The sequence below is a fragment of the Haliotis rubra genome, unplaced genomic scaffold, assembly GCF_003918875.1.
Source record: "Haliotis rubra isolate DU_JTF1 unplaced genomic scaffold, ASM391887v1 Scf12, whole genome shotgun sequence".
Lineage (NCBI taxonomy): Eukaryota > Metazoa > Mollusca > Gastropoda > Lepetellida > Haliotidae > Haliotis > Haliotis rubra.
Window position 1 is genome coordinate 3,503,029 of NW_025765114.1, and position 126,552 is coordinate 3,629,580.

At 42.0% G+C, this 126,552-nt stretch overlaps 4 protein-coding genes across 7 annotated transcripts; 3 read left to right on the forward strand and 1 right to left on the reverse strand.

The window, feature by feature from the left end:
- The first annotated feature begins 9,092 nt into the window (after positions 1-9,092).
- On the forward strand, positions 9,093-43,721 carry LOC124262685 (serine/threonine-protein kinase H1 homolog). Its single transcript, XM_046697204.1, has 2 exons — positions 9,093-10,327; positions 38,037-43,721. The coding sequence occupies exons 1-2, from the start codon at positions 9,440-9,442 to the stop codon at positions 38,415-38,417; spliced, it is 1,269 nt and encodes a 422-aa protein (XP_046553160.1). The 5' UTR covers positions 9,093-9,439; the 3' UTR covers positions 38,418-43,721.
- A 5,317-nt stretch (positions 43,722-49,038) lies between these two features.
- On the reverse strand, positions 49,039-79,993 carry LOC124262692 (probable ATP-dependent RNA helicase DDX27). The gene is given in 22 exon segments (XM_046697217.1): positions 49,039-49,107; positions 49,719-49,880; positions 55,880-55,920; positions 55,922-55,974; positions 56,157-56,274; positions 60,215-60,282; positions 62,970-63,176; positions 63,595-63,689; positions 63,966-64,048; positions 64,819-64,917; positions 65,405-65,541; positions 66,557-66,698; positions 68,574-68,673; positions 70,415-70,565; positions 74,017-74,190; positions 74,576-74,681; positions 75,389-75,481; positions 75,830-75,894; positions 77,291-77,393; positions 77,995-78,111; positions 78,926-79,006; positions 79,891-79,993. Coding segments are annotated over 22 exon segments (2,298 nt in total). The 5' UTR covers positions 79,984-79,993; the 3' UTR covers positions 49,039-49,097.
- A 192-nt stretch (positions 79,994-80,185) lies between these two features.
- Positions 80,186-96,916, forward strand: LOC124262701 (flap endonuclease 1-like). The gene is made up of 13 exons (XM_046697229.1): positions 80,186-80,367; positions 83,796-83,898; positions 84,674-84,776; positions 87,834-87,897; positions 89,379-89,488; positions 91,420-91,556; positions 91,905-91,971; positions 92,845-92,976; positions 93,391-93,423; positions 93,877-93,930; positions 94,417-94,481; positions 95,290-95,410; positions 96,256-96,916. The coding sequence occupies exons 1-13, from the start codon at positions 80,211-80,213 to the stop codon at positions 96,319-96,321; spliced, it is 1,212 nt and encodes a 403-aa protein (XP_046553185.1). The 5' UTR covers positions 80,186-80,210; the 3' UTR covers positions 96,322-96,916.
- A 3,402-nt stretch (positions 96,917-100,318) lies between these two features.
- LOC124262710 lies at positions 100,319-111,917 on the forward strand. 4 transcript variants are annotated; one of them, XM_046697248.1, is made up of 11 exons: positions 100,319-100,369; positions 101,761-102,271; positions 103,241-103,467; positions 104,542-104,704; positions 105,869-105,973; positions 106,282-106,534; positions 107,567-107,825; positions 108,544-108,679; positions 109,076-109,216; positions 110,450-110,613; positions 110,823-111,917. In XM_046697248.1, the coding sequence occupies exons 2-11, from the start codon at positions 101,831-101,833 to the stop codon at positions 110,962-110,964; spliced, it is 2,031 nt and encodes a 676-aa protein (XP_046553204.1). In that variant the 5' UTR covers positions 100,319-100,369; positions 101,761-101,830; the 3' UTR covers positions 110,965-111,917. The 4 variants fall into 4 exon arrangements, with proteins under 4 accessions (XP_046553204.1, XP_046553213.1, XP_046553221.1 ...); XM_046697257.1 differs by having other exon boundaries at positions 100,329-100,383; XM_046697265.1 differs by having other exon boundaries at positions 100,349-100,412; positions 104,542-104,677.
- The last annotated feature ends 14,635 nt before the right edge of the window (positions 111,918-126,552 follow it).

Genomic DNA, 126,552 nt, shown 5'->3' on the forward strand with positions numbered 1-126,552 from the left:
ATATCCCAGCTATGACGGCGGTCTGTAAATAATCGAGTCTGGACCAGACAAGCCAGTGATCAACAGCATGAGCATCGTTCCACGCAGCTGGGATACGATGACATTTGTCAGTCAAGTCAGCGAGCCTGACCACCCTAACCAGTTAGTCGCCTCTTACGACAAACATGGGTTACTGAAGATCAGTTCTAACCCGGATCTTCACGGGTCTTCAGTCTTGATATAACATCGTATTCTAACATGTGGTAGTAACAGATGAAACTGCATTCTAACAGATACTGTCAGCGAAAATACAATAAATTTAACTGTTTAACTTTATTTGATTTTTGATCTATCATACTATGAATATCTAAAGTAAATGTGGTGAGCTGCAGTACCTGTTAAAACGTTACATTCGGGTAAATGATGGTACACCTATACACCCACCTTGTCAGAACACTGGGATTGGGCATTAATTATGTATAAACCTGGCTGTAAGTAAGTAAACTCGATGGAGACCGCCTATACATGCGTAACAAAGCTGCGTAAATTGATGCTCGTGATGCTGATCTCTGGATTATCTGATCCAGACTCGAGTATTTACAGATTATCGTCATACAGAATTTTGCTGAGTGCAAGGTTTAACAACAAACAGCATATAGCATGGTTTATGATATATGCCGAAAAAGGTTGCCAAGGTTATTCGACACTGACCTTGTCTCGACCTGTTTCCAGATGGGCTGTTTATGGAATCAAAGGCAAAAGTGGTAAACAAGATTCTGTGCCCGCTCTATTAAGTTGTTAAACGAAATCAATATCAACAGGGGAAGAAAAACACAGAACCTTTTGATATATATAGATAAACATATACATGTACTTATGCATATTAATAACTACTGATAGGTTTCCAGGACATCAGTCCTGCCCCACGACGAAGCCTTGTCGTAAGAGGCGACTAACAGGATCGGGTGGTCAGGCTCGCTGACTTGGTTGACACATGTCATCGGTTCCCAATTGCGTAGATCGATGCTCATGCTGTTGATCACTGGATTGTCTGGTCCAGACTCAATTATTTACAGACCGCCGCCACATATAGTATGACCAGAAATTATTGAGAAGTTTAGGAATATGTTTAATTGGATTTCTAGTATAAACAACCTTGACCAGCTATCAAGTGCTTGGTTTCATTCAAGAGAGACAACTCCGTTAATCTTTTTTCAGTAGTTTGTGAAGAGTTATCCCCCACTGTTTACTTGCTAGCAGACGACATTTTCAGTGATCCTCAGTATGGATAATTAAGAGAAGAGGAAGTTGATTTGAGAGTATTATAACAAGGACATCAGATCAGCTAAAGTGATTTCAAGTAGAACAGGCATCCCTTTGTCCACTGTTTATCGTGTTTTGAAAAATATTGCAAATGGATATGGCAATGAGCACCAGGGACCAGGTAGGCCCAGAAAAGTGACTGTCGGTGACAGGAGGCGGCTTGGTATTCTTGTTTCTAAAAACAAACGTTGGAGTTTAGAAACCTTAAGGCTGGATATGATTGATAGAGGAACTGTGGCTGTCTGTAAGGAGACAATTAGAACTGAGCTGCATGCAATGGGTCGGCAGAAAAGTCGAAGCATTCCATCACCGATCATGAAACCTGAACAAAAGGAGCGAAGGTTGAACTGGTGCTTACAGCATAGAAGTTTTAACTGGGACAATGTGATTTTCTCAGATGAAGTTCTGTGTGGCTGTTTCCTAATACACTAAAATTCTGGACCAAACAAACTGAAAAAACCTTTGTATCAGCGCCCAAAGTACAGTCCGAAATTTAACGTGTGGGGTGGCATATCTGTGTTAGGGGCAACGCCCCTCTGTGTATTTGAAGGGAATATGAACAGTGAGCGGTACACAGATATTCTCGAGGGACATTTACTTCCATCTGCTCTCGTGTTCTGTGGAAATTTTGGGATTTTCCAGCAGGACAACGACCCAAAACATCGTTCAAAGCATTCACAGGCCTGGTTTCGGACCCAAAATATGACATTATTAGATTGGCCAAGCTATAGCCCTGACCTAAATCCAATAGAAAATGTTTGGGGACTTATGAAGGAAAGTGTCAATAAGAAAAATCTGACAAATATTGCTGAAATGAAAGAAGAGGTGGTCTGATATTGGGACAGCATGGACCACGATTTTCTAACTTCTTTGATCAGTAGCATGCCCCGCCGCATTGAAGCCTGCATTGCTGCCCATGGTGAATACTAACTGTTCACCTGTCTTTGAATCTGGAGTTATGTTCTGCTAATATTCACATTTAATACGTGAGTAATGAGGGGATTTGTTTTTTATAAATTACAATCTTAAAATCTCAATAATTTCTGGTTGTACTGTATTTGGAATATTGCTGAGTGCAGTGTAAAACTAAACTCACTCACTCACTTTTGGTTTTTCACGTACTGAAGCACACAATATTTCGATTTGATTTCCATTTTTAAGTTTCACTCATCATGGTAACCCACCCTCTCTCTTTTTCTTTGTTTAGTGAATTATAAGTTGTGAAGTTAGATTGCAAGATGCGGTGCCTAAATTGAAATCAAAATCATACGTCTCTCCTATACAATGTTGCTATTTTATAGCCATAATGTGAAGGTGCCGTGCATGTTAGTCAACACAGAGACAAAGGGTGAACAACGTCTGATTACGTACACACACGTGCAACACTGGGTCCGTGCGTTCGTTAGACAGCAAATTAAATTTATGACGTCAAAGGTCCGATATCTTGGCAGTCATGCATGTCAGACGCCATTGGAAGGCCACGGCAAGGACTGGGGGTTTATACCAGACATGTCCCACATAGATAACTATCACTGAAGTTCTGAACAGCGGAATGTTCCCTTTATAATTAGTGCAATTACGGGCCATTGACCAATTACGATAACAAGGTTTTGTACAGATTGTATCAGACGGTAATGATTTATTATTGAATGAAATTGGGACAGTAGGGCGTTATAGGGGTGTATCTCGTGTCAGGGAACGGTAGCCCATAGAGACGTTACAAGTGAACTGCACTACGTCAATACCTTGCCTATCTGGGATTGCTTTCTGTGTTCTGCCCCTCTTCGGATGGACTGTATGTGTGTGTGCGTGCGTGCGTGTGCGTGTGTGTGTGTGCGCGCGCGCGTGGGTGTTGGAGCGTGCGTGCGTGCGTGTGTGTGTACTATTATCAGCAGATAGCGATGAAAGAACGATACTGGGCAGTATATTCTTGAAATCAGCACTATCTGTTTGTGAATGCAAGCAGCATAAGAGAAGCTCTCAATAGGGGAGACCGGGGTCAATTGTAACACTTTTTACTTAACTTCTTGTAGTTGATCCCAGACGACCGCTCACAAAGTTAATCGGTACTAACTAGTACATTGGCTTATTGGCTTTAAACCTCAGCGTCGTTTCAAGTTCACTACCGTGTCTTTACAAAGTTATTACGTAGCAAATGCAATGACTACAAGTGTTACAATTGACCCCTAGCACGGGGCAATTGTAACAGGTGGATCGGGCAATTGTAACAAAGAAGGTTCAAATGTAACAATTTGTTTATTTTCCAAATAAAATCAAAATATAATGTGGAAAGATGTTATAGTGATCAGTTGGGGTGAAAATGGATTAACAATTAACCTTTATCACCACCGACATTTCAAATGTTTTTCGTTTAAAAGTCATGTATTGGTATGCCCAGAAAATAATACAAAGACTTACACCAAAAACTTTCACCCGAGGCTAAAACTGTCAACATAACACTGAAAATGTTCTACTATGATAAACCTAGTAAAAAAATTTCAAGTAGAACAGGCATCCCTTTGTCCACTGTTTATCGTGTTTTGAAAAATATTGCAAATGGATATGGCAATGAGCACCAGGGACCAGGTAGGCCCAGAAAAGTGACTGTCGGTGACAGGAGGCGGCTTGGTATTCTTGTTTCTAAAAACAAACGTTGGAGTTTAGAAACCTTAAGGCTGGATATGATTGATAGAGGAACTGTGGCTGTCTGTAAGGAGACAATTAGAACTGAGCTGCATGCAATGAGCGTGCGTGCGTGCGTGTGTGTGTACTATTATCAGCAGATAGCGATGAAAGAACGATACTGGGCAGTATATTCTTGAAATCAGCACTATCTGTTTGTGAATGCAAGCAGCATAAAAGAAGCTCTCAATAGGGGAGACCGGGGTCAATTGTAACACTTTTTACTTAACTTCTTGTAGTTGATCCCAGACGACCGCTCACAAAGTTAATCGGTACTAACTAGTACATTGGCTTATTGGCTTTAAACCTCAGCGTCGTTTCAAGTTCACTACCGTGTCTTTACAAAGTTATTACGTAGCAAATGCAATGACTACAAGTGTTACAATTGACCCCTAGCACGGGGCAATTGTAACAGGTGGATCGGGCAATTGTAACAAAGAAGGTTCAAATGTAACAATTTGTTTATTTTCCAAATAAAATCAAAATATAATGTGGAAAGATGTTATAGTGATCAGTTGGGGTGAAAATGGATTAACAATTAACCTTTATCACCACCGACATTTCAAATGTTTTTCGTTTAAAAGTCATGTATTGGTATGCCCAGAAAATAATACAAAGACTTACACCAAAAACTTTCACCCGAGGCTAAAACTGTCAACATAACACTGAAAATGTTCTACTATGATAAACCTAGTAAAAAACTAACCTAAAACCTTCATCATAATTTGCTTTATTATCATAACACAAGGGAAAATTACATGGGGGCAATTGTAACACAGTGTTACAATTGCCCCTGATGGCAGTAGCCATATTTCATGCCACGTCACACGTTAACAACCTTGAGCTTCTCAAATATTTCTACTTCCAAATGTGTCGTAATATCTAAATTTTACACTTGAAAAGTTAATTTCATGCCAAACACCATTTACTGCATTAAGAACGGTTTAATACGTTTTGTGAAAAATTTACTTACCTATGTAAAAAACGATTTTTCGTCAACTGTATAAGCGAGCAGAGGAAAAACGCCTGGATGAGTACCGCAGGAAAGTAAAGGGAAATAACTCTACTCACCTACACTATGCTTGAGTAATCGCCCTTGTTACAATTGACCCGTGTTACAATTGACCCCGGTGTCCCCTACTTTGTGCCATATAGCTGGAATATTGCTGAGTGCGGCGTAAAACTAAACTCACTCAATATTTTGTGACCCTGTCGATAGAAACACTGCCATTCGCTGCTCGTTGGGTCTCTTGGGTTCTCCCCAAACCTATGATTTGGGGTTTGAATCCCGGTTTGAATCCCAGTTTGCCTCGAATTTGTTTCTGGGTGTGTCAGCTCCATACCATCGTTTGACTAAAACTCCACTGCATCACTTCGGGCTTTCCTTTCCACATTGAGCTGACACATGTGAGCGGCGTTGAATCCAACACTCATTATAGTTTGATTTCCCATCATTCCCGACAAGAGTCACGACCTTATTATTTCGATACTTGCATTGCATCGAAGAGTATCGCTACAGGTTTTATGAAGGCAGCAGATCAAGTGTTTTTAGACTTGCCTCGTCACGCAGAGAGCCCCAGGGTCGAATCCCCTCATGGTTGTATTGTGAGGCCAATTTCTTCATATTCACGCTGTGCTTTTGCTAAAAACCGATTAGAGTGGTACTTACTTACTCCATACAGCTCTAGTGACATTACAAAACACATCACACTCATATGTTGCAAATAACATTCCACTGTTTGTCCTGCCTGTATTCAGACTCCGGCGAATGTTCTGTTATTGAAGAGCTGCACCTCCCCAATAGTTACACTATTCAATCCGTACATGGCACCTTTTACCCCGGCTGCTCTCACGGCGACTCTGGTACCTTTGAAATGGTAAACGGCAGTAGCATGCGTCCTATTCACGTTTGTGAGACATACATATATACACACTGGTGCCCCGTTCCAGTGACAAGAGCTTGGTATTAGCTACAATACGGTCGCGCTTTCTCTCTTGCTTAATATGTGTACCCATTTTAAGAGTTGATAAATCTGGTCTCGAGGGTTGTAAGGATCGAACTTCACCGGTTAACACGCGCGTATTTAGAAACAATGTTCCGACCACTGGATATATGTGGTGTGATGCTGGTCTTTCTATTAACAGGAATTATTTGTTCCCGACAGTTCTGAAAAGACGCAATATCTCCTGCATGGGGTTTCTCAAATATCGGCATAGGCGGATCCAGAGATGGGGGTGCACGCTCGTGAAAACGGTGGAAAATGAACTGTGCATCCCCCCCTTTCTCAAAAACCTGAATCCGCCCCTGATCGGCCTGTTGACATGATCTGTGAAGAGGGTGTGTTGTAGTGAAAAATACCGGCTCCTGTCCGCATTTCATGGAGACAAATTATCATATGTGGCAAACGAAAACCCCCTCTGCCACATCCTTCCATAGGCTGTAGGGTAGCCTTCAAAACGTCTGTAGTGATTAAAGCCTCCGTATATGTCTCCCTGATGGCGGAGGTCATTGCTCATCACTTCGTTCACAGGTCTGCTTGAACTGACTGACTGAGTTTAGTTTTACGCCGCTTTTAGCAATATTCCAGCAATATCACGGCGGGGGTCACCAGAAATGGGCTTAACACATTGTGCCCATGTGGGGAATCGAACCCGGATCCTCGGCGTGACGAGCCAACGCTTTAACCGCTAGGCTACCCCACCGCCCCTCTGCTTGAACTAGTGAATGAGTACAGTTTTACGTCACTTTATACCCGTGAAGATCCGGGTTACAGTTGACCTTCAGTAACCCATGCTTGTCGTAAGAGGTGACTTACGGGATCGGGTGGTCAGGCTCGTTGACCTGGTTGACACATTTCATCGTATCCTAATAGCGTAGATCGGTGCTCGTGTTGTTGATCACTGAATTGTCTGAATTGTCGATTATTTACTGACCGGCGTCATATACAAATGTATAGCTGGGCCTAGCTTTTCGAAGCTCTCTTAGCGCTAAGATAGTCGTTAGTGCCATACAATTATAGTAACTTACGACCATCAGGAATAATGCTGAGTGCGGCGTTAAACAACAAATCAGCCAACCAACGTCGCTTTATCATTATCACTGCAGGGAAAACGGGAATGGGCATCAAACATTGTAAATGTGTGGAGAATCAAACACGTACTGTTGGCCTGGCGAGCGAACACTTTAACCATTAGGCTAGCCCTACCGTCCCTTCTGCCTGGTCGGGGGCGGTGGGGTAGCCTAGTGGTTAAAGCGTTCGCGCGTCACGCCGAAAATCCGGGTTCGATTCCCCACGTGGGTACGATGTGCGAAGCCCATTTCTGGTGTCCCCCACCGTGATATCGCTGCAATATTGCTAAAAGCGGCGTAAGCTAAACACACTCACTCTGCCTGGTCGAGAAGACAATTTCAGGCCATCGTGATGAAGATGCATTATTGCGGCGGGAAACACCATTCACTCAGTCAGTCTGTAGATAATCTCGGCAGAGACATATACACAAGTGTTGTTGGGTCTTCTAGCAGTCGTTAGGTTTGGAATCAGATCGAGAGGGCTGCAACTCCTACTCTGATTCTATTATCCTTATTAACAGCTACAAGGCCACTGGGAATATATTTATAGCAGTTTGCAAGTTTGATTTACATTATCTCATAGCTACGTACACTGTTTGTGAGCCTGGCACACACATGTAAGATTCCCGATAACGATATCATCAAATTACATAGATATCGGCATTACGATTATAATCATATTTCAAAGACGCCGTCGACATCGTGGTCGCAGTGTAGTAGTAGTAGTAGTAGTAGTAGTAGTAGTAAACGCATGGGCACACTACTTATATCAAAATGACATGATTGTTCTCTTACTACCTGTTGCTATTGTGACTACCCGTGAAGAGTGAAGATCCGGGTTAGAATTGATCTTCAGTAACCCATGCTTGTCGTAAGAGGCGACTAACGGGATCGTATGGCCAGGCTCACTGACTTGGTTGACACTTATCATAAGTGCGTAGATCGATGTTCATGCTGTTGATCACTGGATTGTCTGGTCCAGACTCGATTATTTACAGATCGCCGTAAAACTTGACTCACTCCAGTGTGTTCATTACTTGCGAGCAATATTGACACCAAGTGAAGAGTAACACTGGCAACATGTCAGTACTATGTAATACAATGACGCACCATGTTCAGTGTGTTACAGCACGGTCCAGTAGTACTCAACAAGGATACGTCATTGCAACATATTGGAACATTTATAAACAAAACTGTTCTAGTGTGTGTTATACAGTTTATCCGACAGTTTGGTGTACATAATACACTTTATTAACAAATTGCATTTACATCAACAAACAACTTTATTAGTATGCAGTCATGAAATTCCATGTCTAGAAAGCTATTGAATATGCATGAAACCGTGCAGAATCCATCACATCTTCTCTGAAACATATTTAATTAAGTGCATTACAAGCTTAAGAATTCCATATCAGAAAGGACCCACGCAAACCAAAGTGTATTAATAATCTTCCCAACACACGTTAAAAACCAGTGTCAATATTTGTTGTACAATAAGATATACCTATAAATAGCACCAATGTTATACAGGTATATTAATGTTTACTGTTCAAACTGAATAACCACAGCACACACATTAGTATACGCTGCCTTTAGAAATGTCCATGGTCTCGCATATAAATACATCGGAATAACAACACGCTTTTTGAATAGATTTTCTTAAGGAAAACGCGTTTTTAATGAAATTACAATTAGTGGATTTAACAGGGAACAAAAGGCTTTTGAAACTTGTTTATATCCCGTTCCACTTGTTTTGTACTTGCACTGTCTGGGGTGAAGATTGACTCATGATTGGATTACATGTGCCTGCCTATCCCTTTCATAACGGAGAGGTTCTTTCCAAATCCCACGATCCTGGTTTTATTGATAAGCTGCTAATACAATTTAACGGTTATCTTATTTCATTTGTTATCACTTGACACTGAATTCTTTACGGTGCGTTGTAAATGATAGTAGATTTAGTTGTTATAACAACTTGTGACGTCATGTTGTCACGTGACTGCATTGACCGTGTCACAATGAAGTACTTGTTTATTCCAATTATTTCTCCGCTGTATTTGTGTTAAACACATATTACATAAAATCTGTATCTTGTATCATATTAAGCTTACACGGGCGTTTACAAGGTGTAAACGGGCTTGCAAGCAAATCCCAGGCACAGGAAGGAGGACGCCATTTATTTGCTTCCGCTGGACTATTTTCTTCATGCGTCGTAAACAGGCGCACAGCGGCGTATTCTTTAGAAGAGCGAACTATGGAAGATCCCATGTGGAGCCGAAATTAAGGATACATTCTTCCGTTATTTTCTCCTAAATGCGGGTGTCTGTTCTCCTCCGATGACACCGAGGGGATGAATTTGGACAAAGTCCTTTGTTTCGACACGCTATGGGGTGCGTGAGTACTAAATTAGCCCCGGAAACTCCACCGAATGCCCACCTAGTGGAAACGGTACAATATGGGCAGGAGAAAAACAGCCGTAGCGGACACCCACTCGTCAAAAACACCCTACAATTACAGCAGTCGCCTAACCCCCGGGCTAACCAAGACGGGGCCCCTCGGGCGAATAAAAAGGTGAAAAAATACAGAGACAAGTTTGACCCCAGGGTAACGGCAAAATACGACATTAAAGCCCTGATCGGTCGCGGAAGTTTCAGCCGTGTTGTTCGAGTCGAGCATAGGGTCACCAAACAACCATATGCCATCAAGATGATAGACCGAGTACAAGGAAAGGAAGTTTTCGAGTCTGAACTGAATGTTTTGAGGCGGGTGAGACACATGTACATAATACAATTAGTGGAGGTGTTTGAAACCCCAGAGAAAGTGTACATGGTGATGGAATTAGCCACTGGAGGCGAACTTTTCGATAGGATTATTGCCAAGGGAAGTTTTACAGAGAGAGACGCAACTCGCGTTTTGAACATGGTTCTCGATGGTGTGAAATATTTACACGGTTTGGGTATCTGCCACCGTGACTTAAAACCAGAAAATTTGCTCTACTATCATCCTGGTCATGACTCTAAAATAATGATCACAGATTTCGGACTGAGTGCGATGAGAAAAGGTCCAGAAAACTACATGAGGACTACTTGTGGAACTCCCGAGTATATTGCACCAGAAATTTTGGCCCGAAAGCCCTACACAACTCAGGTTGACATGTGGGCAATGGGCGTGATAACCTATATACTGCTTAGTGGAACCATGCCTTTTGATGATGAGAATCGAAGCAGGCTGTACAGACTCATCCTAAAAGCCAAGTTCACCTATGTTGGAGAGGTAAACATTACTGTGCCATAACATGTGGTGCACATGTCGAGGTGGTGGGGATTTATTTACATGTGGTTTTTACTGTAAAAACTTATTTTTTATGATTACATTTTGGTACTTTATCTGCCCCTGGTAACAGGTGCATTATATCAGATCAGTCAAAACATGTTATGGTGTTATATATTTGGATTGCATTATGCATGGGATGAATGGAATATATGTGCAGATACACCTTGTGCCATTACACTATGGGGTATATATGTGTAACTCATCAGTGAGACAGAACAGTGCATGTACATCAGGTAACAGACAGGCGTCTTGAGCCGACTGTCAAAACTGACAGGTGTTTGTCTTTCACAAACACTGCATGCAGACTCAGCAAACTAAGATGCTTCTTGAATACACTCCACAATCCATTCACACTGCAGTGAACATGTTGGTAATGACAGATTATGTAATTGTTTATACCTGTAAGATCGTTAACGAAGAACGATTGGTGTAAATGTTTTTAGTAGAAGTAGTAATATATGAGTATTGCAACGCTGTCAGTTGTCCAATGGGTATGATACAATTATCTGTCCCACTAAGGGTAGTTAAATTTCTTAAGATATTCTCTTACCTTTTGCAGATGAATTACAAGCTTTATTCATTTGCCGGATAAAAAGATAAAAGATAGGATATTATAGGGCAGAAATATATAGGCCATATAGGTATATGTTATGATATTAATTCCACCCAAGAAATACTAGAGAATCTGAATGTTTACATTTTCTGATATTGCTTGCATGATTTTACACCAGAATAACTTTCAATATACAGTATGTATTGGGATACAGGTGATGAACATTGATATCTTGTATCACAGGCCTTACCTCAGGATACCATACTATGTCACCATTTTGTTTCATCAGTGGTTTCCATGAACATGATGAAAAATGTGGAAATTATTAGTAATACAGAAGAGACCTCATGGTTTAGTGATGTCACCTGTTGTGAAGGATAGGGCTGATTTGGCATGGGAAAAACATGACCATCCCGTTCAACAATGTTTAAGCCACCTGTCTGTGGGCTTGGGGAGATGTCTAGTCAACAGGAACACCGGCTATCACCAGGAACACCTAGTAGGAGACAGTTATCAATGACAGGAAGTACTCAAATATTGATGTAAAACATTCATAATCTGTTTTGAAATGAAAGCAGTTGTTCCTTGTACATCAAACATTTACAAAGCCAGGTGTCAATAGCTGTATCCCTCTAGTACAATTTAATTTATTTCGCATTACTGTATGGGGGTGAAAATTAATTTTCTACGAAAGTGTTTGACCGCCAGTTAGAAGTGATACAGATAAAGGTGAAGATTTATTATGAAAAACATTTTGGAGTATATTCTTACTCCCCTTCAGGTGAATGAAAAACTAGAAAGCAGATAGCTATAATGGTACATGAGAAACAATAACAACGATAAGATGCTTATAAAGTTATCTAGTGTTTCATCCATAGATTTTCACCTTATAGTTCTCTACAACATTTTAGAATATGATGTTAGAAATGTGAACATAAGTATAATGTCTGTTGAAATAAGTAATGAGTGGCATGTTGATTGATCCTGTGTTCTGTATGGTCTGGTGAAGAAAATCTCATTGTTTGGAAAGACATTAAATTGTAATCAAGATACCTGTGGTTCCGATCAAGCCAGACCAGTCAGTTCCAGGTCATTAACTTCTGTTGTTAACACTGTGTCTGTTGAACCTCAAGTGGAATAATCCAATCTGCTTAACGGTGATTAACAATATGTTGGTACAGACCAGGTGATCTTTGTTGTGATTTGAGCTGGTTGTGCTAATCTCTTTAGCTAGTAATCATTAAATGAGATAATTACCAAAGGTAAAGTGTGGCCTTGATTGCAGTAGTGTCATAATGGATCATTTGGCATACAGAATTTGAAGCCACAAGATGTTTTTTGGTTAGGTGATTAGAATATCAAAGGCTGGTACAGAGGCCCAGATAAGCTGCGTATCCAGGTAAAATACGCACATAAAATTTCGAATTACGCATTGAAAAATAATTGTTGCGTACCAACTACGCATTTAAAATGTTAGATACGCAAAAAGTTTAAAACTAATGCGTACGGAATATATTTATAAAAATCGCTAGTGCGTAATGAAAAATACATCAATTGCTATCAAGTTGTACTGTTAGTATAGGACAAGTGTTGTACTGGCAGTATAGGATGAGTGATTTTTTATGAAATCATTTCCATTATATTTAAGTTGGTTTTGATTAGGTATGACATAAGGCAGAACATACCTGCTTAGTAAACTTACTCAGTCACATAATACTTAGGTGAGTAAAATCACTGAAATACGCACATATTTGAAAGCAGTGGGTAACGGAAAATGAAATACCCACTCAACATTCATAATACCTACTCCAGAAAAATACAGTCGGTACAGTACCCACATGAGCTAAATCTTATCTGGAGCTCTGCTGGTATTTTCAGACCATCAGGGCATGATTGGTCAACCTTGAATCTGACCAGTTAGTAGGAACTTATAGCATGTTGAATGAAATTCTTGAAAGACCATTAAGAAGTTGGATGAACATGAATACATTACACATTTTTATGGATAACAACTTCTTTTTATTCTTTATGTGACATTTTAGAGCTAATTCTTGGTGAAGGAGTAAGAATTAGCTCTAAAATGTCGTATAAAGAATGAAAAGAAGTGTATCCATAAAATGTGTCATGTATTTATAACATGTTGAGTTAATGGTAGGCTGAAGAGGGTCTGATTTACAATGCATATTGAGTAGAGCTGACATTCAGTAGTAAAGAACAAGTTGTGGAAAAGTTGTTCCTATGGAAATCAGTTATGGATCTTTTAGTTGAGACATGGAAATAGTAGAATCTGATTTTATTGATATGTGATCTAATAACAACGAGACTTAAAAGAACTACATGATATGTGAAGAATTTGTGAGTAATTATTGAAACAGTAATTCGTTGCCAAGTTCATTCTTTAGTCAATAGATGTTTAAGAAATACCATATCTGTGGTATTTAAATTCGTATAGAGAGGTTGTCCATCTATTCAACCAGTAACCCTGCTGTTCACCCCGTTCCAGTTAAGACACTAATTGGGGAAAATATAGTCCATATCCTTCCATGCCAAACTCTTCAGCAGTTAAAACCTGGAGGAAGTCATGGCTACCTGGGGTTATCTGCCATAGTATTTCAACCTAAGGAGCCCTTAAAAGTTGATCGTTTGACATTTGTGTTATGTATGATGAGGAACCTGAAAGTTTCATGCTTATTTTTTGAACTGGTTCAGTATGAACATCTATGTCGAAACCAGTTCACAACAAAAGATCTTTGTACTTCAAGTTCAAACAAAAAGTAAATCTAGAAAGAGATGATAATTTAAAAATGTCTTGAATGAATCATTGGTGGCAGGTGCTTGGTCCATAGCTACAGTTAGCTGGATACAATCTGTGGAATGGTTGTGCTAACAACTTGCTGATAAGCTGCAGAAACACATATATATTTATCACTTGTTCAGAATACTGGGGTTCAACAACCTCATAAGTTAGTGGCTGGAATTTAATTGCGTAATCTATGGAGTGAAAGTTCAATTTCAACAGCTTACTTCTTGGGACGTATGCACTCTGAAGTTTGGATGTGATGATTCCTGTACATCAACACAGCCAATGACTGACTTGTGGAGTATAATGCAGTGTCAGTGTGGCACCTAGAATTCCTTGTATGCCACTAGTTGGAAACTGATGACCCAGTATACAGATTCTCAGCATATTTTAACACCATATGTCGATGGAACCTGGTGCAATTAAAAACTGTGTTTTAAGGAGCTCAGTAACTGTTATGTGTTTAATATCAGTCCATAAATAAGTCCATAAATCCTGGAATACTCATTATTGCTACTTGATGTTTTCAAACTGTATGTGATCAGGTACTGAAGCATTAGGAGTGGAACACTGTGTCAGTCTGATGTAGTTCTTGTAGCATGTTCCACAGGTTTGTCAGTCATACTAATTCTGTCGTCCAGGTAGGGGAAATGGGCATGTGAGGAATCATATTTGTTCAGACCATCAGCTTGGGTTTGCCTGCACCAGAGTGAGTATGGTTTTACACTGCTGTTAGCAATATTCCAGCAATATCACAGTGAGGAACTCTAGAAATGGGCTTCACATTGTACCCATGTGGGGAATGGAACCCGGGTCTTCAGCATTATGAGCCGACACTTTAACCATTAGGCTACCCCACTGCCCTGCCTGTACCAGAACTCAATTGGCACAGGAAGCCTTTCTGGTTCATATCGCCTCTCCTCCTCATAGTATGGTGGGGTAGCCTAGTGTTCAAAATGTAACAATGGGTGGATCCAGATGGTGCTGGTGTAACTGTGGGTGGGTCCAGATGGTGCTGGTGTAACTGTGGGTGGGTCCAGGTAGGTGCTGGTGTAACTGTGGGTGGGTCTAGCTGGTGCTGGTGTAACTGATGGTGGGTCCAGATGGTGCTGGTGTAACTGTGGGTGGGTCCAGATGGTGCTGGTGTAACTGTGGGTGGATCCAGATGGTGCTGGTGTAACTGTGGGTGGATCCAGATGGTGCTGGTGTAACTGTGGGTGGGTCCAGATAGGTGCTGGTGTAACTGTAGGTGGATCCAGATGGTGCTGGTGTAAGTGTGGGTGGGTCCAAATAGGTGTTGGTGTAACTGTGGGTGGGTCCAGATTAATGTTGGTGTAACTGTGGGTGGGTCTAGATTGGTGCTGGTGTAACTATGGGTGGGTCTAGATAAGTGCTGGTTTAACTGTGGGTGGGTCTAGATAAGTGCTGGTGTAACTGTGGGTGGGTCTGGATTAGTGCTGGTGTAACTATGGGTGGGTCCAGATAGGTGCTGGTGTAAGTGTGGGTGGGTCCAACTAGGTACTGGTGTAACTGTGGGTGGGTCCAGGTAGGTGCTGGTGTAAATGTGGGTGGGTCTAGATTGGTGCTGGTGTAACTGTGGGTGGGTCCTGATAGGTGCTGGTATAACTATGGGTGGGTCCAGATTAATGTTGGTGTAACTGGGTGTGTGTCTAGATTGGTGCTGGTGTAACTGTGGGTGGGTCCAGATAGGTGCTGGTGTAACTGTGGGTGGGTCCAAATAGGTGCTGGTGTAACTGTGGGTGGGTCCAGGTAGGTGCTGGTGTAAGTGTGGGTGGGTCTAGATTGGTGCTGGTGTAACTGTGGGTGGGTCCTGATAGGTGCTGGTATAACTATGGGTGGGTCCAGATTAATGTTGGTGTAACTGGGTGTGTGTCTAGATTGGTGCTGGTGTAACTGTGGGTGGGTCTAGAAAAGTGCTGGTGTAACTGTGGGTGGGTCTAGATAAGTGCTGGTGTAACTGTGGGTGGGTCTGGATTAGTGCTGGTGTAACTGTGGGTGGGTCCAGATAGGTGCTGGTGTAAGTGTGGGTGGGTCCAAATAGGTGCTGGTGTAACTGTGGGTGGGTCTAGATAAGTGCTGGTGTAACTGTGGGTGGGTCTAGATTAGTGCTGGTGTAACTGTGGGTGGGTCCAAATAGGTGCTGGTGTAAGTGTGGGTGGGTCCAAATAGGTGCTGGTGTAACTGTGGGTGGGTCCAGGTAGGTGCTGGTGTAAGTGTGGGTGGGTCTAGATTGGTGCTGGTGTAACTGTGGGTGGGTCTAGATAAGTGCTGGTTTACCTGTGGGTGGGTCTAGATAAGTGCTGGTGTAACTGGGTGGGTCTAGATTAGTGCTGGTGTAACTGTGGGTGGGTCCAGATAGGTGCTGGTGTAAGTGTGGGTGGGTCCAAATAGGTGCTGGTGTAACTGTGGGTGGGTCCAGGTAGGTGCTGGTGTAACTGTGGGTGGGTCTAGATTGGTGCTGGTGTAACTGTGGGTGGGTCTAGATAAGTGCTGGTGTAACTGTGGGTAGGTCTAGATAAGTGCTGGTGTAACTGTGGGTGGGTCTAGATAAGTGCTGGTTTAACTGTGGGTGGGTCTAGATAAGTGCTGGTGTAACTGGGTGGGTCTGGATTAGTGCTGGTGTAACTGTGGGTGGGTCCAGATAGGTGCTGGTGTAAGTGTGGGTGGGTCCAAATAGGTGCTGGTGTAACTGTGGGTGGGTCCAGGTAGGTGCTGGTGTAACTGTGGGTGGGTCCAGATAGGTGCTGGTGTAAGTGTGGGTGGGTCCAAATAGGTGCTGGTGTAACTGTGGGTGGGTCCAGGTAGGTGCTGGTGTAAGTGTGGGTGGGTCTAGATTGGTGCTGGTGTAACTGTGGGTGGGTCCTGATAGGTGCTGGTATAACTATGGGTGGGTCCAGATTAATGTTGGTGTAACTGGGTGTGTGTCTAGATTGGTGCTGGTGTAACTGTGGGTGGTCTAGATAAGTGCTGGTTTAACTGTGGGTGGGTCTAGATAAGTGCTGGTGGGTCTAACTGGTTTAAACTGGGTGGGTCTAGATAAGTGCTGGTGTAACTGTGGGTGGGTCCAGATAGTGCTGGTGTAACTGTGGGTGGGTCCAGATAGGTGCTGGTGTAAGTGGGGTGGGTCCAAATAGGTGCTGGTGTAACTGTGGGTGGGTCCAGGTAGGTGCTGGTGTAACTGTTGGTGGGTCTAGATTGGTGCTGGTGTAACTGTGGGTGGGTCTAGATAAGTGCTGGTGTAACTGTGGGTGGGTCCAGATAAGTGCTGGTTTAACTGTGTGGGTCTAGATAAGTGCTGGTGTAACTGTGGGTGGGTCTGGATTAGTGCTGGTGTAACTGTGGGTGGGTCCAGATAGGTGCTGGTGTAACTGTGGGTGGATCTAGATAAGTGTTGGTAACTGTTGGTGGGTCCAGGTAGGTGCTGGTGTACTGTGGGTGGGTCTAGATTGGTGCTGGTGTAACTGTGGGTGGGTCTAGATAAGTGCTGGTGTAACTGTGGGTAGGTCTAGATAAGTGCTGGTGTAACTGTGGGTGGAGTCTAGATAAGTGCTGGTTTAACTGTGGGTGGGTCTAGTCTGGTTTAACTGTGGGTGGGTCTAGATGCTGGTGTAACTGGGTGGGTCTGGATTAGTGCTGGTGTAACTGTGGGTGGGTCCAGATAGGTGCTGGTGTAAGTGTGGGTGGGTCCAAATAGGTGCTGGTGTAACTGTGGGTGGGTCCAGGTAGGTGCTGGTGTAACTGTTGGTGGGTCTAGATTGGTGCTGGTGTAACTGTGGGTGGGTCTAGATAAGTGCTGGTGTAACTGTGGGTGGGTCTAGATAAGTGCTGGTTTAACTGTGGGTGGGTCTAGATAAGTGCTGGTGTAACTGTGGGTGGGTCTGGATTAGTGCTGGTGTAACTGTGGGTGGGTCCAGATAGGTGCTGGTGTAACTGTGGGTGGATCTAGATAAGTGTTGGCGTAACTGTTGGTGGGTCCAGGTAGGTGCTGGTGTAACTGTGGGTGGGTCTAGATTGGTGCTTGGTGTAACTGTGGGTAGGTCCAGATAGGTGCTGGTATAACTATGGGTGGGTCCAGATTAATGTTGGTGTAACTGGGTGTGTGTCTAGATTGGTGCTGGTGTAACTGTGGGTGGGTCCAGATAGGTGCTGGTGTAACTGTGGGTGGGTCCAGATAGGTGCTTGTGTAACTGTGGGTGGGTCCAGATAGGTGCTGGTGTAACTGTGGGTGGGTCCAGATAGGTGCTTGTGTAACTGTGGGTGGGTCCAGACAGGTGCTTGTGTAACTGTGGGTGGGTCCAGATAGGTGCTTGTTTAACTGTGGGTGGGTCCAGATAGGTACTAGTGGATGGGTCCAGGGAATTAATGGTAGATAGTTTACAATCTTTGTGGTTGAGGGTAACTGTGGTTTGGTCCAGACAGGTGCCTGTGTAACTGTGGGTGGGTCCAGATAGGGACTAGTGGATGAGTCCAGGGAATTAATGGTAGATAGTTTACAATATTTGTGGTTGAGGGTAACTGTGGGTGGGTCCAGACAAGTGCTTGTGTAACTGTGGGTGGGTCCAGATAGGTGCTTGTGTAACTGTGGGTGGGTCCAGATAGGTGCTTGTGTAACTGTGGATGGGTCCAGATAGGTGTTGGTGTAACTGTGGGTGGGTCCAGACAGGTGCTTGTGTAACTGTGGGTGGGTCTGGATTAGTGCTTGGTGTAACTGTGGGTAGGTCCAGATAGGTGCTTGTGTAACTGTGGGTGGGTCCAGATAGGTGCTTGTGTAACTGTGGATGGGTCCAGATAGGTACTAGTGGATGAGTCCAGGGAATTAATGGTAGATAGTTTACAATATTTGTGGTTGAGGGTAACTGTGGGTGGGTCCAAACAGGTGCCTGTGTAACTGTGGGTGGGTCCAGATAAGTACTAGTGGATGAGTCCAGGGAATTAACGGTAGATAGTTTACAATATTTGTGGTTGAGGGTAACTGTGAGTGGGTAAAGCGAGTAGGTTATTTGTCAGACCAACCCAGTCATCAATGTGACTCAAGACCATCACTGGTCAGACAGACTGACAGGAAAATGTCAGGCCAGAGGTAACCGTACTATGGTGAGTCATCAGGCCAGAGGTAACCATACTATGGTGAGTCGTCAGGCCAGAGGTAACCGTACTATGGTGAGTCGTCAGGCCAGAGGTAACCATACTATGGTGAGTCATCAGGCCAGAGGTAACCATACTATGGTGAGTCGTCAGGCCAGAGGTAACCATACTATGGTGAGTCATCAGGCCAGAGGTAACCATACTATGGTGAGTCATCAGGCCAGAGGTAACCATACTATGGTGAGTCATCAGGCCAGAGGTAACCATACTATGGTGAGTCATCAGGCCAGAGGTAACCATACTATGGTGAGTCGTCAGGCCAGAGGTAACCGTACTATGGTGAGTCCTCCTGACAATGAGTCCTGACAATGAAGAGTGGATAAGGCTGATCATTAATGTGTTTTCAATTGATAGCACCCAATCAAACAGTCTGTTTAATATGATTTTTACATTTAGAACTGTGATGTTGCACTTAACTTGAAACAATTCTGTGTTTTGTTTATTTCCACTGATGTTAGTTGATAATCACTGTGGTGATTCTGGATTAGAAATGTTCTGATGCAAGTTATGCTGGTCAAAGGACTTAATGGATTGAGTGGACAGGCTCGTTGACTTGGTTCATTGCATTCTCATCATACCCAGAGGAGTTAAACATTTTCCGGCATCCATCAGTGGATTGTTTGGCAAGATGATTGAACACAGGAAGTAGCTGTTCATAAGTTCTGTCTTTCAGCTTGTTCAGCAGAGATCACTGGCATACACTGAAATATACGTTTATTTAACTTTTGAAATGCTGGCAGAACTAGAAAATTACTTTACACATTCCTTTGTCATGCTGGTTCAATGTTTAAAGTCCAGTCTTTGGTCACACTGACAGAGTTGCCTCCCTTAGCTCCCCAGGTTTGTAGGTCATGGTTGAGATTCACAGATTTGGGAAATCAAGGTGGTAATGTTGGTTAACTGGCTAAAATGTGTGTCATGTTTGAGTGACACACCATGACATGTTGGAAGTACTGTTCAAAAAATGTTGTCTGAAATAATTCACTAAATTATTTTGAATTATGAAACCTCCACATGTACATTTCAAAAGTGGAAAATGCTGTTCCTTAGCCATGTTCCTATAGCATGTATGGCATCATGGAGTCCACTGTACTGCTGACTTTGGGTATTTACAAAGACGTGAAATTTTCATGAAGAATTTTAAGTGGTGTGCGTGTGTGTGTAAATCTTTCATTATTGGACATAGTTTGAAATGTTTTCAATTTTAGTGTGATTCTTGTATCCTTATACCACCACTCCTATATTCACTGATATGGATTGTTGGTAGGTTGGCTTGTTGTTTAACACAGCGCTCAGCAATAATCCAGCTATATGGTGATGGTCTGTAAAGACCAGACAATGTAGTGATCAACTGCATGGGCATCAATCCACACAATTTGGATACGATGACGTGTCAACAAAGTCAGCGATGCTGACCACCCGATCCCGTTAGTAGCCTCTTACGACAAGAATGGGTTACTGAAGACCAATTATGTGGATTGTTAATGCCCCATACAACTTTCATCAAGTCTTATCTTTCTTCTGATGTATTGGTATGATTCGTAGTTGTTGCTGTCAGATGTCAGATGGCTGTAATTAGCGGTTTTGATGTTGAAGATCAACCAACCAAATCTGCTTTTCTCCTGTTTTCAACAGAGAGCTAGAAGGCTCAGTAATTGGATCTAATTAAGTTGTTAGGCAGTTTAATTGTTGACAAGGCATTGGGAAGTTTACCCAGCTTTGATATATGTTGCCAGGTTTGATAATATCAGTCATTTGATATGCCTTGGTACAAAATATACATCAGTGACCTGGGGTTTTGATTCTTAAATTATCTCTCTGAAGGTTTAGCATGTCTACAGACTGGTCCTTTCTGTCTTTCAGGCAAACATACGTTTGTCAAGAAGTAATGTTAAATTGATTTCATATATTAGTTTTTCACCCAAATGACTTAACTGGTGTTTTCAAATTATGGTTGCCACCAACAAGAAAGTGATTCATAATTGATCAAATGTAGTTTTCATTGGTTGGCATTTGGAATCTACTGCCATCTTCTATGAAGTAATCGATTGAGCCCAGAATATGGAAGCATGGAGACTGGTATGATCAATATCTCTCTAGGTGATGATGTTTGCCTTCAGTGCAGTGCACAAGTAGGGCTCTGGAGCCTATTATGGTTCATTATTATCAGGTCAGCATAGTTAGGAAGCTTATAGACGTTATGCTTTCAGGAACCATCATGCATGGTAAACAAACAGTAGAGCATTGGGGTAGCTGGGTTGTGGAGTTGTGGTGAATGTGTTGCCTCCCTGAAGGCCACCGATTCCCCTCGTGGGTATAGTGTGTGAAGTCAATACATATGGTGGTAAAGAAGTGCTAAAAGCATTGTAATACTCAGTCTCTCTCTCAGTGTTACACTTGCCTCTGATGTACTACTCAAATTTTGATAAGGGTAATTGTGTGTATGTAGTGATTTGATTTAAATATACTATGATGAGAATCAGTTTTGAGTATCATTGAAAGATATAAATACCTCTATGAACACGATCTAAAGTGGAGTGGTATACTTATGTTGTTCGTAGGATGTTGAAGTCAATCAGTACACACTTAAATTAGCAACAGGCATCATGTACTATATGCTGTCTATACAATACAACCTCTCTCACCCAATAAGAATTGGTCTCCAGTCAGGCTGGCTGACTTGGTTAGGCATCATGTACTATATGCTGTCTATACAATACAACCTCTCTCACCCAATAAGAATTGGTCTCCAGTCAGGCTGGCTGACTTGGTTAGACATCATGTACTATATGCTGTCTATACAATACAACCTCTCTCACCCAATAAGAATTGGTCTCCAGTCAGGCTGGCTGGACTTGGTTCATGCATGTCATCATATCCCAGTTGTATAGAGCAATGCTCATGCTGTCGGGGGGGAAACGGTATGCCGCTGAATTTGTAGAACCGCGGTGTTTTGACTTGGTTCGGTATACCGTAATGCAATCCAAACCTTAGGTTTCGTGCCATCATTTTATCAGCCTATTTAAACCTTTTCTAAAATATCTATAAATCAAATCATTTTGTCAACGTCTTTGCTAGACAGACGCTATTTTCCCAGAAGTAAGGTCTCTTATTCCGAACCGAAAACGGACCAAACCGAAGGCCTTGTACGGCAATATGTACTGTACCTTAGTAAAAAGGGCCGTACCATTTTACTCCTAGTGTCATTCACTGGATTGTCTATCCAGACTCAGTCCTTTACGGCCGGCCATCATAGCTTGAATATTCTGACTGCAGCATTCAATAACAAACTAGCGAAGAAGTACAACATATCTGAGACATATCAATATTTAATGTGTGTTCATATTGATTTTGTAGGCTGTCGACTGATGAAATTGCCAATTGCTGGTCCCTTCAGTAATCTGTTTGACCAAGGCTGTATGGTATATCTGCTTGTTGTTAAACATACAGTGTATGTAAATACTGAAGGTGGTTTAATTACAGGAAAATGGACATGGAATTGTAACTCTATTTCTTGTTCCTCGTACTGGTTTCTTGTGGCCATGATATGGCTCGCTCACTCACTCACTCACTCACTCACTCACTCACTCACTCACTCACTCACTCACTCACTCACTCACTCTCTCTCTCTCTCTCTCTCTCTCTCTCTCTCTCTCTCTCTCTCTCTCTCTCTCTCTCTCTCTCTCTCTCTCTCTCGCATCTCTCCTATCTATGACATTTATCCTATCCATGACATTTAGGTTCATGCAATAGTTAAATCAGTTCTTTGCATCAGTATATCCTAGTATATTTTATTGTCAGTGAATGTTTACGACATACTTGTTACTGGGCAAAGATGTGTCAACAGACTGTTGGACTTAAGGCGACATGCTTACAATACCCAGATGTACCTTTTGTTATTCAAGTGTGGTGCTAAACAAAAAGGACATGATTTAAGGTTTTCGGTTGTGATCTCAAGATTTTGTATTTTATGGTTGGAGGAGTCCATTGCCCTGCTATGACCTATTCTTGTGGTAGACTACTGTTAAGTTACTCTCTGCCCCTGCAGGATAAGGACATCTGTAGTTGTTAGCATGGTTAGGTATTGAGGTACCAGGGTCTCCATCCACAAAACATTTGTCTTTACTCAGTACTACATCATTGGCTCACAAATAACGTAATGCTACAAACGCTTCGTGGATCGGGCCCCAGTACTTGTTTGTTAAGGAGCCATTAATGATATATTTGGAATATTGTCAACTGTACTCAACTCTGGTGCTCATCGTTTCTTGCTTGCCTTTTGATAATAGAGAGAGAGGTACACTGACACTTGATTCTCACACTCACTACCTGTGAAGATCCGAGTTAGAACTGATCTTCAGTAACCCATGCTTGTCGTAAGAGGCGACCTACGGGATCAGGTGGTCACAGGCTTGCTGACTTGGTTGACACATGTCATCGTATCCCATTTGCATAGATTGATGCCTATGCTGTTGATCATTGGATTGTCTGGTCCAGACTCAATTATTTACAGACCGTCAGCTTATAGCTGGAATATTGCTGAGTGCAGCATAAGACTAAACTCACTCACTGATTCTCACACTGATGCTGAAAGGAGTGGTTTAAGGTTAGTCCCTATACTTCAATACTGACACTGACAGTGATGGGGGGAGACATCCAAGTCTAGTATCGATACTTTGATACTGTGATACTGAAGGAAGAATGGTTTAAAACTATCCTCACTGTGTTGGAACTCCCACCAGTATTGGGAGAGAATAGCTTTAAACCTTTGTCAGTACTTTACAACTCACACAAGTGAGATTGAGAGGAGTAATACTGTGCAGCTGTAAACATTCATGGGTATTTCCTTTTGATTGGGTGTCACAGACCGTAAGGTTCTGAATTCTTTTACCTGAAATCTTTTCAGTATGATGATGTATCATATCCAGCTATGGAGTCTAACATTTGACGGAACAAAGTGCTCTTGTCCTTCATATTTGCTCGCAATCAATGGCTTCAGGATTTTCACATTTTGAATCTCTATTTCTCCCACCTGGGGTTTGGCTTAAGACTTATGGAAAAAACAGTGTGTACCTGATAGTTAATCATTCTACACTGTAAACAGAGACCTGTCTACATTCTTTGTTCTGATTTACTGCATTTACTGACGTAGTTAGGAAGACCCTAAGTTTGGTATAAAAAATATTGTATTATGTAAGCTCTTGTTCATTGAAGTGTCAAGGACATAATAGTTGAGACTTGATTGAGTTGGTTTAGTTTTCAGACAGTCTAGCACACTAAGGATACCTTTGTCTCTGTGGACAATCTTTTTGAAATATTCATGAGTAAGTAGTTTTTAGTATTGATGACTCAAGAAGACGACTTCGGCAATATTTCATCCTTGACAGTGTTATTGATCTCTGTAAACAGGAGCGACTGTGGATGTTGTTTGTGATTAAAGGTCTTGTTACAATACTTTTCTGGAAAACAGCAACGCATTTTCTGTTTGGAACATGCTTGAATGTTTTTCACTCCCTGAAATTTATTCAAAAGGATTTTTGTTGAAGAAGAAAATGGAACATATCTGCTTTTCTGAGGCATGTGAATGGTGTTACAAGGTGTCTTAATGTATCACTGTTATGAACCTCATAATTTTTTTCTGAGACATGATCATTCACAATCATGAACGAAAACCGAAACCGAAAGTTACCAAATGAAAGCTTTTCAGAAACACACGCTTTCATTCGCTGAACTTATTACAACAACCAATCAGGGATGTTATTGCATGTGGATTAAAACTGGTTCACTTAATAGTGAACAATAACTGCACTTGTATTTTTTGGATGCAGCGTTTTCAAATATTTTGTGTCCACAGGACGCAACTCAAATTTCTGTCAGCGGCAATTCATATTTTGATGCAGAAATCCCTCAGAAACTCATCCTTGGTTTATCCCTGAATGACTGAACTGTGAGTACATGGTATACCATGTAATCTAGGAGAATTCTCCAATAGTTTGTAGAATGGGCATCTGCTGTATAAGCAAGTGAACTGTTGAGTTATGCGTCTGATGGAATTACTGTTACCTTACACTATTATTACTTTCATTTGCTGTAATTTGACTGTTTTGGAAAAACAGTCATTGTTGATATTGTACACTGGTAGTTTCACTCACTATAATCTGACCTTGGCTTGAGGTGTCAAGCAGAGGCACACTTTTGAACAGGACTTTTTAAACTGGACAAGAGAACCCTGCATAACCACATGTACGTTCAACAATTGTAAAGCAAATTATTTCCCTGTCAGCGAAAATTGTAGTGCCATTTGCAGAGTTCTTATTAGAATAAAAAAAATGCAAAGCAACTCAAATAACCTGCTTGAGGTGTGGACCAGTAACCGATGCCTGCCATTGTGCATATCACGTTTGGTTGGAATCGTTGAACAATGCATTCTTTTTCTAATCATTCTCAAAAGAGCAGCACCACAGACAACCGATACTGAACTCAGGCCATATGTTCTTCAAACCTTTATGTTGATGTTTCCTTTGAAAGTAAGTCTATGGAAGGCCACCGATGACTGGCATGCAGCAAAGCTTGCAGAACAAAGATCAGTAATAGTATGGAAGCCTGTTAGGGACATGTTTCCTCACATCCTTTAACATGACCACATGGTTCTGATTTGGTATTCCAGGATGTGTTGAAATGCAGAGGAATGGGACATCTTTTGGCATGTTAAGCTGTTCTTGCCCAGATAATGTAGCATTATGGTTTGCTCATGGCTTTTATGTTTTATCTGCTCACAATTTAAACAAATGATTTATAGCTTTGGTTTACCTAAAAGAAAAGTTAAAATGAGCGGGCCATCTCTTTTATTTTGACTGAAAACATGGGATGGTGTGTTTGTGATCCTCTCAGCCTTGCTCAGAGAATTCTAAGATGGCTTCCACCTTCCACATATTGCAAGTCATCTTTACCCATTTTTAGCCATTTTTGTTTTCAACATGTAATGCTATTGAAACTGGTTGTGTACTGACATATTGTGTACCACTGTAGGTGCCACTTGCATCAAGTGCATATGTCCCTCAGGTCACTCTCGGGCATGCCAGAAACTTGGTGGTGGTGGTTGTGGTGCTAGGTTTGAGTCCCAAATTCTCCATTTTTCCAGGTTTGTTTGCACCATGCCCTTGTTGACAGGTGTCAGCAGTGGTAAATGGCAAAGAGAAGCATCACTTGGCTTTCATCTTGAATTAAACTGACACACCATGATCTAAATAACAGAATACATATCAGTGAAAAATACAGAAGTCATTCTTTCAACATGCTAAACTACTGCCACCCTTCCCACCTGTAATTATTTAACACTTATACTGCTGAAATGTTGTATTAGTGCCATTTGTTGCATAGAATTAGACATTTCTTCAGCTAACTCTCAGCATTGCAGTATGACATGCCAACCACGGAACATTCCAAATAGCTTCCAGTAACTTGTGAGAGTTATTGACCCAAAGTTAGAGTGGCCTTCTGGCATTTTGAAGTTCAATACGTGAGGACAAGCCGTCTTTTTTCTGTCAGAGCCGACTCCAAAAACTTTTTCAAATCTTTCCATGCTTACTTAATAAGGTATCATGATGCCCTTTGGTATTCATAATTTTGTACTTAGATATTTTGGGTGTTTCCAGGGAAACAAAAGCAGCTCTCATGTAATCATTTATCCAAATGCCAAGTATTATATTATTTTGCAAGAATTTCCTCAACAGCTTGGCTTATACAGAACTTTGTTGTCTTCATTGACAAGTGCTAAGTTGGATTATATTTTCTGGAGGTCAGATGAGTATATTTTTCCACTTCAGATGTCCTTCTAGCAGTACATTTAAGGATATTGTGCTCTTTATTAATTTCAAACAGAGGGAAAGCCAGGCAGCAATGGAAACCCAGTTTTAACACATGTTTACAAATTTCAAACCCCAACTTGAAGTATATTGTTGTCTGTATTTTTTGACAAGGAGCCTTCAACTACTTCAAGTAGATTTTGACAATTGCCTGAGGATCCTTGTTCGTAACATAAGCACCTGGCATTATATGTAGTGTTCTCCTGCTGGGCATGTGATATTTTTGCCCAAATGTTTTGATTGGTGCAAAAAATGACAAAATTGAACGTTTCTTCTTAAACTGTTGAAGGCTGAACTATTTCGAACATGTCAGAGATTCGATCAGGGATGAGATCCAGTTCAACTGTAATTTGCTTACCTTTGGTCACACATAACTTTTCTGTTCTGAGACCAGCATAAATGTTATTGAAATAGATCATTACAGCAGGTGAAGTATTAACATATGGTGACATAACCTTTGAAGATAGGTTTTATATAGAATAAATGTATGTCGTCTTTATCATAACTATTTTGTTGTGATCACATGGCTGTAATACTGCCAATGTGACTTAAAATCACAACTCACTCACTCACTCACTCACTCACTCACTCACTCACTGGTTCTAAAAGCATGAATGTCATAAGTGATAACGTGAGTGAAGCCTGGAGTTCCATATTTATTTTCTTCATTCAATAGTAAATGTTTTGGAGGTGTTGAAATTGTCAGAATAGTAATTGTTTTACTACTACAGATGGAAAATCACCAGAGACACAATGTTCATTTGGTATGATCACATTAGACAGATATCAGTTAACAATCACTGGCATTGGCTATCATAGCACTTCCTCCACCATTCTCATAGAGAGAAACTGTTTCAATTAAACGTATTGATTGTGTAAGTAACATTTCCATGGCAACAACTTTTTTTCCACTTACATGTTGAATAAATGAGGTGTAGCAGAGTTTTTTCTACCCAGAAATCCTTGTTCATATGAACCAATACATATGGGACAGATCCCTTACAATGGCAGTTATAACAAACAGCTAGAAGAAACTAAATTATTAAATGTGTCAATTCATAGCATAAGAAAAAATGTCCAGACTTAAACTGACATTGGTCAAGGGTGTAGCACTTATGCCAAATATATGAAGGCTGAAGGTCTGATTGTCATTATTCTTGCAGCCTGATTGAAACAGGTGAAGGGCTGAATATCATGATATACCATTTTGAAAATGGAATCATCAATTTTCTGGCTGTTTTGAGAAGTGCATTATTCTATAAATCATGGGGTCTTTTTTTGTTGACTGTCCTGCTCCTCAATGTTCCAGCTAAATGACAACTGCCTGTACATCATTAACAATTGATAACAAAATTTGAAAAATTATGTTGAGAGGCATACCATATCATGATCATATTTTAACGTCAGTTTGGATTCAGCCTAGCTGAACACATGTTGATGCTTTGCTACAGTGAGAGAAATTCTTATCAAAAGTCTTATCCAAACATGAGACTTTATGGATAACAACTGGTTTATTATTTGTTATCTTTATGAGGAAGTTGTCCTACATAAAGTTACGTCTCCCTGTTCTGGTGACTTTTGTGTATGTCAGTGAAGAAACTGTATCCAGATCATATTCCCTAAGACCTGACATTAAGTCAAAGAACAACAACTTAACTTTCACAAAAAAAACAAAAAAAAAACAGTGATGTAATCAGAATTCTTCCACATTGATATTCCACAAATTGTATTGCTCATTTATTTGTGCTGCCATTGTTAAAAAGTTGAAACATACAGCCAAGTTTTCATCCAAGTAGCTAGACAAGGAGATTGTCACTGATTAGACAAGTGGATAGAAATCCTCTGTTCATGTTTCGAAACAGGGAGATGTGAATCATCACGTAGACTAACTATAGACATTTCCATCTGATAGCAACAATATTCTTTACGGGAGGAATTAGTCAGTCCGGCTGTTCCATTCACTCCCCACCATCTTCAATGCCATGCTGTTCCATTCACCACCCTCCTGCTGGATGCTAGAGGAGATTCACACTGTAACAAAACACCACTTTGTGGCGCATTGTACTACAATGTAGACTTTGACCCCAATGGCAGCCATCTTGAAACACAACCTGCAGGTTGATCTGAGCTGGCTTCCGATGTTCTAGGCAATAGGCAAGCCGTGCCGCTAGATCTTGTGTGAGGGGGCTTCAACATTCCCATCATCCCTGCCCAAACAAGAAAAAGTTCACCCCTCCCTCATATTTTTCTGGTACCCCTCCCGTTGTATGAGGTGAGCGGAAATGGTTTAACATGATGATGAATCTGTAGGAGATTGGGGATTGTGTGATTAGGGCTAGTTGTCTGAGAATAAAGACAGTTCCCTCTGAGACTGGCATGCGCTGTAGGGGGATGGGTGATAAGAACAAGTGGCTAACAAGAGGCTGCTTATTGCGGCCTGCCTTCCTCACTCCCAGACTTACTGTACTGGGCTTTCTAGGTCACGGCTTGTATTATTTTGGAAGGAAAGCTGCTGACAGTTCCTGGCTTTTCATTGTAAATGTTTGGAGGATGGGTGAGGGCAGAACTTCCCTGTTGTGTAACAGAGGCATAAGAAATGTGCTGTTGCAGTCACGCATCTAGTTTCCTAACATATGGCAGTACGTAAAAAGTGAAACCTCTTGTCATATTTATTCAGGTGTCACAATTAAGGAAAGGAAAGCATGATTCTAATTTTGTAACTGTTCGAGATACCGGACGTTGACTGTTGAATAGTGACAGGAAGGAAGTGCTGGAGGGACTTAAACACTGTGGATCAGGCCTTTAACATGTTTAAGGATTTGGAGTATTGTTTGTAGTAAGAGTGTTTCCACCTTTATATTGATCACTTTTGCAATGAAATGGGACTCATGTGTTGGATGGTGAGTGTGAAGCAGGATATTGCAATACTATACAGAATATTCTGTTGGTTCTACATAAAACATGACACAGGATGGTGGGTTAGTAGTATACCATAACACAGGATGGTGGGTTGGTAGTATAGCAGTTTATTACCCACGAGGTCAACGTATGGGTAGTTGCATACCAATCTCGTACATCACACGAGTGTCATATCGCGTTGACCTGTGTCGTAAGGACTTGACCTGAGATTCTAATGATTTTATTGGATAACCGATGACAACTCAACACATTCTGACGTAACTATTTTTTCATTCATAACAAACACGTGAATTCATTCATTCTACAACTTAAATGCATTGTGGGAATGTAAACATTGCGAACGTTGCCGTGTCGCTGTTTAATTGAACTGAGACATTATATCCGTCAAAAGACATAAACGCAATGTTTCCACCAGTGATGTTAGCCAAATGAAGCAACTGGAAACCAAGAAACGAGGTGCTACGAGTAGTTAACTGTAGGAGGCTGTACGAGGCGATGACAACCGACATGCATCGTGACGTCGGTTACCAAGGCAGTGACGTCATAACAGTGTGACGTCATGCAAATATTGTACTACAGCACAAAACTCTTCCGCAACCTCTTTATGAAACCGGTTTCGGTTTGAAACCAAAAAACATAACAAAAATATGCTATTTTGTCAATTTAATGCACGTAAGACGTGGGTAATAAATAAAATGCCACACTCGGTCTCATTACATACGAATTATACGAAACTCGTGACCTTCCTATGTTATCTGACCTCGCTTTCGCTCGGTCAGATACCATAGGAAGGACACTCGTTTCATATGTAATGAGACCTCGTGTAGTATTCTCTATGTATGAAATAAGCCAAAAACCCAACCAGACATCTGGGCTGGTAACTTCAGAACTTACCAGCCCAGAAGAGATTTAACCAGTCAGTGCCAGTGGGCATGTTATCGGAATATTTTTTTTCACCTGTCCATCCTGCTGGCAAGCTGTAAAATGAGACGGTCCGGCAGAAATCTAGCCCGTCTCGGGCGGTCGGACAGGCCTTATTTAATACACTCAGTATACCTTAACACAGGATGGTGGGTTGGTAGTACAGTGACAAAGCATGGTGGGTTGGTAGCATGACTTAACACAACACAACACTGGCTGGTGGGTTGGTAGTATAATAACACAGCATGGTGGGTTGGTGGTATCACAACACAGGCTGGTGGGTTGGTAGTACAGTGACACAGCATGGTGGGTTGGTAGTACAGTGACACAGGATGGTGGGTGGTAGTACAGTGACGCAGGATGGTGGGTTGGTAGTACAGTGACACAGGATGGTGGGTTGGTAGTACAGTGACACAGCATGGTGGGTTGGTAGTACAGTGACACAGCATGGTGGGTTGGTAGTACAGTGACACAGGATGGTGGGTTGGTAGTACAGTGACACAGGATGGTGGGTTGGTAGTACAGTGACACAGCATGGTGGGTTGGTAGTACAGTGACACAGCATGGTGGGTTGGTAGCATGACTTAACACAACACAACACAACACTGGCTGGTGGGTTGGTAGTATAATAACACAGCATGGTGGGTTGGTGGTATCACAGCACAGGCTGGTGGGTTGGTAGTATAATAACACAGCATGGTGGGTTGGTAGTATAATAACACAGCATGGTGGGTTGGTGGTATCACAACACTGGCTGGTGGGTTGGGTAGTATAACAACACTGGCTGGTCGGTTGGTAGTATGATAACACAGGATGGTGGGTTGGTAGTATAATAACACAGATTGGTGGGTTGGTAGTATAATAACGCAGGATGGTGGGTTGGTAGTATAATAACGCAGGATGGTGGGTTGGTAGTATAATAACACAGGATGGTGGGCTGGTAGTATAATAACGCAGGATGGTGGGCTGGTGGTATCACAACACTGGCTAGTTGGTTGGTGGTATAATAACACAGGATGGTGGGTTGGTAGTATAATAACGCAGGATGGTGGGTTGGTAGTATAATAATGCAGGATGGTGGGTTGGTAGTATAATAACACAGGATGGTGGGCTGGTAGTATAATAACGCAGGATGGTGGGTTGGTAGTATAATAACGCAGGATGGTGGGCTGGTGGTATCACAACACTGGCTAGTTGGTTGGTGGTATAATAACACAGCATGGTGGGTTGGTAGTATCACAACACTGGCTGGTGGGTTGGTAGTATAATAACACAGGATGGTGGGTTGGTGGTATAATAACACAGGATGGTGGGTTGGTAGTATAATAACACAGGATGGTGGGTTGGTAATAACACAGGATGGTGGGTTGGTAGTATAATAACACAGGATGGTGGGTTGGTGGTATAATAACAGAGGATGGTGGGTTGGTAGTATAATAACACAGGATCGTGGGTTGGTAATAACACAGGATGGTGGGTTGGTGGTATAATAACACAGGATGGTGGGTTGGTGGTATAATAACACAGGATGGTGGGTTGGTAGTATCACAACACTGGCTGGTCTGTTGGTAGTATAATAACACAGGATGGTGGGTTGGTAATAACACAGGATGGTGGGTTCGTAGTATAATAACAGAGGATGGTGGGTTGGTAGTATAATAACACAGGATGGTGGGTTGGTGGTATAATAACACAGGATGGTGGGTTTGTAGTATCACAACACTGGCTGGTCTGTTGGTAGTATAATAACACAGGATGGTGGGTTGGTGGTATAATAACACAGGATGGTGGGTTGGTAGTATCACAACACTGGCTGGTCTGTTGGTAGTATAATAACACAGTATGGTGGGTTGGTGGTATAATAACACAGGATGGTGGGTTGGTAGTATAATAACACAGCATGGTGGGTTGGTAGTATCACAACACTGGCTGGTCTGTTGGTAGTATAACAACACTGGCTGGTGGGTTGGTGGTATAATAACACAGGATGGTCGGTTGGTAGTATCCGACACTGGCTGATTGGTTGGTAGTATAATAACACAGCATGGTCGGTTGGTAGTATCACAACACTGGCTGATGGGTTGGTAGTATAATAACACAGCATGGTCGGTTGGTAGTATCACAACACTGGCTGATGGGTTGGTAGTATAAATAACACAGCATGGTCAGTTGGTAGTATCACAACACAGGCTGGTGGGTTGGTAGTATAATAACACAGCATGGTCAGTTGGTAGTATCACAACACAGGCTGGTGGGTTGGTAGTATAATAACACAGCATGGTCAGTTGGTAGTATCACAACACTGGCCGATGGGTTGGTAGTATAATAACACAGCATGGTCGGTTGGTAGTATCACAACACAGGCTGGTGGATTGGTAGTATAATAACAGCATGGTCGGTTGTTGGTAGTATCACAACACTGGCTGGTTGGTTGGTAGTAAAATAACACACCATGGTCGGTTGGTAGTATCACAACACTGGCTGGTGGGTTGGTAGTATCACAACACAGGCTGGTTGGTTGGTAGTATGACTTAACAGAACACTGGCTGGTTGGTTGGTAGTATCACAACACAGGCTGGTTGGTTGGTAGCATTACTTAACACTGGATGGTTGGTTGGTAGCATGACTTAACACAACACAGGCTGGCTGGTTGGTAGCATGACTTAACACAACACACTTAACACAGGCTGGTGGGTAATCACACTGCTGGTTGGTTGGTAGTATCACAACACTGGCTGGTTGGTTGGTAGTATCACAACACTGGCTGGTGGGTTGGTAGTATCACAACACAGGCTGGTGGGTTGGTAGTATCACAACACAGGCTGGTGGGTTGGTAGTATCACAACACAGGCTGGTTGGTTGGTAGTATCACAACACAGGCTGGTTGGTTGGTAGTATGACTTAACAGAACACTGGCTGGCTGGTTGGTAGTATCACAACACAGTCTGGTTGGTTGGTAGCATTACTTAACACTGGATGGTTGGTTGGTAGCATGACTGAACACAACACAGGCTGGCTGGTTGGTAGCATGACTTAACACAACACGACTTAACACAGGCTGGTGGGTTGGTAGTATCACAACACAGGCTGGTTGGTTGGTAGTATCACAACACAGGCTGGTGGGTTGGTAGTATCACAACACAGGCTGGTTGATTGGTAGCATTACTTAACACAGGCTGGCTGGTTGGTAGCATGACTTAACGAAACTCGACTTAACACAGGCTGGTGGGTTGGTAGTATCACAACACAGGCTGGTTGGTTGGTAGTATCACAACACTGGCTAGTTTGTTGGTAGTATCACAACACAGGCTGGTGGGTTGGTAGTATCACAACACAGGCTGGTTGGTTGGTAGTATCACACCACAGGCTGGTTGGTTGGTAGTATGACTTAACAGAACACTGGCTGGTTGGTTGGTAGTATCACAACACAGGCTGGTTGGTTGGTAGCATTACTTAACACTGGATGGTTGGTTGGCAGCATGACTTAACACAACACAGGCTGGCTGGTTGGTAGTATCACAACACAGGCTGGTGGGTTGGTAGTATCACAGCACTGGCTGGTTGGTTGGTAGCATTACTTAACACAGGCTGGCTGGTTGGTAGCATAACTTAACACAACACGACTTAACACAGGCTGGTGGGTTGGTAGTATCACAACACAGGCTGGTTGGTTGGTAGTATCACAACACTGGCTTGTTTGTTGGTAGTATCACAACACAGGCTGGTGGGTTGGTAGTATCACAACACAGGCTGGTGGGTTGGTAGTATCACAACACAGGCTGGTTGGTTGGTAGTATGACTTAACAGAACACTGGCTGGTGGGTTGGTAGTATCACAACACAGGCTGGTTGGTTGGTAGCATTACTTAACACTGGCTGGTGGGTTGGCAGCATGACTTAGCACAACACGACTTAACACAGGCTGTTGGGTTGGTAGTATCACAACACTGGCTGGTTGGTTGGTAGTATCACAAAACAGGCTGAAGGATTGGTAGCATCACAACACTGGCTGGTGGGTTGGTAGTATCACAACACTGGCTGGTTGGTTGGTAGTATCACAACACTGGCTGGTGGGTTGGTAGTATCACAACACAGGCTGGTGGGTTGGTAGTATCACAACACTGGCTAGTTTGTTGGTAGTATCACAACACAGGCTGGTGAGTTGGTAATATCACAACACAGACTGGTGAGTTGGTAATATCACAACACTGGCTGGTGGGTTGGTGGTATCACGACACTGGCTGGTGTTGTGGTAGTATCACAACACAGGCTGGTGGGTTGGTAGTATCACAACACAGGCTGGTGGGTTGGTAGTATCACAACACAGACTGGTGGGTTGGTAGTATCACAACACTGGTTGGTTGGTAGTATCACAACACTGGTTGGTTGGTAGTATCACAACACAGGCTGGTTGGTAGCATGATTTAACACAACACAGACTGGTGGGTTGGTAGTATCACAACACAGACTGGTGGGTTGGTAGTATCACAACACTGGTGGGTTGGTAGTATCACAACACTGGTGGGTTGGTAGTATCACAACACTGGTGGGTTGGTAGTATCACAACACTGGTTGGTTGGTAGTATCACAACACTGGTGGGTTGGTAGTATCACAACACTGGTTGGTTGGTAGTATCACAACACTGGTTGGTTGGTAGCATGATTTAACACAACACAAGCTGGTGGGTTGGTAGTATCACAACACTGGTGGGTTGGTAGTATCACAACACTGGTTGGTTGGTAGTATCACAACACTGGTTGGTTGGTAGTATCACAACACTGGTTGGTTAGTAGCATTACTTAACACTGGATGGTGGGTTGGTAGTATCACAACACTGGCTGGTTGGTTGGACTTAACATAACACTTGCAGGTGTGTGAAACCCATTTCTGGTGTACCCCGCCATGCTGGAATATTCCTAAAAGCGGCGTAGCCTCACTCACTCACTCACTCTCTCACTCCATACACAAGGAGGTACCTCTGCTTTGGGAGAATGAGTACAGTAATGAACCAACGTTGATGAACCTTGATGTTTTTTATGGTGATTAAAAAATCAATTATATTTCCCTTCCGTGTATGATGTAGATTTTGAGCATATATTTATACAGCATGTGATACTGAAGACTTGGTTGTTGTTGGTTTTTGTTGCATGAGAATGTATTAAAAGTAGCATGTGTCTTTGATGTGTCCAATGAGGTACTAAAGTTCACAGCAGATGCAACAGTTGGATCATATTGTGATGCTTTAAGCCAGAGGTGCAAGCTATCATGAGGTTGTGTATCTTTTCTTCTGATTGTTATGTGTGGTCTCAGTTTGCTGCTGTGGTTATTTGATGCTCTACTTCTGTGTGCTAGCTGAATTGTATTTTATAACTTTGCATGGGCTGGAGACCTGAGAATTTCTTTTAGTTTGATACACTTTTGTATTGTGATACTGGTGAGCAATCCATTGAGGACCTTAACATCGGACCATATCCTATTCATGTCTTACTTTCTGTGAAATCCTTGTTCCAGTATTTGATATAATAGAAAGAAGTTTGGTTACATGTGTATGCTATGATTGATGTAAGATAAAGTAGTAACAATATGACTCTCACAGCCCTTGAATCAGGACATGCAGTTTAAAGTGTGTGAGACAGTGAGTCCAGTTGTACGCTTCTTTTAGCAATATTCCAGCAATATTCCAGCAATATCACAGATAGGGAAACTAGAAATGGGCTTCACATATTGTACCCATGTGGGTAAATCAAACCCGGGTCTTCTGCATGATGAGCAAACACTTTAACCACAAGGCTACCCCACCGCCCCATGCAGTTTACATGTAAGCTTTTGTAAAAACTATGCATTGGTCATTCAGGTCTGTCGCATAACTTAACCAGCAGCTGTTTGAAGTTATTTAATGCAGATGAGTTTAGTCACAAATGAACACACTAATTGCAAAGCTTCCATTTCTCACTGGGTACTGATTACATCCAAACCTGCACTCAATTTGGCACTAGCACATGTAACAAAATCACTCATCTGCACGGAGTATTTCAAGTGAGGTTTTACAAGAGATATGATAGGAAATATGTGATGAGCATTTTGTATAAAGTAAAACATATTCCTTTTCTTTTGTTCTTCAAAAACATGTGGGCATTGAATGAAATAGACTATAGAGTGGGTTTCCTTCCTACTGTTGTGAGCCAAGTCCCTGGTGCCAACTGTTTCCCCCCCTCCCGGCTTCCCCCCCTTCCCTGACTGCAGTAGGCAGCAGTGTCTGCAAATACAACACAAAGTGGAAGGAACTTGAGGCTCACTGCCACTGTCAGTTTGGGTCTGGTCCCGACTTAATGTTTGAGGTATTGCATGTTGTGGAGGAGCAGGCGCTGTGAAGCAGGGTCAGCCCAGCTACACCAACATATGATGGCATCTCGAGAGTGAATAATTACTCCTAACCCACACTGCTCTATTCCTGTGGAGAGTCAGAACTAAAATACTCTTGTTTTCTTTTCCCCATTCACAAGCCCAGGTATAGTCTGCTCCATACATCAGTGGGGAGGTGGGTCTCATCTCCCTTGTCTGCCTTGTTCATTGCGCCTCACCAGCTGAAAACAGGATTGTCCCTCACACTTCCTCAGCATTACTAGTGCATGTATTTTTATATGTTTATATATCAATTAGCAATGACTTGTAAACTTCCATTTAGAACATGCATTGTTGAGATTCAAACTTGAAAGGATTATTATTGGAAGGTGTTCATGGTGATTTGTATTATGTTTTTGAAAGGTAATATGAAAATGCTGCGAAGATATGACTATCTGCTATTGATCACAGTAGAGAGAGTAACCCTCGAGTAGGGTTTATATTGCTTCATTGTCCACTGGGGAAAATGCTTGCTAGGCTCATTGGCTGGGCTGGATCTGTTGGGTATTTCTAACTGAGGAGTGGGTGACATACATTTAATTCACTGCAACTTGGAGGCAAAGTGAGCTCATGTCTTTGTCTGTGTCTTTCCCAACTCCAGGACTGGACTTAATAGACATGGTAACAATACTTTCTGCACTAAGTGAAAGCATTTTTATGATAAATTTTGTTCAGAATATTAAAAAACATTGTTCCAACAGCAGATGGCTGGGAAAGCTGACAATTCTGTTCATGACTGTTGTAAGGGGTAATCTAAATGACTAAGAAACTAGGTTTCTTTAAATTTCAAGTCTCTTTAACAAATTTCATCCTGAGAGTGTCATGTTTTGAATATATTCTCTTGATCCGTAACTCTCTCACTGACCTAATATAGCACTTTTCCACTATAATGAATTTACTTGATTATTATGCGTAGACATTTTGTATAGATTTGTACTTTCCATGAAAGGTCTGATCTTGTAGTTGAGTGATAACAAGTCTTTCTGTATGCTGTATTTGTAAACGGTGTTTTGTGTGTTTCAGCATTGGAAGGATGTGTCTGCACTAGCCAAGGACTTCATCAGCAAGCTGTTGGTTCTGGATCCAGACACTCGGGGCACTTCGGCACAGTGCTTGAAACACCCATGGATCACAACAAACGCTGCCTCATCAAGTAACAAGAATCTCCATCGCACAATTAGCCAAAACCTGTTGCATCGTCAGTCCCTGCATGCCAATAGTACAAGTGCCAAATCGACAAAGTCCAACAAAAGTAATAAGTCCAACAAGTCGGCAAGGTCACTTCGGTCTGACCATCGCCGTGTGCAGCCAGAAGAGATTGATGAACTTCACAAAGATCCTGAAGTTCAGGCAGACATTGCGTCCATTGGCAGTCACCATAGCAACTACAGCCATCGAACGTAACTCCAAGAATTGTCAGTTTCTTGACACTAAAGCTGGGTAATCAGTTTCATTGCTACCTGGCTTAACTTTGAATTGCCATCTCAGGAGTTGTGTATTTATCATGAGAAATGTGTACAGAATATTGACTTTTCCCAAAACCATCATGCTACAAGTATGCCTCTCATGTGTGTGAGGACATCTGTCGGCAGCTTTCTAATGGCATGTTGTCAGGCAGGTAGCATGTGCCAGATGTGACTGGACAGTTGGCTGCAAGGGCAAGGATGTGATTGGTCAGTAGATGTGATATTGTACAGAAAACCTGTAAACTAAGGTTGTTGATCTACATATTTCCCAGCATGGCATCCCTGATGGACGTTGAACACACTAGGTATGTGGCTGGTAAAGGACTCGGGATGGAGTCAGTTGTGATGTTCCACTGTCGTCTGAGTTAGGTTGCGGGCCAGCCTCTTCTCCTCTGATTCCACTAATACAATGGTTTCCTTTGTCATAGGATGTCAGCATGACCAGATTTAACCGATTATCATTTTGAAACTTCTTTATGATTTATCTCTTGTCAAAGGAAGAGATCATATGGAATAATTCAATTATGGAAGAGGTTCTCTGTTGACAACAGTCTTGAATGGTATTAAAGATACATGAATTTTTAAGATTTAAAAAATGGGGGTTTATGATGGATGTTCAGTTTCGGTTGACTAAATATACAGTTTTGAAAGAAATTGTAGTCCAGAAGGACACAAGACACAAGACAAGTAAGCACCTTTCGAGAAAGATGGACATTATGATGATTCACATAGTTCGCAGTGTTGGCCGAAATCTCATCTTTCCTTGTGTCGTATTGATCCCACAATATTGACAGTTTTACTACCTGTGAAACTACATGTCAAAGACTCTTTCAAGGCCTTGTGATATGAAATTATCTCTGTACTTGAGATACACACCCAGGTGATACAAGACATCTTTGAATACTCACATTTTCCTGTAGATGATTGCTTTGAACATGCTCATGAGCCATAAGCTTTACAAAATATACTGCTTTCTTAAAACCATATTTACTTGTTGAGTGATGTTGTCTGAAAAGTAATGCTTCACTGAAAGAAAGGGTTTTTAATATTTTGGTTTTAGTCCAAAAGGTACATGATTTTTTTTGGCATGTTATTGCAAAGCTAAATCTTTTTCTTTTGAAATTTGAATACAAAGCTGAAATTGATATCCATCTACATTTATGTAAAATTATGTTAGGACTGTGTTATCTTGATCTGAAGTAATATAGCTAATATTTGAACAGTTATCTGCACGAAATCTGTTGGCTGATCTGATTGGTTATTGTGTACATTTTGCCCTGCTCATGTGACCTTTTCAAACATGCGTGCCACTACATCTGTGTAATATATTGTCTTATTCATCAGCACCAACTTTGTTTAATGTGATCCATTTCTACCTCTTGTATGGTATTAATGTATATATCATGTATGTCAGTTGAGCAAAATATCTCATATGAGCTCTGTAAAATCTATAATTGGTCCTCTAGTTCATCAATATGTGTTTGATGTCTTTACTCAAGAAGGAAATTGATGTATGTCTTCAACACTGGTTTGCTTCATTCTGTGACACAGGGCGGTGGGGTAGTCTAGTGGTTAAAGCTCGCCATGCTGAAGGCCCAGGATCCATTCCCCACATGGGTACATTGTGTGAAGCCCATTTCTGGTGTCTCCTGCAGTGATATTGCTGAAATATTGCTAAAAGCAGCGTAAAACCGTACTCGCTCACTCACTCATTCTCTGACACAGCAATGCATTAGAAGTGCCTTTTTAAAGGTATTAAAACTCTCTCTTACCGCCAAACAAGTTGCTAACTCACTGTCAATGTAATTACACTTCTGGCAAATATGATTGACATATTGAAATGGATTCTAACCGTCCAACTGGAAGTTGTGGAATTTGTTGTACATTAAGACATGCATTTCTATGAGTTAAAGTTGTTGTGAAATAATTAAGCTTTGTCTGGGTGGAGCCAAACTCAATGTATTGTTGCCATGATCTGGTCTGACTGGTTGCTGGTGAAACAGGCTGAATATCATGTGTTTGAACCATTGTAGATCTGAGTACATTCTTTAGGCATAGTGCTTGCTACACCTTGTATACTGATATTTTTGTTCAATCAAAACTTGTTGAAATTGTTCTTTTTGTTAATTCAAAGTGTTTTGGTGTAAAGCCGTTGTTATTTCAAGAACTTCTTTCTTCATAATAACATGAAGTGATATTTATATTTTTAGTACTTAGTGCTAAACTTTAATGGGTTATTTCTAGTGCCAATTCTCAATGTACCGTCCATTTTAATATGTAGTATTACATTTATTTAATATATTTTTTAATGAATGTGTAGCTGATGGTATAGTTACTTGTTATTCCAATGTGCCATACATCCTTATTTTTGTGGTTTTTATTTTCATGATCGAATCTAAACTTCGCTGATCATTTGATTATTTTCTCAAAATAATTTGAGTTTGATTTAAATTTTACAAAATTGTCCATTTTATCAGTTCTGTTGCTAGAACATGTTCACTATGTCATACATATTTTCTGAAGAAGGAATTTACTTCTGAATAATTTCAACTTTGGAGTAATATTTTTTTCACATGGCTGTTTTGCATATCTCTGTTGATGATTCTATTGCAAAGATTTTGCTAATGTACATTTGCATCAAGAACCATATTTGTCATGCATTTTTGTTCTCTAGTCACGGATCTGTGATGTCTCACATTTGCAACTCTTGAGCATGTTGATCACAACAAAGAAAACTCATCAACGAATTTGTGTCCATGTCTTTCACTACAAAAGTTGGAAATATCTGACTACTTAATAGCTAACATGAGCAAACACCCTGGTTTTTAGGGTTGTATTGAAACACTTAGTAGGATATGATACATGGTTATCAGGCCACGATACAATACATGATATGATGTCAAGTCAACACTTGCCTTCATTGGAAGCCATATTTCAACACCTGTGGTGCCCAGCTATGATATTGCTCTAGCATATATCCGGTGTATGAAATAAGCAAGACATCCAGCCAGACATCAGGATTTAACCAGACCAAATATGGTGAATTTACACAGATGCATGGAACATCTAAAAAAAATTACCAGACCATCAAGCTGGCTGGTTGTAAATTTAGACCGTCCGTCAGAGATCTAGACTGTCTCGGGCGGGCGGTCGGACGGGCCTTATTTCATACACTGGCATATCAGTAGCCTGAGAACTTGTGGACATGTTGGAAAGATTTAGAGGCCATATTCCATCTTCACTGGGACGAGCATAAGCAAGCCACAATAAGAAAGTTTGGATTCCATCAAATGCAAATGAGCAGTGGTTTGAGAACTTACTTATTTCTGTTGGAATACATTACTAGAAATTCTATTGTGGCACAAATTATGGTGATGCACTGAAGCATAGGTGAATCCTGGTACCTGTAGTATCCTCTCTCCCTAACAATGGGAACTGTTGGGAGCACAGCGCTTATACATTATAGGAAATCAAAAACTACAGATTTCTGAAATCTCAATTGATATATATGCTCTCCATCAACAGATGAGGTAATATTGTTGCTTAAATGTTTGCTCTTAGCTCACAATGTTAATATTGTTTGACCATGTTTTGTACATATATGTGTCTGTATATAGGACATGTTGATTGTCTGTCGTCACCTGTGCCTTCTGTGTCAATCAGGCTAACATTATTCATGAAGCAACATACATCTCTCCCCAGTCCATATGGCCTCCTGCTTGTTCAAGAGTAACCATGGTAACATGCTTTGACATTGTCAGTGGTGTATGCCTCAATGCAAGGTGATGTTGATGGCCTAGATTTTGTCATTATTGATTTCAATTTCTAATTTATATTTCAACTTTGATGGAGTTTTACATGTTCAGAGTATGGATGATATTATTTACTTTTGGTGAAGTTGTAAATATGAGAACTCCATGTTTAATTTTTAATATCACTGGCATTTTGTTTGAAGCAGTGCATATGGTGGCCATATTGCTGTGGGTAGGCGTATAAGGGTAAAACAGGTCTGTGTTGTGCGAGGACAATTCATTGTTTCTATATGAAGAAGTGCTCTCCCTTTCATGTATTGTGAGAAAAAAAAATTGTAATGAAAAGCTGCATGTTTCAAATTTTAAGAATATCCTGAACTAGACATTTCTTTTGAAAAAACTGGACTTTGAAATTGTGGAATTACTATTTATGTGGGAAGGGACTTTAGTTCTCTGTTTGGGTATGTTTACAGCAAGGAGGAGCACTTCTTTGTAAAAGTTGCATGTGCATTGTTAACATCAATTGTCAATCAGATAAAGTCTTTGAAATTATTTTCAAGAGGTCATGTTTTGACCATTCTGCACTAGTTATCAATTACACACTTAAACAGATTTTTGTAGAACAAGCTGTTTTGTCAATGTCTTGCACATAATTGAAACAAGAAAATATATAGCAAGCAATTTTGTTGCAGAGAATTGTATGTAAGGGTACTTTGAATCAGGAACATTTAAAGAGCAGTGTTTGTGGCATGTTGATAAAAACATTTTGAATAGTGCTAAGAAACAAAACGAACTCAATGGATTGTATTATTCAGTGGAAAGATGTTGTGTCCTTGACAAATAAGCTTATTTTACAAGTGTAGTGATTTAAAAATATTTTGATAATGCCTTGCCGTCCATCCATCAATTGCTGTAGTTATTTTGTGTATGAAAACTCGTAGATATTTATAAAGCCATGTGTCTCAGGAGCAATGCACAGAATGCAGAATAACATAAGGCTCAAAGATTCTAGATTTTCCTCCATGTAATATTTGTTACGTTTTGCTCTGTAAAATTTTCCCAATTATCTAATTGTTGGCATAATCTGGTTAAAGAGAAAGTGTTCTATCATGTTAAGCCCCTAGATTTGATCCTATATATTTTTGCATGTTTTGTTTAAACGCGTGAAAACGAAAATGCACAGAACATGCATAAGGGTTGCATATCAAGGGTATAGATTGTCTCCCCTTAATTTTAAAACATTTACCGGTAAGTGGTTTCATGGGAAAATAGTCACAAATTGCTACTTGACGGGAGAATTTAAAGGATGACTACTTGGGAACACTGTGTTTGTATCTTTACGCATATTTATCAATGGTTTGATACTTACAGACAATAGGCCCTTCCTGTACTGTGAGGTTAGTCTATGTAGTAGTGCAATGTAGATCCAAATTTTGCTACGTTCAATTTTGTAAAATGTGTTAAGTTTAATAAAATCTGTATATCCTCTATATGTGTGTTATGTGTTGACCTGGGGGAGTGGGGTAGCCTAATGGTTAAAGCATCAGCTTGTCACGGCGAAGATCCGGGTTTGATTCCCCATGCGACTACAATATGTGAAGCCCATTTCTGGTGTCGCCCGCTGTGATATAACTGGAATATTGCTAATAGCAGTGTAAAAACATACTCACTCACTGATGTATTTACCTCCACGTAGTGATGCCAGGGCAGTTGTCCCTTCACCCAGCTCATTTTGGGGAACTGACGAGTAACAGCGATCTTTTGACTGGGTTGGTTTCCTTTAATCATTCCCCATTGGAATACATAGAATTATCATAGAATTAACAAGTAGCCTGGCAAGGTGTGTTGCCACTGTGAAGGTATCATTTTGCCAAACAATCTTCACGTTGACATATAACATTAACACTTATCACAGCCAATCTGTATAAACATAGCATCTGACCATGAAACAAGTACTCTCTGTTTATCTTCATTTACATAAAACAAACAATAAAAATAAATGCAACTTCAAGATTTTGGTTGAAAATGTGCCCCAGCAATCTATGATGGTTATATTAGACCAAAGAAATGGTTTGTTGTTTAATGCCACGCTCAGCAATATTCCAGCTATATGGCAGCAGTGTGTAAATAATCGGGTCTGACAATCCAGTGATCAACGGCATGAGCATCAATCTCCGCATCGATCTACGATGACGTGTGTCAACCAAGTCAGAGAATCTGACCACCCAATCCTGTTAGTTGCCTCTTACAACAAGCAATGATTACTGAAGATCAATTCTAACCCAGATCTTCACAGGTCGACCAAAGAGGTATTGTCAGCTGAGAACCCTGATGGGCATTGTTCAAAACATCAATAACTGGATTGTCTGGGCAGACCTGATCATTCACAAGCGGTCACCACCATATACCTGGGGTATGGCCAAGTGAAGCACTGCACAACATCAATGACTGGATTGTGTGGGCAGACCTGATCATTCACAAGCGGTCACCACCATATACCTGGGGTATGGCCAAGTGAAGCACTGCACAACATCAATGACTGGATTGTGTGGGCAGACCTGATCATTCACAAGCGGTCACCACCATATACCTGGGGTATGGCCAAGTGAAGCACTGCACAAAACCAATGACTGGATTGTGTGGGCAGACCTGATCATTCACAAGCGGTCACCACCATATACCTGGGGTATGGCCAAGTGAAGCACTGCACAACACCAATGACTGGATTGTGTGGGCAGACCTGATCATTCACAAGCGGTCACCACCATATACCTGGGGTATGGCCAAGTGAAGCACTGCACAACACCAATGACTGGATTGTGTGGGCAGACCTGATCATTCACAAGCGGTCACCACCATATACCTGGGGTATGGCCAAGTGGAGCATCACACAACATCAATGACTGGATTGTGTGGGCAGACCTGATCATTCACAAGCGGTCACCACCATATACCTGGGGTATGGCCAAGTGAAGCACTGCACAACATCAATGACTGGATTGTGTGGGCAGACCTGATCATTCACAAGCGGTCACCACCATATTCCTGGGGTATGGCCAAGTGAAGCACTGCACAACACCAATGACTGGATTGTGTGGGCAGACCTGATCATTCACAAGCGACCACCACCATATACCTGGGGTATGGCCAAGTGAAGCACTACACAACACCAATGACTGGATTGTGTGGGCAGACCTGATCATTCACAAGCGGTCACCACCATATACCTGGGGTATGGCCAAGTGAAGCACTGCACAACACCAATGACTGGATTGTGTGGGCAGACCTGATCATTCACAAGCGTCACCACCATATACCTGGGGTATGGCCAAGTGAAGCACTGCACAACACCAATGACTGGATTGTGTGGGCAGACCTGATCATTCACAAGCGGTCACCACCATATACCTGGGGTATGGCCAAGTGAAGCACTGCACAACACCAATGACTGGATTGTGTGGGCAGACCTGATCATTCACAAGCGGTCACCACCATATACCTGGGGTATGGCCAAGTGAAGCACTGCACAACATCAATGACTGGATTGTGTGGGCAGACCTGATCATTCACAAGCGGTCACCACCATATACCTGGGGTATGGCCAAGTGAAGCACTGCACAACATCAATGACTGGATTGTGTGGGCAGACCTGATCATTCACAAGCGGTCACCACCATATACCTAAGGTATGGCCAAGTGGAGCATCACACAACATCAATGACCATACTTCGTGTTCATGCCGAGTCAGACTCTGGTATGCCTCCATTATTAGACCACTGACAGGTCATGTGATATGACTGCTGAATGCTGCATTGAAACGACCCTCAACTACATCCAGCTCTAGATGGTTGTAAGGAATGTGGTTAGTCCAGTGGTCAGTGCGTTAGCCTGTTCCTCGGCAATTTCATTAATAATTCTTCACTATTTCTCAACACCAACTGAATACTTTAGTGCTCCCATGGATGAGCTGTAGCAAGTTCTATCCCAAGATCATAACTGGTACATTGATATTAGGCTTTAAGTGGAGTATTTAAATCATTTTCAGATTAAGTCAGATTTCAGTGGTTGTAACTGTACACTTCAGGTCAGATCCATCATGCCATGATTGAAGTCTGTGGCAGCAGCTTGAGTGAGGTGTGAGGCCAAATATCTCTGTGTTACTCACATACTATGTTGTACATATTTTACTGGCAAATCATTAAAGGTGAATGAGACAAATTATAGGAGAGAAAAGTGTCAGTAAATGTCACTTCTTCACAAGTGATATGTAGTATTTGCAACTCTAAAGATTTGAAAAACAGATCCTCTTCAGCCTGTCAGCCAGCAGACCTGTCAACATGTCAAGGAAGATAGAGTAGCTTCATTTACAAGCTGTTATCTGGGCAGGTGAACGACCTGACTCATCATTTGGTGAGTTCCCCATTTATGTGAGCGCCTTACATCAGTGCAGCTTGTGCAGCAGGGAACCTGACACTGGTGTCGTGTGGCAAGGTACCTTATAATGGCGACTTGTGATTACATTTCATTGATGTTCAAGAAGACGAAGTAAATACTCATTTTGTAGGTCATTCTTTGACACAGTAATCAATATTCAGCTATGTGGGAGAGCGTTGATAGTAATCTACATTGGATTTATTCACACCTGATTAAATACACTTAATACTGGGTATGTTGAGATTTGATTGAAAAGATAAGAGACAACAGTTAGAGGGGGTGGCAGTGGGGTGGGGTTATCATGGCCTGGATAATATATGTCTAGTAAATAAAACACAGTGCTGTTTTACTTGGATCAAGTAACCTTTTGTCTGTGTCCACATACTCAGGTTTTGAAGGATGTCAAATTACATTATATACCTGTACAAATTGACAAAGTAATTCCTCTGTAATGCAAGGCTGATTGAAACAACACATTTATCCAAATTGTAAATTGCATAAAACATATCACAACCATTTATATTCTTGTGAGAAATACACTCAATGTTCCGAGTATGAAAGGTTGAATTTCTTGAACCAAACACAGAAATTCCCATCCCATTGAAGCATCATTATTTAACAATAATCATAGGTGGATCCAGGAATTTTAAAAAAAAAAGAGAGAGAGTGAGTGAGAGAGAGAGAAAGAAACCTGGAAACACAGGTACAGTACTCACAAACCAGGAAACACAGGTACAGTACTCACAAACCAGGAAACACAGGTACAGTACTGTCATACCTGGAAACACAGGTACAGTACTGACAAACCAGGAAACACAGGTACAGTACTGACAAACCAGGAAACACAGGTACAGTACTCACAAACCAGGAAACACAGGTACAGTACTCACAAACCAGGAAACACAGGTACAGTACTCACAAACCAGGAAACACAGGTACAATACTGTCATACCTGGAAACACAGGTACAGTACTGACAAACCTGGAAACACAGGTACAGTACTGACAAACCAGGAAACACAGGTACAGTACTGTCATACCTGGAAACACTGGTACGGTACTGACAAACCTGGAAACACAGGTACAGTACTGACAAACCAGGAAACACAGGTACAGTACTGACAAACCTGGAAACACTGGTACAGTACTGACAAACCTGGAAACACAGGTACAGTACTGACAAACCTGGAAACACAGGTACAGTACTGACAAACCAGGAAACACAGGTACAGTACTGACAAACCTGGGAAACAAACCTGGAAACACAGTACTGACAAACCTGGTACACAGGTACTGACAAACCTGGAAACACAGGTACAGTACTGACAAACACAGGAAACACACAGGTACAGTACTGACAAACCTGGAAACACACAAACCTGGTGGTACAGTACTGACAAACCAGGAAACAGGTGTACTGAAACAAACACAGGTACAGTACTGACAAACCAGGAAACACAGGTACAGTACTGACAAACCTGGAAACACAGGTACAGTACTGACAAACCTGGAAACACAGGTACAGTACTGACAAACCTGGAAACACAGGTACAAACCTGACAAACCTGGAAACACAGGTACAGTACTGCCATACCTGGAAACAGGTACGGTACTGCCATACCTGGAAACAGGTACGGTACTGCCATACCTGGAAACACAGGTACAGTACTGACAAACCAGGAAACACAGGTACAGTACTCACAAACCAGGAAACACAGGTACAGTACTCACAAACCAGGAAACACAGGTACAGTACTGACAAACCTGGAAACAGGTACGGTACTGCCATACCTGGAAACAAGCATGTCATACCAAGATTTGAATCCTTGACCATAGATTGCTGGTACACCCAACTGGCACAGCTCTGCAAGCTGTGGTAGGTTGTTATTGTGTAACAATTTGGCAAATCCAAAATATGAGGCATGGTGAAGTCAACAAATGATTACAATCAGTCTAATTAACAATCAGGTATCAACTGAGGTTTTCACCAGTGGGGCACCCATGTTGAGATAGCTAATGACATCTTGCCATACCTGTAAGCTGGGATATACCTTATATATTTTCAAAGTGAATGGGAAAGGGTATATCATTACATAGTTACACTTTGTGTTTTAAAAGGTGATAATGCTCAGGGTGTAACAATCCGTTGTGAGCAATGATCCAATGAGGTCACATGATACACAATGAACCAAGTCACCATGACAACCGATACCATTGGTAGCCCATCATTACCAGGATAAGTTGCTGGGGATTATTCCTAACCTGGATTCCCTACAGGATAATGTTTCTAGCAAAAGTAAATATAGAACACCCAGCACTATTGCAAACAATGGTAGAACTCACTGATTAATTTGGACTAAAAACAACATCTTGATATGATACATCTTGTTTATTTTACAAACTATACACTCAAAAATTGCTTGACAGATGGCTTCAGTGTTTCCTGCAAGAGAAAAAAAATCAATTATACTTTCAACTAAAAACAAACCTTTCATTTAGAGACATCTTGAATGCAGCACTCAGTCACTTATTATGACCCGGAAACTCTATACAGGCTCTGGATCATTACATGAGAAATGTGAAGAAATGACATTCTTTTCTAAATCAAAATTTTCAGGTTGATATAAAAACTTCTCTGTCAACTGGAGATATTTACAAGAGCAAGCACTCTATCACAGACAAACAGGGAAACTGCACAAATATACAATGCATCATTAGTCTTTGGGTAATAACACATATTAATGGTAGACATCGTGTATGGGACCATTGTAATCCTGATGCCACAGGGTGAGTGAGTGGGTTTAGTTTTATGCCGCACACAGCAATATTCCTGCTATATGGCAGTGGTTGGTAAATAATCGAGTCTGGACCAGACAACCCAGTGATCAACAGCATGAGCATCGATCTATACAATTCGGACAAGATGACGTGTCAACCAGCAAATCTGACCATCCGATCCCATTATTCATCTCTTCCGACAAGCATGGGTTACTGAAGACCAATGATAACCAGGATTTTCATATGGAGTTAAACAAGTATTGTTGTATGAAATACCTTTTCTTTTTATTTTGTGATTGCTTCTTGCCCTGCGGCTTCTTGCCCTGCGGCTTCTTTCCCTGCAGCTTCTTTCCCTGCGGCTGCTTATTACTGTGTGGATTACCGCCCTTCTTCTTCTTCCCCACCAGTCCCAAGTCCTTGCGTTCCTGGTAGGATGGTCTGAAACAAGTAACACTCACAGTCAGGGATTCCATCTGGATGTCTGTTCCCAGGTGGTTGTGTGTGACAGTCAGTGTTCCCAGGTGGTTGTGTGTGACAGTCAGTGTTCCCAGGTGGTTGTGTGTGACAGTCAGTGTTCCCAGGTGGTTGTGTGTGACAGTCAGTGTTCCCAGGTGGTTGTGTGTGACAGTCAGTGATCCCAGGTGGTTGTGTGTGACAGTCAGTGTTCCAGGTGGTGGTTGTGTGACAGTCAGTTCCCAGGTGGTTGTGTGTGAGTCAGTGTCCAGTGGTTTGTGTGTGACAGTCAGTGTTCCCAGGTGGTTGTGTGTGACAGTCAGTGATCCCAGGTGGTTGTGTGTGACAGTCAGTGTTCCCAGGTGGTTGTGTGTGACAGTCAGTGGTTGTCCCAGGTGGTTGTGTGTGACAGTCAGTGTTGATCCAGGTGGTTGTGTGTGACAGTCAGTGATCCCAGGTGGTTGTGTGTGACAGTCAGTGTTCCCAGGTGGTTGTGTGTGACAGTCAGTGATCCCAGGTGGTTGTGTGTGACAGTCAGTGTTCCCAGGTGGTTGTGTGTGACAGTCAGTGATCCCAGGTGGTTGTGTGTGACAGTCCAGTGGTTCCCAGGTGGTTGTGTGTGACAGTCAGTGTTCCCAGGTGGTTGTGTGTGACAGTCAGTGTTCCCAGGTGGTTGTGTGTGACAGTCAGTGTTCCCAGGTGGTTGTGTGTGACAGACAGTCAGTGATCCCAGGTGGTTGTGTGTGACAGTCAGTGATCCCAGGTGGTTGTGTGTGACAGTCAGTGATCCCAGGTGGTTGTGTGTGACAGTCAGTGTTCCCAGGTGGTTGTGTGTGACAGTCAGTGATCCAGGTGGTTGTGTGTGACAGGTGGTTGTGTGTGACAGTCAGTGTTCCCAGGTGGTTGTGTGTGACAGTCAGTGTTCCCAGGTGGTTGTGTGTGACAGTCAGTGATCCCAGGTGGTTGTGTGTGACAGTCAGTGATCCCAGGTGGTTGTGTGTGACAGTCAGTGTTCCAGGTGGTTGTGTGTGACAGTCAGTGATCCCAGGTGGTTGTGTGTGACAGTCAGTGTTCCCAGGTGGTTGTGTGTGACAGTCAAGTGATCCCGGGTGGTTGTGTGTGACAGTCAGTGTTCCCAGGTGGTTGTGTGTGACAGTCAGTGATCCCAGGTGGTTGTGTGTGACAGTCAGTGTTCCCAGGTGGTTGTGTGTGACAGTCAGTGATCCCAGGTGGTTGTGTGTGACAGTCAGTGTTCCCAGGTGGTGGTTGTTCCCAGTGTGTGTGACCCAGGTGGTTGTGTGTGTGAGTCAGTGTTCCCAGGTGGTTGTGTGTGACAGTCAGTGATCCCAGGTGGTTGTGTGTGACAGTCAGTGTTCCCAGGTGGTTGTGTGTGACAGTCAGTGATCCCAGGTGGTTGTGTGTGACAGTCAGTGATCCCAGGTGGTTGTGTGTGACAGTCAGTGATCCCAGGTGGTTGTGTGTGACAGTCAGTGATCCCAGGTGGTTGTGTGTGACAGTCAGTGATCCCAGGTGGTTGTGTGTGACAGTCAGTGTTCCCAGGTGGTTGTGTGTGACAGTCAGTGATCCCAGGTGGTTGTGTGTGACAGTCAGTGTTCCCAGGTGGTTGTGTGTGACAGTCAGTGTTCCCAGGTGGTTGTGTGTGACAGTCAGTGATCCCAGGTGGTTGTGTGTGACAGTCAGTGATCCCAGGTGGTTGTGTGTGACAGTCAGTGATCCCAGGTGGTTGTGTGTGACAGTCAGTGATCCCAGGTGGTTGTGTGTGACAGTCAGTGATCCCAGGTGGTTGTGTGTGACAGTCAGTGTTCCCAGGTGGTTGTGTGTGACAGTCAGTGATCCCAGGTGGTTGTGTGTGACAGTCAGTGTTCCCAGGTGGTTGTGTGTGACAGTCAGTGATCCCAGGTGGTTGTGTGTGACAGTCAGTGATCCCAGGTGGTTGTGTGTGACAGTCAGTGATCCCAGGTGGTTGTGTGTGACAGTCAGTGTTCCCAGGTGGTTGTGTGTGACAGTCAGTGTTCCCAGGTGGTTGTGTGTGACAGTCAGTGATCCCGGTGGTTGTGTGTGACAGTCAGTGATCCCAGGTGGTTGTGTGTGACAGTCAGTGATCCCAGGTGGTTGTGTGTGACAGTCAGTGATCCCAGGTGGTTGTGTGTGACAGTCAGTGATCCCAGGTGGTTGTGTGTGACAGTCAGTGATGTTCCCAGGTGGTTGTGTGTGACAGTCAGTGTTCCCAGGTGGTTGTGTGTGACAGTCAGTGATCCCAGGTGGTTGTGTGTGACAGTCAGTGTTCCCAGGTGGTTGTGTGTGAAAGTCAGTGATCCCAGGTGGTTGTGTGTGACAGTCAGTGTTCCCAGGTGGTTGTGTGTGACAGTCAGTGATCCCAGGTGGTTGTGTGTGACAGTCAGTGATCCCAGGTGGTTGTGTGTGACAGTCAGTGATCCCAGGTGGTTGTGTGTGACAGTCAGTGTTCCCAGGTGGTTGTGTGTGACAGTCAGTGATCCCAGGTGGTTGTGTGTGACAGTCAGTGTTCCCAGGTGGTTGTGTGTGACAGTCAGTGATCCCAGGTGGTTGTGTGTGACAGTCAGTGATCCCAGGTGGTTGTGTGTGACAGTCAGTGATCCCAGGTGGTTGTGTGTGACAGTCAGTGATCCCAGGTGGTTGTGTGTGACAGTCAGTGATCCCAGGTGGTTGTGTGTGACAGTCAGTGATCCCAGGTGGTTGTGTGTGACAGTCAGTGATCCCAGGTGGTTGTGTGTGACAGGTGGTCCCAGGTGGTTGTGTGTGACAGTCAGTGATCCCAGGTGGTTGTGTGTGACAGTCAGTGATCCCAGGTGGTTGTGTGTGACAGTCAGTGATCCCAGGTGGTTGTGTGTGACAGTCAGTGATCCCAGGTGGTTGTGTGTGACAGTCAGTGATCCCAGGTGGTTGTGTGTGACAGTCAGTGTTCCCAGGTGGTTGTGTGTGACAGTCAGTGATCCCAGGTGGTTGTGTGTGTGACAGTCAGTGATCCCAGGTGGTTGTGTGTGACAGTCAGTGATCCCAGGTGGTTGTGTGTGACAAAGTCAGTGATCCCCAGGTGGTTGTGTGTGACAGTCCAGTGATCCCAGGTGGTTGTGTGTGTGTGTGGTTGTGTGTGAAGTCAGTGATCCCAGGTGGTTGTGTGTGACAGTCAGTGATCCAGGTGGTTGTGTGTGACAGTCAAGTGATCCCAGGTGGTTGTGTGTGACAGTCCAGTGTTTCCCAGGTGGTTGTGTGTGAAAGTCAGTGATCCCAGGTGGTTGTGTGTGACAGTCCAGTGTTCCCAGGTGGTTGTGTGTGACAGTCAGTGTTCCCAGGTGGTTGTGTGTGACAGTCAGTGATCCCAGGTGGTTGTGTGTGACAGTCAGTGATCCCAGGTGGTTGTGTGTGTGACAGTCAGTGATCCCAGGTGGTTGTGTGTGACAGTCAGTGATCCCAGGTGGTTGTGTGTGACAGTCAGTGATCCCAGGTGGTTGTGTGTGACAGTCAGTGTTCCCAGGTGGTTGTGTGTGAAAGTCAGTGATCCCAGGTGGTTGTGTGTGACAGTCAGTGATCCCAGGTGGTTGTGTGTGACAGTCAGTGATCCCAGGTGGTTGTGTGTGACAGTCAGTGTTCCCAGGTGGTTGTGTGTGACAGTCAGTGTTCCCAGGTGGTTGTGTGTGACAGTCAGTGATCCCAGGTGGTTGTGTGTGACAGTCAGTGATCCCAGGTGGTTGTGTGTGACAGTCAGTGTTCCCAGGTGGTTGTGTGTGACAGTCAGTGATCCCAGGTGGTTGTGTGTGACAGTCAGTGATCCCAGGTGGTTGTGTGTGACAGTCAGTGATCCCAGGTGGTTGTGTGACAGTCAGTGATCCCAGGTGGTTGTGTGTGACAGTCAGTGTTCCCAGGTGGTTGTGTGTGAGTCAGTGTTCCCAGGTGGTTGTGTGTGACAGTCAGTGATCCCAGGTGGTTGTGTGTGACAGTCAGTGTTCCCAGGTGGTTGTGTGTGACAGTCAGTGATCCCAGGTGGTTGTGTGTGACAGTCAGTCCCAGTGATCCCAGGTGGTTGTGTGTGACAGTCAGTGATCCCAGGTGGTTGTGTGTGACAGTCAGTGATCCCAGGTGGTTGTGTGTGACAGTCAGTGATTCCCAGGTGGTTGTGTGTGACAGTCAGTGATCCCAGGTGGTTGTGTGTGACAGTCAGTGTTCCCAGGTGGTTGTGTGTGACAGTCAGTGATGTTCCCAGGTGGTTGTGTGTGACAGTCAGTGATCCCAGGTGGTTGTGTGTGACAGTCAGTGATCCCAGGTGGTTGTGTGTGACAGTCAGTGTTCCCAGGTGGTTGTGTGCTGACAGTCAAGTGATCCCAGGTGGTTGTGTGTGACAGTCAGTGATCCCAGGTGGTTGTGTGTGACAGTCAGTGTTCCCAGGTGGTTGTGTGTGACAGTCCCAGTGTTCCCAGTGGTTGTGTGTGACAGTCAAGTGTTCCCAGGTTGTTGTGTGACAGTCAGTGATCCCAGGTGGTTGTGTGTGACAGTCAGTGATCCAGGGTGGTTGTGTGTGTGACAGTCAGTGATCCCAGGTGGTTGTGTGTGACAGTCAGTGATCCCAGGTGGTTGTGTGTGCTGACAGTCAAGTGATCCCAGGTGGTTGTGTGTGACAGTCAGTGTTCCCAGGTGGTTGTGTGTGAAAGTCAGTGATCCCAGGTGGTTGTGTGTGACAGTCAGTGATCCCAGGTGGTTGTGTGTGACAGTCAGTGATCCCAGGTGGTTGTGTGTGACAGTCAGTGATCCCAGGTGGTTGTGTGTGACAGTCAGTGTTCCCAGGTGGTTGTGTGTGAAAGTCAGTGATCCCAGGTGGTGTGTGACAGTCAGTGATCCCAGGTGGTTGTGTGTGACAGTCAGTGATCCCAGGTGGTTGTGTGTGACAGTCAGTGTTCCCAGGTGGTTGTGTGTGACAGTCAAGTGATCCCAGGTGGTTGTGTGTGTGACAGTCAGTGATCCCAGGTGGTTGTGTGTGACAGTCAGTGATCCCAGGTGGTTGTGTGTGACAGTCAGTGTTCCCAGGTGGTTGTGTGTGACAGTCCAGTGATCCCAGGTGGTTGTGTGTGACAGTCCAGTGATCCCAGGTGGTTGTGTGTGACAGTCCAGTGATCCCAGGTGGTTGTGTGTGACAGTCAGTGTTCCCAGGTGGTTGTGTGTGACAGTCAGTGATCCCAGGTGGTTGTGTGTGACAGTCAGTGATCCCAGGTGGTTGTGTGTGACAGTGGTTGTGTGTGACAGTCAGTGATCCCAGGTGGTTGTGTGACAGTCAGTGATCCCGGTGGTTGTGTGTGACAGTCAGTGATCCCAGGTGGTTGTGTGTGAAAGTCAGTGATCCCAGGTGGTTGTGTGTGACAGTCAGTGATCCCAGGTTGTTGTGTGAAAGTCAGTGATCCCAGGTGGTTGTGTGTGACAGTCTGACAGTGATCCAGGTGGTTTGTGTGTGAAAGTCAAGTGATCCCGGGTGGTTGTGTGTGAAAGTCAGTGATCCCAGGTGGTTGTGTGTGAAAGTCAGTGATCCCAGGTGGTTGTGTGACAGTCAGTGATCCCAGGTGGTTGTGTGTGACAGTCAGTGATCCCAGGTGGTTGTGTGTGACAGTCAGTGTTCCCAGGTGGTTGTGTGTGACAGTCAGTGATCCCAGGTGGTTGTGTGTGACAGTCAGTGATCCCAGGTGGTTGTGTGTGACAGTCAGTGATCCCAGGTGGTTGTGTGTGAAAGTCAGTGATCCCAGGTGGTTGTGTGTGACAGGCAGTGATCCCAGGTGGTTGTGTGTGACAGTCAGTGATCCCAGGTGGTTGTGTGTGACAGTCAGTGTTCCCAGGTGGTTGTGTGTGAAAGTCAGTGATCCCAGGTGGTTGTGTGTGAGTCTTAGATTATTACTTTGTATGATCAGTCATTCTAATTGTTACTTCATAAAATGTTCACCTACCCAGCACGGAACTTCTTGACTGCAGACTTCCCAGTACTTGTGAAGTTCCAGGTCAAAAGAGGATTTCTTCTTACTCTTTATTTTGGGTTTGGTTCCTGGAGTAAGAGACAGATTAAACCACTGCATCAGAACAGAACATAGTTTAAAAAAACTCCAGAAAGGAAACAAAGATCTGACACAAAGTCTTACAGATAACAACAAACACACATCCTTAAAAAAAGGAAATAATAAAACCATGAATGCTTATTATTCATTGGATTGTCTATAATATTTTTACCTTGACTTCCCTCATTGTCATTAAACATGCGTATTCTCTTTGGCTTGTTGCTCTTCTTGGAGACCTTAGCTGCATACATCTGAGACTTGGTGATCTCAAAACCTACACGGTCTTCCGGCTGAAGGAACACAACAGAAGGTCTTTAGGACGTTCATTTCACCTGACATTAGGTCAGCATCAGACTAGTCCAGCCTTGCTGTAATATACACTCCATACACAACCTCAACAACATGTTAACATCTGCCAGCACCATGTGCAGTCTACACCAAACAAGGTCACACTGTCAGACACACAAGACTATCTGCTTGATGAAGTGAATTTTATAACTCAAAAGTATTTATGCTATAGCAGTGTTTCCCTGAAATTTGGGGTAAATTAAACTGATTTGTGCACACAGCTTGACATAATGTCTTAGAGCAGTGGGTGACCAATGTCAGTTTGCAACTGTCAGTTTCCACAGCCACCCAGCCACTTGTGTTCTAAATGCAGGTGCTAGTACAATTTCAGTATTATGTGGCCTCTAGGAAAGATATGATGACCATACAGCTTCATACAGTTATTTAGCCGTAGACACCATACTTCAGGGACTTAGACAGATAACATACTCAGGACTCACACTGCATACTCTTCAGGGACTTACACTGCAGCAGTTAGCTGTAGACACCATACTTCAGGGACTTACACTGCAGCAGTTAGCTGTAGACACCATACTTCAGGGACTTACACTGCAGCAGTTAGCTGTAGACACCATACTTCAGGGACTTACACTGCAGCAGTTAGCTGTAGACACCATACTTCAGGGACTTACACTGCAGCAGTTAGCTGTAGACACCATACTTCAGGGACTTACACTGCAGCAGCTGTAGCTGTAGACTTACACTGCAGTTACTTCCATACTAGGGACTTACACTGCAGCAGTTAGCTGTAGACACCATACTTCAGGGACTTACACTGCAGCAGTTAGCTGTAGACACCATACTTCAGGGACTTACACTTACACTGCAGCAGTTAGCTGTAGACACCATACTTCAGGGACTTACACTGCAGCAGTTAGCTGTAGACACCATACTTCAGGGACTTACACTGCAGCAGTTAGCTGTAGACACCATACTTCAGGGACTTACACTGCAGCAGTTAGCTGTAGACACCATACTTCAGGGACTTACACTGCAGCAGTTAGCTGTAGACACCATACTTCAGGGACTTACACTGCAGCAGTTAGCTGTAGACACCATACTTCAGGGACTTACACTGCAGCAGTTAGCTGTAGACACCATACTTCAGGGACTTACACTGCAGCAGTTAGCTGTAGACACCATACTTCAGGGACTTACACTGCAGCAGTTAGCTGTAGACACCATACTTCAGGGACTTACACTCCCAGCAGCTAGCTGTAGACACCATACTTCAGGACTTACACTGCAGCAGTTAGCTGTAGACACCATACTTCAGGGACTTACACTGCAGCAGTTAGCTGTAGACACCATACTTCAGGGACTTCACACTGCAGTTAGCTGTAGACACCATACTAGGGGACTTACACTGCAGCAGTTAGCTGTAGACACCATACCAGGGACTTACACTGCAGCAGTTAGCTGTAGACACCATACTTCAGGGACTTACACTGCAGCAGTTAGCTGTAGACACCATACTTCAGGACTTTACACTGCAGCAGTTAGCTGTAGACACCATACTTCAGGGACTTACACTGCAGCAGTTAGCTGTAGACACCATACTTCAGGGACTTACACTGCAGCAGTTAGCTGTAGACACCATACTCTCAGGACTTGACACTGCAAAGCAGTTAGCTGTAGACACCCCATACTTCAGGGACTTTACACTGCAGCAGTTAGCTGTAGACACCATACTTCAGGGACTTACACTGCAGCAGTTAGCTGTAGACACCATACTTCAGGGATCTCTACACTGCAGCAGCTAGCTGTGGCAGACACCATACTTCAGGGACTTACACTGCAGTAGTTAGCTGTAGACACCATACTCTGTGGGACTTACACTGCAGCAGTTAGCTGTGTAGACACCTATATCCTTCAGGGGACTTCACACTGCAGCAGCTAGCTGCAGACACACCATACTTGGAGGGACTTACACTGCAGCAGCTAGCTGTAGAGACACCATACTTCAGGGATCTCTACACTGCAGCAGTTAGCTGTAGACACCATAATTGGTGGGACTTTACACTTACACTGCAGCAGTTAGCTGTAGACACCATACTCAGGGACTTACACTGCAGCAGTTAGCTGTGGACACCATACCTCAGGGACTTACATTGCAGCAGTTAGCAGCAATTAGCTGTAGACACCATACTTCAGGGACTTTACACTGCAGCAGTTAGCTGTAGACACCATACTCAGGGATCCTACACTTAAGCAGCTAGCTGCAGGACACCCATAATTTGTGGGACTCTTACACTGCAGCAGCTAGCTGTAGACAATTCATACTTCAGGGACTTCTATACTCGCAGCAGCTTAGCTTGCAGGACACCATACTATTTCAGGGACTTAACTCTGCAGCAGCAATGTGTAGACACCATACTTCAGGGACTTACACTGCAGCAGCTAGCTGTGGACACTATACTCAGGGACTTACACTGCAGCAGTAGGCTGTAGACACCATACTCAGGACTTACACTGCAGCAGTTAGCTGTAGACACCATACTTCAGGGACTTACACTGCAGCAGTTAGCTGTAGACACCATACTTCAGGGACTTACACTGCAGCAGTTAGCTGTAGACACCATACTTCAGGGACTTTACACCTGCAGCAGTTAGCTGTAGACACCATACTCAGGGACTTACACTGCAGAAGCTAGCTGTAGACACCATACTTCAGGGACTTACACTGCAGCAGTTAAAGGCTGTAGACACCCATACTCTGTGGACTCTACACTGCAGCAGCTAGCTGTAGACACCATACTTCAGGGATTCCTACACTGCAGCAGTTAGCTGTAGACACCATACTTCAGGACTTACACTGCAGCAGCTAGCTGTAGAGACACCATACTTCGGGACTTACACTGCAGCAGTTAGCTGTAGACACCATACTTGTGGGGATTTACACTGCAGCAGTTAGCTGTAGACACCATACTTCAGGACTTACACTGCAGCAGTTAGCTGTAGACACCATACTCTCAGGGATCTCTACACTGCAGCAGTTAGCTGTAGACACCATACTTCAGGGACTTACACTGCAGCAGTTAGCTGTAGACACCATACTTCAGGGACTTCACACTGCAGCAGTTAGCTGTAGACACCATACTCAGGACTTACACTGCAAAGCAGTTAGCTGTAGACACCATACTTCAGGGACTTACACTGCAGCAGTTAGCTGTAGACACCATACTTCAGGGACTTTACACTGCAGCAGTTAGCTGTAGACACCATACTTCAGGGACTTACACACTGCAGCAGTTAGCTGTAGACACCATACTCTCAGGGACTTACACTTACACTGCAGCAGTTAGCTGTAGACACCATACTTCAGGGACTTACACTGCAGCAGTTAGCTGTGGACACCATACTTCAGGGACTTACACTGCAGCAGTTAGCAGCAGTTAGCTGTAGACACCATACTAGGACTTACACTGCAGCAGTTAGCTGTAGGACACCATACTTCAGGGACTTCACACTGCAGCAGCTAGCTGTAGACACCATACTCAGGGACTTACACTGCAGCAGCGGAAGCTGTAGACACCATACCTCTCAGGGACTTACACTGCAGCAGCTAGCTGTAGACACCATACTTCAGGGACTTACACTGCAGCAGTTAGCTGTAGACACCATACTTCAGGGACTTACACTGCAGCAGTTAGCTGTAGACACCATACTTCAGGGACTTACACTGCAGCAGTTAGCTGTAGACACCATACTTCAGGGACTTACACTGCAGCAGCTAGCTGTAAACACCATACTTCAGGGACTTACACTGCAGCAGCTAGCTGTAGACACCATACTTCAGGGACTTACACTGCAGCAGTTAGCTGTAGACACCATACTTCAGGGACTTACACTGCAGCAGTTAGTGATAAAACATTAACTTACTGTAAGTTTCTTTGCAGTTGATTTCTTTCCCTTCTTTTGTTTCGAGAAATCTCCCAGTCTAAGTGATTCTGAAACATGAGGTTGAGAACTAACTGAACTGCTTCATGTATAATTGCATTGTCTTTTTAACCCTTCCAAGATACAGGCTTTATTACCTAATCTCAATTAACTCTGATTTTGTACTCAGGAGCTCCTCGGCTATCTCACCCACCCTGAGCTCCATCATCTCACCCCACCCCCTGAGCTCCATCATCTCACCCACCCTGAGCTTCCATCATCTCACCACCCCTGAGCTCCATCATCTCACCACCACCCCTGAGCTCCATCATCTCACCCACCCTGAGCTCCATCATCTCACCCACCCCTGAGCTCCATCATCTCACCCACCCCTGAGCTCCATCATCTCACACACACCCTTGAGCCTTCATCATCTCACCCGCCCTCCTGAGCTCCATCATCTCACCCACCCCCTGAGCTCCATCATCTCACCTACCCCTGAGCTCCACTCATCTCACCTCACCCCTGAGCTCCATCATCTCACCACCCCCTGAGCTCCATCATCTCACACCCCACCCCTGAGCTCCATCATTCACCTCACCCTGGAGCTCCATCATCTCACCCACCCCTGAGCTCCATCATCTCACCTGCACCCCTGAGCTCCATCATCTCACTCACCCCTTGACCTTCTTCATCATCTCCACACACACCCTGAGCTCCATCATCTCTCACCACCCCTGAGCTCCATCATCTCACACACCCTTGAGCTCCATCATCTCACACACCTCTTGAGCTCCATCATCTCCACTCACCCTTGAGCTGCATCATCTCACACACCCTTGAGCTCCATCATCTCACCACCCCCTGAGCTCCATCATCTCACCCACCCCAGCTCCTATCATCTCCACCCACCCCTGAGCTCCATCATCTCCTCACCCTGAGCTTCATCATCTCACCCACCCTGAGCTCCATCATCTCACCACCCGAAGCTTCATCATCTCACCCACCCCTGAGCTCCATCATCTCACCCACCCCTGAGCTCCATCATCTCACACACCCTTGAGCTCCATCATCTCACCCACCCCCTGAGCTCCATCATCTCACCCACCCCCTGAGCTCCATCGTCTCACACCCCCTGAGCTCCATCATCTCACCCACCCTGAGCTCCATCATCTCACTCACCCTGGAGCTCCATCATCTCACCACCCCTGAGCTCCATCATCTCACCTCACCCCCTGAGCTCCATCGTCGCTCACACACCCCTGAGCTCCATCATCTCTCACCACCCCCTGAGCTCCATCATCTCTCTCACCCTGAGCTCCATCATCTCACCCACCCCTGAGCTCCATCATCTCACCCACCCCTGAGCTCCATCATCTCACCCCCACCCCTGAGCTCCACCATCTCACTCCACCCTTGAGCTCCATCATCTCACTCACCCTTGAGCTCCATCATCTCACCCACCCCTGAGCTCCATCATCTCACCCACCCCTGAGCTCCATCTATCCTCCCCCTGAGCTCCATCATCTCACCCACCCTGAGCTCCATCATCTCACCACCCTGAGCTCCATCATCTCACCCACCCCTGAGCTCCATCATCTCACCTCCACCCTGAGCTCCATCATCTCACCCCACCCCTGAGCTCCATCATCTCACTCCACCCCTTGAGCTCCATCATCTCACCACCCCCTGAGCTCCATCATCTCACCCACCCCTGAGCTCCATCATCTCACCACCCCTCTGAGCTCCATCATCTCACCCCACCCCTGGAGCTCCATCATCTCACCATCCCTGAGCTCCATCACATCTCACCTCACCCCTGAGCTCCATCATCTCACCCACCCCTGAGCTCCATCATCTCACACACCCTTGAGCTTCCATCATCTCACCCACCCTTCAGCTCCATCATCTCACCCACCCTTGAGCTCATCATCTCACCCCCTGAGCTCCATCATCTCACCCACCCCTGAGCTCCATCATCTCACCCACCCCTGAGCTCCATCATCTCACACACCACTGAGCTCCATCATCTCACCTACCCCCCTGAGCTCCATCATCTCACTCCACCCCCCTTGAGCTCCATCATCTCACCACCACCCCTGAGCTCTACTTCATCTCTCACCACCCCTGGAGCTCCATCATCTCACACCACCCCTGAGCTCCATCATCTCACCCCACCCCTGAGCTCCATCATCCTCACCCACCCTTGAGCTCCATCATCTCACCCACCCTTCAGCTCCATCATCTCACCCACCACCCTGAGCTCCATCATCTCACTCACCCTTGAGCTCCATCATCTCACCCCACCCCTGAGCTCCATCATCTCACTCACCACCCCTGAGCTCCATCTCACCCATCCTTGAACTCCATCATCTTACCCACCCCTGAGCTCCATCATCTCACCCACCCCTGCGCTTTATCATCTCACTCCTTGAGCTCCCTGATCTCACCCCCTTGAGATCCATCATCTCACCCACCCTTGAGCTCCCTCATCTCACCCAACCTTGAGCTCCACCATCTCACCCAACTTTGAGATTCATCATCTCACCTACTTTTGAGCTCCATCATGTTACCAACCCTTCAGCTCCAACATCTCACCCACCCCTGAGCTCCATCATCTCACACACCCTTGAGCTTCATCATCTCACCCACCCTTCAGCTCCATCGAGGTCTATCATTTCACCACCCTTGAGCTTATCATCCTGTCTATTCAGGAGCCCCTTCTTTCCCTATGTACTAAACCCATCACTGCTCCCACCTTTCTCTGCCATTCTTTCCCCATGGGACTGGAACCAGGTCCTCTTCCCTCGACTCCGGGCATCCTGATCTGCCTCCAGCAGGTTCTTGGCTTTGTTGATCTTGTTCTCTGTTGCTTTCATCTCCTTCTCTTCAATCTCCTCACGCTTGATCTCCTTGACGTCCTCTTCTAACACATCGATCTTGTCTCGGAACCTACTGATCACCTCTGTAAACATGCACATAGAAACAGAATAATCACAGATTCCAAAACACAAGATACCCATCTCTATAAGTCAATAAACATCCAGGCTAAAACAATTTCACTTTCACAATCTCATAAGCATGGCTCTGATTGGTTAAATAAAAGGTTTCTTCTTTCATGACTGTAATGGGATGTCCTCAGATCTTAGTGTAGCAGAAGCAAGCACCAAGATCTCATATCAATTAGATTGCATGATTGAAAAACATGCATGAGTGAGTGAGTATGATTTTATGTCGCTTTTTGCGATATTCTAGCAATGTTACGATGGGATCACCAGAAATGGGCTTCGCACATTGTACCCATTTATTGAATCTCTGTGACTAGCCAACTCTTTGACCACTAGGCTTCCCAATCGCCCCAAATTAAGCAATACGTGCCCTACCCATAGGCACCACTCGACTCTTCAGGGGCGTTTTGGCCTTCTTCACAATATCTTTCAGCATTTTCCTCTCTTTTTCTCCCACAAGTGTGACAGATCTACAAAGAAGCAATTTCACTTAAAACCCAATGATGTCCAATAGAGTTTTAAAGATGTAATCATTTCAACATACAAAACATTCACCAAACTGAATTTCAGATCAACATCAGAATTTAACATCAGGATAAACAGAATAATACTTTAGATAAGTTGTTTCTTTATGACTAAATATTCTTCCAACAACTGCCGTATATTAATCAGACCAATCAAATTTGGAAAGTTTTCAGGAAAGTATTGTTTTCAGTTCTGAAACTACACGAGGAGAAACTTCATACCGTCCACTCTTCCCAGCCCTGGCCGTTCTCCCGACGCGATGAACATAATGCTTGACGGTGTTTGGCATTGTGAAGTTTATCACCTTTAAACAAACCAAATCAAACTTCTCACAAAACAAAGATATATATTACAGAAAGCATACAGACATTGGACCCCTAAAACTTTGCTATACATATATCCTAGTGGTATGTTGACATCACCATGGTGCATAGTGCCAGGCCTCACCTACTTGTGGACTGTGGTCAGTGAAATTAAACATGCATCAGTGGTTATACCCCAATATATTCTGAGTGCTAAGATCCATCAAGCACTTGACATTAAGGGGTAATTGGTGTAATTTCACCCCTGCAACATTGTACCCATATGCAATATTTGTCAACTATTGCACCAATTTCTGATAGTATTGAACCACAATAATACAATGCACAATGATATCCATTGTTCCAAATTCATTACGAGTAATTAAAGTAATTACCTAATGTCACCATACAGTACATTGTAAACACTATTTCATTACGTTAGAGGACAATTGAAATGTATTTTTCAGCAGCCTAAACCTTCTCAAGCTCAATCTGCTCTGTAGATGTCAGATTTTCTCAGAAGACAAGTTAATTTGGAAAGGTTAAGGACAAGGGACAGAACTCTAGATATGAAAGAAATATTGAACATGGTATTAGTGTTAATATGTTTTTGAAAACATGAATAACATTGTAGCATGTCAGCATACAAAAACAAGAGTCACTTTAAAAACAATTCCAGTTGATATAAATTTGCCTACCTGTGACTGAACAAATAAAAAAGTAAACATTTTATCAAATTTCTTTACAGCCTGTAAACTGTATCTCTACTGACCGTCTTGACCCCATCAATGTCCAGTCCTCTAGAGGCCAGGTCAGTGGCCAGCATCACGTCTATGTCCCCATCCTTGAACCTTTTCAAGGTCTCCAATCTCTGTGGTAAACAAACAACAACATCAATATTGGGTCACTGAAAACAGAAACAACATGGGATGATTTACAAGCAACAACAATAACAACACTGAATACTTCAAGGCTAGCTTCACTGGGTCGGTTGATTTTGTCTAGCAAAATCTGTGATTTAAATAGTCCAAATGCCAGTCTGTGTTATGTTTTGCGAATCAAACTGTACCAGTCATGTGACTCAGGACATGCTCATCTTACAAACTAGCCTCCATTCTCAGATAACAGATCCCCATAGCTGTTTCACAGTCTTAATAATTATTCAGTTGTTCCCATTGCTATATGGTGTAAACTTTGCTGGTGCTATGCAATATTATTACTCTCATAACGTATGACTAAATTAGGAGAATAAGCAAGATGGCATCTCAGAAAAGCTGAGGGAACACTGCCTGTGGAGTCAATGCTCATAGTTGTAGTTGTTCATGTTGACCCTGTGACAAGAAGTGTGTAATGATTACCTGGGCCTGTGAGAGATTGCCGTGTAGTTCCCCGACATTCACACCGAGGAGCCCCAGAATGATGTGCATCCGATGTGCCTGGATCTTGGTCTGTATGAACACCATACACTTGTCACAGAAGGTGCGGGTCACCAGCGCTGTCAACACATACATCAGCAGGACTTACACAAAGGACAGGGTTCTCACACCAAGCCTTTCACAAACTGATAAGGAGAGGTGGGCGACTTTTCATTGACCTATGGAAAGTTGTGTCCCATGATTGTCACCATATAATACAAAGCTGAAATAATTTTGTTCTTCAATGGTGATCAGCAATATTTCAGCATTGCTAAAAACCTGTTAGTCATCAAATCTGGACCAGTCAAAACAACTATCTATGCTGTCACGATACTTTGAAATGCAATGAGTAAAGTGATAGACTATCCCATTCAATCTTGGCAAATCATACACTTTTATGGCTGCCTTTAGCACTTTTTCCTATTTCAGGGGTTCAAAAATCCCATCGCCCGACGCCCGGGACAAGTCAGTTTTCAATTCGGGCAATCAAATAATGGTATCTTACTTGTCCGTGGGCTACTAGATAATTTCCACTTATGGTTTCAAACCGCAAATAAACTTGGATTTAATTTCATATCTGCTCAAAATGTAGCTATTACATTTCGCAATGATAATAAAGTAGAGTTATCTTTCTTTGCTATTTATCACTTTTCAATAAGTAGTCCAGTAAACATTAACATCAAATACCATGTTGATTTCTTCTTTCATAATAACATCATCATAATTATGTCATAAAATCAGGGCAAGTGGAAAATTAGTCAGGACAAGTTACTTTCTTAAAGTCACTTGCCCTGTGGCAAGTGGCTTTTAAAATTTTTTGAACCCCTGCTATTTTCAGAACAAAGCAGCATTTTGTGCTCACATGTTGTAATTATTTAGTAAACTTGAAGACAACTGGTTTGTGAACTAGAGCGTAGGAAACCTTCAACTCTCTTCGTTAATATGCTCCCTGGCAAACCCTGTGGAGACTGGTGCACAATCATCATTGGATTATCAGAATACTAGTAGTTTGAGGGATTTGTTGCACTCAGTAGATGTTAATAGTAACGTGGAATAGCACATTGCATTGATTTCAAATCAATACAGTTACCCTACCTGAAACAATGGCCTCTCTGTCACCCTCTCGGTTGGGACGTATCCTGATGAACTCCTGCCGCAGACTGAGAGCGACATCAGTATTCTCATTCATGAAGACTTTCACTGGGTTCTTCAAGGACACTGCTGCCAAGTCCTTCACCTGTAGCAGATACACATTATCACTGACACACCTAGTCTCGGTAGAGCTACAAAGAGAGAGATACAGTTTGTATGTTGTTTGATGCTACACTCAGCAATATTCCAGCTATATGGTTGGTTGGTAGTTGTTTGATGCTACACTCAGCAATATTCCAGCTATATGGTTGGTTGGTAGTTGTTTGATGCTACACTCAGCAATATTCCAGCTATATGGTTGGTTGGTAGTTGTTTGATGCTACACTCAGCAATATTCCAGCTATATGGTTGGTTGGTAGTTGTTTGATGCTACACTCAGCAATATTCCAGCTATATGGTTGGTTGGTAGTTGTTTGATGCTACACTCAGCAATATTCCAGCTATATGGTTGGTTGGTAGTTGTTTGATGCTACACTCAGCAATATTCCAGCTATATGGTTGGTTGGTAGTTGTTTGATGCTACACTCAGCAATATTCCAGCTATATGGTTGGTTGGTAGTTGTTTGATGCTACACTCAGCAATATTCCAGCTATATGGTTGGTTGGTAGTTGCTTAATGCTGCACTCAGCAGTAAATGATTGGTCTGTAAATGATCGAGTCCAGAAAATCCAGTGATCAGCATGAACATCAATCTACGCAGTTGGGATACGATGTCATGCGTTAACCAAGTCAGCCAGCCAATTAGTCGCCCCTTACAACAAGCATGGGTTGCTGTAGGCCAATCCTAACCCAGATCTTCACAGGTTCCAGCTATATGGCGGTTGTCCGTAAATAATCAATTCTGTACCAGACGATCCAGTGATTAACAGCATGAACATCAATCTACACAACTGGGATACGATGACATGTGGTTGTTTAACGCCACACTCTGCAATATTTCAGCTATATGGCAGTCGTATAATCGAATCTGGACCAGACAATCCGGTGATAAACATCATTAGCATTGATCTATACAATTGGGATACAATGACATGTCAACCAAGTCAGCAAACCTGACCACCTGATCCCGTTAGTTGCCTCTTACTACAAGCATGGGTTGCTGAAGACCAATTCTAACCCAGACACAGGTGAGTATACAAGAGACTAAACAAGAAGACAAAGTCATCAATATGCCCCGCAACGGCAAAATACTCTTTAAGAATATGTCTACTAGTTATGATTATGTCAAATGTTTTGGAGTGTATACAGCAAAGTGGAAGGAGAGTATTGAAATGTTTTTAAGATCTGCACCAAATTCAGTTGAAGCCTAACTTTTTGCCATGGAAATGCAACAAGATGACATCCTCCCATCCACAGCCTAAGTCTCGTTTCCATGGAAACCACAAAAAATATAATTCATATCTGGGTCTAAACACCAAAAGGCACATCTAGGGATCATGCTTGACATATGTACCAAGTTTGATGACGCTAGCATGTATAGTTTGGGAGATCTGCTCCGGACAAGAACACAACCCGCATAGCCACAGCCTAAGTTATGTTTCCATGGAAACAGCAAAAATTAAAATTCATATCTGTGTCTAACCCCCAAAAAGGCACATCTAGGGATCATGCTAGACATATGTACCAAGTTTGATGAAGCTAGCATGTATAGTTTGGAAGATCTGCTCCCGGACAAGATGACATAGTCATAGTCACAGTCTAAGTCATGTTTCCATGGAAACCGCCAAAAATAAAATTCGCTTCTGGGTCTAACCCCGAAAAGGCACATCTAGGGATCCTGCATGATATGTGTACCAAGTTTGGTTAAGCTATCATGAATAGTTTAGGAGATATGCTTCAGACAAAGTGAGACAGACAGACGTTTCTATATCCCCCCAACTTTGTTGCGATAACAAGCAAGTCAGTAGACATGATATCCATGGAAACAGTACTGCAGCAGCTAGGCCATGTATCCCTCACCTCCTCTGACATGGTGGCGGAAAACAGCATGGTCTGCCTCTGTAGACTGCACAGACGAATAATCTCCTTCATCTGCTCTGCAAAGTACTCATCCAACATCCTGCAAACAAAACACAGCTGGGATTCAGACACAGTGTTAGGCATTCACTGGTTCGACTTTGTCCTCGATAAAGGTAAGCTATGGTCCACAGGTCTCATTGCGGAGATGACAATGCATGGGTATTCCAAACCGTTTGTCCGATACACATTAATATTGCCTTCTTAAAAATAGTTTATATTTTAAATGTACATCTTGTAATGAACGTACAATACAAATCAACGAGCACAAGAAGACAAAGTCATCAATATCCCCCGCAATGGCAAAATACCCTTCATGATTATGTCTACGAGTTATGATTATGTCAGATATTAAGGTGTGTATATAGAAAGGTGGAAGGAAAGTATTGAAAGGTTTTTAAAGTTCTGAGCCAGAAAGGAGCACTATCACCAATTTCAGTCTAAGTCAAACTTGTTGCCATGGAAATGCTACAAATATTTTATTCAGAATTCCAAAACTACCAAAAGGCACCAGTACACCACCAGATCTATCTATGTGCCAAGTTTGGTGAAGAAACATTGAACGGTTTTAGAGTTCTGCTGCAGAAAAGAGCACTACCACCAATTTCAGTTTTTGTCAAACTTGTTGCCATGGAAACGCCAAAAATATTTTATTCAGAATTCCAAAACCACCACAAGGCACCAGTACACCACCAGATCTATCTATGTGCCAAGTTTAGTGAAGCAGCATTGAACGGTTTTAGAGTTCTGCTCCGGAAAAGAGCACTACCACCAATTTCAGTCATAGTCGAACTTGTTGCCATGGAAACGCCAAAAATATTTTATTCAGAATTCCAAAACTACCAAAAGGCACCAGTGCACCACCAGATCCATGTATGTGCCAAGTTGGTGAAGAAATATTCAACGGTTTTAGAGTTCTGCTCCGGAAAAGACAAATGTGCACGGACGGACGGAGTCCATTTTAATACCCCCCGCAAAACGTGTTGCGGGGGATAATAAGAAGGATACACAAGTATTGAACTAAATGGTAACACTAGGCAAAAAACAGTAAATAAAATAAACAGTCTAAGTTCTTCAAATGTGCAAATTAAGAGTTAAGTCCCCTTCATATAACCCCTACATTTGCAATATGTATTGCAAAATAGCTCTTGCCAACAGTGGCTCCTGTCTAATCTGGCACACTGTCAAAACCGGCATAAAATTTTGGTCCCACCATTTTACAACTAAATTATGATCTTTAAAACATTGTCTAATCCGGCACCTGTCTATTCCGTAATCCGGCACGACTTTCCGGTCCCTACAAGCAATTTTAGCGGTAATTAACACTGTCTTAACCGACATGAGCATGAGCAGTCCAATTAAGGTCCCTTAATCCAATACACTCATCTCAGCACACTATATTATAGAGATAAAGAGATTGACGAGTGTAAATGGCAGTCATGTTGGAAAATGATCATCACTGTCTAATCCGGCACCCTGTCTAAACCAACATTTTATTTCGGTCCCGAGGGGTGCCTGTTTAGACAGGTTCACTGTATATAAATAACTCTGCTCATCCTATTCCATGTTGCTTGCCTGGGTGCAGTTGTACAAAAGAAACTTTGCGCTAAGACTACCTAAGTCTGTGTTAAGGTATGGGAGTTACGGCCACCTTAGCTCTAAGATCGCTTTGTACAATGGCACCCTGGGGTTTAGTTGTTTATTGTTGCTTCCATGGTAATGTCTGATAATGAAGAATACACTGTTACCTAAACAGATTATAAGAATATTCTTGGTGTGCCTACCTATCTGCTTCATCCAACACAAGGATCTCGATATTACTGAGGCTGAAGTTGGGGGCATTGTGGAGATGGTCAATCAGTCGTCCAGGAGTAGCCACAACGATGTCTGGACCCATCCTTAGTGCAGCTTCCTGGCTCTTCACATCCAACCCACCTGCACACAGACATACATGAGTAACTTTGGCCTCTTCCTGTCATTTAATTGAAGGCTACATCAAACTGAGAGAACACTACTAAGCCAGTTCACTGCAGACTAGTGGTTGATAGTGTGAGATATTGGTTACAAGAACACTATGAACATCCCAGATCAACCAGGTCACTGCAGACTAGTGGTTGATAGTGTGAGCATGTTGGTTACAAGAACACTATGGACAAGCCTGATCAGCCAGCCCACTGCAGACTAGCGGTTGATAGTGTGAGCATATTGGTTACAAAAACACTAAGGACAAGCCTGATCAGCCAGCCCACTGCAAACTAGTGGTTGATAGTGTGAGCATGTTGGTTACAAGAACACTATGGACAAGCCTGATCAGCCAGCCCACTGCAAACTAGTGGTTGATAGTGTGAGCATGTTGGTTTCAAGAACACTATGGACAAGCCTGATCACTGCAGACTAGTGGTTGATAGTGTTAGCATGTTGGTTACAAGAACACTATGGACAAGCCTGATCAGCCAGCCCACTGCAAACTAGTGGTTGATAGTGTGAGCATGTTGGTTACAAGAACACTATGGACAAGCCAGATCAGCCGGATCACTGCACACTCAAGTACTGTCGGAATTATTAAAAAAAACTGTTTTTTGGCTGTTACTCTGTATCCCTAAAACTTACACAGTTGCAAATAGCATATGTTGAAATAATCCACATCGGCCTAACTGGAATGGCGTTCAGTGGGATGCGTAATAGGATATCCAGAAAAGCATCTTTACTCATAAAATCGGGCAAAACTTAGATAAAATATGAATAGCTGCTTAAAACAATAGATCAGACTATAAATGACAATTAGGTCGTTCGGCCAGGTATGATGACGGACCGTCGACACTGAGCATGGAACGCATACCGTCGACACCGGGCATGGAACGCATGTGCTGCCTACAGGCACAAGAGGTCATCTCAAAGATATTCTATGATTTTTCTTGAGTGTCTCAAACATTGATTCACATCTAATGTGTCTTTTTTCATAAAGTTTATGTTGAGATATGTAAAACAGTATGATGCCCATAGAAAGGCTTAAATCAGCCATCGTATTAAATGTCTCAAAATATATAGGTAGTATGGCCACCCGAAGATCGACAGGACTGGATATTATTTGTAAATTGTTACTTCCCCAGTTTAATTCCCCTAAAGGATTGTCTTATCTTAGCTGATATCTCTATCCCCCAGCCCGACCCCAACCATTGTCTGCGACACCCGACCTTGTTTTGCTTTTGAGACGACCCCCCATATCTGTTTGTTTATATAGTGGTAGTGAGACTACATGGTAGCTACATCCATAAGAGTTTCACAAGTAAAAATATTATTTTGTACATCACCTATCGTTTCTAATGAACCTAGTCTAATTTCAAAATGGGCATTTAAAAAAGTGTCCTTTGTAATACAATGTCATCGCACACTAATTTGCATAAAGCCAAGGTCTGTTCCAAATAAGTCGACCTGGACTTAGAAAAAAAACACATTGCTCATTTCTGCAACTAACCTCTCCTCAGTAAAGTCCCTTTTTCACGTTTCCTATATCCCTACCACCGAGACTGTAGTTAGGCTGAACTTAGTTTAACAGATATTTCACACATAAATTGTGGATCTAAATGTGAAAAAACAGTTGTTGTTTTTCTATTTCCAACAGTACTTTAGTGGTTGATAGTGTGAGCATGTTGGTTACTAGAACACTATGGATGTCCCAGATCAGCCAAATCACTGCAGACTAGAGGTTGACAGAGTGAGCATGTTGGTTACAAGAACACTATCCACAAGCCAGATCACAGCAGACTAGAGGTTGACAGAGTGAGCATGTTGGTTACAAGAACACTATCCACAAGCCAGATCACAGCAGACTAGAGGTTGACAGAGTGAGCATGTTGGTTACAAGAACACTATCCACAAGCCAGATCACAGCAGACTAGAGGTTGACAGAGTGAGCATGTTGGTTACAAGAACACTATCCACAAGCCAGATCACAGCAGACTAGAGGTTGACAGAGTGAGCATGTTGGTTACAAGAACACTATCCACAAGCCAGATCACAGCAGACTAGACAGAGTTTGACAGAGTGAGCATGTTGGTTACAAGAACACTATCCACAAGCCAGATCACAGCAGACTAGAGGTTGACAGAGTGAGCATGTTGGTTACAAGAACACTATCCACAAGCCAGATCACAGCAGACTAGAGGTTGACAGAGTGAGCACACAAGAACACTATCCACAAGCCAGATCACAGCAGACTAGGAGGTTGACAGAGTGAGCATGTTGGTTACAAGAACCACTATCCAGATCACAGCAGACTAGAGGTTGACACAGCAGAGCAGACTAGAGGTTGACAGAGTGAGCATGTTGGTTACAAGAACACTATCCACAAGCCAGATCACAGCAGACTAGAGGTTGACAGAGTGAGCATGTTGGTTATATCCACAAGCCAGATCACAGCCTAGAGGTTGACAGAGTGAGCATGTTGGTTAGAACACTATCCACAAGCCAGATCACAGCAGACTAGAGGTTGACAGAGTGAGCATGTTGGTTACAAGAACACTATCCACAAGCCAGATCACAGCAGACTAGAGGTTGACAGAGTGAGCATGTTGGTTACAAGAACACTATCCACAAGCCTAGATCACAGCAGACTAGAGGTTGACAGAGTGAGCATGTTGGTTACAAGAACACTATCCACAAGCCAGACAAGCCATCACAGCAGACTAGAGGTTGACAGAGTGAGCATGTTGGTTACAAGAACACTATCCACAAGCCAGATCACAGCAGACTAGAGGTTGACAGAGTGAGCATGTTGGTTACAAGAACACTATCCACAAGCCAGATCACAGCAGACTAGAGGTTGACAGAGTGAGCATGTTGGTTACAAGAACACTATCCACAAGCCAGATCACAGCAGACTAGAGGTTGACAGAGTGAGCATGTTGGTTACAAAAACACCATTGACATCCCAGAACAGCTCAGGTACAGGTGGCTGAACAGTCCAAGGCGCCACAATATGCAGTGGACAGCTTGGTCAGTGGACAGCTGGGTCAGTGGACAGCTGTGTCATAGCACAGGTGTATCAGCACCTACAGAGCTGAACATCTCAGACCAACACCAAGGGGCTTGTGCCCACAAACGTCACAACCACAACCCCAACCTAAACTGCTCCACTCCACACACCCCCACCCCTTCATATAACTAGAACATAACTCACCCAGATCAGCCAGCTCACGTCAGACTGGTGGTTGGTAGTAAGGGCATGATCAAGCTGATGGTCACTCATCAAAACAATTTACAGTTCACAAGCTGTTATTGGTTGTGAGTTATTGAGTATTCATGCTTCTATAGATCCAGAACAACTCACAGTAAACACTTATAGACAATCAAGTATATGTACATGACAGCATAGTGGTGTACCTACCAGCAGAGAGACACAGGTCGATGTTTGTGAACTGGGCCAGCTGTCTCCCCACAGTATGAACCTGTACCGCCAACTCACGTGTGGGTACTAGGATCAACACACGGGTCACTGATGTTTGCTTCGGACGGTACAGAAGTCTCTCCAGGATCGGTAACATAAATGCTGCCGTCTTACCTGTTTAAAAGGAAAGTGTCTGTGTAATGTAAGGATAATCGGCATTGACCAGGGTATCAGATATTACTAAAACAAAAGTATCAGGAAAAATAGAATAAAAACAGAAGATTATTTCACTTGTTTAACAAAGTAAAAGTTCTAAAACGTATTCCTTACAGTAAAAATATTATTCTATACTTATCCAGACTCATACTATTCGCTGCTCTCTTCCTTAACAAATAGTATGGGTCAGGATAAGGAAACATATACTTCTATTACATTTATGGGCAGGGAATAGGTTCTCAATCATACTACCAACAGCACAAACCTCAAAAGAAACACCTGTTATTTAACAGTGTTTACATTATTAAGAACCTTATAACTAAATGAGCCTTGACATACTGACCTGACCCTGTTACAGCACAGGCACAGATGTCTTTACCCAGCAGAGCCACAGGGATAGTGGATGACTGAATTGGGGTGGGACGCACAAAGTTCATTGTGCTAAGAGCCTGAAGAATAAGATTGACATAGTAACAAATATTGTTCCATCATCCACTTAAAAACTGTCCATGACACATGTTCAGAGCTATATTCCAAACTTAAGTTCTCAACAAAGATTACTATGAGTAGGATTGTAGGCAATGTGAACAGCAGTAAAAGATATTCCAACAGGAACAAAACCCCAAATGATCACTTGCTGACAAAACAATGATTGTCAGGCCAAACCCATCACCAGCAGATCCTGGTTACAGTTGAAACTTTGTGCTGTGAACAGCAGCACCTTGCACTTCAGTGCATCCACAATAGTAGAGATCAATTCTACCCATGAAGATCCGGGTTAGAATTGGTCTACAGCAACCATGTTTGTCGTAAGAGGCGACTGACGGGATCAGGTGGTCAGGCTCGCTGACTTGGTTGACATGTCATTGTATCCCAATTGTATAGATCGATGCTAATGATGTTGATCACCGGATTGTCTGGTCCAGATTCGATTATACCACTGCCATATAGCTGAAATATTGCCGAGTGTGGCGTTAAACAACAAACCAACCAACCAAGAGATCAAATCTACCCAATCTTACAGAAGATTACATAGTTTCTTCTACACAGTTGCATACGCTAACTACATGTTCATACATGTCTGATGTGTTCACATGAGCAGGATACCTATTGGGGCCCCTCTACAAGGATAGCCCCAGTTGACCGAGCTACTCACCTTCAGTAAGGGTCTGGATATATGCATGTCTTGAAAAAGAATTGTATCATCAAAGGAATCAATCGATTCAGAAAACTCAATTTTCTCACTCTCCTGCAAAACAAACCAATCTGAAATAAGTACACAGTGAAAAAGGAAAAAACAGTACACAGTGACACCCAGCTATGTTTGATATATCACAATGCAGGGTTCACAGCTTTACTTCACTGAATGTCTAAGTCTAAGACATCCAATATTTAATCCTATAAGTGAATTGCAAGGAAAGTTGCTTGGGGGGTGAGGGGAGGTAACTCTGATTACAGGTACTTAGGACTTGCTTCATATACAATGTATATTTCAATACTGGAAATTAACTGTACCATATTTACTCATGTGATAACTTCTCTATATATTTTTATATAAATAAGTGTTTGAAAACATATGAGTAATATTTCCACTTACAACTTCCTCTTCAGCAACATTTTTCTGCTTTTTCTTCTTCTTTTTCTCTTTTGTTCTAATCATGTCTGAAAACAAATTTTAAGCAATGTACTTGTGTTCCAGACATATGACCATATTTACTGTCAACTACAGACTGTTTCAGTGTTCATAAAATGCACAGCTGTTTGCAGTATTCCAATCCATAAATACTGAACTAGGTAAGCAATTTTAATCAATGATTTTAGGTCAAAGAAATTCCTTCAAACCAACGATTTACCACTTTGTTTAATGTTGCACTCCCAGTATGATGGCAATCTGTAAATAATAAGGTCTAGACCAGGCAAACAAGTGACTGACACGAGAATTGATGTACATTACAGTGTAACAATGACAGGCATGAACCATGTTAGACAGCAGTGCTTCCCAATCCATTTTGTTTCCATTCATACAGTAATTTGTATAATGCAGCAACCAACATTTGTTGTCTGCACTGAAATAATACACCAGCTCAGGTGGTTAGAAAACCATTTCAAAAGCTGATCCAGTACTTTGGAATTACCTTCCAGACAACCCCTGAACATTCAGGAACTATCGGACTTAAGGCTGGCTTGAAAATGCACTTCTTCAGAAAGTCATTCAGCTTAACACCTTCAGAGCTGTTTTATAAGTTATCACATCGTGTCGAGGGAAATATGGGGTTTTATCAGTCCCGAGTAAGGTTGTATTCCCCGAGCTGGAGTATTCCCCGAGCCAGAGGCGAGGGGAATACAACCTTACGAGGGACTAATAAAACCCCGTATTTCCCTCGACACGATGTGATAACGCATTTATCAAGCCAAATCTTTTTTACTAAATCAAAAGAAAACAATACGCATCGAATCGACTTGTTTTTATTTATGTGAGATGCCATGTTGACAACAGCTGATCGATTGACCTCAATGCAGCGCACGTTACTAAAGGCTTGGCGATGCACGCTTTTCTCATTTCGCGTGGTCACCGAGGCGTGGCGGGATAATATGACTTTTGTACTCCCTGCTCGCGGATCGTGACAGGTGTACATGGTATTTTATCAGAGTCACGTGAACCAATCAAAACTTGACATTCTTACATGAGGCTGGATAATACTCTTTGGTCCCATTGAACAGACTTTCAAGGACTGGAAACAGTCCCAATATAAATGACTACCGGTAATTATATATAATTCTAAACCTTATTTCATTAAAGGGACCTCTTTAGTTGCCATTTAAGATTACCAGTGGGTGCTGGAGTCACATTCTACACAGGGTCTCCACTGAATTAATGACAAGAAACTAGTGACATGCAATGTTGGACAAACAGAAAATGGTTTCAACATGTTTAATAATTCCAAATTCATATATTACCATCATCACCATTGGTACTAAGTGTAAAGAAAAGTGTCCAAGACAAGTAACTACAAAGATACCAAATACATACAGTACACCACTACGGAGTCCAACTCACCAGGTTTGAGATCTTCATCCTCATCTGAGGAACTCTCCATATCTTCTTCCACTTCATCATCACTACCAGCCTTGTTGTTAACATTACCATTCTCATCAGCATCCTGAAACATAACAGTACATGTTCCATGGCCTATTCAACATTTTCATGTGACCTCGAGGACTTCAAAGAAAAGGTTGGACATTACACAAGAAGTATGCTGTTACAAACATTTAAAACACCTTTCTTTTGTTGAATCTGTGGGTCAGTCAAACCGTAATCATATTTCACTGAAACCCATCTACATCCCACTTGAAGATATGCTGTATGACATGGTAAACTGTTACATTTTTAACTTCAAACATCAAGGGAGCCAGGGAGGGAGGGAGCTGTTAAACACAGTTTTGATAAAGTATTTCAGTTAACAACATTGATACAAATCTTGGACATTTATCATTATGGGGAAACCCATGAACAAAAGTATCTCAGGAAAAGATTTAAATTTGAACACTCAGTCATATCAATTATCAGTGGTACATCTCAGGGACACATCAAAACTCTATTTGAGATGCTTCAGATGACTGGACAAGTGCCCAGGGATAAGAACAAGAGAGAATAGGAACATCACAGTCTAAAGTTTATTGTCACTGGATTCCTTCGATGAGCTGAAATCAATGTGAAGAGAGAAACCAAGTCACTACATTAGCGATGAATGTTATATGTACCGCTTTCCTCCTCTTTTTTCTAGCTTCAGCTATTTTGTCATCAAGGGACGAAGCAGATTTTCTCTTCTTGGCCATTTTGAGCACAACATCTGGATCAAATGTGTCTGCAATGTCATACTGTGAACATAAATATGAAGGCAATGTAACAAAGCGATGATTGCTGGCAAAAAAACTAACTTTAATGTTTATCAGTACCATATAAAAACTCATTTTGTGTAACTGAGGTTTGGTACTTTGTTTTACCACATATACATGAATGAATGAATGAATGTTGGTTTATGACACAACAGCCATTAGACAATCCGGTGACCATTAAGCATGAGCATTGGTCTACTCCATGTGGGTCACTGTGATGTGCGATTAGCTACTTATCTCAGCATTCAACTTTGTGTCAAAGTTTTCTTTACGTATTCAGCTGCCTTTGCATATGAATTATGATCAGTATTGATAGTCAATGAAAAAAGTTCACAAATTCATGATAACCTCAAATTGTTCAATAAGTTATATTAAAATTGTTTCAAACATTGCCATGTAACAAATATTAACAAAATAGTGACCAAACATATGAACAAATACAGTGACTAACAAAATAGTGACCAAACATCACAGGACATTGGGTCCTGTAAGTTTCAGATGTCTGTCTGACCCTTTGAAAATGCACAGGACCCATGGAATAAAATTAAACACACATTTCAGATTTAATATTTCTTATAACTGGCATTGAAATTATTAACAAACATAAGATTTATAAACAGAAAACAAGTGTCACATGTCACATAAAACAACTTCAGTCAAAGTCATTGTGAAATATACAGTCAGACACTGGGGCCGGCGGGTTGTATACTTCTGTCTGACCTTTGGTTGCCGGATTTGTCAGAGGGTCAATGCTATTCGTGAACACTGTTACTCGTAATGCAAGGCTAGTACTTACTTGATCTGTGAATGAGAAGAAGCTGTTGAACTCATTGTTTCCTATTTTTTTCTTCTTCTGCTGCTGCTTCACCGATGTACCCTGTCAGGAAGGTAAGATGTACTGCTTTTGTATGCATTGAATTGTTAAACAGGTTAATTATGCAAATGATATGAACAACAAAGAGCACAGACTTTGTTATTTTGTCACAACAACAGCAAGGCTAAATAAGGATCAATGTTTATATACAGAAAACACTGGCCTGACGTTAGAAAATGTTGGACTAATCTCAAACAGGGTAAACATGAAAACAGTGTGCCATTATTATATGGGACCATTATCAACTTGTATCAATTGTACATGGGCTGTCATTTTTGTTGTGGCCCTTTTGACTAGGGTTTTGCTACTATACTGACTTTTTAGACCCCATCTTCACATTTGTTTGACTCTTTAGGCCGTTTCGACATAAAGCCCTTTTAACCACAAACTAATTCTTATCTATGAATATTTTTTTACAATCCCGTGTCTTAATAAGTCATGCACAAATTAATTTCATGTGATGTCACACCTTTTAATTCATGTAATGCATGTTATATTTGGTACTACACTTTCTCAGTAAAATACAGATTCTAGTACTTTTGTTGGGTTGAGTCCCATCCGGGATTCGAACCTACATTCTCAGAGACAGGCACCTAACCTGCTAACCGAGGCGTATATGTATATTGAAATTTAAGCTTTAGCACTGCAACATATGTTGTATTTGGGATAACACTTTCTCAATATAGCAGTGATAAGTACTGACTTCAAATAGGATAATAGGGACTCTAGCATTATGTGGAACCGTGGTGTACTCATCCGCAATATTCAGACACGTGCTTCTGTTTTGATTTGTGCTGCCTACAGTTTGAAAAGGAAAATGTGACATCTGGTATGTAGGTAGATCCCGTTTTAAATAAGCGGATGGTGGTGTTTCAATTCCTCTTTACCTCATCTTCACTAGCTGAAGATTCTTGAGCCACATCGATCTCTTCATCTTCTTCTATCGTCCCAATAAATCCCAACGTGTGTAAGTCGGCCATTTTCGATTATTTGAGTAAAGCTAATTCTACGTATATTTTCGAATTTCCGTAAAAGCCGCGTTCGTATACTAGCCTGTGGTGCTGACTCAGCTTCACTGTTATTACAAACACGAGCACTTATTTTGGAACGAAAAAATATGTTTAAAATTTGTTTTAGGTTAAAATTAACTATTCAATGGGAAACAATAAACGTCCGCTTTACTCAAGTAGTTGTGGCGCCAGTTTGCATGTTTAGCACTAAGTATTTACGAACTTTAGTCATATCCAAATCAAGGACTCAGTTTTGCACAACAGCACTAGCTATGGGTATTCAAGGCCTGTCAAAACTTCTCGGCGACTGTGCTCCAAGTTCATTGAAGGACAATGACATAAAGAATTACTTTGGTGAGTCAGATACTAGCCTTTAATTGATATCAAACTCAAATCACTAAGCAATTGATTTGTAAACAAACCAGTTCCCGATATTTCGTGTTTTACTACTCAAGGCGATTTTTTCGCAGATAAAGTATGGCGAGTACATCTGTTAAAATTCCCAAGGCCCCGCCTAGTCACGTTAAAAGAGATTTCTTTGGCCAGCATACGTGTAGCGGCCATGCAATTTTCGAGTGCCATGATGGGATTCGAACCATGGACATTCTGATCTGACTCAGACTAGAGGTTGTAATCATGACCAAGAGGTTAACCTCGTCAGTAAACTGACATGAAAGAGATATCATCTGTTGGATGACCCCACACCCTGCTACAAACACAGCAATGTAACTAGATAAGCAACATATGTTTCTGGTTAACATGGTTAACAACAATGGTTAACATAACAGACTTTATTCAAACATAACCATGATAACTAGTCTGTCGCACCTGAAGCATATTATTTTTGTTTCCACCCAACCCTTACAGAAATGTAAAAGCAGTTACTTAAACATGTCTTGAATTTCTAAGGTTTGAATTTACTACCTCTCAACATGCTCAAATGGGATTTGTATGGATTTTTTACATATTTCAGAGACAGAGCTTAGTTTTAAACATAGCCCCTAAAATAAAGTGAAATGGTTTTGAACCAATTTAACTGAATTTCTAAGATGCCTAGGGGTTAGAACAATCGACAAAAAAGATACATTATCAGACAATACAGGTATAGTTTTTTGATGACGTAACAATTGAATGACGTTATCCCGTACGGCCTCCTACAGTAAACTTCTCCGTTGCATCCCGTTTCTTGGTTTGCAGTTGCTTCACCCAGCTAACATCACTGGTGGAAACATTACGTTTATGTTTTTCGACGGTTAAAATGTGTCAATTCGACTCAGAAGTTTTCAGCGACACGGTAACGTTCGCAATGTTTACATTCCCACAATGCAATCGTGGAATGTCGCTTGACTACTCAGCTTCTTCTGGATGTACTGATCTAAACTTACATTGGTAGTAGAAATGCGACGTTCATATTGCCCCATATGGTTTACGTTAATGACAGATGTAATTAAAATAATTCAGAGGAGATATTTAATCCGAACGTAAACTGTCATCAAACTGTTATCATTTGTTTTTTCTGGTAACGTTCGTCTTAACGTAGGGGGGCAGACACATCAATAAAACAGCGCACCAGTTAGCCCTGTGCGAGGATTCTTAATTTAGGCCACCGACACCATCGTTTGTTTTCTGCCTTAAATTAATCGTAATTATCCCCCACAACGCGTTTTGCGGGAGCTATTAAAATGGACTCCGTGCGTGCATCAGTCCATCCGTGCACGTTGTCTTTTCCGGAGCAGAACTCTAAAACCGTTCAATATTTCTTCACCAAACTTGGCACATAGATAGATCTGGTGGTGTACTGGTGCCTTTTGGTAGTTTGGAATTCTGAATAAAATATTTTTGGCGTTTCCGTGGCAACAAGTTTGACTTAGCCTGAAATTGGTGGTAGTGCTCTTTTCCGGAGCAGAACTCTAAAACCGTTCAATGTTTCTTCACCAAACTTGGCACATGCATAGATCTGGTGGTGTACTGGTGCCTTTTGGTAGTTTTGGATTTCTGAATAAAATATTTTTGGCATTTCCATGGCAACAAGTTTGACTAAAACTGAAATTGGTGATAGTGCTCCTTTCTGGAGCAGAACTTTCAAAACCTTTCAATACTCTCCTTCCACTTTTCTATATACACACCTAAATATTTGACATAGTCATAACTCGTAGACATAATCATGAAGAGTATTTTGCCATTGCAGGGGATATTGATGACTTTGTCTTCTTGTTATCCTTAGAAAGTATTAAATTTGGCATCTTAGGAAAGAAATACAGTTCGCTCTACCACCATGTATAGTGTAATAAAACACACTTTCGCCCTGAACTATTATAGTTAAAGTACGAGGACGCTATAGTTCAGGGCGAAAGTGTGTTTTATTACACTATACATGGTGGTAGAGTGAACTGTATTTCTTAAATATTCAGAAGAAAGATTGACAGCTGTGAAGTAAATCATGCATCACACTCGTGAATTTCTCAGCAGCCAATCAAATCATTGAAAGTGTACATGTAATAGCTGTGCACATGCATACAACATGGTCATTCTTTTGGGACTATACAATTTCCCATTCCTTCTACAACATGAACTTTATCATCCCCCGTCGCGCGTTTAGCGCAAAGCAGAGGATATAGTATTAGGTTCCGTCCGTCCGTACGCAATTGGAATATCTTAAGAACCGTTGACTGGATTCTTTTCATATTTGGTACCTAGGTTCATCACAGTAAAAGAAAGGTCCCAGTCAGGTTTGGTGACCTTGACCTTCATTTCAAGGTCACAAATGACTGACGTTTTACCCTTGTCAGCGAGATATCTCAAGAACCATTCACTGGATTTCGTCATATTCAACACCAAGCTTTATCTAGGGAAGGCGCAGGGCCCAGTCGACTTTGGTGACCTTCACATAATTTTCAAGGTCATGGCGACACTCTGAAGATTTCAGCATGTTAAGCTGCATGTTAACCTTGTCAGCGAGATATCTCGAGAACCGTTCACTGGATTTTCTACATATTTCACATCAAGCTTCATCGAGGGAAGGTGCAAGTTCCAGTCGATTTTGATGACCTTCACATAATTTTCAAGGTCATGGCGACACTTTGAAGATTTCAGCATCTTAAACTGCATGTTAAGATTGTCAGCGAGATATCTCAAGAACAGTTCACTGGATTTTCTTCATAGACTTTCAAGGCTTCCCTTGAATGTTTTCAAATAAGCAGTTTCTTTATTACTATTTTTTCATATTTCATACACGAAGACATTCATGTCAAGGTCAAAGTGAGTCTTGAAAATATTTGTGCGTTTGAACAACTACAGAACAAGATATCAAGAGAGGTTGACTGGTCATGTTTTTGTTTACATTTAACTTCATCTTAAATTACGACCTTCACTTTCATTACTCTTTAAGTTTAACTTGATAATTTGCGGCGGGGATTATGTCACCTTAGTGACAATGCTTGTTAATATTTATTATAAGTATATGTGTAAGGTGTTGTTTTTCCTTGACCTTCAGTGACTATGTATGCAAATATGGTGCAGTTTTCACCTGGTGAAATCAGTGGTGTTTTGCTGACATGACATTTAGACCAGCAACCTGCCGGTCCATTTGAATTGCTGTGATACACAGGAGAATCCTCTCAGAAGTGAACAGATCAGACGAAATTGCCAACTAATATATAGATAGTTCCTTATGAAGATGATAATAGATCAACATCTGTTCTTTTAATTGTCATCAGAATTTGTTAATGTTAACAAAATCTGACTTTATGTTGAAAGTAACAACCTTTTATCTTTTATTCAAGGTCGAAAAGTTGCAATTGACGCCTCTATGAGTATATACCAGTTCCTGATTGCAGTCAGGTCTGATGGATCACAGCTGATGAATGAAGAAGGGGAGACAACCAGGTAAGTTTGCATTTAATATTCATGATGCTTTTATTTTTCAAACAGAAATCAGGTCTGTTTAAAAGCTTAACACAGCTATTAATTGGTAGAATAAAACATTACCTCTAGAACAATGTGGAGAGTCATGTTTTTTAATTCTTTCGTAGCTATTAGAGGATTAGAATCAGTATATAGTGACAGAATTGGTCAGTGATGGAATTATTATTGTTAAAAGGAATAAAATGGATCAGGTGGTCCTACATATGATGGCTATGAGACTATCTCGTCATACCCAGATGGACTGGATTGTTGCTCAAAATATCAGTCATTGATTTGTGAACGGTTTTTTGAGTTAAGACTCTCGAAACAAAATTCCATCCTTGGGTGTGGGTTGGGTTGGAGGGAGTGATAAATGAATTGTTTTAGTCACGATATGGCTAAAATATTGCTGGTGTGACTATAATCTTAACTCACTCACCCACCATTTGAATAATGTCCTGGATAGCTAAACAATTGGATAGTTTGCCATGTATCTTACTGTCTACAACGCGCGCACCTGTTTCGCTAAAATACACTAAATACATTGTACCCTGAAGTAGCTGGGATGTTGCTGACAACAGCATTTAGTGACAATCTAATGTTGGAAGCAGTGCTGATATCTTGACAGTGTTGCTCTTTACTCTCTGATAATCAGACATAATTGATGATTGATTGGCTGTTTGCATTTTACAGTAATTGTCAAAAGATCTGATTTAATGCACCATGCCAAGCTCAGTCTTCACTGTTTTTTCTTCAGTCACTTGATGGGGATGTTCTACAGGACTATCAGAATGGTTGAGAATGGAATCAAGCCTGTGTATGTGTTTGATGGGAAGCCCCCAGAGATGAAGTCAGGAGAAGTGAGTTTGACTTGTGTTGTGATGGTAGGGGAGGTAACTGTATTAGTGTTGGGAATTGGTTTAATTCTCATAATTGATGATTGGTTCATTACAACCGATCAATCATCGAAAATAATTGGTTAGCGTCATTTATTAAATTTTCCTGGTTATGTTTGTTAATGCACACAAAAAATAAAGAAAAAACATGTATTTCTTTCGGGTTTTTTGCAAATTGCACAAAATGCATTTGCAAATTTCACATCTTTAAAGGATGACTAGTTTGTTAGGAACATAAATTTCATGGAGTCTTTAAAATAATTTCAATCATGAATTGGAAGAGCTTGTAATGCTAATGAAATGTAACAGACGAAACCAACCTTGTGAAAAATATTGTTATTGCAAACAAGTGTTCCAAAATTGTTTGTGTTCGATTATGAGAAAACATGATTGATTGCTTGGTCGTTTTGTCATTGCGACCAATTTTCGATTATTTCAATTAATTGGACCACCATTAAACTGTATATGGTCATGGCTGGCTGGCCTTGCAGAAGTGGGGTTTTTATGCCCCCACCATATGGCAGGGGGCATATAGGGTTACCCTCCATGTCCGTCCGTACGAAACAGGGAATGTACTCTATCCACTTCTCCACAAAAAACGCTCTGTGGAGTTCAATGAACTTATACATGGGCTTTCTTGGGACTCTAATGGTGTGCATCTCATATTTTGTTTTTGTATTTTATTGGGTTTTTTTCTAAGTTTAAAGACATTTGAACTTAGGTACATTTTGCTGAATTTCTCTATGATGATAGTGTAATAGGGGATGAAGTCTATCCACTTCTCCACAAAAACTGCTCAACAGAATTGAATGAACTTCTACATGTCTTTCAAAGGGACTCTAAAGGTGTGCATTTCATAATTTGTTATGCAATTTCGTAATTTTGTCACTTTTACAGATGTTTGAACTTAGTTGAATTTTGTTCTAAACTTTTATTCAGCCTGTTCGTTCCATCCAACAGTGGGGTGTACGTTATCCACTTCTCCTCAAAAACTACTTTATGGAATTCATTTAGATTACATTGTGTTTTGTAGGGACTCTAAAGGCGTGCATCTCATATTTTGATTTTGTATTTGATTTATTTTTCCAATTTTAATGCCGTTTCAACTTACATAAATTTTGTTGAATTTCTCTCTGAATATAGTGTAATAGGGGATGAAGTCTATCCACTTCTCCACAAAAGCTGCTCAACAGAATTGATTGAGCTTCTACGTGTGTTTCATTGGGACGCTAAAGGTGTGCATCTCATACCTTGTTCATCCAGTTTCTTAATTTTGTCACTTCTACAGATGTTTGAACTTAGTTGAATTTGGTTCTATTCATCCTGTTGTCCCATACAACAGGGGGTGTACTTTATCCACTTCTCCTCAAAAACCGCTGCACAAAACTCATTTAGCTTGCATATGTCTTTTATAGAGACTCTAAAGGTGTGCATCTCATATTTTGTTTTTGTATTTTATAGTTTTTTGTATGTTTAGAGACATTTGAACTTAGATAAATTTTGTTGAATTTATCTCTGATGATAGTGAAATAGGGGGATTAAGTCTATCCACTTTTCCATAAAAAAACTGCTCAACAGAATTGATTACGCTTATACATGTGTTTCATTGGGACTCGAAAGGTGTGCATCTCATAGTTGCATAGATGTTTATTGAACTTTTTCGTGAATTTTGTTCAATTATTGATCTTTATATGTCTTATGAATGTCAGCGGGGGCATCCGTGTCCCTGGACACAATTTTTTCTTGTTTAGACTTAAATCAGTAATGTTATCAGTACTAATGATTTCAAGGAAACACTTGTTTTTAACTTATAATTGGTAATTATTACAATAAGTCACTGTGTCAGAAAGGAATTTAGTCCCAAAACAATCGTGATTAATCTCAACCCGAAGAAATCTTTTTTATGACTTGAATTGTTGTTATTCTGATATGTTATCAGCTTGGTGAATAAACTGACAGCTGAATGAACATTGTGTTTTTCTGAAATATATCCTATGCTGTCCTAGCATTCACTCGCTTCCATAAACGACAGTCAAGATTCAAGGATCCAGTTTATCGTTTATTGGTAATCTTCATTTGTAGAAATGGACGATATAGGGTAAGACTGAAATGTACAAAACACAATAATAAGTACAAAGTTTCTAAAGTTCACACACACTCAAAAATTTTCCCTAATAGAGTAAATTTCCCAATAATATGCATAAGTCACAATATTTGCTGAATAAATGCATAAACAGCCAAAACCTGAATTTGTTACACTGTTACATACAGATGAGAATAATATAACTTCAGTAGATGCACACGAGGTAACTCTGCAGTGACCATATTAATAGGTTAACCAGTCCACGGGTATGGATATTTCATGAATGCTTCAAATACTGCATTTTGACAGCATAGCATTTCTAGCCCAAAGAAACTTACATCCTAAACTAACAAAAGCTGCAAAATATGTTTCCTAACTTCAATATACAATATAACATATCAAAATACTATACAAAAATACCAATAAAAAGCATTTAAAAACAGTTCAGTGTTTTCCCTGCCCGAAATTTAACGTCACATCCAAAATTTTAAATACAGCAAATTATTTACACACAAATTGCCTAAATAATGAAATTGAACACATATTACAATATGCAAATATGAAAATACATACACTTTGTGGATTTGTAGCCCAAAAAAGGGAGAGAGTCCTGGCCAAGCGGCTTTCCATATCGAAAGTTCGAAAACAAGAGGAACGAGAAAGGTGCTACCACAAAAAAGTACCCGTGACAAACGGTGCAAGTGAAAAAGTTCCCTGTGAAATACAGCACATATCCATTACATTTTATTGGTGTTAAAAAAATGAAAATAAAATCTAACATGTGCATGTTCAGAGATAATGTTCATAATTGTTTGGATTACTTGTCCTGAGCTAGTTGAGTCCCATGTTATACACTTTGCCTTCTAGTTCTAGTATGATTGGAAGATAGGTATCATGGAGAAAGAAAGAACTCACTTTTGTTGTTTCCATGGTTACAGTTGTCCAAGAGAGCCGAGAGAAGGGAGGAAGCACAGAAAGGGCTAGAGAAAGCTGAGGAAGCTGGTCAGTGCAATATCTCATACTTACTTCTGGCTCCATGCTTGTCTTTCATTGGGAATTCTGGGTCAGAATGGGTCTGGCAGGTCTCCCAGAAGGGATTTCAGGAATGGACAGTATAGGTCCCAAGTACTCCATGCTTACTACTTGTACATATATACATGGCATTCTCTCTACTTTCATTCACATTTCACATCACATCAAGTCTGCACCAGACAATCCAGTGATTGACATAATGATGTAAATCAAGATGCTTGTAGTTCACTGGTCACCAACTTGTGGTTCACTGGTCACCAACTTGTGGTTCACTGGTCACCAACTTGTGGTTCACTGGTCACCAACTTGTGGTTCACTGGTCACCAACTTGTGGTTCACTGGTCACCAACTTGTGGTTCACTGGTCACCAACTTGTGGTTCACTGGTCACCAACTTGTGGTTCACTGGTCACCAACTTGTGGTTCACTGGTCACCAACTTGTGGTTCACTGGTCACCAACTTGTGGTTCACTGGTCACCAACTTGTGGTTCACTGGTCACTTGTGGTTCACTGGTGGTTCACCACTTGTGGTTCACTGGTCACCAACTTGTGGTTCACTGGTCACCAACTTGTAGGTTCACTGGTCACCAACTTGTAGTTCACTGGTCACCAACTTGTGGTTCACTGGTCACCAACTTGTGGTTCACTGGTCACCAACTTGTGGTTCACTGGTCACCAACTTGTGGTTCACTGGTCACCAACTTGTGGTTCACTGGTCACCAACTTGTGGTTCACTGGTCACTGGTCAAACTTGTGGTTCACTGGTCACCAACTTGTGGTTCACTGGTCACCAACTTGTGGTTCACTGGTCACCAACTTGTAGTTCACTGGTCACCAACTTGTGGTTCACTGGTCACCAACTTGTGGTTCACTGGTCACCAACTTGTGGTTCACTGGTCACCAACTTGTGGTTCACTGGTCACCAACTTGTGGTTCACTGGTCACCAACTTGTGGTTCACTGGTCACCACTGGTCACCAACTTGTGGTTCACTGGTCACTGGTCAACTTGTGGTCACCAACTTCACTGGTCACCAACTTGTGGTTCACTGGTCACCAACTTGTGGTTCACTGGTCACCAACTTGTGGTTCACTGGTCACCAACTTGTGGTTCACTGGTCACCAACTTGTGGTTCACTGGTCACCAACTTGTAGTTCACTGGTCACCAACTTGTGGTTCACTGGTCACCAACTTGTGGGTACTGGTGGTTCACCAACTTGTGGTTCACTGGTCACCAACTTGTAGTTCACTGGTCACCAACTTGTAGTTCACTGGTCACCAACTTGTGGTTCACTGGTCACCAACTTGTAGTTCACTGGTCACCAACTTGTAGTTCACTGGTCACCAACTTGTGGTTCACAACTCAGGCCTCAGTGTCTAAAGATTTGACAGATTTGTTATTTGAAGGACAAGTTACCTTAATTTCAAGTTTGATTTTTACTAAACTTGCAGGTGATGAAGAAAACATTGATAAGTTCAACCGTCGCCTGGTGAAGGTCACTAAACAACACAATGAAGACTGTAAACAGCTCTTGAAGCTGATGGGCATTCCATATGTTGAGGTTGGTACATAGATAATCTAATTCTAATACCCATCTGCTGTATATACCCATCTCTAATCGTCTGCTGTATCTTCCCATCTCTACCCATCTGCTGTATATACCCATCTCTAATCGTCTGCTGTATCTTCCCATCTCTACCCATCTGCTGTATATACCCATCTCTAATCGTCTGCTGTATCTTCCCATCTCTACCCATCTGCTGTATCTTCCCATCTCTACCCATTTGCTGTATCTTCCCATCTCTACCCGTCTGCTGTATCTTCCCATCACTACCCATCTGCTGTGTCTTCCCATCTCTACCCATCTGCTGTATATACCCATCTCTATACCCGTCTGCTGTATCTTCCCATCTCTACCCGTCTGCTGTATATACCCATCCGCTGTATATACCCATCTCTACCCGTCTGCTGTATATACCCATCTCTACCCATCTGCTGTATATACCCATCTCTACCCATGCGTTGTATATACCCATCTCTACCCATGCGTTGTATATACCCATCTCTACCCGTCTGCTGTATCTTCCCATCGCTACCCGTCTCCTGTGTCTTCCCATCTCTACCCATCTGCTGTATCTTCCCATCTCTACCCATCTGCTGTATCTTACCATCTCTACCCATTTGCTGTATCTTCCCATCTCTACCCATCTGCTGTATCTTCCCATCTCTACCCATTTGCTGTATCTTCCCATCTCTACCCGTCTGCTGTATCTTCCCATCACTACCCATCTGCTGTGTCTTCCCATCTCTACCCATCTGCTGTATATACCCATCTCTATACCCGTCTGCTGTATCTTCCCATCTCTACCCGTCTGCTGTATATACCCATCCGCTGTATATACCCATCTCTACCCGTCTGCTGTATATACCCATCTCTACCCATCTGCTGTATATACCCATCTCTACCATCTGCGTTGTATATACCCATCTCTACCCATGCGTTGTATATACCCATCTCTACCCGTCTGCTGTATCTTCCCATCGCTACCCCCTGCTGTATATACCCATCTCTACCCATTTGTATTTTCCCATCTCTACCCATCTGCTGTATATATCCGTCTCTACCCAACTGCTTTATCTTCCCATCACTACCCGTCCGCTGTTATCTTCCCATCTCTACCCGTCTGCTGTATCTTCCCATCTCTACCCGTCTGCTGTATATACCCATCTCTACCCGTCTGCTGTATCTTCCCATCTCTACCCGTCTGCTGTATATACCCATCTCTACCCATCTGCGGTCTCTACCCATCTGCTGTCTCTTCCCATCTGCTGTATCTACCTATCTGCTGTATCTACCCATCTGCTGTGTATACCCATCTCTACCATCTGCTGTATCTTCCCATCTCTACCCGTCTCCTGTGTCTTCCCATCTCTACCCATCTGCTGTCTCTTCCCATCTGCTGTATCTACCCATCTGCTGTATATACCCATCTCTACCATCTGCTGTATCTTCCCATCTCTACCCATCTGCTTATGTACCCATCTCTACCCGTCTGCTGTATCTTCCCATCTCTACCCATCTGCTTATGTACCCATCTCTACCCGTCTCCTGTATCTTCCCATCTCTACCCATCTGCTTATGTACCCATCTCTACCTGTCTCCTGTATCTTCCCATCTCTACCCATCTGCTTATGTACCCATCTCTACCCGTCTGCTGTATATACCCATCTCTACCATCTGCTGTATCTTCCCATCTCTACCCATCTGCTTATGTACCCATCTCTACCCGTCTCCTGTATCTTCCCATCTCTACCCATCTGCTTATGTACCCATCTCTACCCATCTCCTGTATCTTCCCATCTCTACTCATCTGCTTATATACCCATCTCTACCATCTGCTGTATCTTCCCATCTCTACCCATCTGCTTATGTACCCATCTCTACCCGTCTCCTGTATCTTCCCATCTCTACCCGTCTCCTGTATCTTCCAGGCTCCATGTGAAGCAGAGGCTCAGTGTGCAGCTCTGGCCAGAGCAGGGAAAGTGTTCGCCGCAGGGACGGAGGATATGGATGCCTTGACGTTCGGATCTAAAGTGTTGCTCAGACATCTGACATTCAGTGAAGCAAGGTCAGTGCCTCTAATTTGACATGTCAAAATTACCAAAATATTGATGTACTTCTGTTCTGAAAGTTCTGAAAGCTGTTGTGGTGACCTTAATCTTTTCCTTTGCAAGCTGGGTGATAATGATACAGTGGAATTGAAGTAACTGTATGTAATATACAGAGATTTGGTTCAAGAAGTTTTAATGTTCCCTTGGTGGTACAGCCATGTGACTAGCATGGATGTAGCCATTACAGTCATGGTGTCACAAGTGACACTATTTGTGTACTACTGGTTTATATCTATAATGCTGATATAGACTTCTATTAGACATTTAATGTCATTACAGTGAATATTGGTTCCATAATATTTCAGGAAAATGCCAATCAAAGAAATTCATTTAGACAGAGTGTTAGAAGAACTGAGTCTGTCTCAAGATGAGGTGAGTGTTATTCTCTTGTGAAGGTGATAGTTAACCCCATGTTTCCTGGAATTAGTCCTAACCTTACCAGTCATGAGTTATTGACCGCCTCTGTTATGTAGTGGTTAGAACATCCGCCAGAAGGTTGCGGGTCTGATTCCCGGCCGCGTCATACCAAAAGACGTTAAAATATGGTACTTGATAGTCCCTCACTGGCGCTCTGTATTAATGGGTACAAAAAGGACTGGTCAGCTTGGAATCAGTATAATGTGTCTGGGTGGGATATCCATGCTTACCTGCGGAATGGTATTTCGGTGAGCTAGGGCTATAAAATCAGCTTGGTCTGGTACAAGCAGCCACACATACACATGCATGCACATTGTCATATGAGCGAAATAATCTTAAGTACGATATTAAACCCAATTTCACCTTACCACAGGAGTTATCATGTCTCTCCTCAAAAGTCTACTCTGTGAGCGGTGGTGTAGCCTAGTGGTTAAAGCCTCCGTTCGTCACACCAAAGACCCGGGTTTGATTCCCCACATGGATACAGTGTGTGAAGCCCATTTCTAGTGTCCCTCGCCACGATATTGCTGGAATATTGCTAAAAGCAGCATAAAACCATACTCACTATAACTGAAACTGACTTAAAACCCATCTTGCTTATTTCATTACACTGATCATGATGAATTTTTTCAAAACTTCATTCCATTACCAAATATCCTGAAGAAAATTTACGTTGGGGAGAACTTTTGGAATTTTTTTCCCCCTCATTTCTCCTACCAAAGAACATCCATTTAGCATGATTCATCTCAAAGTCTTTTCTCTTGTTATGGCACTCCTGTCTTTCCATGACAAGTATGGTAACCATGACAGTGGCATTCTATGTTTCAGTTTATTGACCTGTGTATTTTACTGGGATGTGATTACTGCGACTCTATCCGGGGTATTGGCCCAAAGCGAGCCATTGAGCTGATCAAGCAGCACAGATCAATAGAAACCATCCTGGACCATCTAGATAAGAAGGTAGATAAGAAGCTCTCTATTTACATGATGTGTGCTGGATATATGTCTCGCCCAGTGTGTGGTCTGAGCGTCAGTACTGAGTTATGTCCCTTCCCATAACAGGATCTACTGGACATAGGTTTCAAATCACAATATCCAGATTTACCCGACCCTGATTCTTAGTGTGTCAGCATCATACCTATCCTTGTTGGTTGTCATGCTTACTTAGAATAAAATAAATCCCAAATATGGTTGGAGTTGTAGCACGAAGATCAATACATTAATAATAATTTCTTGCAGCAGGTAATATTGCATTTCTGATAATTTCCCTCAGGAAACCGAGATTTGAAATAATATCTCAAGAACTTGTACACAAAGTTTTGAATGTTTTATATTTGTAGGCTTATAGTAAGTGTCATGCCTTTTTTGTTTCAGAAATATACCATCCCAGAAAATTGGATGTATAAGGTATGCCCTGTTCAAATAATCTTTCAGGACATAAAACACGATGAAGGTTGTTCTGAAAATATGTAAAATCTTCCCAGTGGTTGTATGAGTTACAAAATATAGGATCCAGTGAGCATTATGTCTGCAAAGTACTGATGTCGTTCTCAAATAGGTGTTCGGATTCCCTGGATAGGTGGATAGATTTGTTGCTAAAACAGTGTGATTTTAGAGAGTGTAAGAAACAGATTACTGCACACTTGCCTGTCAGATACCTTATGTCTTACAACTACTTGTTTCAAAACTCTGTTTCTTTTGTTAGATGCATTTGGAAACAACTTGTATAATATATGGCATGATATTTAGATGTACCAAGCAGACAATTAAGTAGTATTCTGTATGTATCTGTTTGTGCTGTTCCTGAAGACAACTGTTGTGTACATATAGCATTGAGAAGTTGTTGGTGGTGTGTTTCAGGAGGCACGAGTGTTGTTCCAGGAGCCAGATATTACAGATCCAGAAAAACTAGATGTAGGTTGTCAGTCTCACGCTTCTTTATCAGGGTCATGTCTGCACTTGTGATTTCAAACATATTGGTTTCTGAGAAGCTTTTTAATGTTTTTTTACAAGGTGTCTCATTAATTGGAGAGAGTTTGACTTTCTGGTTTAAATCCATCTCCTATGGTAACAAACTCACAAAGCTGGTAGTTGACAGCACAAATGATCTCTACCAAACAATGGTCTACATATGATAAGGAATTGCATGAAACATTGTAAAATCCTTTAAAAGCAATTAAAACATATTAACTGAAATAAGACATCCAGAAACAAATATACATCTAAAATAATCCATATATCTCTATATATCTATCAATAAAAAGCTAATTTACATAAAGTTGAATACCCTTGAACTGATCCTAAATTATGTAACATGGAAGCTAGAACAGTCATTTTACTGTGACACTGATCTGAAGAGTATCGTGGGTTCAGAGGCATCAGAATGTGTTCCTGTTTCAGCTGAAATGGTGTGAACCAGATGAGGAGGGTCTGCTGGAATTCATGGTGACACAGAAGGGTTTCAGGTAGGATAATCCTTCGCAGTGAACACCTGTACAGTGAAAGCATGATAGTCTGTACCCCGGTAGTCCATGTATCCATTCAAATGAGGAAAGTACTACATATTTATGACTGGACAATGTAGCTATGAATAGTATTGTACTGTCAAACTGGGATTTAACAAAGTCTCAGATCCATAAATATGATAAACATCCAACTGTTGGAGGCTATAACTTATGTACTGTAGTCAGATGTAAACTTGCAAAACTTCTTAAAATTTCCTAAATGCCTTGTTCAGTAATAGGAATTGAAAAGCGACTCTTAAGAATTTGTCTTCATCTTCAGCAACCCATGCTTGTGAGAGGCCATTATTGGGATTTGTTCTCTGGCTTGCTGATTTAGTTACTGCAAGTCATCTATACAAGTTGCATTTGATGTCAGTCACTGAATTGTCTGGGCTGACTCAAATATGTACAGACAGCAGATTTTCAGTTAAATGGTGTCTGTGTGTCACAATCACAAACAATGTTGGAGGGAACTCCAGACAATTTATGGCAGGATTGGGATCTCTATACATGTTTCCTGATGCAAGTAATTATCATAAGGCTATTTAAATAACACAACATTATTCAATTGAATATATGGAATCCACATCATATATAGTGGTCTTTTTGGGGATTTGGTTCTCAAATGTTTGAAATGTGTTGAGTTTCTGTACTAAATCATGTACTATGTGGAAGTTCGAGGCTTTGTTGCCCATTCAACTCACAGTGGTCACTGTGTCTTGTTCCTCCCTGTAAAAGCTTTGACTGTAACTTCTTCGTGTACTTGCAGCGAGGACAGGATGAAGAATGGCATCAAGAAGCTAGTGAAAGCAAAGCAAGGCACGACTCAAGGTCGTCTTGACTCATTCTTCAAAGTAATGTCGTCCTCCTCCACCACACCCAAGAGAAAGGTACCATGATGTGTCTAATCTCAATTAAATCATATGTTTTACCCCTCTACATGCAGAAACAGAATGTGAATGCCTGATTTACATGAATTATATGTGGTTTCCTGAGTGGAATAGATGACAACTTTGTGAAACAATAAGGCCTCATTCCTGTATCTCTTCACATCGGATGTTTAAGACTTAAAAGGAAAACCAAACGTTTGTGGCCTGTAAACTCTGCTAAACACTTCCTGAGAAATGTACCTGTAATGGTAATACAGAGAAAAAACTTCTGAATTTATTTTTGAGGTATACAATTTTGTAAGTCACCGGTGATTTATTTGAGGGAACACTGGTAAAAGCATTCAGAAGCTTAGCGTGTGATCCTTTGGGTGTCGATTGTGTATATTGCGTGTTTTGATGATGAAGTTCCACAAAGTTTTTCCGAATGCATGTCATAGTCCGTATGAAAGTGAAACAAAATGGCAGACCCGACCAAGAGTTCACCCCCAACTCGCACCTTTGGTGCTCAGGCCTGGCTTTCAGCCAGTCTTGACTCCGTTTTCCTTTGATTCAGGGTTGGCATCTCTGGTAATATGCAATGCAGGCATTTTGTTTTTGATTACCTTGAACCATCTCTAACCAATCTAGTATCGGTATGGTCATATTGATTGAAGAAGACACCATCTGTAGATCTAGACATGTTTTTAGGTGATGATCATCATCTAAATTACTTTTGTGTCATCTTACCTTTTTGGAAATGCGTGTTGTCTGAATCGGTTTACTCATGTAATTTGTGTCTTATACTTTCTCTGAAGCATTGTATTTGTAGACATCTGTCGGTACTGATGTTGTATTTCTTCCTGCAGGCTGCCGAGATGAAGGGGAGTGCCAAGAAGAAAGCTAAGGGAGGTGCATTCAAGAAGGGACGATAGAGGCCATGTTTTACCACCAAAATTGTTTTTGAGAAAGTATCAGTGCTGAATCAAATGGATGAATACAGAGAAGGTCTTCATGTGTATAAACTAAGGATTCTGTCAAAAGCCAACAGATGTGTTTGTTCTTCTGTGAACAAGATTGTATGATAGTGGACAAACTTGTGAATGTATTGTTTGGTGTTCAGTCATTGTTATTGGCTCATAGTCCATGTTGATGATCATTAGGTTTGTCTCGGAAAAAATTAGTTCAATGAAATGTCAGCAAATTCAAGACGTATCAATATTCTCATTTTGAGGCTGATGAGGATTATTTTGACATGTCAGTATCAGCCCCGATACGAATCCCTTCATATCAGTATTACTTGAGCACTGAAGGAAAGTTTACTGTGACTGTTTATTGGCTGTAGCTGTTAAAGTTGTTTTAGTATTCATTGACAAAATACACCATTGTGTTTGTTTTTCGTCTTTTAGTTACCTAATATGTGCCCGGCTCGAGATGTTCAAGTCTGTTTTGAGAAGTGTGACTTGTTGGAACACAATGGCATTGCTTTAATGTATATAGAATTCAATGTGTATAATAAACTATGAAAGAATTTGAATTTGTCTATAGCCATGTGGGATCATTTGAAATATTACCCTTTGCAACAAGAAACTATTGAGTCGTTTTGTTTTGTTTCACTTTCATTGGTTCTATGGGTTGTATGCATGCCTGAGCAACCTACAGTCAAGTAGATGTAGACAAAACTTGACAACACAAAACCTTGGCCTGTGGACAGAGGACATCAATGGTCATAGGTCTTTCTGTATTAAGGTCCCCTGCATGTATTCCAGGACAACGGATGCTATGCCCATATGTCTCAGAAACAGTGTCGCTGTACGTTGTCAAATATTGTGTGTCTTTATCGTGGCAACAAGACCAGACAATGCAAATCCAGGGCAGAAATGGCTGCTAAGTGGTTTGTAAATGACAGAAGTTGGCCAGTTTGGTGTCACGATTGGAATCTCAGTTGGCAAAAGCAGCCTTGTTGTGAAGAGACAAACTTGAATGGTAATTGGGAAATAAGGCTCTCTGCTTTTCAAAGTCACTTGAAATCGTTTTGAAGAGTTCAGAGCAAAAACATCCCCCACTTGGTGACAGTAAGTAATTATCATTCAGGGCTCCAGATAAGGGCCGTATCGGCGTATGTACGGATAAAATATATGCACTATCCGGTAGGAAATAATTTAGAAAACGTAGCAGATACGCACCACAGCAATGGTGTACGGTCTTAGAATCATTTACAGACTTAAGTGTTTTTGTTTTATTTACTTGTTTACACAAGAGTAGCAATGTTGTGGTGCATATATGAAATGAAACAGAAGCTTACTGATACTCCATTAAATTCCATTCTGTAATCGAAATGTACTCTAAGTTTTTCCAGTACTCCTATATTGAAAAAATAAGGAGTACGTACTCCTGATGTTGAAAAATTATCTGGAACCCTGATCATAATCGATGGCTCTCAAAAGTTGTCTGTGTGGTAAAGACAAGTATATATAGGCATATGGAGTCATGTCAGTTGTCATGTTTATGTTTGGCATCCATGAATGTTCTATACCATGCACCATAAACAGTGTGACAGATGTGGCGGAATTGAAACTGATTAGGACATAGCTGAGACCAGATGTGGCACCAGTTTCCGCTCTTGCCAGTTTGTACCATGGGTTGAGTCCCAAATTTAAACCACTTACTTACAAGCTAATAACAGGAACCCCATTGAGAGCGTGAACAAATAGTGCACGGCAGTTGTCAAGAGTCCTGGGGTTCACTTGTTACATGGGTATACTGACAGGTGAGTAACATTGTGTCCAATATTGTTATGGATGATAGACACGTGTAATGTGTTGAATGGACTGATGTGGCGGTCTATGTGGAACAATTAAGGTAAACTTGTCAATCAGTATGGAGCAAAAATCATTTCACCAATGTCAGAGATAACGGAGGATATTTGTTTCCGACTTTCAGAAAACATACATACGTTTATTCTGAAATTATATAATGTAACTTTCAATACCTAATTATGAACACATCTTGAATTAAAAGTGGTGATTCACAGTTTGCAGATGTTCAGTTTAGATGTTAGCGTGTTGCACAGTTTTAATGTGAACAACTCACAATTGTTTAGCTGTCTGCTCATAAAACACGTACGTGTAAAACCCCTCGCGCGATGCTGAAAATCGACGTCAATGAGCCTTAGGTAAGCTGCAAGCGCTCTTCGAAATACATCGTTTCTTTGAAGATCTTATCTATTGCAGTGCAACACACTTGAATCATTATGTGCCGAATTGTGACCAACGTCACGTCACCCCAGAGGGGTTGCACGCATACCAGACAATCCATTTTATGACTCTAGTATCGATGATACACAATACACACAGACAGATCAAACATTTTAGTGATCAACGGCATGAGCATCGATCTACGCTATTGGGATACGATGACCTGTGTCAACCAAGTCGGGAGCTTGACCACCCAATCTCGTCAGTCGCCACTTACGACAAGCATGGGTTGCTGAAGACCAATTCTAACCCGGATCTTTACGGATCACGTATATGAGTCGTCTCGAAACCAGCGTCAGTGAAAAGTAAATGCTTTCAACAGGACCGCGTCTTTTCGTACAGACCTAATTACAATCTGTTTGGAAGTGAATGAGTTTGGTTTTACGCCGCACTCAGCAATATTCCAGCTATATGGCGGCGGTCTGTGAATAATCGAGTCTGGACCAGACAATCCAGTGATCAACAGCATGAGTATCGATCTGCGCAATTGGGAACCGATGGCATGTGTCAACCAAGTCAGCGAGCCAGACCACCCGATCCCCTTAGTCGCTTCTTACGACAATCATGGGTTACTGAAGGCTCATTCTAACCCGGACCTTCACGGGTCTGTTTGGAAGTAGACGGCTGTTTGTTGCAAGTCACGACCCAGTATGAATTCAATTGTTGGAAGCTTGTGACCCCTCTATGTGTGTTCAGTATAACTGTTTTCAGGGCATATTAAAAAAACACAATTTTCCCTCCCGTTTTACACATGCATACGCACGCATACATATTTTCCTTGGCTGTCCTGAATTATAAGTTCAAATAAGATATTGTTTAAGCCATCGTGTCTTTAAACACAATGTGTTGCTGTAACAACAGAATTTCACGAATATTACGGAGGATATATTCGTGATTCGACCTATAAAGTATTGGGGCTAGAATGTTCTGACTTCGAAGAAAAATCTAACGGGCGACTTGTTCACACAAGTCTTACTGATACAAACACATCGATCTGAGCCTAAACACACGCATGGACACACACTGAGGCTGATAATCTATGGCTGTCCTAAAATTAAGTTTAATTAAGATTGTTTTGGGTTTGAGAACAACAGTGTGTCCTGAAACTGTGATAAAAGGGTGTTCCATTTCTAAGAAACGTATATCATCTTCATTGTATCGGAACTCTTCAACAATATGGTAGATGTGTGCGATGGAATCAGACACTGGTTCCAGGCTCCAAATATTTATAAGAGAGACCTTATTTTATAAGATAAAACCAGCTTCAGTCTGGGCTAGTACAAGCAGCCGCACATACACATACACACGCATGCACGTCGTCTTATGAGCGAAATATTCTCAAGCACGACGTTAAACCCAATTTCACCTCACCTCACCTCAGAAGCGATCCCTCGATCGAGCCATTAAAAGAAAGACGGTGCTTCTTGAGAAGGAGAGGCGCGCGCGCGCACACACACACACACACACACACACACATGTGTAATAGACTCTCTAGCTGGTCTAAATTATCACAGTTTCAAAAATAGAAAAAAAACATTTATCTGGTTCTTTGTTAATGTGTTCATTTCAAAGGGTATATATGTTAGTCTAGAAAACGTATTCTACGTCAATGTGTGCATTCACTCAATCTAAGTAAAGACTGTGCATTCACGAAGAGTTATCCCCCTTTCACAGACGCGACATCCCGGAAGTCAAGCAGAAGAATTATTCGATCACTTCCAGCATGGTTTGTTTATGGAGGTTCCTATTGTAACATTTTGCTTTCAAAGGTCATGATCTTTGTCATAAATAGCAAACAAAATAATCCTCAAATGAACTGTGAAATGAATTGATGTACATAATCATTAATGACAATTATCCCCTACAAGACTGAGTTGACTGAAATATACTGAAATTTATGCTGATCACAATATAGTAAAGTAAAGTATAATGACGCTAACTATACAGTGTTTCAACATTGCACATAATATAGATGGCATCGCAAATTGTTCTTTATTACAGATATGTAACAATGGTCAACAAGACTCGCATCCTCCGTATGATAAATATAAATCCAAAATAAATCTAGACTTTCTTACCCCAACTGATGCAGTGCTGTGGTGGTCATGCTGAGTTGAGATGCAGCAGTGACCAGACAGTAGAAATGTTGAAGTATATGTGACTGAAGATTGGTCACATGCTAGAGAAACAATATAAATATCAATGACTGGCCAAGCTGGCACTGATCAGGGAGCTGAAGACAAAGAGAACCCCATATACTTACATAACTAATTTACCTAGGGATTAGTATAAAGTGCTGAGGTTAGTTTTAAGAGCTACTACCATCTTTACCTTAATATTCTACCTAAGAAAGAACTCAAAGTACACTTTATGTACATTCTGCTATAAAGTCCTTGTACTTATATCTGATGTTTAGGCTTTGTTCAGTGACAGTGAATGAGTTGCTAGTAGTGCAATATTATGTAAATCCTAAGGAATAAATTATTCGCCACTAAACCTAATCCTAACCCTATTTTTGGGAGGCAGACGTGTAAGTTTGACTGCCCTTCCAGATTATTTTTATCAAGATATATGTCTCAGTTATTTCTTCAAGGCTCAAAAGGAAATGTAAAATGGTTTGCATAAAATGTTAAAACCTTGCAAATAATGTGTGGCGAACATATTGTTAAGTTGTCACAATAAATTTACTAACGCCAGTAGAAAATAAGAAAAGACTGAATGACCTAGCTTGCATTAATATAGTGATAACATACTATTTACTGGTGGTGTGGTGATGATTTGTAGGGAGGGTCACCCATCTTGTTCTGGGGAGGTACTCAGATCATCACTTTTGTACACGTATGTGTGTGCGTGGATGCGTGCGTGCTTGGTCACTGATTTTGTACAAGGCATGCAGGGGGGTGTTCACTTACTTTATGCATACATTTTAGGGGGTGTCATTCACATTGTACATGCGTCTCCATAAAAATCATCATCAACACCCCCTAGCCATATATTCTGATCAGATTAATTAACATACATCTGATATGGTGTTCTATATGGGGTTATTCCCAGCCCACTCACTGTTCTATTCAGAAACCTTTGTTAAATGTCACATATGTTTTCTTTTTTTTTCAGACAGTTCAGTTAATAATACAGTCCGGTGATGAATGAGTCAAATGAAGTTGTACAGTAGATTGAATTAGACATGGAATCTGTTAAATCAAGGTTCCGGAAACTCTCCCTCAACCATGTGTGTTTTGTTGGACTGTGTGCCGTGATTGTATACTTGTTCCGAGCTGGAGATACCTATTACTTGAAACCAGTGTGGAGGAAACGAGTTGAGAGCCAGCAATTTGCTAATGGTGCTTACCCAACAGATGAGGATAGGTTACCTCCCCCTGTCATCACTGACCTTGAAAGTGATGGTGTAAACGAGATAGTGCTGATAACAAATGACATGAAACTGACGATCTTAGCTCTTCCTGAGATGCAAAACAAGGATGAGGGAACCTTACCCCATGTGATTGTGAAACATAAAGTAACTCTGCCTTTACTGAATGCTAAAGGTGATGTAGTGAGTCGTCCTATTGTCATGAGGACGGGCTTCACTGAACCATATCAATCAATGGTGCAAGTGAGATCTCAGGTAAGACTAAGACTGCTGAAACCATTAATTTACGATTCATTTAATATGGAATAAGCATGGTCATGCCTTGAAGTATAAATGATTGGAAAGACTTCTGCCCGTATCCCACCTTATATTTCATTTTGCAAGGCCCTAACCTAACCTAACCCTAAGCCTTATTTTATGGCTTCTAGTCAAATCATATTACCTGAAAATATATAAATCTTTTTCCTCATCGTTAAAATTTAGAAGGATACCGGCGGAAGTCTTGCCAAATGATTCACAGGTAAAATGATGTTACAGTGAATACAATCTTTGATGATGGTTATGTTACACATACTTCTTAGGATTTTGTTCCTGATTTATTGCCTTAACTTACTTGTTCTAAGGTATCATAAAGTTGCTGTTTGCACATTATCAGCAATAATTCTTTTAACTAGAGCTGGCTATCGATAGAGATTGATAATCACTAAATATTGATTGTTTACCAATAAATGCTGGAGAAGTAACTTTGAGCAAAATTGCCAAAAATTTCTGAAAGAAATTCATATGTTTCACATCACCAGTGAGGGGTGACATGTTTATGCATGCATTACTAACACAACAGCGTCCTTAACAATATAGGAAGCAGCCCATGAATAGAGAGCTAGCTTTATATATTGTGTGAGTAATTTTAAACTTTTGGCTATCACAAACGATAATGTATGATATTACTGATAACACAATTTTCATATTAATAATCATTAATAATTTTTCCTATCAACGATATTTCCGAATATCGATCATTTTAGCCAGCCCTACTTCTAACATTATCTTGAAATGTTAGAATGTATCATTGATTAAGACTCAAACAAACATATTAGTTTTATTTAATATTAATTCATTTCAATTTTGTTCTATACCCTCTGATTTCTGTAAGAGTAAGTTTTACTCAGCAATGATTGATCAACAGCAGAGTATCCCAGAAACTAAGTTCTCCCTGTTGTTCAGGTGATAGTGCTAGCTACTGAAGACTGGCAGGTGCTGTGCTACAGCCCAGCGCTGGAGTTGGTGTGGAGGACATCCCTGATGCCGGCCGAGTCGCTGAAGGAAGCTTACGTCATGACGGCCATGGATGTGCTAGTCTCCTCACACTCGGTCAAGAAGAATGATGGCGGACTCGTGATCATCGGAGGCAGCATGCTGCATAAGACACATCTACAGACAGAGGAAGAAATGTGAGTTGATATAGAAGCAGTACACGTGAAGAGTAGTGGATATTTTGGTGATTTCCAAATGTTATTTGCTGTGAAATCAGCTCACACTGAATCTAATTGTGGAATCGGTACAAGACCCCACACAATATCAGTCAATTGTCATTATTAATTTAATTTCATTGTTAATGTCCATAAATATTTTCAACCGCACAATTTTAGATTACAATTACAAAACACAATACCAATTAAGTGGCAATAAACAGCAGCTGTAAGTACAAGAATTAATGCAGGTATATTTTGTAACTGTTGAATGTTGAAACAGATGTGTGTCCTTGAAATGAGAATTTATTAGAAAGCTGGAAGAAATGTGGTGTTTTGAAATAGGTATCCATTTGGTAGCAGGGGACTTGCAAGTCAGGTCGAAAAAGATTTGAATCCTTTGCTTGTTCCTATATTGGTTGAGACAGCTGCCCTATAAACTGTCCCGACCCTAAATGTCTTGAACAGTCACATTCTTTTTTACATAACAACCGGGAGCAGAGCATTCTAATTTCAACCCCCTTCCATCGACACCTTTCAACATTTTACAAGCACTGCAGTCATTTATTACCACTGAAAATTACTTCAGATATATTTATAACAGTCTCTACTGCTACATAACATTGTATGGTATTTATCTGATACAGCAATATAATCTGTGCTCATGGATTTCAGACCCATGCAGAACCAGGTTAGAGTTGATCTTCAGTAACCCATGCTTGCCGTAAGAGGCGACTAACGGGATCGGGTGGTCGTTGTCGCTGACTTGGTTGACACATGTCATCATATCCCAATTGCATAGATCGATGCTCATGCTGTTGATAACTGGATTGTCTGGTCCAGACTTGATTATTTACAGACCACCGCCATATAGCTGGATTATTGCTTAGTGCCGCATAAAACTAAACTCACTCACTCATGGATTTCACCAAATTGATAAACATGAAAGATCTGCAACACTTTCGGCTTTTCTCCTACATCAAGCTGACATGCTTCTTTTGACTGAAACATTGTTTAAACAACATTAAACCGAACTCCTCACTCTCTCTTATCCAGGCTTCATTTACGGAACCACACGGAGGAATCTCTGGACAGAGGGCATTTCTCAACATTTGCTGTCAGTGGTAGAAATGGGTCTTTGCGATGGAGCCATCTACCGGGAGATTTTGGCGAGCAGCCGCAGGACATCAAGGCACGGCCATTTAACTCTTCACGTCAGGTTCGGTGCTGCTTGTGAATGTCGCTTCTCACTAACACATTTTGCCTTGTTTCCAATAACAAACAGCACATGTTAGCTGTGTCTGCGGTGCGTAATCACTCATATCATTCCGGCACAAGCCAAGCTAATTTGTGTACCTCTTGTTCCTTCTATAGAAAACTAGAAGTAAACTTGTTGTGCAGCAATCGTTATTGCAGGTAATGCATTTTGCAGGTAAGTATAGATCGATTATCGATAAATATTGGGGCAAATTTGCAAAATAAAATCTGAAAAGAAATCAACCTATTTCACTTCACTGATTAGTGGTGACGCATTTATGCATGGATTACAAGCAACTACAAGTGAGTAGTGTATTCAGTAAAACATTATCTGCAACTTGCATTCTGTCTTTGGTACAAGTTTCTTTTGGTAAATCTTTATTTCATCACAATATTTATGCAAGAAATTATCAATGACAGAGTTTGAATAACTATAGTTAATAATACTTCATGTCAAGAATGTTTCCGATGATCAGTCTTTTTAGCCAGCCCAGACATGTATTGTGGGATATATTGCATATATTATTACTTATTTTGTTGCACTTTAAGGGAGAATGGTTTCTGCATTTGGCAATGTGTCTCAATTCATTTTACTTCATTTACCTTGTTTTTCTGTTTTTGTGTTAGCTCCAAGAATGTGGTGTGTAATTGGTTCTGTCACATTCAAGCACTCATAAAATCTACCTCCAGGCCTCTGATCAGTATACATGCACAGACTTTGTTTGCGCTTGTCAGGTCTTCCAGGATGTCAGTCTCTTGTTATGGAGTCAGGCCTTCCTTCACCATTTACAGGTTACATGTTCAGTAGAAACATTGAAAGTGTTTTCTCTTGTGTTCTTTATATCATGAAAGTTTACAATATTGTGTTCTGGATGTTATAGGAAGGTGTACAATGTTCAGTTCTGAACATTATTTACATGTACAATGGTGTATTCTGTACATTTAGGTGTACAATGGTGTATTCTGTACATTTAGGTGTACAATGGTGTATTCTGTACATTATTTAGGTGTACAATGGTGTATTCTGTACATTATTTAGGTGTACAATGGTGTATTCTGTACATTATTTAGGTGTACAATGGTGTATTCTGTACATTATTTAGGTGTATAATGTTGTTGTGTACAGGAGAATGGAGGGGAACACCACTGGAAACTGGGCCTGAGAAAGAACAGACTGCACAAGGGGGAGGTGCCCTGGAGGGTCTACAAGGACAAGATAAAGTCTCTATTGGTGAGTGGATCATCAGCAACCAAAGTAGAAAAGGTCCTCGGTACAAGCATATCTGGGGATTCTGGGGTGGAGTAGATCCCCAGTACACTTTGCTGATTGCAAAGATGAAGTGGTAAACAAAATCTGGTTGATTATGTATGTTGGAGCTACTTTCATTGTTGCTCATGCTCTCCACCACTGGTTGGTCCATGCTTGATTTACCCTGGTTGTTAATACTGCTGACTCGTGAAAATCACATTCGCACACCTTATTATTCCCTTTCATTAATTACTCAGATGACAACTAATCTACCTTTTTGTCCTTTACAGCCCCACATGTGGACTGGCTTGGCAGACACCAAGTTCAAACTGGCTCGCTTTCAGAAAGAGGCTCCGGTTCCAGAGACTGATGATGAAGATGAGGATCAGGAGCCCTTCCAGTCCACGGCTCTCAAGCCAGAGCACATTGTTGGATATGCCTATGGTGGTCTGAGGCCTCACAGTGACGCCGAACATGTCGACAACCCCAACGCTGTCGTCATCCATCGAGACACTGGAGTAGAAGTGCTCAATCTGCTGTCAGGTAAGGTGACAGACCATCTGTGGATGGCTTCTGATGCTGGTGGACTAAGGGCCTGTTAGTAGCCTAGTAGTGAAAGTGTTCGTTTATGTTATTGTGGACCTGAGTTTGATTCCCCACACTATCTGTGCACCCAATTTGTGCTCTCCACCATATGTGATGGAACTTTGCGAGAAGCAGCCATCTTGACTGCCATGATCAGGCAGATGAAAAATACATGTGTAAAATGAATGCTATGATTACACTGATCAACCCTTACGTATGTACCAAACTCTTCCAGTGTTTTACAATCACTTCTATTACAGCATTTACTTCATGTCTAAGGACATGATCAGACTTATTTGCATGTGCACACAAAAGAGTAACATCATGTCTGTATATGCTATAAAAATTAGTGTCATCATATCTAAATAAACACACAAGACAGTGACATTATCTCTGCTTGTAAACACAAAACAGTGACATTATGCCTTGTATATACACACAAAACAGTGACCTCATACCTTGCATGTACACACAAAACAGTGACTTCATGTATGTATGTATGTATGTACACACAAAAGAGTGACATCGTGTATGTATATACACACAAAACAGTGACATCATGCCTTCCATCTACACACAAAACAGTGACATCATGCCTTCCATGTACACACAAAACAGTGACATCATCCCTTCCATGTACACACAAAACAGTGACATCATACCATTCATGCACACACAAAGCAGTGACATCATGGCTTCCATGTACACACAAAACAGTGACATCATGCCTTCCATGTACACACAAACAGTGACATCAGGTATGTGTACACAACTATATGATGTCACTTATTTATATGATTCTGGGGCATCCCCATGAGGATTCTGGATGAGGGAAGGTTCCATTGAGCCTAATGCAACTAAATGGGTCAGACAATAAGGTGAGGTACATTGCTATGATGTTAAGATATTGTGTTTGTCTGGATCAGCCTGGATTAAACATGGCCCACAAAAAACAATCAACAGTCAACAGTCTGTGATATCTGTCCCTAGGTCGCCCGATGACAAGAATGGAGTTCCTGCCTGACTCCTCAATCTACATGGACGTGGATGGGGACTGGGAGCCAGAGAAGATAACATGGGGACAGTTCAAAGACCACACTGTGTGCTACCTGGAGATCTGGCGCCAGCAGCCCATCAAGGAGAAGCTGGACCAGCTGGCCGTCTGCATCTCCAAGCGGATGGTGTGGACGCGGTCATGGGCACTTGAGGAGGACTTCTACAAGAAACTGCCACCCTACATCACCCAGAAGTAGGTCACTGGATCACCATCTCTAGGTTATAACAACTTGAACCAAATTTGTGAATCTATGTAGAATGAAAACATGGTCTGATATATGTTGAGGTTTCTAAAGCAGGAAAAGTGACATGTATCCCTTTGTAAGTCTGTTAATATTTGCACTATGATCATGCTTATGGCTTTTACAAGAGTGTTAATGTCTCTTGTTAGATTAACTATGACCCTGAAACACTCTTCAGTGTAACATTCCAATCTTGTTCTTGGCTGCTATAGCATACTAATTACTACTCTGTCTTTCAATAAAACAACTCAAGTATGCTCATATTTCCTGAACATTTGCAAAGGCTTGATTTGGATGCACACAACTGAATACCGACAGTTTGTGACTTCAGTCTTAAGTCACATCTCCCGAGGTCTTAAGACCTTATTGCTAATATCAACTTATAACATATTGTGTGTGTTTTTACCCCCTGACCATTTCAAATGGGCACCCATTTCCTAGTAAATGGCTTATCAATAAATAGATCAGTTGCCTTGCCCTATAGGAACTGTAAAAATAAGCATGTTTAGACATCTCATGATGTTCTCCAGTGAATACTGGAAACTGTAAGCAATGATGTAGTTTATGTATTTAACATTATGTTTCTACTTGATATTTAGTATTTAGGTCTAAGGCATGCCTGCAGTAAACATGAATGAATGAAACTAACGACTTAGCCTTTCTCTCCAGTGTTGCCAAGAAGAAGGGAATCATCTCACATCTACTTGGCCGTCACTTGTCATCTGACTCCCGTTTTGACGTTGTGTCCGTCACCAGCCTGGGCAGAGTGTCCTCCTTTGATTTGGAGGGAAACATCCACTGGCAGGTAGGGAGACCAGGATCTATCAGTTGCCTGGTAACAAGTCCATAGTGGCTTATGGGTAATGGGATACATGAGCATTGTCATTTTATGCATTTGACTTTGTAGAAAAGACTTGAAGTGTTTTGTTTTAGTAAAGAGTAACATTAGTGGACAATGCCTCCTGCATTAACCACTGAAAAAACATGACCCTCATTTTCTGAGCAATATTGTCTCTCAAGCTCTGTATATCTGTTTTCTGGCTTATTTGTTACCTGGTACACTTTGTACCCTATCTTGTTGCATCATCACCACAGAAGCTGACAACTGGATATTGTGACAATTTTGCTGAGGACAGGGAAACTCCTAAGGCAGTATCACGCATTATATCATCCTAGTTGACAGCATTATTTTGGTTGCTAGGCACAAACCGTGGCAACGTGGTCGACCCTAGCTGTGGCAGTGAGAAAAGACAGGAAGCGAAAACAGGCCAGCACTAAGGAGTTCTTTGATTCCTTCATGCCCAGCAGGGTGCCCATGTCGGTGAAAGTCTTTGGACACAAGGTAAGTCTGAGATGCCTTCTTGTTAATCTGGATCCACTTGTTAACATAAGGTTAGAAACACCTTTGCATTGAGCAGGGTCACTATACCAGTGTCTTTAGACACAACACCTACCTGTTTGGCTGTGTGGGACACGAGGAAAGATTAAGACACCTTCATGTTGAGCTGAGTGCCCTTGTGAAAATGTTCAGTCACAGGGTAAGGCAATTGCAAACCAAATCTGATGCCTTTTATATTTTTATCAATGGATCTGTTAATCACTTAGACACAGCCATTAATCCACAAGTCCAGACATCAGGTTGTAAGGACTACTTGTTGATATATTATAAGTTGTTCACTGGTCACGAGGGGGCATGGGTTGATGTACCCTTGATGTTTGTTTATGTAACATAAGCATACATCGAGGGTACATCAACCCATGGGACCCGAGGGACCAGCTGAACAACGTATTTATCTTAACGAACACCTTAATGTTAATTTTGAATTGTTTGAAGCATGGGTACAAATCTTTTTGTAGCCATCACTAGATTTTGCTGACAAGAAAAACAGATTTAGAGTTATCTCCCTTCCATCGATTTGCATTCGCAAAACATCGGTAATTTCCGTACATCATACGTGATTCAATGTTATTCGAGATAAAGAATTACTACCACGATGTACAGAATGAGTTGCCATTGACAGCGGGTACATTGAAATGTTACTCGCTTGTAAGCGGGGTACATTGAAAATAATAGAAGAGCGCTCAGCCAATCAGAAAGCGACATTTATGTGTGAGGTAAGATAAATGCATATATACATACAATCTGTTCAGATTTGCATGCTTTAGTGGTGGCAGGATCTGCACCATGCTGATAGAGGGGGCGGTGGGGTAGCATAGTGGTTAAAGTGTTCGTTCGATATCCCTGGTTCGATATCCAACATGGGTGCAATATGTGAAGCCCATTTCTGGTGCCCCACACCGTGATATTGCTGGAATATTGCTAAAAGCGGTGTAAAACCCAACTCACTCATTCATACAGTCTAAAGTCCATACATAGTTATTTTATAGTTATTTACTTGAACTGCTACTCCTAATTAAGTTAGAAACGTTTTGCTGTAACACATGATGTCTGTCTTCCCATGTTGTATTCTATTATGAGAATGACTTAACCATGATATGAAGTCATCTTTTACCATATACAGTAGAACATATAGCACACCCATTGAAGGTGGGTACAGGTTCTCATGTCTTGCAGGACACACTGGCCGTGGCAGGCTTCAATGGTATCAGTGTGGTAGACCTGAAGGAAGGACACGTGTTGGCGGAACACACCATCCCAGCACCCCCGACAGCACCTCTCTTTGTGGGCGACTTCAACAATGACGGCCTCAATGATGTGGTTCTCACCTGTAAGATGGGGTAGGTAGAGACAGAATAATGAATTGATTATGTTCAGCTTGTGCACTTTTGGACCCAATGTGCCTTTTTGACATGTCAGCTATAATGTTATTTTTAGATGTACTATCAACTATAGTCGAGTTTCAGGCAAATCATACCTGAACTATCACCATGTTAGAAATCAACACAATATTAAGGTACACAGAGCATCAACTGTTGTCTTGTTACAGGTACATTGGGTTCGTGCTGCAGTCCAAGACAAACCACGAGTTCACAGCAATGTATGCCACAGCCGTTTTCCTGTCCATCTTCGTCATCACAATGTGCATGTCACCTGATGTGTGGTCCAAGTCAGAAGAGGATGAGGAGTAGGCGGTATCATGGACCTCTCACTGGTGTAGGCATACCAGCAGCTGTTGGAGGAGTGTGGGATCAAGCAGGATCAGTGTTCTTCTGGACTTGTACAAGAGTTGTCTACAAGGGTGTGAAGTCATTCCAGATGTGAGGAGCCTTTGCACACAGATGCTGGAGCATCCAGTTCCATAGCACCAGGAACGGACCACCTTACTTCCAACACATGGACATGGCAGGAAGCCTTGAAGTATTCCTGCAGGCTTTCACCACCAAATTACCCCATGCATAGTTCTATGATGGTCTCTCATCCATTTTCCATCCATCCATCCATCCATCCATCCTTCCATCTGTTCATTCATTTGTCCATCCATACATGAAATTGTCTGTTAATAATGAAGGAGAGTTCAGCCTCAATATCTGGGAATACAAACACAAATCAATTCTTATGGGTTTTCTCTTCACAGAACAAGAATGAATGTTTACTTGAAAAAGAGAATGGCACCAAGAAACTCTCTGCTTATTCACAGTGTGCTTGTATTCTGTGTGCTTAACACTGTTATGTTTTAGGGATTGGTACAACATCCAGATACAAACTGAAACACTTTGAAAATGCATATCCAGATTTATGTAATTTGTGACAAGTTGACCAAAAAAGTCGATATTCTGCTCTGTATATCTAGGCATTTGATAATCAAGCACGTCAATGTTTCCATGTAGGTTTGAACATAAGAACCTGTCTTATGTTCTTCTTTGCGAGTTAGTATGAATAGAAATGAATCCATCCCAATGGTGCCTCCTGTCTGGACAGGCATGGTACTTTAGGCAATCTCTGTATTGTTATAGTTTTCATTGTGCTTCCTTCATATGTAATACATGTTTAAGAAGATGCCATTTCCACAGGACTGTTTGTTAAGAGATGAATGTGTGATATATGAGAGCAGTATTTATTGAATAAATGCTATATTTGTAAAGTGGTTTTTGTTTGGTGATGATGGACGATGTCACAGACCAGCATCTCCAACACAGAGGTGACTTAATTATGTTATCTGCTTTTGTTGGTGACTATTTATTTGCTGTATAGTTGGGTCTGGACCAGACGATCCAGTGATTGACATGAACAGTTGGTCAATACGTATGAAATAACGATGACCAGCAATCCACACAGTTCCAAGGGCACTTGTCACAGGACTACAGGTATGAATATACTGATGTAGGTATGGGTTGCTGCAGACACCTGGTGCTCTGCATCCTTTGCCTGTCATCTAAGGTTTGTGAGGGATGGTGCATCGGTGGATCACTTGTCATCATGCCACCTTGGCATTGTTCATTATATCAATCACCAGTTTGTCTGGCCCAAACTACAAGCTGCCATCATATAGCTGGACTTTTACTGAGTACAGCCCTCAACAACAAACCTAATGTTTAAACCATGAACAGGGAAATGATTACTCTGAAATTATTAAATTTGTTGGAAAACAGGGAAGTAAGTACAGTGGTTAAAGAACGTTGAAATGATTACTGTGGTAGGGGACCCACAAAATTATTGCAGTGGTTAGAAAACAGGGAAAGGAGTACAGTGGTCGGGAAACAGGGAAATGAGTACAGTGGTCGGGAAACAGGGAAATGAGTACAGTGGTCAGGAAACGGAAAGGAGTACAGTGGTCAGAAAACGGAAGTGAGTACAGTGGTCGGGAAGCAGGGAAAGGAGTACAGTGGTCGGGAAACAGGGAAAGGAGTACAGTGGTCGGGAAACAGGGAAAGGAGTACAGTGGTTAAAGAACGTTGAAATGATTACTGTGGTAGGGGACCCACGAAATTATTGCAGTGGTTGGAAAACGGAAAGGAGTACAGTGGTCGGAAAACAGGAAAGTGACTACAGTGGTCGGGAAACAGGGAAGTGAGTACAGTGGTCGGGAAACAGGAAAGTGAGTACAGTGGTTGGGAAACGGAAAGGAGTACAGTGGTCGGGAAACAGGAAAGTGAGTACAGTGGTCGGGAAACAGGAAATGAGTACAGTGGTCGGGAAACAGGGAAAGGAGTACAGTGGTCAGGAAACAGGGAAAGGAGTACAGTGGTCGGAAAACAGGAAAGTGAGTACAGTGGTCAGGGAAACAAGGAAATGAGTACAGTGGTCGGGAAACAGGAAAGTGAGTACAGTGGTTGGGAAACACGGAAATGAGTACAGTGGTCGGGAAACAGGGAAGTGAGTACAGTGGTCGGGAAACAGGGAAGTGAGTACAGTGGTCGGGAAACAGGGAAAGGTGTACAGTGGTCGGGAAACAGGGAAAGGTGTACAGTGGTCGGGAAACAGGGAAAGGAGTACAGTGGTCGGGAAACAGGGAAGTGAGTACAGTGGTTGGGAAACAGGGAAAGGTGTACAGTGGTTGGGAAACAGGGAAGTGAGTACAGTCGTTGGGAAACAGGGAAAGGTGTACAGTGGTCGGGAAACAGGGAAGTGAGTACAGTGGTTGGGAAACAGAGAAAGGTGTAGAGTGGTCGGAAAACAGGGAAAGGAGTACAGTGGTCAGGAAGCAGGGAAATGAGTACAGTGGTTGGGAAGCAGGGAAGTGAGTACAGTGGTCGGGAAGCAGGGAAGTGAGTACAGTTGTTGGGAAGCAGGGAAGTGAGTACAGTGGTCGGGAAACAGGGTAAGGTGTACAGTGGTTGGGAAACAGGGAAAGGTGTACAGTGGTCGGGAAACAGGGAAGTGAGTACAGTGGTCGGGAAACAGGGAAAGGTGTACAGTGGTCGGGAAGCAGGGAAGTGAGTACAGTGGTCGGGAAACAGGGAAAGGTGTACAGTTGTCGGGAAACAGGAAAGTGAGTACAGTGGTCGGGAAACAGGGAAAGGTGTACGGTTGTCGGGAAGCAGGGTAGTGAGTACAGTGGTCGGGAAACAGGGAAAGATGTACAGTTGTCGGGAAGCAGGGAAGTGAGTACAGTTGTCGGGAAGCAGGGAAGTGAGTACAGTGGTCGGGAAACAGGGAAGTGAGTACAGTGGTCGGGAAAGGAGTACAGTGGTCAGAAAACGGAAGTGAGTACAGTGGTCGGGAAACAGGGAAATGAGTACAGTGGTCGGGAAACAGGGAAATGAGTACAGTGGTCAGGAAACAGGGAAATAAGTACAGTGGTCGGGAAACAGGGAAAGGAGTACAGTGGTCGGGAAACAGGGAAAGGAGTACAGTGGTTAAAGAACGTTGAAATGATTACTGTGGTAGGGGAAACACGAAATGAGTACAGTTGTCAGGAAACGGAAAGGAGTACAGTGGTCGGAAAACAGGAAAGTTACTACAGTGGTCGGGAAGCGGGGAAGTGAGTACAGTGGTCGGGAAACAGGAAAGTGAGTACAGTGGTTGGGAAACGGAAAGGAGTACAGTGGTCGGAAAACAGGAAAGTGAGTACAGTGGTCAGGAAACAGGGAAAGGAGTACAGTGGTCGGGAAACAGGGAAAGGAGTACAGTGGTCAGGAAACAGGGAAAGGAGTACAGTGGTCGGAAAACAGGGAAATGAGTACAGTGGTCTGGGAAGTGAGTACAGTGGTCGGGAAGCAGGGAAATGAGTACAGTGGTTGGGAAACAGGGAAAGGAGTACAGTGGTCGGGAAGCAGGGAAGTGAGTACAGTTGTCGGGAAGCAGGGAAGTGAGTACAGTTGTTGGGAAACAGGGAAGTGAGTACAGTGGTCGGGAAACAGGGAAGTGAGTACAGTGGTCGGGAAGCAGGGAAGTGAGTACAGTGGTCGGGGAAACAGGGAAAGGTGTACAGTTGTCGGGAAACAGGAAAGTGAGTACAGTGGTTGGGAAACAGGGAAAGGAGTACAGTTGTCGGGGAGCAGGGGGTAGTGAGTACGGTGGTCGGGAAACAGGGAAGGTGTACAGTTGTCGGGAAGCAGGGAAGTGAAACACAGTGGTCAGGGAAACAGGGAAGTGAGTACAGTGGTCGGGAAACAGGGAAGTGAGTACAGTGGTCGGGAAACAGTGGAAACGGAAGTGAGTACAGTGAAGTCGGGAAACAGGGAAATGGAGTACAGTGGTCGGGAAACAGGGAAATGGAGTACAGTGGTCAGGAAACAGGGAAATGAGTACAGTGGTCGGGAAACAGGGAAAGGAGTACAGTGGTCGGGAAACAGGGAAAGGAGTACAGTGGTTAAAGAACGTTGAAATGATTACTGTGGTAGGGGACCCACGAAATTATTGCAGTGGTTGGAAAACGGAAAGGGTACAGTGGTCGGAAAACAGGAAAGTGACTGGTGGTGGTCGGGAAGGGGAAGTGAAGTACAGTGGTCGGGGAAACAGGGAAAGTGAGTACAGTGGTTGGGAAACGGAAAGGAGTACGGTGGTCGGAAAACAGGACAGGAAAGTGAGTACAGTGGTCAGGAAACAGGGAAAGGAGTACAGTGGTCGGGAAACAGGGAAAGGAGTACAGTGGTCAGGAAACAGGGAAAGGAGTACAGTGGTCGGGAAACAGGGAAATGAGTACAGTGGTCAGGAAACAGGAGTGAGTACAGTGGTCGGGAAGCAGGGAAATGAGTACAGTGGTCGGGAAACAGGGAAAGGAGTACAGTGGTCGGGAAACAGGGAAGTGAGTACAGTGGTCGGGAAGCAGGGAAGTGAGTACAGTTGTTGGGAAGCAGGGAAGTGAGTACAGTGGTCGGGAAACAGGGAAGTGAGTACAGTGGTCGGGAAACAGGGGAAGTGAGTACAGTGGTCGGGAAACAGGGAAGTGAGTACAGTGGTCGGGAAACAGGGAAATGAGTACAGTGGTCGGGAAACAGGGAAGTGAGTACAGTGGTCGGGAAGCAGGGAAGTGAGTACAGTGGTCGGGAAACAGGGAAGTGAGTACAGTGGTCGGGAAACAGGGAAAGGAGTACAGTGGTCGGGAAGCAGGGAAATGAGTACAGTGGTCGGGAAACAGGGAAATGAGAGTGAGTACAGTGGTCGGGGAAGCAGGGAAGTGAGTACAGTGGTTGGGAAACAGGGAAATGAGTACAGTTGTTGGGAAGCAGGGAAGTGTACAGTGGTCGGAAAACAGGGAAAGGAGTACAGTGGTCGGGAAGCAGGGAAGTGAGTACAGTGGTCGGGAAACAGGGAAGTGAGTACAGTTGTTGGGAAACAGGGAAGTGAGTACAGTTGTTGGGAAGCAGGGAAGTGAGTACAGTGGTCGGGAAGCAGGGAAGCGAGTACAGTGGTCGGGAAACAGGGAAGTGAGTACAGTGGTCGGGAAACAGGGAAATGAGTACAGTGGTCGGGAAGCAGGGAAATGAGTACAGTGGTCGGGAAACAGGGAAGTGAGTACAGTGGTCGGGAAACAGGGAAGTGAGTACAGTGGTTGGAAACAGGGAAATGAGTACAGTGGTCAGGAAGCAGGGAAGTGAGTACAGTGGTCGGGAAGCAGGGAAGTGAGTACAGTGGTCGGAAAACAGGGAAAGGAGTACAGTGGTTGGGAAACAAGGATATGAGTACAGTGGTTGAGAAATAGAAAAATGGGACTAGATCAGGTTTTTAATGGTCGTTTACTGTAATTGGGAACCAAGTGTATACCGCTGCTTAACACTATATGCTCGCTTCTGTCTGGTTGCACTAACGCCTCATCTTCCAGTATGTATAATTGTGATACAAACAATATTTCGTTTAACTTGAGAAGAAACCGCAATGAGGTGGGGGATTCAGATTTAGATTCTTGAATCCAGGAAAATGTGTGGCGTTTGTATGACAGAAAGGTCTGGTTGGAAGAGAAAATAATATGGTTCAGGGACTGCCAGAAAGACTAGTGCTTGGTGCTCACATTGTCTGATTACGGTGATTTATATTAACAGGTGGTTTTTAATTTTACCTCACTTTATGTGAACACAGTGTATTTCATATAACTGCAAACAAATCACTTCACGAGGTTATTTATAGTCCCCCTCCAGTAACAGTCATTAAACTACTAGGGAAAGTTATGTCCATTGTTCTTGGAAGTGTTTTATTAGCATAACCCAATAACTGCCCTAGGGCAATTATTTCTATTTAAGAACAATAAAATTGTACTCATTTTGATCATCTTCATCATGCCTTAAACATTACACGCATATTGAATAAGTATGCCCTCATGGTGTAAGCCGTTTAATCACCCTCACTACGGTAGTTATTTAAATAAAGCCCTCCCAGAGTTTATTAAAAAACTACGTTGTGAGGGTGATTAACCTACACGTATACACCCCGCGTTAGTTAGCGGTTTTTGTTGAGGGTAAAACCCCATCTGTCACCCAACCCTTACACCATATACTTGCATAGGGGCCCGGCATTAGGGGATAGTCACTAGTGCCGTGAATAAGGAAGCGTTTCTCCACATATCTTACAGCAGCCATGATCGGTATTAACCGGTATTAAATTGAGAAGGAGTCCCAGTCAGATGGGAGATTCAGAACCTGAACCTAAGGACAATCTAGACTTGCTTCATCTGGAGCTTTCAGCATTGCAGAAAGGGCTGGTAGATGGGAAAATATTGTGGCTCATGGACAGTGAGAGAGACCAACTTTGTCGCAACGCTTCTTGTTGATTGATTCGTGAAATGCAGAATTGATTCTGCTATTAGCAGAGATTTCAGATGAATGTGGAAAGAGTTTCGTCGCTTGTATTTATTGGCATAATATTCATCATCATCATGGCTGTTTCTTGTGATAAATAACCGATGCTATTTTGCTGTCCTAAAGGAAGGCGGCCTCTATTCTTAGTGGATATGTTTGCGTTTCTTGATTTTGAGGATCCAAAGAGTTTCACTTCATGGACGCCTGTTTATACACGTTATAATAGCTACTGATTGTAATATAGTCTTCAAGGAAAATGAGCATATCCATAAACAGCTTAACCTGCAAGACAGTCATTTCTTTATATTGACAACGCTTTTCATCACCTCCACCTTGTAAAAACCCTTCACAGTTTTGTTGAATACGTGAAAATACGTGGTGTTGAAAAAGGCTCGGCTTTGACTGTCGTCCGAGTTATACTTATTTATAGACCTCTACCCGAGTGTCAGCTAAACCGACAGAAAGATGGAGTCCGCGTTGTTTTATAGGTATGTCGAACAAGGGAACCGAAAACCACGTCACTGAATAACCTCTTTAATTTTGAAACACGTTTTGAGGAATTAAGATTCGTTAAAAACGATTTTTAGAATTCAAGACACGACGATTCCGTTGAACTTTACACTTAACAAATCAATACCATTTTAAACTAATTAATGCACATCACTGAAAGAGGGATCAAACGTGACTTGGAGGGAAGACAGCGAGTGTCCGATTTGGTACAATTACACGTGATAAGAAAAATGTTTAAGTATTAGGTTTAAATTATCTGCAACTCGATCCCAAAGTATGTCCATGCTTGTTTGTTTTTGGCCACTGGTGTAACTTCTAAGGACCAACTCCGTTTGTATTACGTTCATCGCAATAGGATTTCCTACCTAAGAAATGGTTTCCCTCTGGGACTTAGGACAAAAAAAATAAACAACTGTTCAGTGGCTTTTAAGAATGGGGTTATTTCGCTGTGGGCAATGGACATTTGAGAACAGCTTGCTGTCCAGCATGCTGGGGCAGTCTGGCGAGGTCCGCTCTTGGCTCTAGATGTTCACCACGGTGAGGACGGCGTGTAGATGCTGAAGTTGCCCGACGCCTTGGGGTTACTGAGCTGATTCCGATCACTCGTTCTAATGGCGTTAATCAGCAATGTGTGAGTGATTTTTCCTTTTTGATTTTAATTAATTTGTCATATTTTTTCTCGGACAGAGCATGATGTTTTTGTGCCTTGCAATCGAACGAAATTGTTTAGCGCAAGGAAGAATTCCATTTAGTGTTGATATGCGTTATGCAAGACAGTCATCCAGGTGGGGATGTGAAAAATCGTGAATGAAATTTATAGGCTATTTTTTTTGTTTACTGTTTCTTTGAGTTAACAATGCGCATATCAATTTTCTAACTGTTTCCTGTATGGAACAGCTACCTAATATAATATTTGTACCTGCGGCAAAGACTTATTCACACCTACACATCCAGCAAGATTATACTTGAAGTTATCACTCTTAAGACGGAAATACTTGATGCTGAGGTGAAAGTAGATGAACAGTTATACCGGGCTGTTCTCGCCCACTTTTAAACTATTGTAAACTGTTTTGCCTCATTGCCAACATGAATAGCATTGTTCAACCGCCAATACATTCCATTCCTTTCCAACGCTTCAAAGTATGTTTCCCTCACTGTTTAAACGACATATTTAGAAAATACATTTCCAGTGTTTCTCCAATGTTCTCTTACTTCGTTATATTAAGCATTACTACTTTGTTCTTGTCATGTCCGGGTAAGCGCTTAACGTCGGCCGATCATTTTTAGATTATTTCAATGTTTGTAGTTATCAGGGGTGCTGAGCTAACCATTCCGACTTATTTTGAATATGTCAAAATATACCGTCTGTTTCCTTACTCTGTGATTGTTGACCATAGCTAGACTTATAAGACCTGGTGGAAGACGTGTCTGGGATTTTGTATTATCCATGTCATCATTCTGGATAACGGATTTTGTATGAATGAATTGTTGATCAGCGGAAGACGGGAAGAAAGTTTGCTGTCGTTTGACTCTGACACGGCTGGAATTTTAATATGCCGTTTTTCTGACTGTTTCATTCCAGGGCATAGTTACTCGATTCTTTATCAATATTAAGATTTACCGAATTATATGAATATCTATAATGTTTGGTGCGAAACAAATTTATTATCTGAGAAACCGAATTTAATAATTGCACAGCACATGTTTAAATACCCATGACGCAACAACAATAATATTTATTATAATTTTAAAATTATGATAATAATCATAATTCCAAAAGGAATACCAGTAGTAATAATCATAATCATGATTATAAATTACGTATATAGTTGCCAAGACCGCGCCACGAATGCACGGACAGAACGCTACAGTATCTACGCGAACCCCCTCCCTACAATTCACTCAATATGCCCTGTAGCCTCCGCTCCGAACACTTGAAGCAGGTTTTCAATCCATCAAACGTCAAGGAAGTATAAGACAAAATATCTATACCTGGTGTCACTTTGGAATGTGCGTATCTTGATCTACTTACATTGTAAAGAGTCACTTACGCTGAAAAATATCAGCTCTTGGCACTCCTGATCAACTCGGTCCGACAAAAAAACCAAGTGAATCCGTCTGGATTTCCAACAGTCCCTGTAATGATAAGAAGGAGAGCATGGACCTACGGTGTGTAGAAGGATATGAATAATTTTATTGTGGAATCAATTATAAATAGAGGTTTTGTTTGGAAATAGTCTCAAAATAAAGAAAGTGTTTACACGTTTTCTCTAGGTGGTTCCGCCAGCCTGCCAAGGATTGCGCGGATGAGGATGCTGTGTCGGTGTAAAGTCTGGTTTATCAGGGTATAATGCCTTCAAGCTAATTAGATCTTCCACTGGCACCTGTATAAAAAGTGCTCTTTTATCTGTGTATATGTATAGCCTCCAGGTTATTTGTGAGGTGTTTATTCTTGGGAAAAAAACATGACAAGCTAATTAATCCCCCGACAAATAAAATCGTTATAAAAGTTAGTTTATTCATTCTCGTAAATTTGGGATTGCCTCTCAAAACATATTTCACTTTTTACTGTTGTGGTTAAACATAGCTGCATGTTTCAGTCTGTTGTGGAACTTATGTGTTCACCATTCACACAGGGACGAACACAAACTGATGGTGCTGAGTTCTGTGAGAACAAGTCAATCTCAGAGAAGCATCTGATGTGTTGTGGTGTTTGTTGCGGTTTAACGCCACCGTTAACATCAGTCCCGTTATGTCAGAGCGTGTCAGTCTGATGATGGAAAACCTGAAACAAACGCTGATCGACTTCGTTGAAACCATATTTGTAGCCGCGCCCAGCACTATTCCAGTTGTGGTCTATAATACTCGAGTCTGGACCACACAGTCCAGTGATTGACATCATGAGCATCTATTTGCTCTGAGATACGATGACATGTGTCAACCAACTCAGCGAGCATGACCATTGATGACGTCAGTCATTGATCACGACAAGCATGGGTTGGTGAAGACCTAGTCTGGCCTTGATGTTCACGGATTGCATATTGTCTTGACAGTTGAATGATCATACGCGTTGCGATTCTGGATTCCACGGTGGGATAAGACTAACTATGTCTTCGTTATGTAACGACTAGTTACATAATGTAATGTACGAAAAAGCGGGTAACATTACAGAAATCACATGTATGTAGAGTATTCCAGAGAGATAGTATATCATACACACCCTGAAACAAATATCCCAATGCAGCTCATGTAGGTCTAGAATTTTGGCACGGCTAGATTTTGACAGTGTTTAGAATGAAGAAAGTCTCTGGGCCCCTTTTTATTATATTTTATGAACATAATTCATAAACCAATTTTTCACTGTAACATATGTTTATTTCAGACACAAGATGTTAGTCTACCAGGGCGCCACATTCTAATATATCGTCACATCGTCTTAATCGGCTGAAAACATTCCGATGCAAAAACATTTAGTAATATAAACACTCTCTGAAGTTTCCTAGATACAGTTCATATTCTAAAACGTAACATATGGTAATAGGACGTCATGTATGACCACGTGGCATTGCCTGAAACAGTTTACAAATGACACATTTCTTTCATCAAATGAACGTAAAGTAGTTTAACACTTTACCAAACTCGTTAGGTACTTACAGACAGTTCAGCCATAGTCCGACACAGTGACATGTGGTAGTTCACACCATACACAAACACATGACATTCCTAGAAACAGTTCAGCCATAGTCCGACACAGTGACATGTGGTAGTTCACACCATACACAAACACATGACATTCCTAGAAACAGTTCAGCCATATTCCGACACAGTGACATGTGATAGTTCACACCATACACAAACACATGACATTCCTAGAAACAGTTCAACCATATTCCGACACAGTGACATGTGATAGTTCACACCATACACAAACACATGACATTCCTAGAAACAGTCCAGCCATATTCCGACTAAACAACGTGTAGTAGTTGCGGACATTCACATGCCATTCATGGAAACAGTTCAACCATATTCCGACACAGTGACATGTGGTAGCTCTCACCATACACAAACACATGACATTCCTAGAAACAGTTCAACCATATTCCGACACACAAGTTGACATTCCTAGAAACAGACATTCACTAAACAGCGTGCCATTCACTACCAACAGTTCAGACTGACTAAACAACGTGTGGTAGTTGCGGACATTCACATGCCATTCCTAGAAACAGTTCAACCATATTCCGACACAGTGACATGTGGTAGCTCTCACCATACACAAACACATGACATTCCTAGAAACAGTTCAACCATATTCCGACACAGTGACATGCAGTAGCTCTCACCATACACAACACATGACATTCCTAGAAACAGTTCAACCATAGTCCGACACAGTGACATGTGGTAGTTCACACCATACACAAGCACATGCCATTTCTAGAAACAGTTCAACCACATTCCGACTAAACAACGTGTACTAGTTGCAGACATTCACATGCTATTCATGGAAACAGTTCAACCATATTCCGATGCAGTATATTACTGTATAAAGTTTAAAGTATAAAAGTAACAAATACAGTTGTATATAGTAACTAAAATGTCCCTTGGCATTCCTTAAAATCATGAAACCATTTTTCTGATAAAGCAATAATTTTTAGTCTACAGATAGAACGCCACGTGCAGACCTACTTGCAACGAGGCACATCTGTACTAAATCAGGCTAAAATCTAGTCTCTGAAATGAACATACAGACAAAAAGAAATTCCTACATTATGTTTATAAACTATAATACCAAAGAGCCCAGAGTCTTTCTTCATTTTTCCAGATGAAATCTAGAGTGTCTTGGGTATACTTTGTCCAGGGTCTCCGAATATATTTAATTCTGATAGAAACAAATAGTTCAACTTAAATTGAGAAGGAACCTCAGTGAGATGGGAGATTCAAAACCTGAACCTAAGGACAATCTAGACTTGCTTCATCTTGGGCCTTCAGCATTGCAGAAAGGGCTGGTAGAAGGGAAAATATTGTGGCTCATGGACGGTGAGAGAGACCAACTTTGTCGCAACGCTTCTTCTTGATTGATTAGTGAAATGCAGAATTGTTTCTGCTAATAGCAGAGATTTCATATGAATATGGAAAGAGTTTCGTCGCTTGTATTTATTGGCATAATATTCATCATCATCATGGCCGTTTCTTGTGATAAATAACCGATGCTATTTTGCTGTTCGAAGGAAGGCGGCCTTTATTCTTAGTGGATATGTTTGCTTGAGCCTCTTGATGTTCGGCACCCAAAATGTTTCACTTCGTGGACGCCTGCTTACACACCTGAACCTGAGGGAATCTGGACTTCATCCAGGGCTTTATGATTGAAGAAAGTGCTGGGTAGAAGTTAAACTTATGCGTAGCACAAAATGTAAACTTTTACAAAAGTATTGAGAACTGTTTTTCCCAAGCAGAACGTTGTGTGACGACCCCTTTTCTGCCACACTTAGGGAATGAGGAAAGTATGTACAAATAGGTTATGGCGGTAATCAAATATGTTAATAGCCCTATGAGCATTAGATTTTGTTCGTTTCACAATTTCGTGTGGTGGACTTATAAGAATGCTAAATGTATAGATAAGGGTAACAGTTGTCAAAAGGTTCATCTGCGAAGTCTTCAGGAATCTTATTTTTTAATATGAGAATATGATATTGTGAAATATGTAAACATGAGCAAGTATTTGACATAGGCTAATTGTTTTATACGTAGATAATGGTGCAAATATATGGCAAACATATTTACCTTGGTCAACAGTTTGTGCAAACTTAGAGTTTCTCTTGAAATCGGAAGTGTGTGATTTTTGTGTCACAGATCCAAAACTCATAAAGACATAAGACAATGTTTGAACCTTTTGAAAGTGCCTGATAATTTCGTACCAATATTTTTTTTTATGGAACTTAAACACTTTGACAGTTCCTGCAGGCCTAAATGGGCCCCTGTGCTGACCCTGTCTGTGGAATACATAGTTCTTTATCATTCCTGACAATATAGTAACGGCCGTAGGACGCTGTGATGTTCACTTCCTGCTTCTTATGACACAATATGCATCCATTCACATAAAGGATGGGTTGCACTGGGTGACCCGAGCTCATTATATCATACAGGAAGCTGTAGGGTAGCACTAACGCCCTGTGTTGTGCCTGTAGCCACGCGTACACTTATAATGACAAAAACAGTTGTTGAAGTTTAAACTTACGAATCGTGCAGTTGGCGTTTGTCTATATTAATGTGGTGTGACCGGCTAAGTGGACGCTAACAAGCCTAATGTCTGACATAGGGACAACATAGCTGCTTTGTTTATGAGACTTTTTTGGTGCAGCACTTTACGTTGAAGAGCTAAATTGTAGAAATGAACTGAAACTGTCTGCAGAAGGATGTTTGTACAAGCAATCGTTTTCATCCTTTCTAGCACATCGCTTCCTGTAACGTTACAGACAGACAGACAGACAGACAGATTGTATTCAGTAATATTGGCCAACTGGCCCATGTTACAATATTTGTTACAACATTTTTGTTGTCACGTGGTAAGAAAATAGAAAAAATAATTTAAACACTGTTTCAAAGATTCTTGGAGAATACGCACTCAGAAATTTGGTTATTGCTTTAACGGTACATCTGTTTTGTGAATTCAACAAATTTATCATTTGGGATTTACATACATATTTGCCATCGAAATATTTAAAATATGAAATTCATCCTGAACTTGTCCGCTGTCACAATGGTTACATAAAGTGTGCTGTCTTTGAGCACCCTTGCTTAGTTTGTTTGGATTAACATTCAAATTGTAGAGAAATTCGGAATTTACAAAATACCTTCGTATTAACTCTGTTCTAAATGAAATACATGTTTGCAAAATGGTATTTAAACAAATCCTCAAAGACTGTTATGGTTCCTTGCGATATTTCTTTCAATAGAGAGGTAAATAAGACAGATATGACCAGTTCATGGAAACTCACAATCACGATTGTTTTGCAACTTAAAATGACGAGTATACACCCATGTTAGACTAACACTTTGTCTCTGAATATATAATTTTTATTGTAACAGATAAATCCATTTAAATTGAAAAGGAGCCACAGGGAGACCAGAGCCTGAACCTGGGAGGATCTAGACTTGCTTCATTAGGACTTTAGCATTGCAGGGAGGGCTAGGCAGTAGGGAAAATAATGTGTTCAGGGACACCCATGTTTGATGTTAATGGATGATGATGTATTTGGACATAAAGTTTGCAGTGATTAAGCAAACCAGTCTAGTAACGTTTTAATAACGCTTGGGTCTTGGGGGCTAAAACTAATTTTGCACTATATCTTTTTCATTAGTGGGGTTTATGATAATGTCATGACTTTTCACGAATCGTATAAACTTGGCTTGGCGTCATTAATAAGAGATTGACCAAGTTACAGTTTTGTTCATTCCATGTCTTGTTAGCTTAACCATGAGGGATGCAGGTCACGGACCGATAACGTTTCGGTGAAACCAACGGGGTTAGATATGGTTCATGAGAGCCAGAATCGGAGGTTCGAACCCCCAACCATCGGATTGTAGCATGATCAATATTCGCATTAGATACATATGTAATTCATCGATATTTAGACGTGTAGTTTATGGTATCACAGTTTTACCTGAATAAAACGTTACAGTTTTACTAATACGTCACATATGTACTGTATAAAACGGTTCAGGTGTGCTGTTCATGGAGCCATGGAGGTTTGAAGAACGTAACGCCAATTTATCTTTAAAGTTTAGGTGAGATGGGTTGTCAAAGATTTCCTGTAACGAGGTTGCTTATCTTACAAACAAGTTTTTCAAACTTTCGTCAGAGCGATCTTGAAATTCCTCCAAGCCGTAGAGGAATGGTTAGATATCTAAGGCGGGTAGAGGCACACTCTCGCTTCATTCTTGATTTGTGATACGTACGGCGAGTCGACACTAGCAAAGTGAAGAGTTATGTGATATCATGACGAGATGTTGGCAGACAAATTGTCATCAGACCCATTCCTGAGATCATCAATGGATATTCATCTTAAAGAGTGGACATTACATAGAAGGATTAGCTAAGGGCAAATGGGACAAAGACAACAATAGGCAAATCTGTGCCAAAGGAATGATTCCAATATTGGTCCAGACCGAAAGCTGATATGCTTGGTATGGTGATGTAATGCATTTGTGCATTAAATGTAGCAACCGTGAAGTTTTTCATGTGTAACTGAGTTATTTAGCGGTGGCATATTAACATAACAGATTCATCATTCTCAGGGGAACATTTCCTAACGACTGATTCTACTCTGGACGATGATTTGTTGTTGTGATGTGAATGCTGTCTACATCATCACTACCCACTATCTATTATGGGTTTTAATAGACGACCTAATGAACAGTTTAAAGAGACAAGATTCAATGTAAAAGTTAAAAGAACACCAGCCAAGTTTTGATCATGTAATTTGATTGAGGAGCCATCAAAGGTCCCCTTTCCTTCATCATTATTGT

What these genes read in the sequence shown, in the direction of transcription:
- LOC124262710 (XM_046697248.1), top strand. Translation starts at nt 101,831, where the DNA reads ATGGAATCTGTTAAATCAAGGTTCCGGAAACTCTCCCTCAACCATGTG. An exon ending in CTACAGACAGAGGAAGAAAT is followed by an intron (nt 103,468 to 104,541) that starts GTGAGTTGATAT and finishes TCTCTTATCCAG; the next exon opens with GCTTCATTTACGGAACCACA. An exon ending in AGGGAAACATCCACTGGCAG is followed by an intron (nt 108,680 to 109,075) that starts GTAGGGAGACCA and finishes TTTGGTTGCTAG; the next exon opens with GCACAAACCGTGGCAACGTG.
- LOC124262685 (XM_046697204.1), top strand. Translation starts at nt 9,440, where the DNA reads ATGGGGTGCGTGAGTACTAAATTAGCCCCGGAAACTCCACCGAATGCC. An exon ending in AGTTCACCTATGTTGGAGAG is followed by an intron (nt 10,328 to 38,036) that starts GTAAACATTACT and finishes TGTGTGTTTCAG; the next exon opens with CATTGGAAGGATGTGTCTGC.
- LOC124262701 (XM_046697229.1), top strand. Translation starts at nt 80,211, where the DNA reads ATGTTTAGCACTAAGTATTTACGAACTTTAGTCATATCCAAATCAAGG. An exon ending in TGAGTCTGTCTCAAGATGAG is followed by an intron (nt 91,972 to 92,844) that starts GTGAGTGTTATT and finishes TCTATGTTTCAG; the next exon opens with TTTATTGACCTGTGTATTTT. An exon ending in TGGACCATCTAGATAAGAAG is followed by an intron (nt 92,977 to 93,390) that starts GTAGATAAGAAG and finishes TTTTTGTTTCAG; the next exon opens with AAATATACCATCCCAGAAAA.